We start from the raw sequence: 107,156 nt of genomic DNA, 5'->3' as shown, positions 1-107,156 counted from the left end.
TTTTTTTCTTTCAAAACCTAAAACCGACACGATTTTCTTGCTTTTTTGCAGATAATACGTGCAGATTATTTTAAAGAGTCACTCCACTCCTAAAAGTCAATGTCAGTCTTCTTGGTCCTGCTTACTCATAGTGGTGTATGTATGGCACAAACTACAAGACTTAAGTGAATGTGGTGCAGTTGGTTAGTTGTTGATTCCAGCCTGGAATATGACGTGATTTACAAAAAAAAACCAAAAAAAAACAAAAAAAAACTGGTGAAGGTATGCTGCAGTTTTTTTTTTCACTCATTGACATGAAACGCCACCCCATTTTAACATTAGGAAGCTGTACAAATACCATACAATTGTCTTTTCTGTTGTTGTAGATATAGATTTTCAACTGTTTTTTGTTGAATCCCATGCACAGGAGCTGAGAAAATATAGATTCTAAAGGTGGTCCATAGCCAAGCAGATGTCTTGCCGAAATCATGGTTAGCAAAACATCTGCCCACCCTTAAGTCAATTGAGTGCTGCCAGATTCAGCCGCCATCATGTTACCGAAGGTGTGGATGTGGCACGCACAGGGGCGGACTGACAACTCCTGGGGCCCCCTGGGCAATAGTGGATCATGGGGCACCTGTGTCCTTGGGCAAACTCAAAAAAGCCTATGAAAAAGGTACCAGGGGCATCTCACGGGGCCCCCTACTGACCCCGGGCCCCGAGTTTCCAAATGGTCAGTCCACCCCTGGGCGGACTGACAACTCATGGGGCCCCCGGGCAATAGAGGATCATGGGGCCCCTGTGTCCTTGGGCAAACTCAAAAAAGCCTATGAAAAAGGTACCAGGGGCATCTCACGGGGCTCCCTACTGACCCCGGGCCCCGAGTTTCCAAATGGTCAGTCCGCCCCTGGGCACGCACATGACAAATGCTTCATTCCTTTTTTTTTTTAACCCGTAATAAAGGAAACAATCGGCAAATGGACAGAAAGCGTTGACAAAAATTGTTGGTGTGAGATTGATACTTGTTAGTGCATTTCTAAACCGTTCAACCATTGCAAACCACGTTTGAATTTGTTGTATTGATCGATTGCCATGGGCCATGTGTGGCCAACCTATGAGGTTGATGTTCTTGCGAATTTTTACTTGTTTGAGGGGACCCATGTTCACTTCAAGCACCCAATTATGTGAAAGAAAATTGAAAAAAAAAATGGAAATTTTCACTAATTATTCGATGTATGAAGCAAGCATCGTTTCCTTTGGCAAGAGTAAAAATGATTCCTTTTATGACATAGATAGCAACTTCTGTACTTTTGTATTATTCATTTACCTATACAGCTTTATATAACCCTTTTCTGTTTATGCAGGATGAGTTCACTTTTTGTCAAGCTTTTATATTTCATACGTGTATGTAAAAAAAAAAAAAAAATGCCATTCGTAAATTTGTGTTTTATCAAGAAGACTGAATACATTTTTTTTTTTTCTTTTAACCTGAGAAGTAAAACACTCATATTCACATTTTTTGTATTGTACTCTGTGATTATATGTATGATTCCATCAGGGGCGGACTGACAACTCATGGGGCCCCTGGGCAATAGGGGATCATGGGGCCCCTGTGTCCTTGCCCAAACTCAAAAAAAGGCTATGAAAAGGGTACCAGGGGCATCTCATGGGGCCCCCTACTGACCCCGGGCCCTCGGGCAGTGCCCGAGTTTCCAAATGGTCAGTCCGCCCCTGGATTCCATGATTATCAGTAGAAGCGGTCAATAATTATGCCTATTAACAATTCATAATAATTAACAAAAAACAGCGGGCGAATATGATGAAATTTCACTTTGGAATGAATACCCAATCATGTGCACGGAAAAAAAAAAAAACGCATTATTGCTTGCGCATGATTGGATGATGGAAGTCATCTCTGGGGAAAATTCCTTTGCAAAGTGTGACTTCCCTTGCAGAATGAAAAGTCTATTTGCCTATAGTATATGAACCCCCTACATCTCATAGCTCCCATCCCCAAGCTGGGTATGCTTACCAACAGGGGCGGACTGACAACTCATGGGGCCCCCGGGCAATAGGGGATCATGGGGCCCCTGTGTCCTTGCCTAAACTCAAAGAAAAGGCTATGAAAAAGGTACCAGGGGCATCTCATGGGGTCCCCTACTGACCCCGTGCCCGAGTTTCCAAATGGTCAGTCCGCCCCTGCTTACCAATTTATGTTCACTTGCCACCTCCTTGCTTCAGAAGCCCACCCCGGGTAAGCTCAAGGGTCAAAGACTACCCTTCCAGATTTGGCCCTGCCAATTGGCCATTTAGGTATTATCACATGGGGAAGATCACATGCTCCCCCACACCCAAAAACCTTGCTCCATTAAAGCCAGCAAGGGCTCCGGCTAAGCAAAGAGAGGTGGCAAGGTAGCATTGATGAATGACGATACCTTGCTGGGCTGTGGATGGGAAATCAAAGTGACAGTGTTCCCTTGAGGCTGCTCTTCTGCACTGGGTGGCAGTGGGGATGAATAAATATTGCCCAGGAAAACCCTTATCTAACCCAGATTATGTGTATAATAGATATCTTTAACTGATGAACCGGCTCTGTTTTGTAACAATTTATTTTTTTTTTAATATATTGTTTTACAGTGAAAGTGTGACAAACCCCAGAATTAGAGTTTCGATTGCCAAAAAAATAATGGCCAGTATCCCCATAGTTAGAGCAGATGGTCATTACGGCTTCCAATGGTAATATCGGTCCGTATGCCCATCAATTCCAGGCTGAAGTTCCAAGTGGCCCTGTCAGGAATGGACTCAGCACTGATGGTGGGGATGGACTTGGCACAGGACTGAGACCAGGTCGTGGCCCCTGAGTGCACCCAACTGTGGTAGAGGGGTCCGCCGAGGGTATGGGGGAAAGCCTGATGTGAAGGGGCTGGCAGGTTTGGACAGTAGTGACTGGATCCGTGCGGGATGGATGGATCATCTGGGTAGCGTCAGGCGTAGTCAGGCAGGCCAGGTCAGCAACGTGCGGGCAGTGAGGTACCGGAGGAGCAGGCAGAGAATAGTCAGGGTCACAAGCCGGGTTCAGTAACTCACGGGCAGCGCGGTACAGAGGATCAGGCAGAAGGATGGTCAGGCAAGCCAGGGGTTCAACAGGAGACGGTCAGCAGAGGTCAGGATCAAAGCAGGGTCAGCAACTAGGCAGATAGGCAGGAACACAGGATACCAGGTACAGGGGCTCATGGGAAACATACACCAAGGCACTGACTGCAGGTCTGGCCATTCCTTAAATACACCTGCAATCAGCCCCAGGTGTTGGCTGATTGCAGGAGTGAGCTTCTGGCTGCTGAGAGCAGCCCTGGTACTGCAGCCCACACGGCAGGTGAGTTCCACCACCAGTGCTGAGTCCATTCCTGACAGTGAGTTACTGAACCCGGCTCAGTGCTGAGTCCATTCCTGACAGGCCCAAAGAACAGGATGGGCCTTCCTTGCAAAAATATGGACCGATGATAGATGCACACTGGGTTTTTCTGCGAACCTGTGTTCACAGGATATGTGGAAACGCCAGGAGAAATAGATTTATCTTCTAATTAATTGCTTGCAAAGGGCCAGTTAAATTGTCTATCTCCTGACCCTGCCTGGTACACTAGTAAAGGGAGGCTTTGTACTTCTTACTTATTCACCAAAACACGAAGTAAAGTTTAAAAAACCCACTAGTAAAAAAAAAAAAAAATTTCAGTTGTAAAAAGAGTTCTAAGCTTCCTCATTCATTAATTAAATAGTACAGAAAATAATTTAAAAAATAATACAATTTCCAATTTTTTGACTCCATTGGGTCCAACATTGCCAAAAAAATAACCGTGGAAAGTTGGGGTGTTAAGTTTAACTAAATCAATATTGTAATATAGGGTCCAACATGGATTACCCAAAAGGGACACATTTGTTTACTGTTGCCAATTTCATCATTACAAAAAAAAAAAAAAAAAAAAAAAAAAAAGGCATGGGCGACCCCCTAGCCCACTTACGGCACCTCGAAGCCACAAAATGAGTTTTGGAGTCTTTGGATTGCATAATTGATCCAGACACTCTACAAAACTATTTTAACAATTTATTCAGGTCACTTAACCAATCAGAACATGTGAAAACTCTCATATAACTGCACCACTGTAAAAATCTAAAAAGTATCCCTTTTGTTGGTAACCTTTTTGGTGGTTTGGAGTTCAATAACTGAGGGGCAATTGTTCATGAGCCTAGTTTTTTTTTTTGTAGTGTAACACAGCGGGATTATATTGCCCAAGACAAAGGCCTTCTATCTAGTTTCACTGAAAATGTGGACAGTTGGAACACACACACTAAGTGGCCTAATATGTGTGGACAGTCCTCCAAAATTTTTGAGTCCATGTGTTTCCATTGAAGGGTATTGTTTAAAGTTTTAAGATAAATGACCTGTTGATCCTGCCAGACAAAGCCAGTTCCATAAAGACACGGCTTGACCAGTTTGGTGAGTGGCTATCACAGGACCCTGACCTCAGCCCTATTGACCACTTTTGGGATCAATAGAAACTCCAGTCCTGAGGCAGGTCTTCTTATCCAACATCAGTACCTGACCTGCCAAATAGTATTTTTTGCCTGAACGGACACAAATTCCTCCAAAATCTTGTGGAAAGCTTTAAGTGGAGGGTGTTATAGTAAAAAAAAAAATTGGGAGACAACTTCAAATTTTGGAAGGGATGCCCAACTAATAGGTGTGATGGTCAGGCATCCACAAATTTTGGCTAACTAGTGTACAAGGTATAGATAGCAGCAGTACTGTATGTTAACATTACTGAAGGAATGCATGAACTGAAATCAGGTTGACTGTCTTTTGAGGATTTGTGATTAAAAAAAAATCAAATTCTGGGAAGGCATTTCCAAACTGTTGGGCCCCGGCCCATTTAAGATCTCCTCCATTCCCCTCACCCTTTCTCATCTTTCAACATACAATGTGTAGATACTTGCCGCCTGCCTCCCGAAGGGGCACAATTGTGAGCGATGACAAGTGGTTTTATATTTTTTCAAAATGATACTGTCTGAGTTATTTTTTTTCTAACTTTGCTAATTAGACATACTTACCTAATATAATACCTAACCACTGTACCTAATTAGTGTACATTACAACTCATTAATACTTAATGGGTGTAAATATTTACTACCTTGTTTACAAAGTTTTACAATGTTTTCAGAATTTCTTGGTCTAGCTATTACATACTGCCTAACTTACGGCATGATTTTGCCAATCCTAGGATGTGTGTAATATCTATTGTAGATACGTCCTTAAAACCAAAGCATTGGGGTATTCATGTAGTGTAGTACTGTCCAAATATTTACAGTAAAAACTCGCATCAGCAAGTAGTCAAAAAAGGCAGCTAATGAAAAATTCGGGGGCAAGAATAGGCCTAAGTAGTTTCTACTACAAACGCTTGATATTTTATACATACCATTTTACAAAAAAAAAGCCTTTCAATAAAACATTCTAAAGGATTTTTAAAAAAAAAAATAATATTATTTTTTTGGGTATTAGAGTGCCAAAAATATTTTTTGGGTTCTCCTTAATAATAGGAATATGTAATTGACTAAAAAAAAATTTGAAGATTTTTGAAGGGTTAGTTTACAAATATAGTGTTGACAAAATTTAAAAAAAAAATCAGGAGTAGCATTTCTGAAAAATTTAGCATATCAAAGCTTTTCTAGAATTGAAAATAATTCCAACCAGCAAACAAGTCTACCCTTCGCCTCCTTCCCTTGCCTCCTTCCCTTGCCTATGGTTCCTTCTTACCTCCTTGGTTTCTGTAAAGAAGTGATATAGCTTATCAATTTAAAATATATGCAAATGTATAAAAAAATTCTAGGAGTCTGACAAAAGCTGAGCCTCAAGAAGAATCCAAAGTAGATGGCTCAAGTAGAGTTGTTGGGTCATCAACGTATAACTATAAGAAAACATTAATATGAGGAATATGTAATTGACTAAAAATGTTGAACTTGTTTTAAAGAAACGTTTTGAAGGATTAGTTTACAAAGATGGTGCTGAAAAAATTAGAAAAAATATTCAGGAGTAAAATTTATAAAAAAATTTTGCATATCATAAACACAACTTTTCTTAGAATTGAATATTATTCCAACAACAAAACCAAGTCAACCCCTTCACCCCTTCCTTGGCCTTTTCCATTGTCCATGGTTCCTTCTTACCTAATTGTTTTCTGTATGGAAGAGAAATAGCTTATCAGTCTAAAATATATGCAAATGTAAAAAGAAATTGAAGATTTTTGAAGGGTTAGTTTACAAATATATTGTTGACAAAATTTAAAAAAATATTCAGGAGTAGCATTTCTGAAAAATTTTAGCATATCAAAGCTTTTCTAGAATTGAAAATAATTCCAACCAGCAAACAAGTCTACCCTTCACCCTTCACCCTACCCTTCACAAATAGCTTATCAGTCTAAAATATATGCAAATGTGAAAAAAAAATTCTAGGAATTTGACAAAAGCTGAGCCTGAATAAGAATCCAAAGTAGATGGCTCAAGTAGAGTTACTGGGTCATCCGCTTAGAACTATTAGAAAACAAAAGGAGTTTGACCCAAATATTAAAAAGCTTAGGGGCAAGAATAGGCCTAAGTAGTTTCTACTACAAACGCTTGATATTTTATACATACCATTTTACAAAAAAAAAGCCTTTCAATAAAACATTCTAAAGGATTTTTAAAAAAAAAAATAATATTATTAGTATACTGTAAGGTCTTTGGGTATTAGAGTGCCAAAAATATTTTTTGGGTTCTCCTTAATAATAGGAATATGTAATTGACTAAAAAAAAATTTGAAGATTTTTGAAGGGTTAGTTTACAAATATAGTGTTGACAAAATTTAAAAAAAAAATCAGGAGTAGCATTTCTGAAAAATTTTAGCATATCAAAGCTTTTCTAGAATTGAAAATAATTCCAACCAGCAAACAAGTCTACCCTTCGCCTCCTTCCCTTGCCTCCTTCCCTTGCCTATGGTTCCTTCTTACCTCCTTGGTTTCTGTAAAGAAGTGATATAGCTTATCAATTTAAAATATATGCAAATGTATAAAAAAATTCTAGGAGTCTGACAAAAGCTGAGCCTCAAGAAGAATCCAAAGTAGATGGCTCAAGTAGAGTTGTTGGGTCATCAACGTATAACTATAAGAAAACATTAATATGAGGAATATGTAATTGACTAAAAATGTTGAACTTGTTTTAAAGAAACGTTTTGAAGGATTAGTTTACAAAGATGGTGCTGAAAAAATTAGAAAAAATATTCAGGAGTAAAATTTATAAAAAAATTTAGCATATCATAAACACAACTTTTCTTAGAATTGAATATTATTCCAACAACAAAACCAAGTCAACCCCTTCACCCCTTCCTTGGCCTTTTCCATTGTCCATGGTTCCTTCTTACCTAATTGTTTTCTGTATGGAAGAGAAATAGCTTATCAGTCTAAAATATATGCAAATGTAAAAAGAAATTGAAGATTTTTGAAGGGTTAGTTTACAAATATATTGTTGACAAAATTTAAAAAAATATTCAGGAGTAGCATTTCTGAAAAATTTTAGCATATCAAAGCTTTTCTAGAATTGAAAATAATTCCAACCAGCAAACAAGTCTACCCTTCACCCCTTCCCTGGCCTTTTCCATTGTCCATGGTTCCTTCTTACCTAATTGTTTTCTGTATGGAAGAGAAATAGCTTATCAGTCTAAAATATATGCAAATGTGAAAAAAAAATTCTAGGAATTTGACAAAAGCTGAGCCTGAATAAGAATCCAAAGTAGATGGCTCAAGTAGAGTTACTGGGTCATCCGCTTAGAACTATTAGAAAACAAAAGGAGTTTGACCCAAATATTAAAAAGCTTGTTCTGCCTATACTCTGAAGTTGAAGTTTTTGAAAATGTGGGGGACGTGCACTGAGAAAACAAATCAAGGGGAATAATAGATTTGTGGGAAAAAAAATAAGGGGTATGTCTACAATTAACTAAGGAATTGTTTTCAATTCCTAGAACAGTAGACATCTCTACCTGCAGGTCTTAGTTTACATTTTTTGGGGGTTTATAAAGGTGCGTAGCGTTTACAAGTTTAGCTCTCGGTAAATCTTACATTACTAATATAACGGACTTACAAAAACAAGAGAGAGATGAGTGAACTTCTAAAAAAAATGTCAATCAGTTGTAGATTGGCCGAACTTTTTGAAAAAATGTGGAAATCGAAAAGTCCCATGGAAGTCAAAATTTGTACACTTTTGAAATTCAGAATTTCCGAACCAAAAGAACTATTGAAGTCAATGGGAATCCAAACCGTGCCACAAAAGTGTGTATTATAGAATAGCATATGACACCATTTGAGATGCCCTGCCCAATGAGATGATGGGACCAAAAAAGTAGCCTGAGCTAGATCCTTTAAAAAATTTTACCAAGGATACCAAGATAAAAGGACGGGACTTGGTGGCAGTGGAAGTTAAGCTAAGGGTGCTCAGGGAACAGCAGAAGCAGACAATAGCCTATGGAGCAGCCTTTGGTTCCTTTCTCCCAGAAACCTTTTGGGAAACCGAACTACCAAAAATAACACTGAAATTTGCACCATTAGCAATTAGATTAATGCACGCTTAGATCAGAAATATTTTGTATAAAAGTTTCATCCTCTGTTAGACCACAGGAAAAATATGCAACAAAATTCTGCATTTTTTTGTAGAGTAGATTAGAAATATTTAATTTATTAGACAACATATACTGAGCCACAGATGCTGCTATACTAATTGTTGAACACTGTGTTACCCCATCCACTGTAGATGACTTCACTATGAAATATGCATTGCTAATTTTTCAGCTATAGATGTTGAAGTCATTCATTCGATGACCTGTTTTTATTTTTTATTTTTTTTTGATGTTCACAGAATATATCCATGTTAGAACATGACACTATATATAGAATGAATGGAATCTGTTGCTTAGAGTTCTTGTATAATAATTTATGATTGTTGTATTTTAAAATTTAGGGTGAGTTTATGATCACTGCATACATTTGTTTATTGTAAAAAAAAAAGAAAAAAAAAAAAAAAACCCTACTTACGTCCAATAAAGATTTGGGAAAACAATAAAAAGCATTGGTACACATCCAGTTGATATAGGATGACTTCTAAATCCTGTTTTGTTTACTCTCTATGGAAAACAGATTAGTATCTCTACCATAACATTAAAGACCAAATTACAGACCAACATCCTGCCTCCTTAAAGCCCTACCCTACACCAACTTTTTTAAGAACCCTGTTATACCAATTATACACACTTAAAATCTCATCTTATCTGGTAGTAGTTATTCTCATTTGACGTGACTTGTTCTGTAATGTTGAAAACGTTTCGTAGAAGATCAAAGCCACTTCTACAGATTTTAAATATTATCTAGTAGTAGTCTCATTCAACTTGACTTGTCTTCTGATGAAGTGGGTTGGATAAGCTACAAATCTTCTTCAAAATTACAGAACAAATCCAGTTGGATGTGACCAACTACTACTAGACATACCATGACCTGGAGAAATGAGAACCTTCACAGACTTAAAATCTATCATCTCCAGGTTTGTCACGTGATATCACAGGTCCTTCATCTCTTCCTGAGCTGAAGAGAAATGACGTGTAAGTGCTGTTCTTTCCAGTAGTACTTTAAGTTCAATTTGGTGTGAAGATGCACCGTTAAGGGGTGTGTTCATGATGGCCTGAAATCAAAAAAGAGTGGATTTGATGGTGGTGGACATCTTCCCATGTCCAATAAAAGGCTGCAGACTGCCTCCTTGAAGCAACCTTTCCGGCAGACTAGGTTGCCAGTCCTACTCTTATCATGAATTCTAGGTCAACTAATGCAAAGTAAAGTGGGCAGCTTTCAGCTTTGGTGTGCCTTCTGATCTTGTTAGTATCAACTGAACATAGCCAGCAGACAGGGGGTATGAAAGCAGCAGCTGAAGATAGTTGACACGAGGGGCACAAAATATAGATATGAATGGAGCCATTTTGTTGTTGATATTTTTCATCTTCATTGACATATACGTTGCCTTTTCTCCTTATTCTCTGAGAATATTCACTGTGCTTCAGACCGGGAAATATATTGCTTTACCACATATTCAAGTAACACAAGTTTGTAAAACCCCACACTGCTTACACTTACCCTCTAAAAGTCCAACCATATAGAGAAATGCCCATACACCGCCCATTATGATAAAGCCCTGCCCAGGTAGTCAGTAACGTAATCCTAGAGCAAACTTGCTGTTGCTATTACCCTTTTTAGCTAGAACCTCTACTGTATGCCTTTCTGATTTAGTATATTTTTCTTACTAAGGGCCCAACTTCCCTAAATTCTGTGCTAAGCTCTGCCCAAGTACCATCACTAGTGTGCAATGGGAACAATTCAGCTGGCAACAAGGATGCTCTTATTGGACAGGGTGCAGGCATGTAGGGCTTAGCCTAGAACTCAGGAAACTCATGCCTTTAGTACCAAAGTGCCATTGAAATAAAGAGGTGAACAGAGAAATGTTTTCTGGCTAATAAAATAGTACATCTTGTAGTTTATGGTTTTAGACAGAGCTTGTACGTTAAAAAATGACTAATATTCTGGGATAGATGGCTGCTGTAATGATAAAATAAGTGAAACACTTCATGGTCTTCATGGTCAAAGGTTTATGGACACCACACCATCACACCTACCTGTGTGGCCATAAATATGCAGGTACCCCTCTAAATGAGTTCAGGTGTTTCCAGTGAAGGGTACTGTCAATGCTACATCATACAAAGAGATTTTAGACAATTGTGTGCTAATCCAACTTTGTGGTAACAGTTGAAGGAGGACCTTTTCTGTTCAGGCACGACTATGGACAAAGTTAGCTCCATAAATACATGGTTTGAGGAGTTTGGTGTGGAGGAACTCAAATAGCCTGCACACAGCCCTAACATTAACCCTACTGAACATCTTTTGGATGAGTTGGAACCCCCAATTGTGTGCCAGGTCTTCTCATCCAACGTTGCTACCTGACCTCACCATGTTCTATTGGCTGAATGAGCACAAATTTCCACACACTCCAAAATGTTTTGGAGAACCTTCCCAGAAGAGTGGACACTATTATAGTTGCAAAGGATGGGCAACTCCATACTATTGGAAAACTCATACAAATGAGCGCAGAGAGGCCACTCCTGGTGGAAATATGTGAACAGTTAATCATGAGCTCACCACTGCTGCCTTGTTAATCATATGCATGATGAAGGGAACTGGAAAGAAAAGGCGCTGTGGAAAATGCTCTCAGACAAGTACCTTAGTGAAGGTGCATCTTTATTGGGTGAGACAAAGTAGCAAATATATATGTCAACTTGACAAAGCGCAACTGCGTGAAACATGTCGTCTTGGTAACCCTACATATGCTCCCAGCTGAAGCCAACGCCGGACACTGCCTTCGCTTGCCATGGTGACACCACCCAGGACGCTGGTACGCTGACACCACGTGATTTGAAGCTGACAGGAGCATTCTCTGATCTCAGCTCCCCTCAGAGCGGACGGGCCGTCCATTGGAGTCACACTGTCAACTTCAGCCTGGTCAATTTTATTATATTTGTTACTTTGTTTCACCCAATAAAGATGCACCTTCACTAAGGTGCTTGTCTGAGAGCATTTTCCACAGCGCCTTTTCTTTCCAGTTAACTCCATACTATTACCCATGGTTTAGAACCTGACCTCACAATGTTTATTGGGCTGAATGAGCACAAATTCCTGCAGACAACCTCAACAATTTTTCAGAAAACCTTCCCAGAAGAGTGGGCACTGTTTTAGCTGCAAAGGGGGGAAACTCCATTCTAATACTCATGGTTTTGGACTTGGATGTACAGTTAATGCTACAACAAACAGAGAGATTTTAGAAAATTGTGTGCTTTTCCAACCTTGTGGAAACAGCATTGTGCATGTTCATTCCTGAACAGAAAAGGGCCTCCTAAAACTAACGCCATAAAAACATGGTTTGAGGAGTTTGTTGTAGAGAAACCTGAGTGGCCTGCACAGAGCCCTGACATTAAACCTAATGAACCCCTTTGGGATGAGTTGGAACCCCAATTGTGAGACAGATCTTCTCATCCAACGTTGATACCTGACCTCACCATGTTCTATTGGCTGAATGAGCACAAATTTCCCTAGACACACTAGAAAATCTTTTGGAGAACCTTCCCAGAAGAGCAGACACTATTATAGTTGCAAAGGATGGGAAACGCCATACTATTACCCATGGTTTAGTACCTGACCTCTCAATGTTTATTTGGCTGAATGAGCACAAATTCCTGCAGACAACCTCAACAATTTTTCAGAAAACCTTCCCAGAAGAGTGGGCACTGTTTTAGCTGCAAAGGGGGGAAACTCCATTCTAATGCTCATAGTTTTGGACTTGGATGTACAGTTAATGCTACAACATACAGAGAGATTTTAGAAAATTGTGTGCTTTTCCAACCTTGTGGAAACAGCATTGGGCATGTTCATTCCTGAACAGAAAAGGGCCTCCTAAACCTAACGCCATAAAAACATGGTTTGAGGAGTTTGTTGTAGAGAAACCTGGACACAGTTAGCTCCATAAATACATGGTTTGAGGAGCTTGGTGTGGAGGAACTCAAATAGCCTGCACACAGCCCTAACATTAAACCTAATGAACCCCTTTGGGATGAGTTGGAACCCCAATTGTGAGACAGATCTTCTCATCCAACGTTGATACCTGACCTCACCATGTTCTATTGGCTGAATGAGTACAAATTTCCCCAGACACACTCCAAAATCTTTTGGAGAACCTTCTCAGAAGAATGGACACTATTATAGTTGCAAAGGATGGGCAACTCCATACTGTTACCCATGGTTTTGGATTTGGATGTCCAACAAGCTCATTTAGATGTTTTGGTCAGGTGTCCTCAAACCGTTGGCTATATAATGTACATTAGCTTATATCCTATGTCCTCTTAACTAGAACAGGGAATTCCTATCAAATGATTCCTATTTGCTATGCAATGCTCTCCCAGAAACACTGTGGACCTGCACCAATACACTGTATACCCAAACTCACCAGACTACTTACATTTCAAATGCTTTAAAGAAAGTTATTATCTTGTATACCCTCATCAGTGAGAGATCACACTATAGTGCCTGCAAATGTTACAAGACACCACCAGGCTGGTGGGTAACCTCTGGTCTCTGTCCATAATATACATGTTTAAGATGATGATACAAACGAGGAAATTCCATAAAACACAATAGATTTTATGTCCTGATTTAGGTTCTACATTTGTATTGTACAGTTTAAATTTAAAACGCATTCGTTTCAATTTGCCATAAATTTTGTAAATTTGCCACAATTTTAATTTGTCACTAAATTCTTTCCTAAGCTTTTAACATCTTGATGTCATTTCAAATTCCTTTTCAATATCTTTAAATCTGCAGCTTTCATTAAATTAATACCTTGTGATCCTGCCATGAATGACCTTGTGCAGACACTTCCTGTTAGATGGTAACAGCACTATGCCCCTGCCTCCTAAGGCTTCCATGTACACGGGACGTTTGGAAAACTCTTCTGAACGATGGAAACTGACTGCTGGAAAACGTAGGTTAAAAAAAAGTCTGTTTAGCCACGTTTATGCGCGTTTGTGTTTAAAAGCGCTTTTTAACCACTTGCCGCCTTGCCACTGTAGAAATACGGCGGCAGGGCGGCACGGGCAGGCAAAACCACGTTTTAAAACGTGTGTTTTGTAAACAGGTAGGGGGCACGCCGCCGCCCTACCTGGACCGCCGATCACAGCCGCGGATGTCAGTCGCCGGGTCACAGCCGGTCGTTACCGGCTATCTCCCGGCGATCGGCGGCAATCAGTGACAGAGAGCACAGTTGCAGTAGCTGTGCTTTCTGTCACTTCCCTGACAGCTCGAGGACAAGCTGATCGGGACAGAACAGTTTCTCTCTCCCGATCAGCGGTGTTCCCTGCAGTACACACCCCCGCCCCCTAGTAAAACACTCCCCTCACTCAGATAACCCTTTCCCTGCAAAATAAACTTAACCCCTTCCTCCCCAGTGCCATTAGTACAGTGTCAGTGTTTTTTTTTTTTTGCACTGATCACTGTATTGGTGTCACTGGGGATGTCAGTGACCCCAAGTCAGTACCCCCAGTGTCAGAATGTCCGCCGCAGTCCCGCCATAAGTCGCTGATTGCCGCCATAAGTCGCTGATCGCCGCCATAATTAGTATAAAAAAAACCTAAAAATCCCAGTATCTTTTCCGCCATTTGTAAACGCTATAACTTTCACGTAAACCAATTAATTTACACGTATTGGGTTTTTTTTTAGCAGAGACATGTCGCAGAATGCATTTTGGCAGAAATTTATGACTAAATTTGATTTTTACATTTTTTTTTTACTGGACATGTTTTACAGCAAAAAGTCCAAAATATTGCTTTTTTTCCTCAAAATTGTCAGCCTTTTTTTTATAGCGCAAAAAATAAAAACCGCACAGGCGATCAAATACCACCGAAAGAAAGCTCAATTTGTGGGAAAAAAAAGGATGTACATTTCATTTATGTACCGTATTGCATGACCGCGCAATTGTCCGTTAAACTAGCGCAGCGCTGTATAGCAGAAAAATGGCGTAAATTGCAGTATCTATACCATAGTTTGTAGACGCTATAACTTCACACAAAGCAATCAATATACAATTATTGGAATTTTTTTTACCAAAAACATGGAGCAGAATACATTTTGGCCTAAATTTATAACCAACTTTGAGTTTACTATATATTTTTTATAGCTGAAAATAAAAAATATTGTTTTTCTTCCAAATTTTTGGCCTTTTTTTGTTTATAGCGTGAAAAATAAAAAGCGCACTGGTGATCAAATACCACCAAAAGAAAGCTCTATTTGTGTGAAAAAAAGGACGTAAATTTCGTTTGGGTGCAGCGTTGCATGATCAGCTGAATTAGTGCAGCGCCGAGTAGCAAAAAGAGGCGTGGTCATTAAGGGGGGTAAATCCTCAGGAGGGCGAGGGGTTAAAGATAACTTCAGAAGACCTTCCAAAATGCCCAGAATGCACTGAAAAACAGTAAAAAAATAACTATTTCAGACATTTTGAGAGAAGTAGAGAGTGCAGAAGCAGAGAGAGCAGTATGTGTGGAGATGACCTGTCTTTTCTGGTTGTATTCACTATGGATCCCATCATGAGCATAATGCGGCGCGTTCTACCATTTTTTCCTTCGCGCAAAACCCGGAACTGACTGCGCTGGTGTACCGGGTCCATTTTAATACATGGAAAACGCTTTGCATGTATTTCTGATGATGAAAATGGCTTTGGACAGCATCTGGATATAGAACAGTTAAAAAACGCTTCTAAACGCAAACGGTTAGCCGCATTTACAAAAAAAAAAGTCTGTAAACTCAACTGCCTGTAAAGGACGATGTGTACATGACACATAGGAGAACATTAGGGAGAGTTCAGGGGCTGCTGAAAAAAATGCAGAAAAGCTCCCGAATGTCAGTTTATCATCTGCAGTGTACATGAGCCAATTCGTTCATGTGCTGACTGATATCAGACTGGATGTCGCTCCACTTCCTTAAACTGAACCTCTCCAAAACCGAGTTTCTTGTCTTCCCTCCAGCCCGGACCCCACCCCCCATTGACTTCTCCATCATGTCCAACAACGCCACAATCAAACCCGCCCCGCAGGCCAGAGTACTTGGTGTCATTTTGGACTCCAACCTATCCTTCCAGCCCCAAGTCCACTCTTTAACAAACTCGTGCAGACTCCGCCTCCGCAACATCGCCAAAATCCGCACGTTCCTAACTCCAGAAACCACTAAACAGCTCATCCACTCCCTCATCATATCACGACTCGACTACTGCAACTCCCTCCTCACTGGCCTGCCTCGCCGCTGGCTATCCCCGCTTCAGTCCATCCTGAATACGGCTGCCAGACTCATTCACCTTTCCAACCGCTCCGCTTCCGCCACCCCCCTCTGCCAATCCCTCCACTGGCTTCCGATTGCGCAACGGATCAAATTCAAAATCCTAACGCTGACGTACAAAGCCGTCCACCATACTGCCCCGAACTACATCACCAACCTAATATCCAAGTACCGCCCAACACGCACACTCCGCTCCTCACAAGACCTCCTTCTCTCTAGTTCCCTGGTCTCCTCCTCCCATGCCCGCCTCCAGGACTTCTCCAGGGTGTCACCCATCCTCTGGAACTCCCTGCCCCAACCCATCAGATTATCACCTACTCTCCTCTCCTTTAGGCGCACCCTGAAAACCCATCTCTTCAGGGAAGCCTACCCCACTCCCTGCTAACCTGCCGACCTCCTCCACTCTTCCTACCACTCCATCCCCCACAGCTATCTCCTCCTGTGCCACCATCCCCTCCCTCCTAGATTGTAAGCTTGAAAGAGCAGGGCCCTCGATCCCCTCATGTTTTGCATTGTATTGGTATTGTTCTGTCACATGTTCTGTCCCCCTTTGTAATGTACAGCGCTGAGCGAACTATTGGCGCTTTATAAATACTGTATAATAATAATAATAATAATAATAATGTGCTGACACGAAGCTTGCTGACAGGAGGAGAGAGGCGAGCTTGCCATTGTGTAGCTTCTACTTCACTGTCCAGTCACAGGCTGTGGACAGGTCTATGATGGCTTGAGCTCAGAGGAAGAGGGTTGAAAGATGCTGGATGTCGAACTGGGAACATCTAGTGGTGGACATAAAGTACTGTGGGGGCAATCCTAGATTAAAGGTGAGGTTTGCAGCAAAAGCTTTTTATAGGCATGTGTGGATGACGGAATCCGTTCATTTTTTTTGATCACCCACTGGATAATCAAAACAAATGAGGCATTTATGGCCAGCCTAATAACCTTTGAGCTGGGGGTGGGCAATACAACTAAGTGGCCCTTAGGGACAAATTTCCATCTTCCAACTTCTTGCCATTTGCTCACATGACATCAGAGAAGCACAAAGGAAGAATTTGGCACCAGGAGGCAACCCTGTGCCAGCGGCTGTGATCTCAGGTCTGAATGGGTAGTGGGTATATTGACCATTGCTTGACCCTTTCTGATTGAGGTCAGAATGGTGACGAAGTATCTCCACCATCAGCCCAAAATATCTTATCATTACTGGTCGAAGGGAGCAAATGTCCCTCTGCCCTCCAGCCCAGTCTTCTAGTGGCAGCCAATAGTACCTCCAGCTTGCCATGGGCCGCCAGGTACCCTATGTATACAGAAAATTTTGGTAAATTTGAAGGTCTATGAGTTAACATTTGGTGGGCTGTTGATGGTTCTTACAAATAATCAGTTGACTTGACTGAAACATTTGGTGATTTTTTTTTGGTCTCCTTGACTCCTTGTAGACTTCGAAAACTGTTTGTATTAGTGCTTCTTGTTTTTAACATCATTTGGTACAGTCAAATGTGCAATCATTTTGCATTCAAAATGGAGCCATCATTTAGTTACTTTTGTACAAAAGCTAAGCCATACTGATACAAGAAAAGCAGGGTGGCATGTTGGCGAAGTGATTGGTACTCTTGCCTTAAAGTCTTAGTCCACAAATGGCACTAAGATAGATATTTTTCCTTCTTAATTTACACCCTTCATCAAGTAGTAGCCACCTGAGAGCTGGAAATAAGATTGCATTCAGCTTATTCTGTTCTTAATAATTTTGGATTTATTTTAAAAAAGCCGGCTGCTTGTAGGAATAACTATCTATAAGTCATACAAATCAAGATGGAGTTGACTGGCGTGTGAAAATGTGGATGGCCAGCTATCACTGTGGGCTAGTATCATAGTGTAATCAAAAATGTTTCTGATTCAAGTGGCTGCAATGGAAACGTCACGTAGCGGTTGAAAGAATGTGGGTAGGAGTTGCGGGATCAAAAGTGACTTGGTTTGGGCAGGCAGGTCTTCCATCAGAGGTCTCCAAACTTTCTAAACAAAGGGTTAGTTTTCCATCCTTCCTTGTCTCACCTCTGGTAAGCAGGAGGAGGAATCGTGGCCTATCATTAGTAATAATGGGCGGAACAGTGCCCCATCATTGGTGTCAGTGGGAGGAATAGTGCCCCATCATTGGTATCAGTGGGAGGAATAGTGCCCCATCATTGGTATTAGTGGGAGGAATTGTACACCATCATTGGTGTCAGTGGGAGGAATAGTACCCCATCATTGGTATTAGTGGGAGGAATTGTACACCATCATTGGTGTCAGTGGGAGGAATAGTGCCCCGTCATTGGTATCAGTGGGAGGAATAGTGCCCCATCATTGGTGTCAGTGGGAGGAATAGTGCTCCATCATTGGTATCAGTGGGAGGAATAGTGCCCCATCATTGGTGTCAGTGGGAGGAATAGTGCCCCATCATTGGTGTCAGTGAGAGTAATAGTGCCCCATCATTGGTGTCAGTGGGAGGAATAGTGCTCCATCATTGGTATCAGTGGGAGGAATAGTGCCCCATCATTTGGTATCAGTGGGAGGAATAGTGCCCCATCATTAGTATCAGTGGGAGGAATAGTGCCCCATCATTGGTATCAGTGGGAGGAATAGTGCCCAATCATTGGTGTCAGTGGGAGGAATAGTGCCCCATCATTGGTGTCAGTGGGAGGAATAGTGTCCCATCATTGATATCAGTGGGAGGAATAGTGCCCCATCATTGGTGTCAGTGGGAGGAATAGTGCCCATCATTGGTATCAGTGGGAGGAATAGTGTCCCATCATTGATATCAGTGAGAGGAATAGTCCCCATCATTGGTATTAGTGGGAGGAATAGTGCCCCATCATTGGTATCAGTGGGAGGAATTGTGCCCTATATTGGTATCAGTGGGAGGAATAGTGCCTCATCATTGGTGTCATTGGGAGGAATAGTGCCCCATCATTGGTATCAGTGGGAGGAATAGTGCCCCATCATTGGTGTCAGTGGGAGGAATAGTGCCCCATCATTAGTATCAGTGGGAGGAATAGTGCCCCATCATTGGTGTCAGTGGGGAGGAATAGTGCCCCATCATTGGTATCAGTGGGAGGAATAGTGCTCCATATTGGTGTCAGTGGGAGGAATAGTGCCCCATCATTGGTGTCAGTGGGAGGAATAGTGCCCCATCATTGGTGTCAGTGGGAGGAATAGTGCCCCATCATTGGTGTCAGTGGGAGGAATAGTGCCCCATCATTGGTATCAATGGGAGGAATAGTGCCCCATCGTTGGTGTCAGTGGGAGGAATAGTGTCCCTTATTGGTATCAGTGGGAGGAATAGTGCCCCATCATTGGTGTCAGTGGGAGGAATAGTGCCCCATCATTGGTATCAGTGGGAGGAATAGTGCCCCATCGTTGGTGTCAGTGGGAGGAATAGTGCCCCATCATTGGTATCAGTGGGAGGAATAGTGCCCCTTCATTGGTATCAGTGGGAGGAATAGTGCCCCATTATAGGTTTTAATGGGAGGAATAGTGCCCCTTGTTGGTTTCAGTGGGAGGACTAGTGGCCCTTCATTGGTATCAGTGGGAGGAATAGTGTCCCTTATTGGTATCAGTGGGAGGAATAGTGCCCCATTATAGGTTTTAATGGGAGGAATAGTGCCCCTTGTTGGTCTCAGTGGGTGGAATAGTGCCCAATTAGTGCTGTTAGTGAGAGGAATGGTGTCCCATCATTGGTGTCAATTGGAGGAGTAGTGCCCCAGGGGCCAGATAAAGGCCAGCAAAGGGCCACATCCAGCCCCCCAGTTTGGAGACCACTGTTATGGAGGAAAACAAAGAGAAGGTTTCTGTAGTCCTGTTCTGCATTGTCACCCTAGGACAGGAAGTGTGTTACTGACAGGATCACCAGGTGAATTAAAGGGGGAAAAAAAGGAAAAAGAAAACAAATAAACACATGCAGCCACTACATCTAAGAACTGGTCTTCCCCAACTTACAACTCAGATTTTAGGATCCTCAGCAGTAATAAAAAATTGTGGTTTAGGCAAGATACTCCCTAAAGGTGAAACTCTAAAGGGATGCCAACACTGCCGCTTTCCTCACTAGGACACTGAGAGTGCGCCAGGTGATTATAATGAACCAGACCCTCCCATTCAGAATCAGTCTGCAAAGGACATTGAACAACAAACAGCTTTTTATTCAAAGCAGAAAAAGGTAGGGAAATCCCTGCATTGTACATTCCACCCTAAAAACGGGTGTAACCTGTAACCTGTTCCCCCCTAAAAATGGGTGGAACCTGTAACCTGTTCCCCCCTAAAAACGGGTGGAACCTGTAACATGTTCCCCCCTAAAAATGGGTGGAACCTGTAACCTGTTCCCCCCTAAAAACGGGTGGAACCTGTAACGTGTTTCCCTCTAAAAACGGGTGGAACCTGTAACATGTTCCCCCCTAAAAATGGATGGAACCTGTAACATGTTCTCCCCTAAAAACGGGTGGAACCTGTAACGTGTTCCCCCCTAAAAACGGGTGGTACCTGTAACGTGTTCTCCCCTAAAAACGGGTGGAACCTGTAACGTGTTCTCCCCTAAAAACGGGTGGAACCTGTAACGTGTTCCCCCCTAAAAATGGGTGGAACCTGTAACGTGTTCTCCCCTAAAAACGGGTGGTACCTGTAACGTGTTCTCCCCTAAAAACGGGTGGAACCTGTAACGTGTTCCCCCCCTAAAAACGGGTGGAACCTGTAACATGTTCTCGCCTAAAAACGGGTGGAACCTGTAACGTGTTCCCCCCTAAAAACGGGTGGAACCTGTAACGTGTTCTCCCCTAAAAACGGGTGGAACCTGTAACGTGTTCTCCCCTAAAAACGGGTGGAACCTGTAACATGTCCTCCCCTAAAAACGGGTGGAACCTGTAACGTGTTCCCACCTAAAAACGGGTGGAACCTGTAACGTGTTCTCCCCTAAAAACGGGTGGAACCTGTAACGTGTCCTCCCCTAAAAACGGGTGGAACCTGTAACGTGTTCTCCCCTAAAAACGGGTGGAACCTGTAACGTGTCCTCCCCTAAAAATGGGTGGAACCTGTAACGTGTTCTCCCCTAAAAATGGGTGGAACCTGTAACGTGTTCCCACCTAAAAACGGGTGGAACCTGTAACGTGTTCTCCCCTAAAAACGGGTGGTACCTGTAACATGTTCCCCCCAGGGGTGTATTTACCACAAGGCAATCAAGGCATTTGCCTAGGGTGGCATTTTTCAGGGGGGCAAAAGCAATTTTCAGGGGGGCAGCGCCGTCCCCTGAAAGAAGGAAAGGAATAAGGGACACATGCAGCACGGACATTGGGCGTGTTGGCGGAGTCCCGTACGGCCACGCTGATTTTAAAAAGTGACAGCTAGTACAGGGAGCTTCTTCCCATACTGCTGTTACAGGGGGGAGGGGGGCATCGGGCCGCGGCTGCAGCATTGGAAACACCCTAAAAACAGGTAGAACCTGTAACATGTTCACCCCTAGAAACAGGTGGAACCTGTAACATGTTCCCCCCCTAAAAACGGGTAGAACCTGTAACATGTTTGAGTTAGATTTATCAAGCGTGTGAACGTAGCACAAAACCTGTGGCCTCCATTTGGTTGGCTGTTTTACCGCCATTAAAGTTCATCTGACAATGTAATTCACAGGCACAGAAAAGCGATATTTGATACCCTAACATCTGAACTCCAGACAAACAGCTAAATACACACATATAAAACATACAGGGAGTTATTTTATTTGCCAATAGGATTTGTATTTCTATTCATCCAGTCCTGAGATTCACACAGCTGTGCCACACAACACAGCCCTGTCTGGCAGGGCAGACCTGATTTTTCTTGGATGCATTTCAGCAACACATTTACAGGTCTTGTCCCTCCCCCAGCCGTTGATTGGAGCAGTAGACCGATGAGGTTGTCATTCTGCTCTCTCCTCCTATCAGCATGTCCCTTGTTAGCACATGAGCACTACAGCACACCTTCTCGACACCTTGTACTGCTCTTCTTTTCCCCAGTCAAAGCTTTGCTGCACAGGGCCTATAAGAGGCTGATACCAATTTAAATGGTCAAACTAAGGTACTTATTCTGCTTGCATTCAAAAAAATATATACATTTTATGCTGTATTAATGAATGGCTGCCTGGAATTCAACTTTAAGTTGATCCGGGGAATATCCGATCGCCTCTCGGGGGGATCAGGAAGAATTTTTTTCCCTGCAGGAGCACATTGGATCGTGCTTTGCTGGGGTTTTTTTTTGCCTTCCTCCGGATCCACTCTGGGTGTAGGATTATAACTTTTTTTTTTTTAATGGTTGAACTGGATGGACTTTTGTCTTTTTTGTCAGCCAGACTAACTATGTAAGATATGAGAAAACCTTGACAAACGTCAATTATTTACTGCTAATAATAATAAAAGTAATATTAATAATATTAATTCTTAATCAGTTTACATTCTTGTACATCTAATTAAATTACTAAACATCAAGCACTGGATGATTTAACCCCTCGCCCTCCTGAGGATTTACCCCCCTTAATGACCACGCCTCTTTTTGCTACTCGGCGCTGCACTAATTCAACTGATAATTGCGCGGTCATGCAATGCTGCACCCAAACGAAATTTACGTCCTTTTTTCACACAAATAGAGCTTTCTTTCGCTGTAATTTGATCACCTGTGCGCTTTTTAGTTTTCACGCTATAAACAAAAAAAGGCCAAAAATTTTGAAGAAAAACCAATATTTTTTGTTTTCAGCTATAAAAAATATGTAGTAAACTCAAAGTTGGTTATAAATTTAGGCCAAAATGTATTCTGCTCCATGTTTTTGGTAAAAAAAATCCCAATAAGTGTATATTGATTGCTTTGTGTGACAGTTATAGCGTCTACAAACTATGGTATAGATACTGCAATTTACGCCATTTTTCTGCTATACAGCGCTGCGCTAGTTTAACGGACAATTGCGCGGTCATGCAATACGGTACATAAATGAAATTTACATCCTTTTTTCACACAAATTGAGCTTTCTTTCGGTGGTATTTGATCGCCTGTGTGGTTTTTATTTTTTGCGCTATAAAAAAAAAAGGCTGACAATTTTGAGGAAAAAAAACAATATTTTGGACTTTTTGCTATAAAACATGTCCAGTAAAAAAAAATGCAAAAATCAAATTTAGTCATAAATTTCTGCCAAAATGCATTCTGCGACATGTCTTTGGTAAAAAAAAACCCCAATACGTGTAAATTAATTGGTTTACGTGAAAGTTATAGCGTTTACAAATGGCGGGAAAGATACTGGGATTTTTAGTTTTTTTTTATACTAATAATGGCGGCGATCAGCGACTTATGGTGGCGATCAGGAACTTATGGCGGAGATCAGCGACTTATGGTGGCAATCAGTGACTTATGGCGGCAATCAGCGACTTATGGCGGCGATCAGCGACTTATGGCGGCGATCAGCGACTTATGGCGGCGATCAGCGACTTATGGCGGCGATCAGCGACTTATGGCGGCAATCAGTGACTTATGGCGGAGATCAGCGACTTATGGCGGCGATCAGCGACTTATGGCGGGACTGCGGCGGACATTCTGACATTGGGTGGTACTGACTTGGGGTCACTGACATCCCCAGTGACACCAATACAGTGATCAGTGCAAAAAAAAAAAAAACACTGACACTGTACTAATGGCACTGGGGAGGAAGGGGTTAACTTTATTTTTCAGGAAAAGGCTTAACTGTGTGAGGGGGAGTGTTTTACTAGGGGGCGGGGTGTGTACTGGGCGGGACAGGGCTGATCGGGAGAGAGAAACTCTTCTGTCCCGATCAGCGTGTCCTGGAGCTGTCAGGGAACTGACAGAAAGCACAGCTACTGCAGCTGTGCTCTCTGTCAGTGATAGCCGCCGATCGCCGGGACATAGCCGGTAACGACCGGCTGTGACATGGCGACTGACATCAGCGGCGGTGATCGGCGGGACAGATAGGGCGGCGGCGCGCCTCGCGTGTGCCCCCTATCTGTTTACAAAACACGCGTTTTAAAACGTGGTTTTGCCCAGCCGTGCCGCCCTGCCGCCGATTTAAGTGGTTAAATCAATACGAGTAGCAAGACATTTAACATAAACCTATACCCTTATTTTTTCATTTGAGGCTGGCTGAAGTTGATAAGGTTGCGACTGAAGTTTTGGACAGGAAAATTTTTGTTTTTTTTTTAGAAAATTAAAAAAAAAAAAATTTTTAATTAATTTTAATCTTCATCCCAAACGCTGTCAAGTTCATACAATGTTACATATATGGTATTAAACATTTTTAAATCCCATTTTCTTTACGTCTCTCACTGGAACCTGAAGTAAGGAATTTTTGTTTTTGATGTGTATGTAGTTACATTTTAATTATCAATGAAAAAAGAAGATATTTACACATAAAGAGTTATTTATTTACGTTCAGTGAGGCAAAATTGCCTGTGCACTAATGATGAAAAGTCCCTTTTTTTAGTTTTAGCTAAATATTTTTTTTACTAAAACATTTTTATTTAGTATTTTTTTTTTCATTTTTAGAAAAATATTTTATAAAAGTTAAATTCATAATGGCAGCAGATTTCGAATAGTGTTTGGCCTTAATAATGGCCCAGATTCGGTGTTCATTTTTTCATTTATTTTATAGTGCAATTGGCACATAGATAGCAGGGGAATACGAGACATTTTGGCACCTTCTATTTTAAAGCAGTTAGGGCCTACGGCTGCCTTTATGCCACCCCCCCTCCACCGTACCCTTCCCTGAACCCCTTTACTTGAAAACCCTGGATAAACAAATGCTCACCCTATGAGGTGTGAGCTCCAGTCTATGCAGCATTTCATTGTGAGCCTAGGCTACATTATTATTATTATACAGATTTATATAGCGCCGACAGTTTGCTCAGCGCTTTACATTATGGAGGGAGACAGTACAGTAACCAGTGGCAGACTGACCATTTGAGCACTCGGGCACTGCCCGAGGGCCCGAGGTCAGTAGGGGACCCCATGAAATGCCCCTGGTACCTTTTATATAGGCTTTTTTGGGTGTGCTTTGAGTGTAGGCAAGGACACAGGGGCCCCATGATCCCCTATTGCCCGGGGGCCCCATGAGTTGTCAGTCCGCCCTTGACAGTAACAATACAGTTCAATACATGAGGGGTTCAAGGGCCCTGATCCTGGGAGCTTACAATCTAGGAGGGAGGGGCTAGTGGTACAAAAGGTAATAACTGTGGGGGATGGACTGGTTGGAAGAGTAGAGGATTCCAGTATTAGCTGGGGGCAGGATAGGCTTCCCTGAAGAGATAGGTTTTCAGAGTGCGCCTAAAAGTGAGCAGAGTAGGCGATAGTCTGATAGATTGGGGTAGGTAGTTCCAGAGGATGGGAGAAGCCCTGGAGAAATCCTGGAGATGAACATGGGAGGAGGAGACAAGGGAGCTAGAGAGTAGGAGGTCTTGCGAGGAGCGGAGAGGACGGTTTGGGTGGTATTTAGAGACAAGATCGGTGATGTAATTTGGGGCGGAGTTATGAATGGCTTTATATGTCAGTATTAGTGTTTTGAATTTTATCCACTGGGCAATTGGAAGCCAGTGGAGGGATTGGCAGAGAGGGATGGAGGATACTGAGTGAAGGCCAGTGGAGGGATTGGTAGAGAGGGATGGAGGATACTGAGTGGAGGTCAGTGGAGGGATTGGCAGAGAGGGATGGAGGATACTGAGTGAAGGCCAGTGGAGGGATTGGTAGAGAGGGATGGAGGTTACTGAGTGGAGGTCAGTGGAGGGATTGGCAGAGAGGGGTGGAGGTCAGTGGAGGGATTGGCAGAGAGGGGTGGAGGTCAGTGGAGGGATTGGCAGAGAGGGGTGGAGGATACTGAGTGGAGATCAGTGGAGGGATTGGCAGAGAGGGGTGGAGGACACTGAGTGGAGATCAGTGGAGGGATTGGCAGAGAGGGGTGGAGGACACTGAATGGAGGCCAGTGGAGGGATTGGCAGAGAGGGGTGGAGGACACTGAGTGGAGGCCAGTGGAGGGATTGGCAGAGAGGGGTGGAGAACACTGAGTGGAGATCAGTGGAGGGATTGGCAGAGAGAGGTGGAGGACACTGAGTGGAGATCAGTGGAGGGATTGGCAGAGAGGGGTGGAGGATACTGAGTGGAGGTCAGTGGAGGGATTGGCAGAGAGGGATGGAAGACATGAGTGGAGGCCAGTGGAGGGATTGGCAGAGAGGGGTGGAGGACATGAGTGGAGGCCAGTGGAGGGATTGGCAGAGAGGGGTGGAGGACACTGAGTGGAGGTCAGTGGAGGGATTGGCAGAGAGGGATGGCAGATACAGAATGGTTAGTAAGGTGGATGAGTCTGGCAGCAGCATTCATGATGGACTGAAGTGGGGATAGCCTGCGGTGAGGTAGGCCAATGAGGAGGGAGTTACAATAGTCGAGGCGAGATATAATAAGGGAGTGAATAAGTTGCTTAGTCTACAGCTAGTTAGGATACATCATGACATACCCCCAGGAAGTGTGTTGGGCTCACAGGAAGAGGGTTGAATGACGCTTGGGGTCATCCAACTCTGAAGAAGACGAGCTAGCAAGATTGGAAGGGCAGCACTGGAATATGAAAAGGGTGAGTAATGTTTTGTAGTTTTTTTTTTTTTCTTTGCTCAGGAGAGGTGGGCAAAAGTCCTGCTTTAGGTCTATAGAGTTAGTATCCTCAACATTGTTCTGAGCCTAGACAGTGCAGAAAATTTTTACAAAATGACCTTGTTCACAAAATATAGTGCTACCCTAGAACACCTTCACACCTGGGCTTGGTGGGAACATTAGCACACATCCAACCGCTCTTTCCCTGGTTGGCAGATTGAATGTGGGATAATTGCACAATATCACATTACGTTTTGTGAGGATGTCCTGCCTTTTATCCATCATGAGAAATGCAATTGTGTAAATTTGCAAGATTTGTTGCACTGATAAAAATTTTGTTCCCCACCCCAAGTTTCTACGTCACATTATGAAATGTCTACATCAGTGGTTCTCAACCTTCCTAATGCCGCGACCCTTTAATACAGTTCCTCATGTTGTGGTGACCCCCAACCATAAAATTATTTACCCAGTAATTATAATTCATGAGTGTCGTTTTACCTCCAATACTGCTGCTTTCAACACAGTAGCTGCTTTTAACAGAGTAGCTGCTTTCAGCACAGTAGCTGCTTTCAGCACAGTAGCTGCTTTTAACAGAGTAGCTGCTTTCAGCACAGTAGCTGCTTTTAACAGAGTAGCTGCTTTCAGCACAGCAGCTAGTTTCTACACAGTAGCTGTTCTTTACACATCGGAAATACGTGTTTTCCGATGGTCTTAGGCGACCCCTGTGAAAGGATCATTCGACCCCCAAAGGGGTCACGACCCACAGGTTGAGAACCACTGGTCTACATCTTATAGTAGACATCACCCTGCCCAATTGCAATTAGAGCGTTATGAAAATTTGTTAATATTTGTGCAATTAGATGACAGTTTTCTTGATGTTAATGGTGCACGCCAGTAATGGAAATACAAGCAACCAGCTAAACACCGAAGTACAAAATAAAGCACCTACTTTGATTTACCAAAAGATTTGTAGTTCTCTTCAAAGTGTATGTAAACCCTAGATTTATATTTTTGTATGTTTGGCCTCACTGAAGATCATTTTCTAAGAGAAACAATTTTTCTCTTCCTTTGCATTTTTTATATTATATATAATTTTTACATTGTTGGAATGGTGCGGGTGAGTGGATATCTAATTCATTTGACTCTCTAATTGTTAACTTGCAGCTGAAAGTAGTAATACTCCAGGATCTTGGTTAGAAACTTTGTAACAGATTCACAAAAATGTTAGTTGCTTAAGTCAACTCAGCAGCCATTCTCATCCAGGGTTCCTTCAAAGTTTGCCCTTAAGCTGTGGCTGATTGACCTTCCATTTGATAGTGTCTCCATAGCTCCTACACCAATGCCACTTGGCAGGGCTAGCGGTCTGATGCCAATGATCGTTTTTAAGCTGTTTGCAGGTGTGGCATTCTGACTACCACCGTAAGGGTTCCATTCTTCTTACTGACCATAACTTTAAACAGCAGCCATTCTCCTCCAGGGTTCCTTCAAAGTTTGCCCTTAAGCTGTGGCTGATTGGCCTTCCATTTGATAGTGTCTCCATAGTTCCAGCACCAATGCCACTTGGCAGAGCTAGCGCTGTGATGCCAATGATCGTTTTTTTAGCTGTCTAGGTGTGGCATTCTGACTACCACCGTAAGGGTTCCATTCTTCTTACTGACCACAACTTTAAACAGCAGCCATTCCCATTAAGGGTTCCATGGAACCCTAGGGGTCATTCAAAGGTTGCTAGGGGTCCCTTAAGCTGTAGCTGTTTGGCCTCGCAATTTATAGTGCCTGCATATTTGTAGCGCCAACTCCATTTGGCAGAGCCAGTGGTGTGACACCAATGGTCTATTTAGCTGTTGCAGCTGAAAGTAGTAATACTCCAGGATCTTGGTTAGAAACTTTGTAACAGATTCACAAAAATGTTAGTTGCTTAAGTCAACTCAGCAGCCATTCTCATCCAGGGTTCCTTCAAAGGTTGCTATGGGTTCCTTAAGCTGTGGCTGATTGACCTTCCAATTGATAGTGTCTCCATAGCTCCTGCACCAATGCCACTTGGCAGGGCTAGCGGTCTGATGCCAATGATTGTTTTTTTTAGCTGTCTAGGTGTGGCATTCTGACTACCACCGTAAGGGTTCCATTCTTCTTACTGACCATAACTTTAAACAGCAGCCATTCCCATTCAGGGTTCCATGGAACCCTAAGGTCCCTTCAAAGGTTGCTATGGGTTCCTTAAGCAGTGGCTGATTGACCTTCCAATTGATAGTGTCTCCATAGTTCCAGCACCAATGCCACTTGGCAGAGCTAGCGTTGTGATGCCAATGATGGTTTTTTTAGCTGTCTGCAGGTGTGGCATTCTGACTACCACCGTAAGGGTTCCATTCTTCTTACTGACCACAACTTTAAACAGTAGCCATTCCCATTAACGGTTCCATGGAACCCTAAGGTCCCTTCAAAGGTTGCTAGGGGTCCCTTCAGCTGTGGCTGATTGACCTTCCAATTGATAGTGTCTCCATAGTTCCACTTGGCAGAGCTAACGGTGTGATGCCAATGATCGTTTTTTTAGCTGTCTAGGTGTGGCATTCTGACTACCACCGTAAGGGTTCCATTCTTCTCATTGACCACAACTTTAAACAGCAGCCATTCCCATTCAGGGTTCCATGGAACCCTAGGGGTCATTCAAAGGTTGCTAGGGGTCCCTTAAGCTGTAGCTGTTTGGCCTCGCAATTTATAGTGCCTGCATATTTGTAGCGCCAACTCCATTTGGCAGAGCCAGTGGTGTGACACCAATGGTCTATTTAGCTGTCTGTAGGTGTGGCATTCTGATGAACACTTTAAGGGTTCCATTCTTCCTACTGATCACAACTCTAAACAAAAGCCATTCTCAACAGGGGTTCCATGGAACCCCAGGGTTCCTTTAAGGTTGCTAGGGGTTCCTTAAGCTGTGGCTGATTGACCTCCCATGATGGTGCCTGAGTGGTTCCAGGGGCAACGCCTCTTGACTGAGCCAATGATGTGACACCAACAATCTTTTTAGCTGTCTGTAGGTGTGGCATTCTAACCACCGCTGTACGGGTTCCATTCTTCTTACCAATCGCCAATGTAAAGGGCTTTTTCTCATTGACCCCCAATGAATTGATTATTAGTAAGGGTTCCTGAATACCTTAAAATTATTTTAGGGGTTCCTCGGCATACAATGAGGCATGATGGTGAACAGCTGTGGCTGATTGAACTCCCATTTGATGGTGCCTGCATAGTTCCAGCTCCAACGCCACTTGACAGAGCCAATGGTGTGCCACCAATGATCTTTTTATTTGTCTGTAGGTGTGGCATTTCGGCCACCACTGTAAGGGTTCCGTTCTTCTTACCGACCAGTAATGTAAAGGGCTTTTTCTCATTGACCCCCAATGGACTATTAGTAAGGGTTCCTGAATACCTTAAAATTATTTTAGGGGTTCCTCGGCATACAATAAGGCATGATGGTGAACATATGTGGCTGATTGAACTCCTATTTGATGGTGCCTACATAGTTCCAGCACCAACGCCACTTGACAGAGCCAATGGTGTGCCACCAATGATCTTTTTATTTGTCTGTAGGTGTGGCATTCTGGCCACCACTGTAAGGGTTCCGTTCTTCTTACCGACCACCAATGTGAGGGGTATTTTGCTCATTGACCCCCAATGAATTGATTTTGCTAAGGGTTCCCCAATACCCTAAAAATTATTTTAGGGGTTCCTCTGGCATACAATGAGGCATAATGGTGAACATATGTGGCTGATTGAACTCCTATTTGATGGTGCCTACATAGTTCCAGCACCAACGCCACTTGACAGAGCCAATGGTGTGCCACCAATGATCTTTTTATTTGTCTGTAGGTGTGGCATTCTGGCCACCACTGTAAGGGTTCCGTTCTTCTTACCGACCACCAATGTGAGGGGTATTTTGCTCATTGAACCCCAATGAATTGATTTTGCTAAGGGTTCCCCGATACCTTAAAAATAATTTTAGGGGTTCCCCTGGGGTAATAAGAATGAGAAAGGCTGGCGGGCAGTGAGGCTTGATCCTGAACATACAGAAAAAATACATTTTGGGTTTACGTACACTTTAAGCCAGTCTTGTGATCCACATACGTCTGCCACCCATGCCTAGCCAGAAAAGTCACTTCTTAATTTTCTGGTTCAGTTTTTCAACTTTTTCTTCTCTACCTCCAACCTTACACAATGCGTTTCTCCTCAGTCCAATGAGCAGGGAGGCCACTCTTCTTGGCTACGCAGTTGAGTGAACCACAGAAGCAGATGAACAGAATCAAAATTCCTTTAACAGGTTAAGCAGTTATCATATGTGTATTTAATTTTTGTGTTTAGCTGTTTGCTTAATTTACGAAAATTTTCCGTGGAAGTAGACATCGGGGATACAGCCTACCTGTATAGTTCCAGTTATTTTCAGGCCAGTATTGTTTCTACACCCTAGACAGGGTAACTCTAGCCCATAATAATAAACACTCCCTATTCTAAGCACGCTAGATCCTCAAATGTGCAAAGGAATCCCTCATCTTTCCACACAGCAATCTCTTACAAAACTGAACATAAATAACTGGCAATAGGCTGCAGTTTCTCTTAGATGCTGTCTTGAAAACCCCACTCAACCAAGCAGTGGGAAAATGATATACAACTCAAACTAAGGCAAACTGAATAGACATTCTGACTGTAGAACAGCGGAGAACCTGGACAGGATTTGTAAAGAAATTATTAAAAATTGGATACTATGTGGTTTGGGGTTTTAGGTACCTCTTGCAGCCAAATGTATTTCATTTCGTTAGCTATACTTATGTCGGGGAAACCACAAGCAAAATAAGCAGCGTATCCTTTGCTGTAAGCAACAAGCAGCCGTATTTTGTAACTCTCATTCACAATTGTCCACAAAAACTATCTAAGCTAGTCTGCAATGAACACATGCATGTTAATTAAAAGTGAACCCCATGATTTATTTCTTCAAAAAATCAGACTATTTTTTTTTTCCTGCAGCAGCCATTCCATACACCACATTGCAATAATTTCCATAAAAAAAAAAAAAAGCCTTTTGAATGAGCATCCAGCAGCAGTTATACCCTGTAATAAATACTTAAAAAAATACTATCTAAAAAAACTAAAAAAAAAAAAAACATACTGGAGAAAAAGCCGAAAAAAAAAGATTAAAAAAAGTCCTACGTTTTTGTACAAAATGTCTTAAATATAAAAAAAAAACAAAACATAAATTTTTAAAACAAAACACAAAAAAAAAGTTCATGCCAATGCCAACTTGTAGTTATGGGGGTGGATTTTGTTCCTCGCTGTATTTTTAAGTTTTGATTTTCAAAAATGTCATGTTCATTTAAGGATGAAAAGTTGGGATTTGTAATAAAGGCATGGGTTAAAGGGTGGGGCGGGGCTGGGGGAACTAAGCTGGTGTCTGTTTTTATTTTTATTGTTATTATTATTATTTTTATGCTGTATGTTGGATATTAATGTATTTGCAAAATGTAAATTGGTTCTCAATGTTTTTATTTACTTAATTTTTTTTCGGGTAGGGGTTTGGGGGTGATTTGTGTTATTTTCCCTGAACATCAAAATAAAAAAAAAATGATTTAAGGATATATTTCAAATGTTTGTTCTTCTTGTGACTATTTATAATAAAATATTGATAATAGTCTTATTATTATGCTTAAAATTGTATAAAAAATGTACAACAAAATCGATTTTTCCCTTTAGGTCCATTAGTTACATATACATGGGGTCTCCAAGTTTTCAGTTTGAGGGCCACATTATATATTTTACAAATATTCCTGGGCCGAAAAAAAACCCCAATCAGAGTCCTTCATCGGGGTCTCCATCAGAGTCCCTCTCTTACATCAAGGTCCCCCATGACATCAGGGTTCCCATAAGAGTAACTCCTTACATCAAGGCCCCTATCAGAATCCCCTGTTGCATCAGGGATGCCATCAGAGATCCCCATTTCATTAGGGTTCCCAATTACATCAGGGTTCTCATATGAGTACCCCCTTACATCAAAGCCCCTATCAGAGTCCCCTTTTACATCAGGGATGCCATCAGAGATCCCCATTTCATCAGGGTTCCCAATTACATCATGGTTCTCATATGAGCCCCCATCGGAGTCCCCTTTTACATCAGGGATGCCATCAGAGATCCCCATTTCATCAGGGTTCCCAATTACATCATGGTTCTCATATGAGCCCCCATCGGAGTCCCCTTTTACATCAGGGATGCCATCAGAGATCCCCATTTCATCAGGGTTCCCAATTACATCAGGGTTCTCATATGAGCACCCATCAGAGTCCCCTTTTACATCAGGGATGCCATCAGAGATCCCCATTTCATCAGGGTTCCCAATTACATCATGGTTCTCATATGAGCCCCCATCGGAGTCCCCTTTTACATCAGGGATGCCATCAGAGATCCCCATTTCATCAGGGTTCCCAATTACATCATGGTTCTCATATGAGCCCCCATCGGAGTCCCCTTTTACATCAGGGATGCCATCAGAGATCCCCATTTCATCAGGGTTCCCAATTACATCATGGTTCTCATATGAGCCCCCATCGGAGTCCCCTTTTACATCAGGGATGCCATCAGAGATCCCCATTTCATCAGGGTTCCCAATTACATCATGGTTCTCATATGAGCCCCCATCGGAGTCCCCTTTTACATCAGGGATGCCATCAGAGATCCCCATTTCATCAGGGTTCCCAAGTACATCAGGGTTCTCATATGAGCACCCATCAGAGTCCCCTTTTACATCAGGGATGCCATCAGAGATCCCCATTTCATCAGGGTTCCCAATTACATCAGGGTTCTCATATGAGTACCCCCTTACATCAAAGCCCCCATCAGAGTCCCCTTTTACATCAGGGTTGCCATCAGAGATCCCCATTTCATCAGGGTTCTCATATGAGTACCCCCTTACATCAAAGCCCCCATCAGAGTCCCCTTTTACATCAGGGTTGCCATCAGAGATCCCCATTACATCAGGGTCTCCATCAGTGTCCACCCATACATCGGGGTCCCCGTCAGAGTCTACACTTAAATCAGGGTCCCCGTCAGATTCCTCTGTTACATTAGGGTCCCCATCAGAAGACCCACTTACATCTGAAGCAGAGACTAAAGATAGCCTCTGCTGACCATAATCAATCAATCAATCAATCAATCAATCAATCAATCAGTGAACATTGAGGATATGGCACTGACCCTAGCTAGAGGCAAGATAAAATATTGTAGTGGGACAAATGTGTCCCATGGGCCATAGTTTGGAGACCCCTGACCTATACAGTATTTCATATCAATTTATCCTCACATTCTCCACTTTCTAAGGTCATATCAGTGCACGTAGGAGTGGAAGTGCTGGGGCTTCGGGATTTCTTGCAAGGCAGCACAGGCACCTGAAAGGCAGAAATATAGAACAGAAAAAAATTTAATGGACCAATTTTCAGAAATGACAGCCTGCAGAGAACGGGAGTCCAAAGAAAATAATTCTTTATTTGAGCCTAATGGCTTGGGTTCGACAGCTCTCCACCAAAATAATTGGCCACCAAAACTGGTAAATCCATGTGTAGTTGGGCCAAAAAATTGCCAAACAACCATCTTGAGACTCCAAAAGATTTTATTATATCAACAGATGGTAAAGAGATACCCAATGTTTTTTGGGGCCTGATAATCCTTCTTTAAAAATGTATCAAATTGAAATTTTTAAAAATTTATCAAAGGGCTTTAAAAACATATCAAAGTATCTGAAGCAACGGTCCCCAATCTCCCCAACACCAGGGGCTGGTCTCGGGGAAGACAATCCCTCTACAGACCAGGGGGATGTGGTTTTGCAGCCTGTCACCTCACCAGCCACAAATATACTTTTTAACCACTAGCCTACCGGGCACTTCTACCCCTTTCCTGCCTACCGGGCACTTCTACCCCCTTCCTGCCTACAGGGCACTTCTACCCCCTTCCTGCCTACAGGGCACTTCTACCCCCTTCCTGCCTACAGGGCACTTCTACCCCCTTCCTGCCTACCGGGCACTTCTACCCCCTTCCTGCCTACCGGGCACTTCTACCCCCTTCCTGCCTACCGGGCACTCCCACCCCCTTCCTGCCTACCGGACACTTCTACCCCCTTCCTGCCTACAGGGCACTTCTACCCCCTTCCTGCCTACCGGGCACTTATACCCCCTTCCTGCCTACCGGGCACTTATACCCCCTTCCTGCCTACAGGGCACTTATACCCCCTTCCTGCCTACCGAGCACTTATACCCCCTTCCTGCCTACAGGGCACTTCTACCCCCTTCCTGCCTACCGGACACTTATACCCCCTTCCTGCCTACAGGGCACTTATACCCCCTTCCTGCCTACCGGGCACTTATACCCCCTTCCTGCCTACCGGGCACTTATACCCCCTTCCTGCCTACAGGGCACTTATACCCCCTTCCTGCCTACAGGGCACTTATACCCCCTTCCTGCCTACCGAGCACTTCTACCCCCTTCCTGCCTACAGGGCACTTCTACCCCCTTCCTGCCTACAGGGCACTTATACCCCCTTCCTGCCTACAGGGCACTTCTACCCCCTTCCTGCCTACAGGGCACTTATTCCCCCTTCCTGCCTACCGGGCACTTCTACCCCCTTCCTGCCTACCGGACACTTCTACCCCCTTCCTGCCTACAGGGCACTTGTACCCCCTTCCTGCCTACCGGGCACTTCTACCCCCTTCCTGCCTACAGGACACTTCTACCCCCTTCCTGCCTACCGGGCACTTCTACCCCCTTCCTGCCTACAGGACACTTCTACCCCCTTCCTGCCTACCGGGCACTTCTACCCCCTTCCTGTCCAGGCCAATTTCGAGCTTTCAGCGCTGTCACGCTTTGAATGACAATTGCGCGGTCATGCAACACTGTACTCATATGACATTTTTATCATTTTTTTGAGACAGATGGAGCTTTCTTTTGGTGGTATTTAATCACCTCTGGGATTTTTATTTTTTCTTAAACAAACCAAAAACCACTGAAAATCTTGAAAAAAAAACGTTTTTGTTAATAAGTGATAAGTAAATAAGTGATTTTTCTCCTTCACTGATGTGCGCTAATGAGGCTGCAGTGATGGGCACTGATAGGCTGCACTGATGGACACTGATAGGTGGCACTGATGGGCACTGATGAGAAGGCACTGGTAGGTGGCACTGATGGGCATTGACAGGCATCACTGATGGTCACTGAAAGGCAGCACTCATACATGACACTGATATATGGCACTGATAGGCGGCACTGACTGGCACTGGTAGGCAGCACTGACTGGCACTGTTAGGCGGCACTGACTGGCACTGATAGGCAGCACTGACTGGCACTGATAGGTGACACTGACTGGCACTGATAGGTGACACTGACTGGCACTGATAGGTGGCACTGATTGGCAGCACTGATAGGTGGCAGTGATTGGAATTGATAGGTGGCACTGACCGGCACTGATTGGTGACATTGAAAGGCAGCTCAGATGGGCACTGATATGTGGCATTGATGTGCACTGGTATGCACTGATATGTGGCATTGATGTGCACTGGTATGCACTGATATGTGGCACTGATGAGCACTGACAGGTGGCACTTCTGGGGGCACACTGATCAGTGCCCTGATGATCAGTGTAGATGTCCCCTCCGCAGAAAGCCGATTACCGGCTCTCCTCTCCTCTGTCAGCGTTACAGCTCGAGAAAAGAGAAATGCCGATAACCGGCATTTCCGTGTTTACATGCGATCAGCTGTGATTGGACACAGCTGATCACATGACCAAGGCGACATCTTTGGCTCTTTCCGTGCGCATGCGCAGTGAGAATGGTAGGACGTCATATGACGTCCTATCAGAACGAGAGAACCACCTTGCGCCCGTCATTGTACTATAGGGCAGGTGGAAGGTGGTTAAAAACTTTTTTAAAGGTAAACATATTTATTTTTATCTCTTTCACTTACAACATGAGCTACATGTTGTATTATGATCAAAATATTATTATTATTATTTTTATTATCGGAAAAATATATTTAATATTATTTATTATTATTATACAGGATATATATATATCGCCAACAGTTTGCTCAGCGCTTTACAAATTGAAGGCAGACATTACAGTTACAATACAATTTGGTACAAGAGGAAACCGAGGGCCCGGCTCGTTAGAGCTTACAATGTATAAGAATATTATTAATAATGTTGAATTGAGCTCATGTAATTAGCCAGATACAAATAAAGATTTAAAAAAATATATGTATATTTCCCATAATAATATATTTATCTGATAATATAAGAATAATAAAAAAAAAATGAGCTCATGTGATTAGCCAAACAGATGCAAATAAAGATTAAAAAAAACTTTTTACAATTCATTATATCCGCTCTCCCCGGACTCTGCATTCACTATATCCCCTCTCCCCGGACCCCGCATTCACTATATCCCCTCTCCCCGGACCCCGCATTCACTATATCCGCTCTCCCCGGACCCCGCATTCACTATATCCCCTCTCCCCGGACCCCGCATTCACTATATCCCCTCTCCCCGAACCCCGCATTCACTATATCCGGTCTCCCCGGACCCCGCATTCACTATATCCGCTCTCCCCGGACCCCGCATTCACTATATCCCCTCTCCCCGGACCCCGCATTCACTATATCCCCTCTCCCCGGACCCCGCATTCACTATATCCGCTCTCCCCGGACCCCGCATTCACTATATCCGCTCTCCCCGGACCCCGCATTCGCTATATCCCCTCTCCCCGGACCCCGCATTCGCTATATCCGCTCTCCCCGGACCCCGCATTCGCTATATCCGCTCTCCCCGGACCCCGCATTCGCTATATCCGCTCTCCCCGGACCCCGCATTCACTATATCCGCTCTCCCCGGACCCCGCATTCACTGTATCCGCTCTCCCCGGACCCCGCATTCACTATATCCGCTCTCCCTGGACCCCGCATTCACTATATCCGCTCTCCCCGGACCCCGCATTCACTATATCCGCTCTCCCCAGTACAGTACAGGAGATGACCAGAGACTGCGGACACAGTACAGGAGATGACCAGAGACTGCGGACACAGTACAGGAGATGACCAGAGACTGCGGACACAGTACAGGGATGACCAGAGACTGCGGACACAGTACAGGGATGACCAGAGACTGCGGACACAGTACAGGAGATGACCAGAGACTGCGGACAGCACAGGGATGACCAGAGACTGCGGACACAGTACAGGGATGACCAGAGACTGCGGACAGCACGGGGATGACCAGAGACTGCGGACAGCACAGGGATGACCAGAGACTGCGGACAGCACAGGGATGACCAGAGCCATACTATGCCACCCTCCGGGCTGGACGGACAGAAATACAAATCCTTCGGAAGGTAAAACAGCTCTCTCATATGTATTTAACTGTTTTGCCCGGAGTTCAGCTTTAAGTCCAAGCGCGCCATTTCCGAGAGATACCGTGGAAGCGTCTGCAAAGAGCCGCGGGTCCCCAGCAATTGGCGACTGTTACTATGGAAACTATAGGAACTGCAGACATCTATGGTATTACGGTATTTAATGAGCAGCGCGAGGAGCCGAACACTAAATGCAAAGTGCGATCATTCACAGCGGTGAATCAGAATGTGTGCGCTTAGCCAACGTGCCGACGGTGGATTTTATGAGCGGCGCACCTTTTACATTGTGTTGTAATCAGGGGCGGACTGACCATTTGGAAACTCGGGCACTGCCCGAGGGCCCGGGGTCAGTAGGGGGCCCCATGAGATACCCCTGGTACCTTTTTCATAGGCTTTTTTGAGTTTGGGCAAGGACACAGGGGCCCCATGATCCCCTATTGCCCGGGGGCCCCATGAGTTGTCAGTCCACCCCTGGGACCCCATGATCCCCTATTGCCCGGGGGCCCCATGAGTTGTCAGTCCGCCCCTGGGACCCCATGATCCCCTATTACCTGGGGGCCCCATGAGTTGTCAGTCCGCCCCTGGGACCCCATGATCCCCTATTGCCTGGGGGCCCCATGAGTTGTCAGTCTGCCCCTGGGACCCCATGATCCCCTATTGCCTAGGGGCCCCATGAGTTGTCAGTCCGCCCCTGGGACCCCATGATCCCCTATTGCCTGGGGGCCCTATGAGTTGTCAGTCCGCCACTGGGACCCCATGATCCCCTATTGCCTGGGGGCCCCATGAGTTGTCAGTCTGCCCCTGGTTGTAATCCTTGTTTTATTCAATAAGCCCATTAGAGTAATAAAATCTCTCATTGTGTGAAAGGCAGCGCTGTCATAGGGGTCCCTACCAGGGGCAGACTGACCAATTGGAAACTCGGGCACTGCCCGAGGGCCCGGGGTCAGTAGGGGGCCCCATGAGATGTCCCTGGTACCTTTTTCATAGGCTTTTTTGAGTTTGGGCAAGGACACAGGGGCCTCATGATCCCCTATTGCCCGGGGGCCCCATGAGTTGTCAGTCCGCCCCTGGGACCCCATGATCCCCTATTGCCCGGGGGCCCCATGAGTTGTCAGTCCGCCCCTGGCTCACCCTCTAGCTTTTGTCACTCTGCTGGCTGCTCACACACCTGGGTTCCTATGGCAACTCACTCTACAGCAAGGGCAGAGAAGAGCGGTTAAAAACAAACTGCTCCAACTTGCTCACTTCACTGGCGGTTGCCATCTTCAAAGAGTTGTAGTTAAAAAATTATAAATCCTACTCGGAAGAGCTTTATATTCTGAGAATCACAAGACCCAGACCTACATTTTGATGCATAGTTTGTCTCTGAAATATTAAAAATGAAGGCGCAGTCGCAGTTTAGAAATTGCCCTTCAAATTTGAGGTGTCTAGAGTGGAGTTTCAATGAATGTCAATGGGCGGCGTGAGTTGCAAAAAAATGGTCATATTATGAAAACTATCAGGGCTATGGCTTAGCCGTGGACATTTTTAGTGGCAGCAGGGATAGCTGGACGTTTTGATATACGATTTGTGTAGGTGGGCTTCAAAATGACAGAGTGATGGCAGTTTAGAAATCATGTCCTGATTTTTCAGCTCACACTCTAGCTTTTGTCAGCTCCCACTCTAGTTTTGAACATTCCGCCATTCATTCCTATGGGACCAATTTCACCACAAAAACGCCGATATTTCGTGAACCATTCGGCGAAACGTTCCACAAAGTAATAGCACACCAATCGGGAACAATCCGCATGTTTCGGTATATTACTGTCTATGTAGTGTAAAAACTGTGGGAGGAGTTAGGGGGGTAAATTTGGCTATAATAATAAGAATATATATGTGAGATAACAGGAAGTGGTCGCCATGCAAGAACACTTAACAAATGATGACTGATCTGCATGTTCATGAGGGAAAGAAGGATTTGATCCCCTTCACAAAACATGACTTAGTACTTGGTGGCCAATCCCTTGTTGGCAATCACATAGGTCAGACGTTTCCTGGAGTTGGCCCCCAGGTTCGCACACATCTCAGGAGGGATTTTGGCCCACTCCTCTTGGCAGATCCTCTCCAAGTCATTGGTGGCTGATGTTTGGCAACTCGAACTTTCAGCTCCTTCCACAGATTTTCCATCAGATGAAGGTCTGGAGACTGGCTAGGCCACTCCAGGACCTTAATGTGCTTCTTCTTGAGCCACTCCTTTGTTGCCTTGGCCGTGTGTTTTGGGTCATTGTCATGCTGGAACACCCATCCACAACCCATTTTCAATGCCCTGGCTGAAGGAAGAAGGTTCTCACACAAGATTTGATGGTACATTGCCCCGTCCATCGTCCCTTTGATGCGGTGCAGTTGTCCTGTCCCCTTAGCAGAAAAACACCCCCAAAGCAGAATGTTTCCACCACCATGTTTCACAGTTGGGATGGTGTTCTTGGGGTCATAGGCAGCATTCTTCCTCCTCCAAACACGGCGAGTTGAGTTGATGCCAAAGAGCTTGATTTTGGTCTCATCTGACCACAACACTTCCCACCAGTCCTCCTCTGCATCATTCAGATATTCAGTGGCAGACTTCAGACGGGCCTGGACATGTGCTTTCTTGAGCAGAGGGACCTTGCGGGCACTGCAGGATTTCAGTCCTTGTCGGCGTAGTGTGTTACCAATTGTTTTCTTGATGACTGTGGTCCCAGCTGCCTGGAGATCATTGACAAGATCCTCACGTGTAGTTCTGGGATGATTCCTCACTGTTCTCATGATCATTGACACTCCACGAGGTGAGATCTTGCACGGTGCACCAGACCTAGGGAGACTGACACTTGTTTTGTGTTTCTTCCATTTGTGAATGATTGCACCAACTGTTGTCACCTTCTCACCACTCCACGAGGTGAGATCTTGCATGGTGCTACCACATGGATGAAGATAAAATGGAAAAATTCATAAAAGTATGGGGCAGATGGTATGATTTTAAAACATCAAAGAGATACCTGGAAGTGGTCAGAGTATAAAGAGTAGGGACAGCTTAATTGAAAGGTAGTAGTGTCTCGTAGGAGGGTAAGAGAGAGGAGGCATGAGAAGAGGGGGGTGAATATAGATGGAAAGAATATTTGAAGAACTAGAAATAAAAGAAAATGGTATATATAGGCAGGAGAAATTTGTTGGGTGAGGGGCGGAAAGATGGAGGGAGGGGAAGGGAATAGGTAAATTTATGTGAAAATTTGTGTTTTGAAATGTTTGACATAAAGTTGATTTTGTAATAAAAAATTAATAAAAGATATAATAAAAAAACAAACAAACAAACAAACATGTCTATACTCACCTAGTTTGTGCAGTGGTTTTGCACAGAGCAGCCGTGCTCCTCCTCTTCTTGGGTCCCCCGCTGGCGCTCCTGCCTCTCTCTCCTGTCGGGTGTCAGCTTGCTATGGGGGCACCCGAGAATGCGCACTCCCCAGCCACTGCCCCGTGTGTCCATTCATCCACAGAGCCACGGCTCGGTACCACCCCCTCTGTCTTCTCATTGGCTCACTGGCTATGATTGACAGCAGCGGGAGCCAATGGCTCCCACTGCTCTCTCAGCCAACGAAACCAGAGAGAGTCCCGGGATAACCGAGACTCCAGTGCAGATCACTGGATCGAGAGGCGGCTTAGGTGAGTATTAGGGGGGACCAGGGGCGGACTGACCATTTGGAAACTTGGGCACTGCCCGAGGGCCCGGGGTCAGTAGGGGGCCCCATGAGATGCCCCTGGTACCTTTTTCATAGGCTTTTTTGAGTTTGTGCAAGGACACAGGGGCCCCCATGATCCCCTATTGCCTGGGGGCCCCATGAGTTGTCAGTCCGCCCCTGGGGGGGGACTGGGGGGATGCTGCACAGAGAACATTCTTTATCTTCATCCATCGAAGACATGAAGGTAAAGAACCTTGAGCCTTTACAACCACTTTAACCACTTCAATACCGGACCCCCCTTTCCCCCCCTTCCAGTCCGGACGCTTCCCCCCCCCCTTCCAGTCCGGACGCTTTCCCCGCCTTCCAGTCCGGACGCTTTTCACTCCCCTTCCAGTCCGGACACTTTCACCCCCTTCTAGTCCGGACACTATCCCCCCCTTCCAGTCCGGACGCTTTCACCCCCTTCTAGTCCGGACACTATCCCCCCCTTCCAGTCCAGACACTATCCCCCCCTTCCAGTCCGGACACTTTCCCCCCTTCCAGTCCGGACACTTTCCCCCCCTTCCAGTCCGGACACTTTCCCCCCCTTCCAGTCCGGACACTTTGCCCCCCTTCCAGTCCGGACACTTTCCCCCCCTTCCAGTCCGGACACTTTCCCCCCCCTTCCAGTCCGGACGCTTTTCACTCCCCTTCCAGTCCGGACGCTTTCCCCCCCTTCCAGTCCGGACGCTTTCCCCCCCTTCCAGTCCGGACGCTTTCCCCCCCCTTCCAGTCCGGATACTTTCACCCTCCTTCCTGTCCAGGCCAATTTTCAGCTTTCAGCGCTATCACACTTTGAATGAAAATTGCGCAGTCATGCAACACTGTACCCATATGAAATTTTTATCATTTTTTTCACACAAATAAAGCTTTCTTTTGGTGGTATGTAATCACCACTGTGTTTTTATTTTATGCTAAATAAAACAAAAAACACCTGAAACGTTTGAAAAAAAAAATGCACTTTTCTTCGTTTCTGTTATAAACTTTTGCAAATAAATAACATTTCTTCATAAATTTAGGTCAAAATGTATTCTGCTCCATTTCTTTGGTGAAAATAATAATAATAATTGAATTTGTAATTTTTTTTTAAATGTTTCTATTTTTTTTTTTTTATTACTTTTTTTCTTTTTTTTACTATTTTATTGTTCAGCACACTGTGACCAAAGCAATACACTGTTACCATAGTAATATTGAATTACTCTGGACGTGTGATCAGGATTTTTTTTTTTAACACATTATGATTGCTAATTCCAGTGTATTTTCATTGATATTTACAATCGTTACTGAAAGAAAACAGATTAATTCAGTCTTTTGTTGTGATTAGCTGTGATTGGGCAAAGCTGATCACATGATACAGATGGGTTGTGATTGGCTTGGACTGTATCATGTGACTGCCTTGACCAGTCACAGCTAACAACATAATTGTATACCAGGGGCGGACTGACACCTCATGGGGCCCCCCGGGCAATTGGGATATCATGGGGCCCCTGTGTCCTTGCCCAAACTCAAAAAAAGCCTATGAAAAAGGTACCAGGGGCATCTCATGGGCCCCCCTACTGACCCCCGGGCCCTCGGGCAGTGCCCGAGTTTCCAAATGGTCAGTCCACCCCTGGTAGGGACCCCTATGACAGCGCTGCCTTTCACACAATGAGAGATTTTATTACTCTAATGGGCTTATTGAATAAAACAAGGATTACAACCAGGGGCGGACTGACAACTCATGGGGCCCCCGGGCAATAGGGGATCATGGGGCCCCTGTGTCCTTGCCCAAACTCAAAAAAGCCTATGAAAAAGGTACCAGGGGCATCTCATGGGGCCCCCTACTGACCCTGGGCCCTCGGGCAGTGCCAGAGTTTCCAAATGGTCAGTCCGCCCCTGTTGTATACAATGGATGGCATGACCGGAAGCCATCCATTGTATACAATTGACATGTGATCTGCTGTGATTGGTCACATGACACTGGCCAGTGTACTGATAGGTCATCGATTGTGTCCCGTAGACAAAGCCGATGACAGATCGCGCTGCTGTGTGGCCCCGCTGCCGTGTGAGTGGCTCGTTTTGACAGGACGACATATGGTGCCCAGTCGCAACCAGGGGTGGACTGACAACTCATGGGGCCCCAGGGCAATGGGGGATCATGGGGCCCCTGTTTCCTTGCCCAAGCTCAAAAAAGCCTATGAAAAAGGTACCAGGGGCATCTCATGGGGCCCCCTACTGACCCCGGGCCCTCGAGCAGTGCCCGAGTTTCCAAATGGTCAGTCCGCCCCTGGTCACAACGGCGAGTGTCCCCCCCGGCTGTCAATCTGCTATAGGCCGGGAGGGAAGCAGGAAACCAAAGCAGAAAAATAATAGCAGATTAAACCTCAACTGTAACAAAATGGCATTTATTTTGCTAAAGTAATATGTATCATAAACCATTCCTTTTTTTTTTTAAGAAGTATATATTATAAAATATGTATTGTCACCTTTTATAACTATTGCTCCATGTCAGTGCTTCTGATTCCCTGTACTCTCTTTGCAGCCACTGCTTCTCTCTATGCAGTCGGATGAAGGCTGCCTGGCATTTTCTGGATGGTGACTACAGTGGATCATGCCTGTGTAATGTGTGCTGAACCGGCAACTTGTCGACTCCATCAGAATCATATGAGACAGGCTGACAATGCAGGAGCACATAGATAGAGCACTGCCACCCAGGGGCGGACTGACCATTTGGAAACTCGGGCACTGCCCGAGGGCCTAGGGTCAGTAGGGGGCCCCCATGAGATGCCCCTGGTACCTTTTTCATAGGCTTTTTTTGCGTTTGGGCAAGGACACAGGGGCCCCATGATCCCCTATTGCCCGGGGGCCCCATGAGTTGTCAGTCTGCCCCTGCTGTCACCCTATAGCAGGAGGTGCTTGAACAAGGACCTTCATTGCTGGATCACCAGAGATTATTAAAATTGACCTTTCCCCATTTTATTGACAAGAAATCATGTCACACTCATTTAGAAAAAAAAAAAATTACTTTACCTACTTTTTATGTGTCCACTGCCTTGTTCCCCTGAAGGCACTAGAGACAATGACGGCTGCACAGATATCCCCCAGGAAGCCAACCTCACTAGTGCCCAGGGGCGGACTGACCATTTGGAAACAGAGATATTATGGCGTCCATATTATTATATTATAATATGGCCTGATTCCAAGTGATTCGTGAAAACAGAAACCTGCAGGTCTAGAAGGACTATTGAAGCAGATCAAGAGAGGAATAACAGGGGGAAACCCTGAACAGAACTCATATCAGAAAAAAAAAACACTTCTAGGGGTACAATGGTGGATCCCACAGCTACCCAGGGAACCAAATTATATTCCCACAAAGTCAGCTTGACCATAGCAAATGGTACATGGCAAAACACATACAGAGGTAGGCAGGGAATGGCAGGTAAACCTCTTCTCTTAACCATTAGCTGCCCAGCCAATGGCCGTTTGGTGGCTGGCAAAATCCTTCAGCGTTCTGGGTGGACGCACCTGCGTTCTGGTTTGCGCACCTGCAGAGCCGCGCAGCGGCGCGATCTGTCACCGGCTGCGTACCTCGGACACGGCCGATGACAGATCTGAGTATCGGCCCCGTTGCCGGTACCATGTGCCGGTACCAATCACAGCAGGTCACATGACAGTTGTATACAATGGATGGCTTCCTTTCATGCCATTCATTGTATACAAGTGTTTCTAGCTGTGAATGGCCACAGCGATCACATGCACAAGCAGGGCCAATCATAGCCCAGCTGGTCATGTGAGCCGTGGCCAAATCACAGCTAAGCACAAAAAAAAAAAAAAAAACCCTGAATGAATCGATGTCATTCACGTAAACGCTTGCTTATAGCAAAGTAATTCTTTGCTATAAGCAAAGTGTGTAAAAAAAAAAAAACAACAAAATACTGATCACTTCCCAAAGTAGTACAATGTTACTATGGTAACATTGTACTACTTTGGTCAAAGTGAAATATGAAAAAAAATCTTAAAAAAAGAAAAAATAAAAAATTAAAAATAAAAAAAAAATTAAATTTTTTTTTCATACTGTCACCAGTCAGTGATGATGCTGTAATGCACTGGTGACAGTATGTAAAAAAAAAAAATAGTGAAAATAATTTTTTTGAATTTTTTCAATTTTCCAAAAAGCTATGACAAAAAAAATACAACTTCAAAAAACTCGCCATGCCTCTTATGAAGTACGTCGGACTCTCTACTCTGCAAAAAGGGGTCATTTGGGGATATCTGTACTGTCCTGACATTTGGGGGATATCTGTACTGTCCTGACATTTGGGGGATATCTGTCCCGTCCTGACATTTGGGGGATATCTGTCCCATCCTGACATTTGGGGGATATCTGTACTGTCCTGACATTTGGGGGATATCTGTACCGTCCTGACATTTGGGGGATATCTGTACCGTCCTGACATTTGGGGGATATCTGTACCGTCCTGACATTTGGGGGATATCTGTACCGTCCTGACATTTGGGGGATATCTGTACCGTCCTGACATTTGGGGGATATCTGTACCGTCCTGACATTTGGGGGATATCTGTCCTGTTCTGACATTTGGGGGATATCTGTCCTGTTCTGACATATGGGGGATATCTGTCCTGTTCTGACATTTGGGGGATATCTGTCCTGTTCTGACATTTGGGGGATATCTGTACCGTTCTGACATTTGGGGGATATCTGTCCTGTCCTGACATTTGGGGATATCTGTACTGTTCTGACATTTGGGGGATATCTGTACTGTCCTGACATTTGGGGGATATCTGTACTGTCCTGACATTTGGGGGATATCTGTACTGTCCTGACATTTGGGGGATATCTGTACTGTCCTGACATTTGGGGATATCTGTACTGTCCTGACATTTGGGGGATATCTGTACTGTCCTGACATTTGGGGGATATCTGTACCGTCCTGACATTCTTGGACCTCAAGAAATTAGATTGGCTGTCAGTACTTCAGGATTGATCAATATTCAGATCTATACCATAGTTTGTGAACTCTATAACTTTCCTACAAACTAAATAATACATCCTAATTTGGGTTATGTTCACCAAAGACATGTAGCAGAATACATCTCGGCCTAAATTTATGAAGAACAATTATTTATTTGCAAACTTCAATAACAGAAACAAAAACAATGTGTTTTTTTTCAAAATTTTGGGTCTTTTTTGTTAATTTAGCAAAAAATAAAAACCCCAGCGGTGATTAAATTCCACCAAAAGAAAGCTCTAGTTGTGTGAAGAAAATGATAAAATTTAAGTTTGGGTACAATGTTGTATGACCGCGCAATTGTCATTCAAAGTGTGAGAGCGCTGAAAACTGACCTGGGCAGGAAGGGGGTAAAATTGCCCGGTATTGAATTGGTTGTGTCATTTTTGATGAAGGTCAAGTCAGGATTCAAAAACAATTATCTCTCTAATTTTTCTGAGCAAAGTTTTAACATACAAAAAGTATTAAAAGAAAACAATTCACTGGGCAAACATTGCTTTCCTGAATTTATTTAGTGAAAAAACAAACCAACCAAAACGTAACCTCGTTCCAAACATTTAGGATCCGGCAGTCCACATGCATTTAGTTCCCTGACAAGGGGATGTTTTCATGCAGGTACTGCAGAGCCAGATCTGCCCATTTCATTTCCTGCTCTTTAACCGATTCCACTGCCCCGCCGTTATCATGTTCAGGCTCTGGAAGTTCATTCTGTGCAGAAAAAGAGAAAAAAAAAAAACACAACTCATTTCTATTCTGAGCAAACATTGGTCAAAATAGTGGGTTTATCCTGCATAATTATTAAAAGACTTTTCCTTCTTCTCTGTATAATAAGGGCTCCTCCTAAAACTCATATATGACTTTTTAATTTTTAATTTTTTTTTAAGCCAAACTTTAACCACTTCAATACTGGGCATTCCCCCCCCCCCCCCCCCTTCCTGCCCAGGCCAATTTTCAGCTTTCAGCACTGTCGCACTTTGAATGACAGTTGCACGGTCATGCAACACTGTATCCAAACAAAATTTGTATGTATTTATTTTTTTATTCTGAGAAAGATAGAGCTTTCTTTTGGTGGTGTTTAATCATTTTATTTTTTGCTTAAACGAAAAAGGCCAAACATATTGAAAAAAAATAAATTTTCCTTAGTTTTTGTTATTATTATTATTATTATACAGTATTTATAAAGCGCCAATGGTTTGCTCAGCGCTGTACATTACAATGGGAGACAATACATGAAACAGTACAATACCAATACAATGCGATACACAGGGGGATCGAGGGCCCTGCTCCTTGGAGCTTACAATCTAGGAGGGAGGGGATGGTGGCACAGGAGGAGATAGCTGTGGGGGATGGAGTGGTTGGAAGAGTGGAGGAGGTCGGCAAGTTAGCAGGGGGTGGGGTAGGCTTCCCTGAAGAGATGGGTTTTCAGGGTGCGCCTAAAGGAGAGGAGAGTAGGTGATAATCTGATGGGTTGGGGCAGGGAGTTCCAGAGGATGGGTGATGCCCTGGAGAAGTCCTGGAGGCGGGCATGGGAGGAGGAGACCAGGGAACTAGAGAGAAGGAGGTCTTGTGAGGAGCGGAGTGTGCGTGTTGGGCGGTACTTGGATATTAGGTCAGTGATGTAGTTCGGGGCAGTATGGTGGACGGCTTTGTACGTCAGTGTTAGGATTTTGAATTTGATCCGTTGCGCAATCGGAAGCCAGTGGAGGGATTGGCAGAGGGGGGTGGCGGACACTGAATGGAGGCCAGTGGAGGGATTGGCAGAGGGGGGTGGAGGACACTGAATGGAGGCCAGTGGAGGGATTGGCAGAGGGGGGTGGAGGACACTGAGTGGAGGCCAGTGGAGGGATTGGCAGAGAGGGGTGGAGGACACTGAGTGGAGGCCAGTGGAGGGATTGGCAGAGAGGGGTGGAGGACACTGAATGGAGGCCAGTGGAGGGATTGGCAGAGGGGGGTGGAGGACACTGAGTGGAGGCCAGTGGAGGGATTGGCAGAGAGGGGTGGAGGACACTGAATGGAGGCCAGTGGAGGGATTGGCAGAGGGGGGTGGAGGACACTGAGTGGAGGCCAGTGGAGGGATTGGCAGAGGGGGGTGGCGGACACTGAATGGAGGCCAGTGGAGGGATTGGCAGAGGGGGGTGGCGGACACTGAATGGAGGCCAGTGGAGGGATTGGCAGAGAGGGGTGGAGGACACTGAATGGAGGCCAGTGGAGGGATTGGCAGAGGGGGGTGGCGGACACTGAATGGAGGCCAGTGGAGGGATTGGCAGAGAGGGGTGGAGGACACTGAATGGAGGCCAGTGGAGGGATTGGCAGAGGGGGGTGGCGGACACTGAGTGGAGGCCAGTGGAGGGATTGGCAGAGGGGGGTGGCGGACACTGAATGGAGGCCAGTGGAGGGATTGGCAGAGAGGGGTGGAGGACACTGAATGGAGGCCAGTGGAGGGATTGGCAGAGGGGGGTGGCGGACACTGAATGGAGGCCAGTGGAGGGATTGGCAGAGAGGGGTGGAGGACACTGAATGGAGGCCAGTGGAGGGATTGGCAGAGGGGGGTGGCGGACACTGAATGGAGGCCAGTGGAGGGATTGGCAGAGGGGGGTGGCGGACACTGAATGGAGGCCAGTGGAGGGATTGGCAGAGTGGGAAAATTTAGCAAATAAGTAATTTTTCTCCTTTACTGATGTGCGCTAATGAGGGAGCACTGATGGACACCGCTAAATGTTCCCTGTGTGAATTGCCGGTTACCGGCTCCCCTCTCCTCACACTGTGACACCACGTGTGGAAAGGACTGCCACTAACCGGCAAGTCTGTTTACAGTCTGATCTGATTGGACACAGTGGATCACATCGTAAGGGGCCGCTGTGATAGACCCTTTACCGTGATTTGTGATCACTTGTGTCTGAAGCACTGGGTGCGTCTGGTCGTGGCAGGACCTTTACAGACGCCCTCCCACCCACATGGAAGAAAAATATATTTGAAATGCTACAATTTTGGCCGTATTCAATATATTTCAAAATATATTTCAATAAATATATATATACTGCATGTTGAAATGCGTTATTACAAAATATATGAAAACTATTTTTAAAAATACATTTCCAATATCCTGTATGTCTTTAAAAATACAAATCTACATTTTTGGAATGCATTTACAAATATATGTAAAAATGACTTTTTATCTGTTAAAAAAAAAACCTGAAGAATATATTTAATAATAGATATTTTTAAAAATATATAGTTTTTAACCGCCTCCCGCCCGCCATATAAGGAAGTGACGGGCGCAAGGCGGTTCTCTCGTTCTGGGAGGACATCACATGACGTCCTCCCACTCTAACCCCTCGGACACAGAGGATCACCGTTCAACGGAAAGAGCCAAAGATGGCGGTTCGGTCATGTGATCAGCGGTGTCCAATCACAGCTGATCGCATGTAAACAGGGAAATGCTGCTTATCAGCATTTCTCTCCTCACGCGTTGTCACGCTGACAGAGGAGAGGAGAGCCGGTAATCGGCATTCCTCAGAGGGGAAATCTATACCGATCATCAGGGCACTGATGATCAGTGTGCCCTGATGATCAGTGTAGCCCCAGCAGTGCCCATCAATGCCACCTGTCAGTGTCCATCAGCGCCACAAATCAGTGCCTACCAGTGCACATCAAGGCCACATACAGGGGCACATCAGTGCCTACCAGTGCACATCAATGCCACATACAGGGGCACATCAGTGCCTACCAGTGCACATCAATGCCACATACAGGGGCACATCAGTGCCTACCAGTGCACATCAATGCCACATACAGGGGCGCATCAGTGCCTACCAGTGCACATCAATGCCACATACAGGGGCGCATCAGTGCCTACCAGTGCACATCAATGCCACATACAGGGGTGCATCAGTGCCTACCAGTGCACATTAATGCCACATACAGGGGCGCATCACTGCCTACCAGTGCACATCAATACCACATACAGGGGCGCATCAGTGCCTATCAGTGCACATCAATGTCACATACAGGGGTGCATCAGTGCCTATCAGTGCACATCAATGTCACATACAGGGGTGCTTCAGTGCCTACCAGTGCACATCAATGTCACATACAGGGGTGCATCAGTGCCTACCAGTGCACATCAATGTCACATACAGGGGTGCATCAGTGCCTACCAGTGCACATCAATGTCACATACAGGGGCGCATCAGTGCCTATCAGTGTACATTAATGCCACATACAGGGGCGCATCACTGCCTACCAGTGCACATCAATACCACATACAGGGGCGCATCACTGCCTACCAGTGCACATCAATACCACATACAGGGGTGCATCAGTGCCTACCAGTGCACATCAATGCCACATACAGGGGCGCATCAGTGCATATCAGTGCACATCAATGTCACATACAGGGGTGCATAAGTGCCTACCAGTGCACATTAATGCCACATACAGTGGCGGACTGACCATTTGGAAACTCGGCACTGCCCGAGGGCCCGGGGTCAGTAGGGGGCCCCATGAGATGCCCCTGGTACCTTTTTCATAGGCTTTTTTGAGTTTGGGCAAGGACACATGGGCCATGATCCCCTATTGCCCGGGGGCCCCATGAGTTGTTAGTCCGCCCCTGGCCACATCTGAGCTGCCTTTCAGTGCCATCTATCAGTGCCAGTCAGTGCTGCCAGTCAGTGCCACCTAACAGTGCCAGTCAGTGCTGCCTATCAGTGCCCTATATCAGTGCTGCCTTTCAGTGCCCATCAGTGATACCTGTCAATGCCCAACAGTGCCACCTACCAGTGCCTCCTCATCAGTGCCCATCACTGCAGCCTCATTAGCGCACATCAGTGAAGGAGAAAAATCACTTATTTACAAAATTTTATAAACAGAAACTAAGAAAATACAGTTTTTTTTTTCCAAAATTTTCAGTTTTTGGTTTGTTTAGCAAAAAATAAAAACCCCGAGGTGATTAAATACCACCAAAAGAAGCTCTGTCTCAAACACATGATAAACATTTCATATGGGTACAGTGTTGCATGACCATGAAGGTGGAAGTACATTATTACCAGTGGAACAGTCACATCTTCATACGGTAATTTATCTTCTTTCCAGGCGTCATCAACCAAATCTAAAATCCGACCGTCCTTTTGAATCTCGCTGTCCATCGAAGATCTACAGATTGAAATTTAGGGTTAGCATTTTAGAGAACATGGAATTCTGTCACAGGAGTCACATTACAAAACGTCTGTTCGCTTGCAATCATTTTCATCATTTACAGTGATAGGGCTCTGTTCCCTCCTGGCCGCCACACATCTCTATGTCCTTGGAGGACCGGAGCGATGTCACTTCTGGTTCCAGACATTTTTTTTTTAACCACTTCCTGTCCAGCCCATGTATATTAACGGCCGGACGGGAGCAGTGCAGGGGCGGGTGGCCGTTTATAAACGGCCTCCCTGCTTGTGCTCGCTCCCTGTTCTCACGATCCAGTGCCCGCTGTGTCCTCTGGCCACGGTGGAACACCGATCGTTGTACGGGACCTCTGTGTTAGATTGGCCAATCAGTGATCACATGAAGAGTGGTAAGCAAGATGTCACTTCTGACATCGTTGCTTACTATGTATGAAATCTGTGAATGATCACAGAGATCACATGGTACAGGGCCATTCACAACAGCCTTGTACCATGTGACAAGCTTAGACCAATCACAGCTCTCACAGTGTTTCTCAATGGCTGCAAGAATGCAGCCAGAGAGAAGGGAAAAGATTGCTTTTACAGCCTTTATGGGTGTAAAATCAATCAGTGTAAAAAAAAAAAAATGTCTTCATCACCCCCAAGTTGTGCAGTGTCACTATGGTGACATTGTACTGCTAGGGTGACAGTATGTAAAAAAAAAAACATAAATAATAATTAAAAAATAAAATAAAAATGTTAAAAACATTTTTGAAAAATTATAATTTTTGGTTATAAACTAATTTGGGTTATTTTTTTTTACTAAAAAGAAGAACTGAATACATTTTGGCCACGATTTATAAAGAAAGATTATTTATTTGCAAAATGTTATAAGAAAAACTATTTTTTTTCAAAATTTTTTGACTTTTTCATTTATATAGCAAAAAAAAAAAAATCCCAGCGGTGAATAAATACCACCAAAATAAAGTTTTATCTGTCTCAAAAAAATGCTAAAAAAATTCATATGGGTACAGTGTTGCATGACCGCGCAATTGTCATTCAAAGTGTGATAGCGCTGAAAGCTGAAAATTGGCCTGGACTGGAAGGGGGTGAAAGCGTCCGGACTGGAAGGGGGGGAAAGTGTCCGGACTGGAAGGGGGTGAAAGCGTCCGGACTGGAAGGGGGTGAAAGCGTCCGGACTGGAAGGGGGTGAAAGCGTCCGGACTGGAAGGGGGTGAAAGCGTCCGGACTGGAAGGGGGTGAAAGCGTCCGGACTGGAAAGGGGGTGAAAGCGTCCGGACTGGAAAGGGGGTGAAAGCGTCCGGACTGGAAGGGGGGTGAAAGCGTCCGGACTGGAAGGGGGGTGAAAGCGTCCGGACTGGAAGGGGGGGAAAGCGTCCGGACTGGAAGGGGGGGAAAGTGTCCGGACTGGAAGGGGGGTGAAAGTGTCCGGACTGGAAGGGGGGGAAAGCGTCCGGACTGGAAGGGGGTGAAAGCGTCCGGACTGGAAGGGGGTGAAAGCGTCCGGACTGGAAGGGGGGTGAAAGCGTCCGGACTGGAAGGGGGTGAAAGCGTCCGGACTGGAAGGGGGGTGAAAGTGTCCGGACTGGAAGGGGGGTGAAAGTGTCCGGACTGGAAGGGGGGGAAAGTGTCCGGACTGGAAGTGGTTAAAGCACTAGAGCAATGCTTTTTTTTTTTTGATCCAATGCTTTACATTACAGAGGAGAGATGTGGGGTCTTATTGACCCCCAATATCTCCATAAAGAGGACCTGTCACGAATTATGTCTTACTGACCCCATATCTCTCCATAAAGAGGACCTGTCACTAATTATGTCTCACTGACCGCAAATCTCTCCATAAAGAGGACCTGTCACTAATTATGTCTCATTGACCCCCCATATCTCTCCATAAAGAGGACCTGTCACTAATTATGTCTTATTGACCCCGTATCTCTCCATAAAGAGGACCTGTCACTAATTATGTCTCACTGACCCCATATCTCTCCATAAAGAGGACCTGTCACTAATTAGGTCTCACTGACCCCATATCTCTCCATAAAGAGGACCTGTCACTAATTATGTCTTACAGACCCCATATCTCTCCATAAAGAGGACCTGTCACTAATTATGTCTTACAGACCCCATGTCTCTCCATAAAGAGGACCTGTCACTAATTATGTCTCACTGACCCCGTATCTCTCCATAAAGAGGACCTGTCACTAATTATGTCTCACTGACCCCGTATCTCTCCATAAAGAGGACCTGTCACTAATTATGTCTCACTGACCCCATATCTCTCCATAAAGAGGACCTGTCACTAATTATGTCTCACTGACCCCGTATCTCTCCATAAAGAGGACCTGTCACTAATTATGTCTCACTGACCCCGTATCTCTCCATAAAGAGGACCTGTCACTAATTATTCCTATCACAAGGGATGCATGCATTTCTTGTGAGAAGAATAAAAGTGATTGCAATTTTTTTTAAAAGGAACAGTGCAAAAAAATAAAAAGACCTCCTCTGTAACTTTACACTGCTAACTTGTAGAAATGTTTAAAGCATCGCCGATGGAGATTTTTAAGTACCGCAGTTTCACGCCATTCCATGAGTGTGCACAATTTTAAAGCGTGACATGTTGGGTATCTATTTACTCGCCGTAACATCCTCTTGCATATTTTACAAAATAACTGGGGTATATATTGTTTTTTTTCATCAAAGTGTATTTTTTTTCAAAAAATATATATCCATTTTTAAAAACTGCGCATTTCAGTGCATTTTGAATTTTTGGTTTTGGCACCAGAATTTTCATTTCGGTGCACCACTATGAAAAACATGCAAAAAAAAAAAACAACCGCGATACACGTTTTGCTCAGTGCCAAAATCTGGTTCTTTAGAAGGAGAGGTGGAAGACCCATCCGAATGAGGGGTGCTGCTATTAAAATGTGCAAAAAAAAGTACAAAAGCGCGAGGCGGCAGCATCGCTCAGGTGTGAACGCGGCCTAAGTCCCCCTCCACCACAAACATTTTACATATTTATTGTGACCAAAAAAAAAATTCTAAAGCAGAAATGTGATAATTGCACAAGCATTCATTTGTTGGCTGCTCAAGTGTCTCTCCCTGACCATGTCGCTATATTACCAAGATTAAAGCCCCATTTCAGGAAGAGGAAAAACTATCCAGTCCCCCTACCTGCCCCAACTCATCCCGTACTGTGAGGGGTGGAGCAGTACTAAACACTCCTAGGAGCCCAAGGTAGGGGGCAGTGCCATGACTGCACCTCCTATTAGGGGGCGGAGCCATGACATCTCCTAGGAGCCCTGGGTAGGGGCGGAGCCATGACTGCGTCTCCTCCTAGGAGCTCAGGGTAGGGGGTGGAGCCATGACTGCGTCTCCTCCTAGGAGCTCAGGGTAGCGAGTGGAGCCATGACTGCGTCTCCTCCTAGGAGCCCAAGGTAGGGGGCAGTGCCATGACTGCACCTCCTATTAGGAGGCGGAGCCATGACGGCATCTCCTAGGAGCCCTGGTTAGGAGCGGAGCCATGAGTGTGTCTCCTCCTAGGAGCCCAGGGTAGGAGGCGGAGCCATGCCTGCATCTCCTAGGAGCCCAGGGTAGGGGGCGGAGCCATGACTGCATCTCCTCCTAGGAGCCCTGGGTAGGGGGCGGAGCCATGACTGCATCTCCTCCTAGGAGCCCAGGGTAGGGGGCGGAGCCATGACTGCACCTTCTATTAGGGGGCAGAGCCATGACTGCATCTCCTCCTAGGAGCCCAAGGTAGGGGGCGGAGCCATGACTGCATCTCCTCATAGGAGCCCAGGGTAGGGGGCGGAGCCATGACTGCACCTCCTCCTAGGAGCCCAGGGTAGGGGGCGGAGCCATGACTGCATCTACTCCTAGGAGCCCAGGGTAGGGGGCGTAGCCATGACTGCATCTCCTCCTAGGAGCCCAGGGAGGGGATGGAGCCATGACTGCACCTTCTATTAGGGGTGGAGCCATGACTGCATCTCCTCCTAGGAGCCCAGGGTAGGGTGCGGAGCCATGACTGCATCTACTCCTAGGAGCCCAGGGTAGGGGGCGTAGCCATGACTGCATCTCCTCCTAGGAGCCCAGGGAGGGGATGGAGCCATGACTGCACCTTCTATTAGGGGTGGAGCCATGACTGCATCTCCTCCTAGGAGCCCAGGGTAGGGGACGGAGCCATGACTGCATCTCCTCCTAGGAGCCCAGGGTAGGGTGCGGAGCCATGACTGCGTCTCCTCCTAGGAGCCCAGGGTAGGGGGCGGAGCCATGACTGCATCTCCTCCTAGGAGCCCAGGGTAGGGGGTGGAGCTATGACTGCCTCTCCTCCTAGGAGCCCAGGGAGGGGATGGAGCCATGACTGCACCTTCTATTAGGGGTGGAGCCATGACTGCATCTCCTCCTAGGAGCCCAGGGTAGGGTGCGGAGCCATGACTGCATCTACTCCTAGGAGCCCAGGGTAGGGGGCGTAGCCATGACTGCATCTCCTCCTAGGAGCCCAGGGAGGGGATGGAGCCATGACTGCATCTACTCCTAGGAGCCCAGGGTAGGGGGCGTAGCCATGACTGCATCTCCTCCTAGGAGCCCAGGGAGGGGATGGAGCCATGACTGCACCTTCTATTAGGGGTGGAGCCATGACTGCATCTCCTCCTAGGAGCCCAGGGTAGGGTGCGGAGCCATGACTGCATCTACTCCTAGGAGCCCAGGGTAGGGGGCGTAGCCATGACTGCATCTCCTCCTAGGAGCCCAGGGTAGGGTGCGGAGCCATGACTGCATCTACTCCTAGGAGCCCAGGGTAGGGGGCGTAGCCATGACTGCATCTCCTCCTAGGAGCCCAGGGAGGGGATGGAGCCATGACTGCATCTACTCCTAGGAGCCCAGGGTAGGGGGCGTAGCCATGACTGCATCTCCTCCTAGGAGCCCAGGGAGGGGATGGAGCCATGACTGCACCTTCTATTAGGGGTGGAGCCATGACTGCATCTCCTCCTAGGAGCCCAGGGTAGGGTGCAGAGCCATGGCTGCGTCTCCTCCTAGGAGCCCAGGGTAGGGGGCGGAGCCATGACTGCATCTCCTCCTAGGAGCCCAGGGTAGGGGGTGGAGCCATGACTGCCTCTCCTCCTAGGAGGCCAAGGTAGGGGGCAGAGCCATGACTGCATCTCCTCTTAGGAGCCCAGGGTAGGGGGTGGAGCCATGACTGCACCTCCTATTAGGGGGCAGAGCCATGACTGCATCTCCTCCTAGAAGCCCAGGGTAGGGGGTGGAGCCATGACTGCATCTCCTATTAGCTGTCCAGGATAGGGGGCGGAGCCATGACACCTTGGGCTCACAGGACGTGGGTGGAGTGACCCTGTGTGTCATTCAGCTGGGGGTGGGGTAGCATACAGGGGCAGCCCCAGAGACATGGGGTGTAGAGTAGCCAAAGCTGATTTTTTTTTCTCTTTTGAGTGCTTTTTCTCTATTTATACCCCAAAAAACCCTTTCACCTCAGAAGGTCTGCTCCCCCCACCTGGGGGTGACACTGCCCCCCCCCCCATATAAAGCCCCCCTCCTCTGACACACCAGACAAGGCATTGCCATTCCCACAGGTGCACAACATCTCCATACCTCCCCCCCTTTTCTGTGTGCGGCTATGAAGAACAAGCCGCCATCATTACCGCGACCACGTGACCCTACTCACCCCTCCACCGACACTCAGACGTCACGTGACCGGGCTCCAGAGGAACGTCGTGTTGCCAGGTGACGCGTTTTAGCGTAGGCGGGTCAGAACGAGCCCTGCAGGGAAACGTTTTGTTGCCTGGCGACGCGTGAGGGAGGCGGGGCGACGAGGGCGAGGGGTGGAGACGGACTGTTTGCAGAGTGACGCAGGTAAAGGGCGGGACGAATCTGGAATGCCTGCAGGGGAAGTCTTGTTGCCTGGCGACGCGTGGAGGAGGTTCTGGGCGAAAGGGGGTCATGTGACTGACCTCTTGGGGGACGTGTTGTTGCCGGGGGGACGCAATTGTAAGGGGGGCGGGGGAATCGAAGAAGGGGGATAGTCATGTAACGGTGGGCGGGAGGAGGGTTATTTACTAACCGCTCTTGTGAGGGGAGATATGGGCCGGGGCATTACTCCGAGGAGGTCATTACACTGCACTGTAAAACGGGTATGCGAGCTGTGGAACTACAAATCCCATGAAGCATTGCGAGACTGATGGCGGCAGACAGGACTACAGGAGACAGAGGTACGATGGGAATTGTAGTTTCTCAGCCAGGATGCGCAGCTTGGTGTCCCTGGTTATGTAATCACAACCAATTAAACCTCATATCAACTAGAACTCATTACAGTCATTTTCAGTACTTTAAATCTGAAGTTTTCACTACCATAAGCCCTGGTAATCCTGCCATGAAGGTCACATCCTGTTGTAGGGTGACAACCAGGGGCGGACTGACAACTCATGGGGCCCCCGGGCAATAGGGGATCATGGGGCCCTTGTGTCCTTGCCCAAACTCAAAAAGCCTATGAAAAAGGTACCAGGGGCATCTCATGGGGCCCCCTACTGACCCCAGGCCCTCGGGCAGTGCCCAAGTTTCCAAATGGTCAGTCCGTCTCTGGTGACAACACTCTTTAAAATTTGCACTTGTGTTGTCAGTCACACAAGCTTCCATTGGTCATTTCAGAACGCATTTAAATACGCAGTTATTAACCATTTCAATACCGGGCAATTTTACACCTTCCTGCCCAGGCCATTTTTCAGGTTTCAGCGCTCTCACACTTTGAATGACAATTGCGCGGTCATACAACACTGTACCCAAACTAAAATTTGATCATTTTCTTCACACAACTAGAGCTTTCTTTTTGTGGTATTTAATCACCGCTGGGGTTTTTATTTTTTGCTAAATTAACAAAAAAAGACCAACAATTTTGAAAAAAAAACGTTTTTCTTTGTTTCTGTTATAAAAAGTTTACAAATAAATAATTGTTCTTCTTAAATTTAGGCCGAGATGTATTCTACTACATGTCTTTGGTGAAAATAACCCAAATTAGGATGTATTATTTAGTCTGTAGGAAAGTTATAGAGTTCACAAACTATGGTATAGATCTGAATATTGATCAATCCTGAAGTACTGACAGCCAATCTAATATCTTGAGGTCCAAGAATGTCAGAACGGTACAGATATCCCCCAAATGTCAGGACAGTACAGATATCCCCCAAATGTCAGGACAGTACAGATATCCCCCAAATGTCAGAACAGTACAGATATCCCCCAAATGTCAGGACAGTACAGATATCCCCCGAATGTCAGGACAGTACAGATATCCCCCGAATGTCAGGACAGTACAGATATCCCCCGAATGTCAGGACAGTACAGATATCCCCCGAATGTCAGGACAGTACAGATATCCCCCAAATGTCAGGACAGTACAGATATCCCCCAAATGTCAGAACAGTACAGATATCCCCCAAATGTCAGGACGGGACAGATATCCCCCCAAATGTCAGGACGGGACAGATATCCCCCAAATGTCAGGACGGGACAGATATCCCCCAAATGTCAGAACAGTACAGATATCCCCCAAATGTCAGGACAGTACAGATATCCCCCGAATGTCAGGACAGTACAGATATCCCCCGAATGTCAGGACAGTACAGATATCCCCCGAATGTCAGGACAGTACAGATATCCCCCGAATGTCAGGACAGTACAGATATCCCCCAAATGTCAGGACAGTACAGATATCCCCCAAATGTCAGAACAGTACAGATATCCCCCAAATGTCAGGACGGGACAGATATCCCCCCAAATGTCAGGACGGGACAGATATCCCCCCAAATGTCAGGACGGGACAGATATCCCCCAAATGTCAGGACGGGACAGATATCCCCCAAATGTCAGGACGGGACAGATATCCCCCCAAATGTCAGGACGGGACAGATATCCCCCCAAATGTCAGGACGGGACAGATATCCCCCCAAATGTCAGGACGGGACAGATATTCCCCAAATGTCAGGACGGGACAGATATCCCCCAAATGTCAGGACGGGACAGATATCCCCCCAAATGTCAGGACGGGACAGATATCCCCAAGTGACCCCTTTTTGCAGAGTAGACAGTCCGACGTACTTCATAAGAGGCATGGCGAGTTTTTTGAAGTTGTATTATTTTTTTGTCATAATTTTACGGAAAATAAAAAAATTAAAATGTTCACTATTTTTTTTTACATACTGTCACCAGTGCAGTACAGCGTCATCATGTAACTGGCATGGCGGTGATCAGGGACACTGAGTGGGGACAGTATGAAAAAAAATATATATATATATTTGTTTTTTATTTTTAATTTTTTATTAAATTTTTTTTATTTTTTTTAAGATTTTTTTTCATATTTCACTATGACCAAAGTAGTACAATGTTACCATAGTAACATTGTACTACTTTGGGGAAGTGATCAGTATTTTTTTTTTTGACACAATTTGCTTATAGCAAAGAATTACTTTGCTATTGCTATGGTTTACTATAAGCAAGCATTTACCTGAATGACATCGATTCATTCAGTTTTTGTTTTTTTTTTGTGCTTAGCTGTGATTTGGCCACAGCTAATCACATGACATGTACATGTGACCTGCTGTGACCATTCACAGGTAGGCACTAGTATACAATGGATGGCATGAATGAAGCCATTCATTGTATACAACTGTCATGTGACCTGCTGTGATTGGTCACATGACAGTTGCATACAATGGATGGGCTGCTAATGGTTAAAGGGTCCCTGGTGATTCTGCCATGAAGGTCACTTCCTGTCATAGGGTGACAACACTCTCCAAAATGTGCTTTTTTTGTTGTCACCCTGTTGCACAAGCTTCCAATGGGCATTTCAATACACATTTAAATCTGCAGTTATTATTAACCGCTTCCTGTCCGCCCTATAGCAGAAATACTGCTACAGGGTGGCACGGGTGCGCAAAATCACGGGTGTATATATGCGTGATTTTGCATTTCTGGGTAGGGGGCGCATGCACCCTACCTGCGCCGCCATTTGTGTCGATCACCAGGTCCCGGGCGGTGATTGCTCGCCGGCGCCTTGTGATTTCCGATTTCCAATGGGGAGGAGGACTGTTTTGTTTACTAACAGTCCTACTCCCTGTCAGCTCGGGCACACTGCACAGCCATCCAGAGCAGTGTGATTACAGTGAAGCACACAGCCCACATAGTAAAACACTTCCTGCACACAGTTAACCCTTTGATTGCCCCACATGTTAACCCCTTCCTGCCCAGTGCCATCAGTAGTGTCAGTGCTTTTTTTTTTTTCTTAGCACTGATCACTGTATTGGTGTCACTGAGGATGTCAGTGACACCAAGTCAGTTCCCACTCGGTGTCAGAATGCCCGCTGCAGTCCCGCTATAGGTCGCTGATCGCCGGCATTACTAGTGAAAAAAAAAATCCCAGTATCTATACCGCCATTTGTAGACGCTATAACTTTCACGTAAACAAATTAATTTACACGTATTGGGATTTTTTTTTCAGCAAAGACACGAAGCAGAATATATTTTGGTATAAATTTGACAAAATTTTATTTTTCAAATATTTTTACTGGACATATTTAATAGCAAAAAGTCCAAAATATTGTTTTTTTTCCCTCAAAAGTGTGTTTTTTTTTTTTTTTTTTTTATAACACAAAAAATACAAACCGCACAGACGATCAAATACCATCGAAAGAAAGGTCTATTTGTGGGAGAAAAGGACATAAGTTTCAATTGGGTGCAGCGTTGCATGACCGCGCAATTGTCAGTTAAAGTACCGCAGCGCCGTAACGCAAAAAATGGCCTGGTCAGGAAGGGGTGGGGGAATACACTGGAGGGCGAGGAGTTAAAATATTACTTGGTGATCCTGCCATGAAGGCCACTTCCTGTTGTAGGGTGACAACACTCTCCAACTTGTGCTCTTGTGTTGTCACCATTGCACAAGCTTCCAAATGGTCATTTCAACACACATTTAAATCTGCCGTTATCATTAAAATATTTCCGGTGATCGTGCAACGATTTCGAGACACTTCGAGACAAAATCAAGGTATGGCAAAAACTAGTGATGGGAGAGTGCATGTGATCAGCAGAGGGACAATCCAGGCACAGGTCAGGGGTTCTGCATCCTCGTAGAGTAGAAAGAAAACTCCTCCTACCAGCATTAACCAGTGCTCTGCCGGACACTGATAGAAGTCACAAGACTGCTATATACTGCTGATGAGAAAAGGGATTTAGCAGTTTATATTTACTAAAATAATTGCATTTCCATGTTGTGTGTACTGTGGGAGACCAGATATAGTGAATGCGGGGTCCGGGGAGAGCGGATATAGTGAATGCGGGGTCCGGGGAGAGCGGATATAGTGAATGCGGGGTCCGGGGAGACCAGATATAGTGAATGCGGGGTCCGGGGAGAGCGGATATAGTGAATGCGGGGTCCGGGGAGACCAGATATAGTGAATGCAGGGTCCGGGGAGAGCGGATATAGTGAATGCGGGGTCCGGGGAGACCAGATATAGTGAATGCAGGGTCCGGGGAGACCAGATATAGTGAATGCGGGGTCCGGGGAGAGCGGATATAGTGAATGCAGGGGTCCGGGGAGAGCGGATATAGTGAATGCGGGGTCCGGGGAGAGCGGATATAGTGAATGCGGGGTCCGGGGAGAGCGGATATAGTGAATGCGGGGTCCGGGGAGAGCGGATATAGTGAATGCGGGGTCCGGGGAGAGCGGATATAGTGAATGCGGGGTCCGGGGAGAGCGGATATAGTGAATGCGGGGTCCGGGGAGAGCGGATATAGTGAATGCGGGGTCCGGGGAGAGCGGATATAGTGAATGCGGGGTCCAGGGAGACCAGATATAGTGAATGCGGGGTCCGGGGAGACCAGATATAGTGAATGCAGGGTCCGGGGAGAGCGGATATAGTGAATGCGGGGTCCGGGGAGAGCAGATATAGTGAATGCAGGGTCCGGGGAGAGCAGATATAGTGAATGCAGGGTCCGGGGAGAGCGGATATAGTGACTGCAGGGTCCGGGGAGAGGGGATATAGTGCATCCGGGGTCCGGGGAGAGCGGATATAGTGAATGCGGGGTCCGGGGAGAGGGGATATAGTGAATGCAGGGTCCGGGGAGAGGGGATATAGTGAATGCGGGGTCCGGGGAGACCAGATATAGTGAATGCGGGGTCCGGGGAGACCAGATATAGTGAATGCGGGGTCCGGGGAGAGGGGATATAGTGAATGCAGGGTCCGGGGAGACCAGCTATAGTGAATGCAGGGTCCGGGGAGAGCGGATATAGTGAATGCAGGGTCCGGGGAGAGCGGATATAGTGAATGCAGGGTCCGGGGAGAGCGGATATAGTGAATGCGGGGTCCGGGGATAGCGGATATAGTGAATGCGGGGTCCGGGGAGAGCGGATATAGTGAATGCGGGGTCCGGGGAGAGCGAATATAGTGAATGCGGGGTCCGGGGAGAGCGGATATAGTGAATGCAGGGTCCGGGGAGACCGGATATAGAGAATGCGGGGTCCGGGGAGACCAGATATAGTGAATGGGGGGTCCGGGGAGTGCAGATATAGTGAATGCGGGGTCCGGGGAGACCAGATATAGTGAATGCAGGGTCCGGGGAGAGGGGATATAGTGAATCCGGGGTCCGGGGAGAGCGGATATAGTGAATGCGGGGTCCGGGGAGAGCGGATATAGTGAATGCGGGGTCCGGGGAGAGGGGATATAGTGAATGCGGGGTCCGGGGAGAGGGGATATAGTGAATGCGGGGTCCGGGGAGACCAGATATAGTGAATGCGGGGTCCGGGGAGACCAGATATAGTGAATGCGGGGTCCGGGGAGACCAGATATAGTGAATGCGGGGTCCGGGGAGACCAGATATAGTGAATGCAGGGTCCGGGGAGAGGGGATATAGTGAATCCGGGGTCCGGGGAGAGGGGATATAGTGAATCCGGGGTCCGGGGAGAGCGGATATAGTGAATGCAGGGTCCGGGGAGAGGGGATATAGTGAATGCGGGGTCCGGGGAGACCAGATATAGTGAATGCGGGGTCCGGGGAGACCAGATATAGTGAATGCGGGGTCCGGGGAGAGGGGATATAGTGAATGCGGGGTCCGGGGAGACCAGCTATAGTGAATGCAGGGTCCGGGGAGAGGGGATATAGTGAATGCAGGGTCCGGGGAGAGGGGATATAGTGAATGCGGGGTCCGGGGAGAGCGGATATAGTGAATGCGGGGTCCGGGGAGAGCGGATATAGTGAATGCGGGGTCCGGGGAGAGCGGATATAGTGAATGCGGGGTCCGGGGAGAGGGGATATAGTGAATGCGGGGTCCGGGGAGAGGGGATATAGTGAATGCGGGGTCCGGGGAGACCAGATATAGTGAATGCGGGGTCCGGGGAGAGGGGATATGGTGAATGCGGGGTCCGGGGAGACCAGCTATAGTGAATGCAGGGTCCGGGGAGAGCGGATATAGTGAATGGGGGGTCCGGGGAGACCGGATATAGTGAATGCGGGGTCCGGGGAGTGCAGATATAGTGAATGCGGGGTCCGGGGAGACCGGATATAGTGAATGCGGGGTCCGGGGAGACCGGATATAGTGAATGCGGGGTCCGGGGAGTGCAGATATAGTGAATGCGGGGTCCGGGGTTTAGTAACACTTTAAGTCATGCAGTATTTTAGTAGTGAATACATTTTAATGACCTGTAATGGCCCCCCAGTCTTGGTCCGTAGGGTTCAATATTGAGTTGGCCCCGCCCTTTCCACACACATGACCTGTAATGGCCTCCCAGCCTTAGTCCGTAGGGTTCAATATTGAGTTGGCCCCGCCCTTTCCACGCACATGACCTTTAATGGCCCCCCCAGTCTTAGTCCGTAGGGGTCAATATTGAGTTGGCCCCGCCCTTTGCACCTATAACAGCTTCAACTCTTCTGGGAAGGCCGTCCACAAGGTTTAGGAGGGTGTCTATGGGAAGGTTGGACCATTCTTCCAGAAGCACATTTGTCAGGTCAGGCACTGATGTCGGGGGAGGAGGCCTGGCTCGCAGTCTCCACTCTAATTCATCCCAAAGGTGTTCTATGGGTTTGAGGTCAGGACTCTGTGCAGGACAGTCAAGTTCCTCCACCCCAAACTGGCTCCTCCGTGTCTTTATGGACCTTGCTTTGTGCACTGGTGAGCAGTCATGTTGGAACAGGAAGGGGCCATCCCCAAACTCCTCCCACAAAGCTGGGAGCATGAAATTGTCCAAAATGTCTTGTTGGAACAGGAAGAGGCCATTAGTGTAAGGATGACATCAATGACTAGTGTCCAGGGGCGGACTGACCATTTGGAAACTCGGGCACTGCCCGAGGGCCCAGGGTCAGTAGGGGGCCCCATGAGATGCCCCTGGTACCTTTCATAGGCTTTTTTGAGTTTGGGCAAGGACACAGGGGCCCCATGATCCCCTATTGCCCAGGGGCCCCATGAGTTGTCAGTCCACCCCTGCTAGTGCCAGAGAGAGCTATTGAGCGATGTATACAGTAAGCAGCAGGCTTTTTTTTCATCCACATTGCTAAGGATAGCCGAAAAGAATGCCTGAAAAGGATCCGAGTGCTCCACCTACTGGCTGAAAATGAGAATACAAAATAATATCCTTGCCCAAGAAATAAATTATTCAGAAGTGTTTAAGAACATACAATCATACAACACATTTGCTTCATTAGTTTTGGTTTCAATTTTATTCCTTCGCTAATATATCCTCAACATTTTATTTGTATAGCACTTCTCTCCCTGGGGACTAAAAGCACTTCGCAGGCGAGGCAGCCATCTTGAAAATTGCGTTGGCCAGGAATCGAACCCGGGTCAGCTGCTGGATAGGCAGCTATGCTCACCACTGCACCACCAACGCAAGGTATGTGTTTGGGGGGAAAACCACGCAAGCACAGGGAGAACATGCAGACTCCATGCAGGCAGTGTCCTGGTCAGGATTTGAATCAAGGACCCCAGTGCTGCAATTCAGAAGTGCTAAACACTAAAGTGGTTCTAAAGCCAAAGATTTTTTTTTTTACTTTCATCTTTCATGCATTCTATGCATGAGGGTATAAAACCTTCTGTGCAGCCCCCCCCCCCCCCCCCAATTTTTATTTTTTGTGTCTAATAAAGTAAGGTCTTTTACTGATATACCGCGGTTTTTCACATTGGAGCCTCTTTTCTAGTGGAGAACCTCCTCTGGGCTCTCATACCGCCACCCATGCCAAGTACGGCCCGCCACACCCGGATGCCGTGGTGTCTAGCAGCCACACTGGAGACAAAGCATTTTGCCTGGTCTTGCGGTAGGACTGTGCCAGAATAGCCGCCCAATGCAGTCCCACCATATTGCCTTGTTCACTTTTTTCTTTTTTTTAAACAAACTTTATTGAAATGTCACACAGTAACATTTCATAAGGTGTTATTGGCCAGTGGAAGGTGACTGCGCTGTGCTGCGAAGAAGCATGGCCAGCCGTACTTTATTTCTGCGTACATCACCGCAATGCTGTGGTGTCAATCGGCCACACTGGATACAAGGCATCTGTTTTGTAATGGAGTTGCTGTGCGACTGCGCTGGAATAGCTGCCCAATGCAGTGCTATTGAATCGCACTGTTGGCTTTTTGTAAACAAACTTTATCGAAATGTCACATCAGAGGCGTAGCTAGGATATTTTGCGCCCGGGGACGAACTTTAAAATTGGTTCCCCAGCCCCCCTCCCCGTTTAATCACATCAGTGACACCAATGATGGGGCACTATTCCTCCCACTGACACCATTGACACTTACCTTGCCTTCCCTCTCCCATCCACAGCCAGCATACCTGGTTGCAGCAGCACCATCTGCACGGCACACTTACCGGTCAGCTGTCTTCTTCACTTGCTCCGGCCGCTCCCTCACTCGATCTTCGCGCCGCCGCTCGGCTCCTCCTCTCCAAGCTCCGCCTCCTTGCAGGTGATTGGCCGCCTGTGTGCCTTTCCTGAGCTACAGTTCTGGCGCCCAATCACCAGTGAGGAGGGCAGAGCTTGCAGAGGGAGGTACAAGCTGCCATAGGCTGTCCAGTGATCCCGAGGGTGTGGCCAGATTATAGGGGCGGCATGTCATCCCGCCCACACATCGCGTCCAGGGAAAAGAAGACACCGGACCTGCGGACCTATCTACGCCTCCTCCAGCAGCGCCTCCTGGACTGGATCGTCTTGGGACTGGGACACGGAGCCAGGTAAGACACAGCAGCCCGCTGCCCGTCCGTTGGGAGGGGCGGCAGCACCACGCCGCCCCCCCCCCCCCAAAAAGTGCGGCCCTAGGCAAACGCCTTGTTTGCCTCGCGGCAAATACGCCCCTGGTTGTAAGCCTCATTTATGCGCCCCTGTACCTTGTGTACATATGTACCCCCCTAGCTACGCCTCTGTGTCACATAGTGACATTTCAAGAAGTTTTATTGGCCAGCGGGAGGTGACTGCGCTGCGCTGGACAAAGAGCACGGCCAGCCGTACTTTATTTCAGCGCACACCGCCCGCACTTGCCTTGTCTTGATTGGACCTAAAGTTGGCTATAAATGAATTGAAGTTCGTCTGGTTCAGAATCCAGCTGAATTTCAATCCATCTATGGCTGTCCTTGCTCATGAAAAGTTAATCTATCTCATGAATGGGCTTGTTGGAAGTTTTTTCTCGATCGGCGCATGCAGCCAATCAGCTGCTGGGCTGATCAGTATACTCTGACTATCAGCATGTGGTGACTGCGGTACGCTAGAAAAAGTACAGCCTGCTGTACTTCATTTTGGTTCCTGCACACTACCACAATGCATTGGTGTGATCCAGCCACACCAAAGACAAGGCATGTGTCAGGGGCGTACCTATAGGCATTGCAACTGTGACCCGGCCCCATGCTGCAGGGGGGTCGCACGGCTGGGACAGTCCCCCCACATTGCATTGTACACTTTTTTTTTTTTCACACAAACTATAGAGCAGGGGTCCTCAAACTACGGCACGCGGGCCACATGCAGCCCACTGAGGACATTTATCCGGCCCGCCGGGCAGGGGCGTATCTGCCGCGAGGCAAGGGACTAGGGTTTGGCAGGTCGGGAGAGCTCGGCAGGGCTCGGGCGGGAGGCAGGAGGGCGGGATCAGCAATTCTAGAACAGGGGAAGGTGGGCTCGGCTTATGAACCCGCACCACTCACCCGGCGTCTCTGCAGCCAGCCGGCCATCTATTCTGATCAGTGCATGCAACCGTCACGGTTGGAGGGCGGAGCCTAGAGCTGACCATGAAGAGGGGGAGCAAGAGAGGAGACTCCATCGCTGCATGTCGGGTATCATGGCCACAGACCCTATATAAGTGCAAAAGATGATCGATCTCCTGCCTCTCTCTTTCCCCCCTCTCTCCCCCTCCTCCTCACTCTCTCCCCCCCCTCTTCTCTCTTTCTTTCCCCCCTCTCTCTCTCTCTCCCCCCTCCTCTCCCCCCCCCTCTCTTTCACTCTCTCCCCCCTCCTCTCCCCCCCTCCTCTTTCTCTCTCTCCCCTCCTTATCTCTCCCCCCCCCCTCTCTCTTTACATTGTACACAGATCTGACCCAACAAGGTGTCCTGCATTTGCCGTATATTTTGCTCCATAAGACACACTTGGGGGGAAATTTCTGTGCGTCTTATGGAGCGGCCGGCCCAGTATTCCCGCCGCCGTTGTATGTCCGCAGTCTCTGGTCATCTCCTGTACTGTGGCCGCATTTGTTCATAGTTTTTTTTTTTTTTTTAAACTATAGTCCGGCCCTCCAACGGTCTGAGGGACAGTGAACTGGCCCCCTGTTTAAAAAGTTTGAGGACCCCTGCTATAGAGGCACCAAAGAGATGTTCTCCGTCAAAAGGCAGGTGTCTATTCATTGAGTGAGCTGGTCCGTGAACAACACCAAAAATTCTTAACTTGCCTGAGTTGTTTTTCCTGAGCTCTTGGTGATGGAATGATGTTATCACTCCTCGGTAAGGTGATGTTATCACTCCTCGGTAAGGTGATGTTATCACTCCTCGGTAAGGTGATGTTATCACTCCTCGGTAAGGTGATGTTATCACTCCTCGGTAAGGTGATGTTATCACTCCTCGGTAAGGTGATGTTATCACTCCTCGGTAAGGTGATGTTATCACTCCTCACTAAGGTGATGTTATCACTCCTCACTAAGGTGATGTTATCACTCCTCACTAAGGTGATGTTATCACTCCTCACTAAGGTGATGTTATCACTCCTCACTAAGGTGATGTTATCACTCCTCGGTAAGGTGATGTTATCACTCCTCACTAAGGTGATGTTATCACTCCTCGGTAAGGTGATGTTATCACTCCTCGGTAAGGTGATGTTATCACTCCTCACTAAGGTGATGTTATCACTCCTCGGTAAGGTGATGTTATCACTCCTCGGTAAGGTGATGTTATCACTCCTCGGTAAGGTGATGTTATCACTCCTCACTAAGGTGATGTTATCACTCCTCACTAAGGTGATGTTATCACTCCTCACTAAGGTGATGTTATCACTCCTCACTAAGGTGATGTTATCACTCCTCGGTAAGGTGATGTTATCACTCCTCGGTAAGGTGATGTTATCACTCCTCGGTAAGGTGATGTTTTCACTCCTCGGTAAGGTGATGTTATCACTCCTCACTAAGGTGATGTTATCACTCCTCACTAAGGTGATGTTATCACTCCTCGGTAAGGTGATGTTATCACTCCTCGGTAAGGTGATGTTATCACTCCTCGGTAAGGTGATGTTATCACTCCTCGGTAAGGTGATGTTATCACTCCTCGGTAAGGTGATGTTATCACTCCTCGGTAAGGCGATGTTATCACTCCTCGGTAAGGTGTATGGGACCCCTTGGAGGTTTAATGCTGGGTCTGGTGATGTCATCACTCGGCGGGGTGAAGTTATCACTCGGTGTGATGTCATCAATCTTTTTTGGTTTGAAAAGACGCCAAAATGCACTGAGTCGCCTGAGCATGCGGTTTTTCCTGATCTTATTCATCCGGGGTGAAGCACTTGATGTAGGAATGATGTTATCTCTCGGACACTGGCAAGCAACATGGCAGCTCCTTTTTGACTTGCGTGGTGGAGTCTGTTTGTGAGCATTCCTAGCTCCTGATGGCAGGATTGTTGGCTTGGGTGGCGTATCCTGTACATAAACATGTATGGGACCCCTTGGAGATGTGATGCTGGGTCTGGTGATGTTATCACTCGGCGGGGTGAAGTTATCACTCGGTGTGACGTCATCAGTCTTTTTTGGTTTGAAACGACTCCAAAATGCACTGAGTCGTCTGAGCATGCGGTTTTTCCTGAGCTTCTTCATCTGGGGTGAAGCACTTGAAGTTGGAATGATGTTATCACTCGGACAATGGCAAGCAACGTGGCGGCTCCTTTTCGGCTTGCGTGATGAAGTCTGTTTGTGAGCATTCCTAGCTCCTGATGGCAGGATTGTTGGCTCGGGTGGCGTATCCTGTACATAAACATGTATGGGACCCCTTGGAGATGTGATGCTGGGTCTGGGAAGGGTGATATTATCTGTCTTTCGTGGTTTGAAAAGACACCAAATAGCACGAAGTCGCCTAGCGGGGGAGAATCGGCTAAACGACAGCTCATTCAGCATCATCAGCAATACGTACACTGTCAGCACCAGCAGCATTACGAGCAGTATTATGAGTAGCAACAGCAGCATTAAGATAACCCAGTGAAAGGCGTTTGACCTGCAATATTCTGCATCAATATTTATAAACAGGGATGGGTCTCCATTCTCTAAGGCCGCCCCATCACTGGACCATTGGAAATTGAAGTTGCCCAGTCCTTCCTGAATGAGTTCAATCAGCTTCTGGAAAATCAAATATTGTCCTACTCTCAGGGCCAGGTCGTTTCTGTGCAGGATGTATTTCAGAATGATGGCACTTATCAGGAGTATGATCTGAAACCAGTATGCAGTGGTGGTCAGTAATGAAAACCAGCTGGAGGGTTCTGGAGGCTCGTTTGCAGCTTCTCTGACTGATTCCTCAACTTGCTCTTCCATTGACTTAATGCTCTTCTCCTTCACTGGCTTGTGGCTCTCTGGGGGGTCATCTTCCATTTCTCTGACCTTTTCCTCCACTTGCTGCTCTGATGACTTGCTCTCCTCCTTCACCAGCAGGTGTATCTCTGGGGGGTCATTTTCCGTTCCTTTGATGAATTCTTCCATATGCTGCTCTGTTGTATTGATCTCCTGATTCAGGTGTATCGGGATCTCTGAAGAGTGGTCGGGGACGTATCTTTTTCCTCCCCATGCAAACAGCAGGGTAAGAAACACGGTGAGGATCTGCTGGCTCATTTTTAAATAGATGGCAAACTGCCACTAAATTAGTACAACAGATTTAAAAAAAAACTGTTAAAGAGCTTTTGCTGATCGCTATTGATTGAAGGGTATCAGTGGATACTCAATACCAATCAATAGAGATTAAATATCTTGCAATAGAATGAGAACTTATCAGGAGCTTTTAAAAAAGCGTCTTGACTCTGACAAGAAGAAACTCAAACTGAGAGCCTCTGCACTGCTGCACGGAAAGGTCAAATCTGGTCATGTGATCACAGTGAGAGAGAGAGGGAAAGGGCGAGCGAGAGAGAGAGAGGGAAAGGGCGAGCGAGAGAGAGGGAAAGGGCAAGAGAGAGAGAGGGAAAGGCGAGCGAGAGAGAGAGAGAGAGAGAGGGAAAGAGCAAGAGAGAGGGAAAGGGCAAGAGAGAGAGAGGGAAAGGGCGAGAGAGAGAGAGAGAGGGAAAGGCGAGCGAGAGTGTTTACAAAAACAACATCTTAAAGGGCCAGCGACACATTATTGCAATCACTGGGTTATTTTGGTTATATAATGGATTCTTGAAGTGAGTAGAGGAAGGCGCCTCCTATTATTATATACATTTATATTACCATCAGCAGAGCTGGATAGGATCCTATTCATTCCTTATAATGACATCCTATAGAACTCAGCACTATATATGGAATATCTGGAATATTTCCTATTGGATGCAATAAAGATGATCAGATTTAGGAGAATGTTGTATACAGAGCAGAGTTCATCTTTTTATTTCATTTTATTTATTTATTTATTTTAGTTGTAATGTTTATTGTGAGCACTGCGGCCTATTATTTCATCTTTCTATGTGCAGATTTCACACTAGAGGGCTCTCTGTGTACGGACTACATGTCCCAGCATGCCCCCTATCCCCATAGACCTCTATGTAGGATTCTGTATGTATGGACTACATGTCCCAGTATACTCCGCTTTCCCCCATACACCTCTGTGGAGGATTCTCTGTATGTAGTCCCAGCATGCCCCCTATCCCCATAGACCAATGGAGGGCTCTCTGTGTATGGACTACATGTCCCAGCATGCCCCCTATCCCCATAGACCAATGGAGGGCTCTGTGTATGGACTACATGTCCCAGCATGCCCCCTATCCCCATAGACCAATGGAGGACTCTCTGTGTATGGACTACATGTCCCAGCATGCCCCCTATCCCCATAGACCAATGGAGGGCTCTCTGTGTATGGACTACATGTCCCAGCATGCCCCCTATATCCCCATAAACCTCTATGGAGGAATCTCTATGTATGGACTACATGTCCCAGCATGCCCCGCTCTCCGCATACACCTCTATGGAGGAATCTCTATGTATGGACTACATGTCCCAGCATGCCCCGCTCTCCGCATACACCTCTATGGAGGAATCTCTATGTATGGACTACATGTCCCAGCATGCCCCGCTCTCCGCATACACCTCTATGGAGGAATCTCTATGTATGGATTACATATCCCAGCATGCCCCGCTCTCCGCATACACCTCTATGGAGGAATCTCTATGTATGGACTACATGTCCCAACATGCCCTGCTCTCCCCATCGCCCTCTCTTCCCAGGTCAGCAGTGCCAGCCCCCTGGTATTCTCCCCCGCCGGGTCCTCTGTGGGACACACATTACTGCCGACTCCACAAACTGAGTTAAATGACTATTTATGAGACGTTGGAGGCGAAGGAAGCAGCACCAGCCCTCCACAAAGATGTCTGCGGCCAAATGGTGAAATGGTGAGGTCACTTCCGGTCTCGTGACTTCCTGTCCCCGCCTTTCCTTTTAGTGAATAATTATGTAAACAAGGAAGTGGGGGGATGGGAATGGAGGGGGATGTGTGCGGACATCCAATCATGGCTCAGCAAGGAGGAGGGAGCCCAACCGGGACCAGAATGAGGGGCGGGGCTAACACCTCCCACCGGACTGCTGAGGAACTACTAGTCTCAGCATTACCACATGACCCAGGAGGGGGAGGAGTCCCCGGATGTTGTGTCCTGGAGGGGAATTCTGCTTTATAGGTCCTGACATTCCCAGAGACACTGACAGAGATAGTGTCCTCTAATAGGATGATACAGAACACCTCCCCCATCTCTGTATAGAACTATACAACTCCTCCCCCATCTGTATACAGAACAACTATACAACCCCTCCCCCAATCTCTATAAAGTGTATCTATAGAACACCTCCCCCACCTCTGTATAAAACTATACAACCCCTCCCCTATCTAAATACAGTGTAACTATAGAACCTCCACCCACCTCCTATACAGTGCAACCATAGAATCCCTCTCCCCCCCCCCCCACCCACTCTATACAGTGTAACTATAGAACCCCTCCCCCACTCTATACAGTGGAACTATAGAACCCCTCCCCGCACATCTATACAGTGGAACTATAGAATACCTCCCCCCACATCTGTACAGTGGAACTATAGAACCCCTCCCCCACCTATATGCAGTGCAACTATAGAATCCCTCCCCACCTCCTATACAGAACAAGTATTGAACCTCTTCCTCACTTCTATACAGTGCAACCATAGAACCCCTCCCCCACCTCTATACAGTGTATCTATAGAACCCCCCCCACCTCCACCTCTGTATAGAACTATACAACTTCTCCCCTACCTCTGTATAGTACTCTATACAGTGTAGCTATAGAACCCCTCCCCCCATCTATGTACACAACTATAGAACCCCTCCCCCACCTCTATACAGTATAACTATAGAGCCCCTTCCTCTCTTCTATACAGTGCAACTATAGAACCCCTCCCCCATCTTTGGTGACTGATCATTGTGTTCTCTTAGACCAGGAGCTGGTGGAGATGTTACACAGATGTAATCGGCTGGCTGGGGGGGGGGGGGGAGGGGCAATCCCGGATTCTCTGACATATCCGATACATTGATTTCTTGTGATTGTTTTTATTGTGTTTTCTGTATGAATACAGAGCTGCAGTGATCTGCGTCTTTCCCATCTGCCTGGAGTTCTAGTAATGGATGATCTCGTTTTTCTCTTTGTGTTTCTTGTCCAGGATGACGATTCATGCTGAACGCACAACGCACCCAGAAGGTGTCATATGGAGGTCCAGGCGTGCCCCCCGAGATCTGGAAGCTGTACGTTGTATATGGAACATTCCTCACCCCCCCCTTCATCATTTCTTGGGCTATGAGATGTCACACAGCAATCCATTGAGATTCCAACGTAGTCATGGCCATCCGGTCTGTTCATCACAACTGTCTCCCTGGTATATGGGTGGTCAGACATGGGTGGGGGGAGGGGAGAAGGACCCCCCAGGAAGATAGAATAGAGTGCATGGTGCGTTTTACCCCTGGGGAGCGCGAGCCAAAAAAAACCCACTGTGCAGGACTTTGTTTTTTGTTTTTTTTTAACCACTTCCAGTCCGAACACTTTCCCCCCCTTCCTGTCCGGACGCTTTCCCCCCCTTCCAGTCCGGACACTTTCACCCCCCTTCCAGTCCGGACACTTTTCCCCCCTTCCAGTCCGGACGCTTTCCCCCCCTTCCTGTCCGGACGCTTTCACCCCCCTTCCAGTCCGGACGCTTTCACCCCCCTTCCAGTCCGGACGCTTTCCCCCCCTTCCAGTCCGGACGCTTTCCCCCCCTTCCAGTCCGGACGCTTTCCCCCCCTTCCAGTCCGGACGCTTTCCCCCCCTTCCTGTCCGGACGCTTTCCCCCCCTTCCAGTCCGGACGCTTTCACCCCCCTTCCAGTCCGGACGCTTTCCCCCCCTTCCAGTCCGGACGCTTTCCCCCCCTTCCAGTCCGGACGCTTTCCCCCCCTTCCAGTCCGGACGCTTTCCCCCCCTTCCAGTCCGGACGCTTTCCCCCCCTTTCCAGTCCGGACGCTTTCCCCCCCCTTCCAGTCCGGACACTTTCCCCCCCTTCCAGTCCGGACGCTCTCCCCCCCTTCCAGTCCGGACGCTTTCACCCCCTTCCAGTCCGGACGCTCTCCCCCCCTTCCAGTCCGGACGCTTTCCCCCCTTCCAGTCCGGACGCTCTCCCCCCCTTCCAGTCCGGACGCTTTCCCCCCCTTTCCAGTCCGGACGCTTTCCCCCCCTTTCCAGTCCGGACGCTTTCCCCCCCTTCCAGTCCGGACGCTTTCCCCCCCTTCCAGTCCGGACGCTTTCCCCCCCCTTCCAGTCCGGACGCTTTCCCCCCCCTTCCAGGCCGGACGCTTTCCCCCCCTTTCCAGTCCGGACGCTTTCCCCCCCTTTCCAGTCCGGACGCTTTCCCCCCCTTTCCAGTCCGGACGCTTTCCCCCCCTTCCAGTCCGGACGCTTTACCCCCCTTCCAGTCCGGACGCTCTCCCCCCCTTCCAGTCCGGACGCTCTCCCCCCCTTCCAGTCCGGACGCTTTCCCCCCCTTCCAGTCCGGACGCTCTCCCCCCCTTCCAGTCCGGACGCTTTCCCCCCCTTTCCAGTCCGGACGCTTTCCCCCCCTTTCCAGTCCAGGGCAATTTTCAGCTTTCAGCGCTATCACACTTTGAATGACAATTGCGCAGTCATGCAACACTGTATCAAATTAATTTTTTACCATTTTTTTGAGACAGATAAAGCTTTATTTTGGTGGTATTTATTCACCGCTGGGATTTGTATTTTTTTTGCTATGTAAATGAAATGTCCAAAAATTTTGAAAAAAAGTGTTTTTTTTATAAAATTTTGCAAATAAATAATATTTCATCATAAATCTTGGCCAAAATTTATTCCGTTATCTTTTTAGTAAAAAAAAAAAAATCCAAATTAGTTTATAAGCAAAAATTATAATTTTTAAACTTTTTTTTTTTTTTTACATTTTTATATTATTTTTTTTACATACTGTCACCCTGGCAGTACAGTGTCCCCATGGTGACACTGTACTACTTGTGGGGGGTGATGAAGATTTTTTTTTTTTTTTTCACACAGATTGCTTTTACACCCATATAGGATGTAAAAGCAATCATTTCTCCTTCTCTCTGTCTGCATTCTTGCATTCATTGAAAAGTACTGAGTGAGCTGTGATTGGTCACAGCTTGTCACATGGTACAAGGCTTTTGTGAATAGCCTTGTACCATGTGACCTCTGTGATCATTCACAGATTTCACACGTAGTAAGCAATGATGTCAGAAGTGACATCTTGCTTACTACTTTGCATGTGATCACTGATTGGCCAATCAGTGATCACATGATCGGGACCTCGTACAGAGGTCCCGTCCGACGATCGGAATTTCACTGTGTCCGGAGGACACAGCGGGCACCGGATCGCGGTGCTGCGCGCTCCCAGGGAGCGAGCACAAGCAGGGTGCGGGGAGGCCGTTTATAGACGGCCACCTGACCCTGCAGTGCCACCGTCCGGCCGTTTATATACAACGGCCGGACGGGAGGTGGTTAATAAAGTAAAAAAGAAAAAAAAAGAAAAAATTTAAATAACAAACATGTTATACTCACCTGCTCTGTAATGCTTTTGCATAGAGCGGCCTTGTTCCTGGGTCCAACTGAGGCGCTTCTGGATCCTCCTCTTCTTTGTGTGTCCCCTTAGCAAACCATTTGCTATGGAGGCACACAGTGTCTGCACGCTCCCAAGCTGCGCTCCATAGACTTACACAGCGGGACTTAGCCCCCCACCATCACCACTTTCTCCTCACTGCATTTGATTGACAGCAGCATTGGCTCCCGCTGCTGCTCAAGTGCTGTGTGAAGAGGAAGAGAGGGGAGAAGAGATGCAGCCGTGCACAGTGCTGGATCTCTTCTCCCCTCTGTCCTCCCCTTGCCCTGTGTGAATGGGAAGAGAGGGATAGAAAACATTTTTTTTACCGTAAGGCCACTTTTACACTGACGGTCCGATTGGGTCAGTCTTTCAGGCGGGCCCGATTGGACCATCCATAGCTCTCTATGGAGCAGCTGGTATCGTCAGACATGTGTCCGCTGACACCCGCCGGCATCTGATCAGATCCTGTATGCTAAAAACAGACAGATGGAGATCTGTTCTCCATGCGTATGGAGGATCGGATGACAGTCGGGTGGAAACAGACAGGCGCCCCATAGAAAACAGTGAGCTGTGTCTCTGTCTGGCACGCGACAGGTAGGAGGGGCCAGGAGAGCCTGCGTGGGACCCAAAAAGAGGAGGATCCGGGCTGCTGTGTGCAAAATCACTGCACACAGCAGGTAAGTATAACAAGTTTGTTTTCTATTCCTCTGTCCTTCCCTTGCCCTGTACCAGTAGTAGGTGAGAAAAATGCTAATTTTATGTCTTTTGTAAAACTGACCATATACTGAAAGGTGAACAGTGAAAGTAAAGATCTCTTCTCTCTGTTCTGGCTGTGAGAGCAGAGACAAGCGACGCTGCAGCCTGTGAGTGTACAGCAGCATCTCACAGTGCATGTCCACTCAGAGACTACAGTGCCAGCCACCCCAGTGTCCCTGATCACTGCTCCAGTGTAGAGACAATAAACAATGCAGCCAGTCCCTGTCACCTTTCCTAGTGCGCAGAAAAACACCACCATACCAATATCCTGATCACCGCCATACGCAATACCTACACCCTAATCACTGCCCACCGCCATATCCCGCCAAATTGTATTCCAGTTAAATTGTTTGAGATGGGACTTTTGTGGGATCCAGCTTGTCCCAAGTGTAGTAGAGATCGTGGAGATCTAATACATACGAATATTGCCAAAAGTATTGTGTTGCCGGCCTTTCCACGCACATGACCTTTAATGGCCCCCCGTCTTAGTCCGTAGGGTTAAATATTGAGTTGGCGCCGCCCTTTCCCCCGCACATGACCTGTAATGGCCCCCCAGTCTTAGTCCGTAGGGTTCAATTGTGAGTTGGCCCCGCCCTTTCCCCCGCACATGACCTGTAATGGCCTCCCAGTCTTAGTCCGTAGGGTTCAATATTGAGTTGGCGCCGCCCTTTCCCCCTGCATATGACCTGTAATGGCCCCCCAGTCTTAGTCCGTAGGGTTCAATATTGAGTTGGCCCCGCCCTTTCCACGCACATGACCTTTAATGGCCCCCCAGTCTTAGTCCGTAGGGTTCAATATTGAGTTGGCCCCGCCCTTTGCACCTATAACAGCTTCATCTCTTCTGGGAAGGCCGTCCACAAGGTTTAGGAGGGTGTCTATGGGAAGGTTGGACCATTCTTCCAGAAGCACATTTGTCAGGTCAGGCACTGATGTCGGGGGAGGAGGCCTGGCTCGCAGTCTCCGCTCTAATTCATCCCAAAGGTGTTCTATGGGGTTGAGGTCAGGACTCTGTGCAGGACAGTCAAGTTCCTCCACCCCAAACTGGCTCCTCCATGTCTTTATGGACCTTGCTTTGTGCACTGGTGTGCAGTCATGTTGGAACAGGAAGGGGCCATCCCCAAACTCCTCCCACAAAGTTGGGAGCATGAAATTGTCCAAAATGTCTTGTTGGAACAGGAAGGGGCCATTAGTGTAAGGATGACATGAATGACTAGTGTCCAGGGGCGGACTGACCATTTGGAAACTCGGGCACTGCCCGAGGGCCCGGGGTCAGTAGGGGGCCCCATGAGATGCCTCTGGTACCTTTTTCATAGGCTTCTTGAGTTTGGGCAAGGACACAGGGGCCCCATGATCCCCTATTGCCCGGGGGCCCCATGAGTTGTCAGTCCACCCCTGCTAGTGCCAGAGAGAGCTACTGAGCGATGTATACAGTAAGCAGCAGGCTTTTTTTTTCATCCACATAGCTAAGGATAGCCGAAAAAAATGCCTGAAAAGGATCCGAGTGCTCCACCTACTGGCTGAAAATGAGAATACAAAATAATATCCTTGCGCAAGAAATAAATTATTCAGAAGTGTTTAAGAACATACAATCATACAACACATTTGCTTCATTAGTTTTGGTTTAAATTTTATTCCTTCGCTAATATATCCTCAACATTTCATTTGTATAGCACTTCTCTCCCGGGGGACTAAAAGCACTTCGCAGGTGAGGCAGCCATCTTGAAAATTGCGTTGGCCAGGAATCGAACCCGGGTCAGCTGCTGGATAGGCAGCTATGCTCACCACTGCACCACCAACGCAAGGTATGTGTTTGGGGGGAAAACCACGCAAGCACAGGGGAGGTACAAGCGGCCATAGGCTGTCCAGTGATCCCGAGGGTGTGGCCAGATTACAGGGGCGGCATGTCATCCCGCCCACACATCGCGTCCAGGGAAAAGAAGACACCGGACCTGCGGACCTCTCTACCCCTCCTCCAGCAGCGTCTCCTGGACTGGATCGTCTTGGGACTGGGACACGGAGCCAGGTAAGACACAGCAGCCCGCTGCCCGCCCCTGTACTAAGTGTCCCTTCCGTTGGAAGAGGAGGGGCGGCGGCACCACGCCCCCCCCCCCCTAAAAAGTCCGGCCCTAGGCAAACGCCTTGTTTGCCTCGCGGCAAATACGCCCCTGTACCTTGTGTACATATGTACCCCCCTAGCTACGCCTCTGTGTCACATAGTGACATTTCAAGAAGTTTTATTGGCCAGCGGGAGGTGACTGCGCTGCGCTGGACAAAGAGCACGGCCAGCCGTACTTTATTTCAGCGCACACCGCCCGCACTTGCCTTGTCTTGATTGGACCTAAAGTTGGCTATAAATGAATTGAAGTTCGTCTGGTTCAGAATCCAGCTGAATTTCAATCCATCTATGGCTGTCCTTGCTCATGAAAAGTTAATCTATCTCATGAATGGGCTTGTTGGAAGTTTTTTCTCGATCGGCGCATGCAGCCAATCAGCTGCTGGGTTGATCAGTATACTCTGACTATCATCATGTGGTGACTGCGGTACGCTAGAAAAAGTACAGCCTGCTGTACTTCATTTTGGTTCCTGCACACTACCACAATGCATTGGTGTGATCCAGCCACACCAAAGACAAGGCATGTTGCAGGGGCGTACCTACAGGCATTGCAACTGCGACCCGGCCCCATGCTGCAGGGGGGTCGCACGGCTGGGACAGTCCCACCACATTGCATTGTACACTTTTTTTTTCACACAAACTATAGAGCAGGGGTCCTCAAACTACGGCCCGCGGGCCACATGCGGCCCACCGAGGACATTTATCCGGCCCGCCGGGCAGGGGCGTATCTGCCGCGAGGCAAGGGACTAGGGTTTGGCAGGTCGGGAGAGCTCAGCAGGGCTCGGGCGGGAGGCAGGAGGGCGGGATCAGCAATTCTAGAACAGGGGAGGGTGGGCTCGGCTTATGAACCCGCACCACTCACCCGGCGTCTCTGCAGCCAGCCGGCCATGTATTCTGATCAGTGCATGCAACCGTCACGGTTGGAGGGCGGAGCCTAGAGCTGACCATGAAGAGGGGGAGCAAGAGAGGAGACTCCATCGCTGCATGTCGGGTATCATGGCCACAGACCCTATATAAGTGCAAAAGATGATCGATCTCCTGCCTCTCTCTTTCCCCCCTCTCTCCCCCTCCTCCTCACTCTCTCCCCCTCCTCTCTCTTTCTCCCCCCCTCTCTCTCTCTCTGCCCCCTCCCCCTCTCTCTTTCTCTCTCCCCCCCTCTCTCTTTCTCTCTCTCTCCCCCCCTCCTCTCTCTTTCTTCCCCCCCTCTCTTTCTCTCCCCCCCTCTCCCCCCCTCTCTCTCCTCCTCCTCTCTCTCTCCTCCTCCTCTCTCTCTCCTCCTCCTCTCTCTCTCCCCCCTCCTCTCTCCCCCCCCTCCTCTTTCTCTCTCTCCCCTCCTTATCTCTCCCCCCCCCCTCTCTCTCTTTACATTGTACACAGATCTGACCCAACAAGGTGTCCTGCATTTGCCGTATATTTTGCTCCATAAGACACACTTGGGGGGAAATTTCTGTGCGTCTTATGGTGCGGCCGGCCCAGTATTCCCGCCGCCGTTGTATGTCCGCAGTCTCTGGTCATCTCCTGTACTGTGGCCGCATTTGTTCATAGTTTTTTTTTTTTTTTAAACTATAGTCCGGCCCTCCAACGGTCTGAGGGACATTGAACTGGCCCCCTGTTTAAAAAGTTTGAGGACCCCTGCTATAGAGGCACCAAAGAGATGTTCTCCGTCAAAAGGCAGGTGTCTATTCATTGAGTGAGCTGGTCCTTGAACAACACCAAAAATTCTTAAGTTGCCTGAGTTGTTTTTCCTGAGCTCTTGGTGATGGAATGATGTTATCACTCCTTGGTAAGGTGATGTTATCACTCCTCGGTAAGGTGATGTTATCACTCCTCGGTAAGGAGATGTTATCACTCCTTGGTAAGGAGATGTTATCACTCCTTGGTAAGGTGATGTTATCACTCCTTGGTAAGGAGATGTTATCACTCCCCGGTAAGGTGATGTTATCACTCCTCGGTAAGGTGATGTTATCACTCCTCGGTAAGGAGATGTTATCACTCCTCGGTAAGGAGATGTTATCACTCCTCGGTAAGGTGATGTTATCACTCCTTGGTAAGGTGATGTTATCACTCCTTGGTAAGGTGATGTTATCACTCCTCGGTAAGGTGATGTTATCACTCCTTGGTAAGGAGATGTTATCACTCCTTGGTAAGGAGATGTTATCACTCCTTGGTAAGGAGATGTTATCACTCCTTGGTAAGGAGATGTTATCACTCCTCGGTAAGGTGATGTTATCACTCCTCGGTAAGGTGATGTTATCACTCCTTGGTAAGGAGATGTTATCACTCCTTGGTAAGGAGATGTTATCACTCCTTGGTAAGGAGATGTTATCACTCCTTGGTAAGGAGATGTTATCACTCCTCGGTAAGGAGATGTTATCACTCCTCGGTAAGGTGATGTTATCACTCCTTGGTAAGGAGATGTTATCACTCCTCGGTAAGGTGATGTTATCACTCCTCGGTAAGGTGATGTTATCACTCCTTGGTAAGGAGATGTTATCACTCCTTGGTAAGGAGATGTTATCACTCCTTGGTAAGGAGATGTTATCACTCCTCGGTAAGGTGATGTTATCACTCCTCGGTAAGGAGATGTTATCACTCCTCGGTAAGGTGATGTTATCACTCCTTGGTAAGGAGATGTTATCACTCCTCAGTAAGGTGATGTTATCACTCCTTGGTAAGGTGATGTTATCACTCCTCGGTAAGGTGATGTTATCACTCCTCGGTAAGGTGATGTTATCACTCCTCGGTAAGGTGATGTTATCACTCCTTGGTAAGGTGATGTTATCTCTCGGACACTGGCAGGCAACATGGCGGCGCCTTTTTGGCTTGAGTGGTGGAGACTGTGTGAGCATTCCTAGCACTTGATGGCAGGATTGTTGGCTCGGGTGGCGCATCCTCTACATAAACATGTATGGGACCCCTTGGAGGTGTGATGCTGGGTCTGGTGATGTCATCACTCGGCGGGGTGAAGTTATCACTCGGTGTGATGTCATCAGTCTTTTTTGGTCGCCTGAGCATGCGGTATTTCCTGAGCTTATTCACCTGGGGTGAAGCACTTGATGTAGGAATGATGTTATCTCTCGGACACTGGCAGGCAACATGGCGGCGCCTTTTTGGCTTGAGTGGTGGAGACTGTGTAAGCATTCCTAGCACTTGATGGCAGGATTGTTGGCTGGGGTGGCGTATCCTGTACGTAAACATGTATGGGACCCCTTGGAGGTGTGATGTTATCACTCGGCGGGGTGAAGTTATCACTCGGTGTGATGTCATCAGTCTTTTTTGGTTTTAAAAGACTCCAAAATGTACTGAGTCGCCTGAGAATGCGGTTTTTCCTGAGCTTCTTCATCTGGGGTGAGGCACTTGATGTAGGAATGATGTTATCACTCGGACAATGGCAAGCAACGTGGCGGCTCCTTTTCGGCTTGCGTGGTGGAGTCTGTTTGTGAGCATTCCTAGCTCCTGATGGCAGGATTGTTCTCCTGGATGGGGTATCCTGTACATAAACAGGTATGGGACCCCTTGGAGGCTTAATGCTGGGTCTGGGAAGGGTGATGTTATCACTCGGTGGGGTGAAGTTATCACTCGGTGTGATGTCATCAGTCTTTTTTTTTTTGAAATGACTCCAAAATGCACTGAGTCGTCTGAGCATGCGGTTTTTCCTGAGCTTCTTCATCTGGGGTGAAGCACTTGAAGTTGGAATGATGTTATCACTCGGACAATGGCAAGCAACGTGGCGGCTCCTTTTCGGCTTGCGTGGTGAAGTCTGTTTGTGAGCATTCCTAGCTCCTGATGGCAGGATTGTTGGCTCGGGTGGCGTATCCTGTACATAAACATGTATGGGACCCCTTGGAGATGTGATGCTGGGTCTGGGAAGGGTGATATTATCTGTCTTTCGTGGTTTGAAAAGACACCAAATAGCACGAAGTCGCCTAGCGGGGGAGAATCGGCTAAACGACAGCTCATTCAGCATCATCGGCAATACGTACACTGTCAGCACCAGCAGCATTACGAGCAGTATTATGAGTAGCAACAGCAGCATTAAGATAACCCAGTGAAAGGCGTTTGACCTGAAATATTCTGCATCAATATTTATAAGCAGGGATGGGTCTCCATTCTCTAAGGCCGCCCCATCGCTGGACCAGTGGAAATTGAAGTTGCCCAGTCCTTCCTGAATGAGTTCAATCAGCTTCTGGAAAATCAAATATTGTCCTACTCTCAGGGCCAGGTCGTTTCTGTGCAGGATGTATTTCAGAATGATGGCACTTATCAGGAGTATGATCTGAAACCAGTATGCAGTGGTGGTCAGTAATGAAAACCAGCTGGAGGGTTCTGGAGGCTCGTTTGCAGCTTCTCTGACCGATTCCTCAACTTGCTCTTCCATTGACTTAATGCTCTTCTCCTTCACTGGCTTGTGGCTCTCTGGGGGGTCATCTTCCATTTCTCTGACCTTTTCCTCCACTTGCTGCTCTGATGACTTGCTCTCCTCCTTCACCAGCAGGCGTATCTCTGGGGGGTCATTTTCCGTTCCTTTGATGAATTCTTCCATATGCTGCTCTGTTGTATTGATCTCCTGATTCAGGTGTATCGGGATCTCTGAAGAGTGGTCGGGGACGTATCTTTTTCCTCCCCATGCAAACAGCAGGGTAAGAAACACGGTGAGGATCTGCTGGCTCATTTTTAAATAGATGGCAAACTGCCACTAAATTAGTACAACAGATTTAAAAAAAAAACCGTTAAAAAGCTTTTGCTGATCGCTATTGATTGAAGGGTATCAGTGGATACTCAATACCAATCAATAGAGATTAAATATCTTGCAATAGAATGAGAACTTATCAGGAGCTTTTAAAAAAGCGTCTTGACTCTGACAAGAAGAAACTCAAACTGAGAGCCTCTGCACTGCTGCGCGGAAAGGTCAAATCTGGTCATGTGATCACAGTGAGAGAGAGAGGGAAAGGGCGAGCGAGAGAGAGAGAGGGAAAGGGCGAGCGAGAGAGAGGGAAAGGGAGAGCGAGAGAGGGAAAGGGCGAGCGAGAGAGAGGGAAAGGGAGAGCGAGAGTGTTTACAAAAACAACATCTTAAAGGGCCAGCGACACATTATTGGAATCACTGGGTTATTTTGGTTATATAATGAGTTCTTGAAGTGAGTAGAGGAAGGCGCCTCCTATTATTATATACATTTATATTACCATCAGCAGAGCTGGATAGGATCCTATTCATTCCTTATAATGACATCCTATAGAACTCAGCACTATATATGGAATATCTGGAATATTTCCTATTGGATGCAATAAAGATGATCAGATTTAGGAGAATGTTGTATACAGAGCAGAGTTCATCTTTTTATTTCATTTTATTTATTTATTTTTTTTAGTTGTAATGTTTATTGTGAACACTGCGGCCTATTATTTCATCTTTCTCTGTGCAGATTTCACACTAGAGGGCTCTCTGTGTACGGACTACATGTCCCAGCATGCCCCCCATCCCCATAGACTGATGGAGGGCTCTCTGTGTATGGACTACATGTCCCAGCATTCCCTCTATAACCATAAACCTCTATGGATGACTCTCTGTGTATGGACTACATGTCCCAGCATGCCCTCTATCCCTATAGACCTCTATGTAGGATTCTGTACATATGGACTACATGTCCCAGTATACTCCGCTTTCCCCCATACACCTCTGTGGAGGATTCTCTGTATGTAGTCCCAGCATGCCCCCTATCCCCAGAGACCAATGGAGGGCTCTCTGTGTATTGTCTACATGTCCCAGCATGCCCCCTATATCCCCATAAACCTCTATGGAGGAATCTCTATGTATGGACTACATGTCCCAGCATGCCCGGCTCTCCGCATACACCTCTATGGAGGAATCTCTATGTATGGACTACATATCCCAGCATGCTTCCTATATCCCCATAAACCTCTATGGAGGAATCTCTATGTATGGACTACATGTCCCAGCATGCCCGGCTCTCCGCATACACCTCTATGGAGGAATCTCTATGTATGGACTACATATCCCAGCATGCCCCGCTCTCCGCATACACCTCTATGGAGGAATCTCTATGTATGGACTACATGTCCCAGCATGCCCCGCTCTCCGCATACACCTCTATGGAGGAATCTCTATGTATGGATTACATATCCCAGCATGCCCCGCTCTCCGCATACACCTCTATGGAGGAATCTATGTATGGACTACATGTCCCAACATGCCCTGCTCTCCCCATCGCCCTCTCTTCCCAGGTCAGCAGTGCCAGCCCCCTGGTATTCTCCCCCGCCGGGTCCTCTGTGGGACACACATTACTGCCGACTCCACAAACTGAGTTAAATGACTATTTATGAGACGTTGGAGGCGAAGGAAGCAGCACCAGCCCTCCACAAAGATGTCTGCGGGCAAATGGTGAGGTCACTTCCGGTCTCGTGACTTCCTGTCCCCGCCTTTCCTGTTAGTGAATAATTATGTAAACAAGGAAGTGGGGGGATGGGAATGGAGGCGGGTGTGAGCGGACATCCAATCATGGCTCAGCAAGGAGGAGGGAGCCCAACCGGGACCAGAGTGAGGGGCGGGGCTAACACCTCCCACCGGACTGCTGAGGAACTACTAGTCTCAGCATTACCACATGACCCAGGAGGGGGAGGAGTCCCCGGATGTTGTGTCCTGGAGGGGAATTCAGCTTTATAGGTCCTGACATTCCCAGAGACACCGACAGAGATAGTGTCCTCTAATAGGATGATACAGAACACCTCCCCCATCTCTGTATAGAACTATACAACTCCTCCCCCATCTGTATACAGAACAACTATACAACCCCTCCCCCAATCTCTATAAAGTGTATCTATAGAACACCTCCCCCACCTCTGTATAAAACTATACAACCCCTCCCCTATCTAAATACAGTGTAACTATAGAACCTCCACCCACCTCCTATACAGTGCAACCATAGAATCCCTCTTTCCCCCCCCACCCACTCTATACAGTGTAACTATAGAACCCCTCCCCCTACTCTATACAGTGTAACTATAGAACCCCCCACTTTATACAGTGCAACCATAGAACCCCTCCCCCCACTATATACAGTGCAACCATAGAACCCCTCCCCCACTCTATACAGTGCAACTATAGAACCCCTCCCCGCACATCTATACAGTGGAACTATAGAATCCCTCCCCCCACATTTGTACAGTGGAACTATAGAACCCCTCCCCCACCTATATGCAGTGCAACTATAGAATCCCTCCCCCACCTATATGCAGTGCAACTATAGAATCCCTCCCCCACCTCCTATACAGTACAAGTATTGAACCTCTTCCTCACTTCTATACAGTGCAACCATAGAACCCCTCCCCCACCTCTATACAGTGTATCTATAGAACCCCCCCCCACCTTCACCTCTGTATAGAACTATACAACTTCTCCCCTACCTCTGTATAGTACTCTATACAGTGTAGCTATAGAACCCCTCCCCCCATCTATGTATACAACTAAAGAACCCCTCCCCCACCTCTATACAGTATAACTATAGAGCCCCTTCCTCTCTTCTATACAGTGCAACTATAGAACCCCTCCCCCATCTTTGGTGACTGATCATTGTGTTCTCTTAGACCAGGAGCTGGTGGAGATGTTACACAGATGTAATCTGCTGGCTGGGGGGGGGGGGGGGAGCATGGTGCGTTTTATCCCTGGGGAGCGCAAGCCAAAAAAAACCACTGTGCAGGACTTTTTTTTTTAACCACTTCCAGTCCGGACACTTTCCCCCCCTTCCAGTCCGGACACTTTCCCCCCCTTCCAGTCCGGACGCTTTCCCCCCCCTTCCTGTCCGGACACTTTCCCCCCCTTCCAGTCCGGACACTTTCCCCCCCTTCCAGTCCGGACGCTTCCCCCCCCTTTCCAGTCCGGACACTTTCCCCCCCTTCCAGTCCGGACACTTTCACCCCCTTCCAGTCCGGACACTTTCACCCCCTTCCAGTCCGGACACTTTCACCCCCTTCCAGTCCGGACACTTTCCCCCCCTTCCAGTCCGGACGCTTCCCCCCCCTTTCCAGTCCGGACACTTTCCCCCCCTTCCAGTCCGGACACTTTCACCCCCTTCCAGTCCGGACACTTTCACCCCCTTCCAGTCCGGACACTTTCCCCCCCTTCCAGTCCGGACACTTTCCCCCCCTTCCAGTCCGGACACTTTCCCCCCTTCCAGTCCGGACACTTTCACCCGCTTTCTGTCCAGGGCAATTTTCAGCTTTCAGCACTATCACAATTTGAATGACATTGCGCGGTCATGCGACACTGTACAAATATGAATTTTTTACCATTTTTTTTTTTAGACAGATAAAGCTTTATTTTGGTGGTATTTATTCACCGCTGGGATTTTAATTTTTTTTGCTATATAAATGAAAAAGTCCAAAAATGTTTAAAAAAGTGTTTTTCTTATACAATTTTGCAAATAAATAATATTTCATCATAAATCTTGGCCAAAATTTTTATTCCGTTATCTTTTTAGTAAAAAAAAATAAAAAATGCCAAGTTAGTTTATAACCAAAAATTATAATTTTTAAACATTTTTTTTTACATTTTTTATTTTATTTTTTTATATTATTATTTATGTTTGTTTTTTTTATTTGTTTTTTTTACATGCTGTCACCCTAGCAGTACAGGGTCACCATGGTGACACTGTACTACTTGTGGGGGGGTGATGAAGATTTTTTTTTTTTACAGTGATTGCTTTTACACCCATATAGGATGTAAAAGCAATCATTTCTCTTTCTCTCTGTCTGCATTCTTGCAGTCATTGAGAAATAATGTGTGAGCTGTGATTGGTCACTGCTTGTCACATGGTACAAGGCTGCTGTGAATAGCCCTGTACCATGTGACCTCTGTGATCATTCACAGATTTCACACGTAGTAAGCAATGATGTCACAAGTGACATCTTGCTTACTACTTTGCATGTGATCACTGATTGGCCAATCAGTGATCACATGATCGGGACCTCGTACAGAGGTCCCGTCCGACGATCGGTGTTTCACTGTGTCCGGAGGACACAGCGGGCATCGGACAGCGGTGCTGCGCGCTCCCAGGGAGTGCGCACAACTAGAAATAGCGGGTGCCGTTTATGAACGGCAACCCGCCCCTGGAGTGCCACCGCCCTGCCGTTTAAAAACAGCAGGCGGACGGCAAGAGGTTAAAGTGCTAAATCCTCCAGATAAAGGTTAGACACTTGAAGACACCAAACAAGATTTTTTTTCTCAAGCACAGAATACTTCCACTTCGTTATGTGGCCATTTGCTGTGTTTTGGGCTCCTGAGGTGCTCAGGAAAGTACACAACATTAATCGCTTTCCCGCCGCCCTATAGCCGAAATACTGCTGCAGGGCTGCACAAAATCATATATATATATATACGTGGTTTTGCATTTCCGGGTAGGGGGCACAGGCACAAGCCCTACCCGTGTTGCCATTGGTGGCCTCGGCTGTCAATCACTGGGTCCTGGCCAGTGATTCGCCACCAGCACCCGGTGATCGCCAAATATCACTGACGGGGGAGAGACCTGTATGTAATCAATACAGATCTCTCCCCTGTCAGCTCCTGCACACTGCTTTGCATGGCTCTGCATATCAGAGCCATGCAAAGCAGTGTGATTACATAGTAAAACACACAGGTAACCCTTTGATCACCCCAGATGTTAACCCCTTCCTGCTCAGTGCCATTAGTACAGTGTCAGTGCGTTTTATTAGCACTGATCACTGTATTGGTGTCACTGGGGATGTCAGTGAATGTCTGTTCCCCCTCCCCCAGTGTCAGAATGTCCGCTGCAGTCCTGCTGTAAGTCACTGATCGCCGCCATTACTGGTATTAAAAAAATCTATACCGCCATTTGTAGACGGTATAACTTTCACGTAAACCAATTAATTGACACGTATTGGGATTTTTTTTTAAGCAAAGACACGAAGCAGAATACATTTTGGCCTTTTTTTTTATTTTTACTGGACATGTTTTATACCAAAAAGTCAAAAATATTGTTTTTTTCCTCAAAATTGTCAGTCTTTTTTTGTTTATAGTGCAAGAAATAAAAAAAAGCACAGGCAATCAAATACCAGCGAAAGAAAGCTCTATTTGTGCGAAAAACAGGACACAAATTGCAGTTGGGTGCAGCGTTGCATGATGGCGCAATTGTCAGCTAAAGTAACACAGCGCCGTAACAGAAAAAATGGCCCGGTCAGGAAGGGGGGTAAATCCTCTGGAGGGTAAGTGGTTAAAGCCCAACTCAGAGCTCCCCCACCCCTTCTTTTTTTTTTTTTTTTTTGTTCCCTCTCCCCCTCAGAATTATACTTACCTTTTCCAAACTGCAGGTCATGGTCTACTCATGTGATGTATGGAGTCCTTGTCTCAGTGGTGGGTTGCCAATGTGTCAGAGCGGCACCAATTTTATAATTCTAGCGCAGTTTGCTGCATTCCCACATGCAAGAAAAATATATTTGAAATATTCTCGTCAGATATATATTTGAAATACTACAATTTTGGCCATATTCAATATATTTTAAAATCTATACACACTGCATGTTGAAATGCGTTTTTTATATATTACAAAATAAATGAAAAATATTTTTTTTCTAAAACATATTCTTCAGATTTTTTTTAACATCATTTTACCATATATTTGCAAATGCATTCCAAAAATGTAGATTAAATGTATTTTTAAAGACATACAGTCTATTTGAAAATGTATTTTTACAAATATTTTTCAGATAATTTGTAACAAATGCATTTCAAGTGTGTGTGTGCGTGTGCGCAGTTGTGTTCAAAATAATAGCCGTGTGTTGAAAAAAGTGAATAAAGCTGAAAATCCTTCTAATAGCTTTTATTTCCATCCACACAAATGCATTGGGAACACGACACATTCTATTCCAAATCACAACATGAAGAAAAATACATCAAATTTGTGTTGTTCCTCTAAAAAAATGGAAGAAAAGTGAATATTAGACGGTTCAAAAAAATCGCAGTGTTTGTATTCTTCTTTACAAACTCAAACATTCACTATATAAACTGAGAAATGTTTGAAGATTTTGCTTTCCTTTGAATGACTTCATGAATATTTGGTTGTAGTCGCACTGTTTCTCAGAACTGCTGTACATCTGTGTTGCATGGAGTCCCCCAACTTCTGGCCCCTGTGATCAGGTATTCCAGCCCAGGATGATTGGACCACATTCCACAGTTCTTCTCTATTTCTTGGTTTTGCCTCAAAAATTGCATTTTGGATGTCACCCCACAAGTTTTCTATTGGATTAAGATCCGGGGATTGGGCTGGCCACTCCATAACGTCCATCTTGTTGGTCTGGAACCAAGATGTTGCACGTTTACTGGTGTGTTTGGGGTCGTTGTCTTGTTGGAACACCCATTTCAAGGGCATTTCCTCTTCAGCATAAGGCAGCATGACCTCTTCAAGTATTCTGATGTCTTCAAACTGATCCATGATCCCTGGTATGTGATAAATAGGCCCAACACCGTAGTATGAGAAACATCCCCATATCATGATGCTTGCACCACCATGCTTCACGGTCTTCACAGTGTACTGTGGCTTGAATTCAGTGTTTGGGGGTCTTCTGACAAACTGTCTCCGCCCACTAGACCCAAAAAGAACAATCTTACTTCCATCAGTCCACAAAATGTTGCCCCATTTCTCTTTAGGCCAGTCAATGTGCTCTTTGGCAGATTGTAACCTCTTCAGCACACGTCTTTTTCCCAACAGTGGGACTTTGCAGGGACTTCTTGCAGATAGCTTGGCTTCACATAGACGTCTTCTAATTGTAACAGTCCTCACAGGGAACGTCACACCTTCTTTCATCTTCCTGGAGCTGATTGTTGGCTGAGTCTGCGCCATTTTGGCTATTCTTCTATCCATTGCTGAGTCTGCGCCATTTTGGCTATTCTTCTATCCATTCCAATGGTAGTTTTTCGCTTTCTTCCACGTCTTTCAGGTTTTGGTTGCCATTTTAAAGCATTTGCGATCATTTTAGCTGAGCAGCCGATCATTTTCTGCACTTCTTTATATGTTTTCCCCTCTCCAATCAACTTTTTAATCAAGGTACGCTGTTCTTCTGAACAATGTCTGGAACGACCCATTTTCCTCAGAATTTCAGAGAGAAATGCACTGTAACCAGCATGTACAACATTTGCTGCCTTCCTTCCTTAAATAAGGGCAATAATTGCCACCTGTTTTTCAAAGAATGAATGACCTCACTAATAGAACTCCACACTGCTATTATTTTGAACATGCCCCTTTCTTTTTTTTTTATAATTTAAATATTTATTCATTTTTCCATTTTAAATACATTTCATCAACACAATGTAGATATATATATATATATATATATATATAAGAAATATATTCTATAATATTATAATATCCAACATTTCTACTTTATATTACTCTATACAACATTTCCCTCCCAGCACCGCCCCCCACCCAAAAATCCCCTCTGCCTATCCTACCTTTTCTCTGCATCTTCTTACATCAGCAAGTGAAGTTTTTCTGTTGTTATCTTTTATTCTTTCCTATACTTCCTATATAATCTGGCTTTTTCCCAGTTCTCCCATTTCCCATAATAGGCCTCCATCCTATCTTCTTGGATATGATACAACCTTTCCATCTTTTTGATCTGCTCAACTCTTTCAATCCAGTCCTCTTCCTTCGGTATCTCTGTTTGCCGCCAGAACTTGGGTATCAGAGCTTTTGCAGCATTTATATAGTACCATATCCCTGATTTTTTATATTTATTTACTGTTATATCCATGTTATGCAAAATACATGCTTCTGGATCTAGCTCTATATCTATTTCTGTCAATTTTCCTATCAAGTGGATTACTGTTTTCCAGAATATCTGGATTTTAGGGCATCCCCACCATATATGGTATATAGTGCCTACCTCTCCACATCCCCTCCAACACAGTGGTGAACTCTGCCCACATATCTTATTTTCTACATTTGGTGTGATGTGCCATCTTGTCTAACACTTATAGTTCATCTCTACTTCTCTCATAGAGACGTTCTCGTGAATTAATCTATACATTCTCCTCTGCTTTTCCTCATCTATCACAACTCCCATATCCATTTCCCATTTTGTTATATATGTTGGCTTTGTGTTTGTGTCTAATTCAGTGAGTATTTTGTAAACTTTAGTAATCCCGTGCTTCCCATCACCTTGTGTTCCCAATACCTTTTCGAACAGATTCCAATTTTCTTTTGTCCTTAAAGGTTTTGGCAAACTTCCAACAAAACACCTCAATTGAAAATACCGCAATTCATCTAGTTTAGTGAAGATCTCGCCCTCTTTTTTCTTCAAATCCCCAAATGATCCTTTTTCGTCTCCCACCAGGATATCTCTCAATTGCACCCTATCTTTTTTAAACCACCTCCCTCCTATTTCTTCTCTGCCTGGGGGGAAAAACTCCGTGTTTTTTAGTGGAATCAGTGTTGAATTAAAAGTCCATTTCATACTTTTGTGTAAATTATCCCAAACCTTTAGTACATTTAAAGTGTATGTATTTACATTATCGTTTAAACCCCTATACTGTGTTGGCACCCATATCATTCTTCCCAGGTCTATTCCACTAAGTTCATTCTCTATTCTCACCCAACTTTTTTTTATAATTATATATCCAATCTATGGTTCTTGCCAATATTACCGCTTTGTAATATCTTTTAAAGTCTGGGAGCCCTAAACCCCCTCTTTCTTTCCTCCTACTCAGCAGTTCGTATGACAGTCTTGGTTTTTTATTCCTCCATATGTATTTTGTTATCAGTTTCTTAATTATTTTAAAGAAAAGCTCTGGGAGTTTAATTGGGATCATTTGATATCTATATATGATTTTTGGTACTATTATCATTTTTACCAGATTAATACGGCCCATCCATGTCGGGGTTCCTCCCTCCAATCTTTTTAACTCGTCTCTAATCTCATTTATCAATGAAATATAGTTTAATTTATATAGATGTTTGTGTGAGGCTGTAAGCTTTACTCCTAGATATTTTATATCTCTGTCTTTCCATTTAAATGGGAATTCCTTTTGTATTTTTTCTTTTTCACTTTTTAAGATGTTTATATTTAGAATCTCCGTTTTTGTTGGGTTTATCTTTAAGTTTGATAGTTCTCCATATTCCTTTAATGACTTCATTAAGTTTGGAAGTGTTATCCTGGGATTTCCTACATAGAACAGCAAGTCGTCTGCAAAGGCAGCAACTTTATGTTCTGTATCTCCTATCAGGATTCCCTTTACATCTCTATTCAGCCTTATTGTTGACAACAATGGTTCTAATGATATAACATACAACAATGGGGACAATGGACATCCCTGTCTTGTTCCATTTGGCATCTCAATGGGTTCTGACCTCTCCCCATTTACCGCAATGACCACAGAAGGGTATCTGTACAACTTCCCTATCCACTTTCTCATCCTAGGCCCAATACCTAAGGCTTCCAGAGTATCTGTCATGAATCTCCAATTCACTCTGTCAAACGCTTTTTCAGCATCTATAGAGAGTAACACCACCGGTTCTTTTCCCTTTTTACTCTTTTGGATTAACATCAGTGATCTTAACCCATTGTCTTTACCCTCCCTCCCTGGGACAAAACCCACCTGATCCTCTTGTATCCATTCTGGCATTAGCTCTTTCAATCTATTTGCTAGGACCTTTGCATATAACTTAATGTCGGTGTTCAATAGTGAAATAGGTCTATAGCTCGAACACTGTGAGGGATCTTTTCCCTCTTTTTGAATGAGCACTACTTGGGCTTGTAATGATTCTCTTCTTATTTCCATCTCTCCACCTAGAGCGTTCATATAATTTCTAAGTTTTGGTATTAAAATTTCACTAAATTTTTTATAATATCTGACTGTATATCCGTCTGGACCTGGGCTTTTCCCCGACACTGACCCCTTCAGTGCTAATTTTATTTCGTCCTGTGAGATATCTGCATCTAGGGAGTTCAGTTGGTCCTCACTTAGTTTTAGTAACCCAGCCATTTCCAGATATTTCTTTCTTTTTTTATTCTTCTCACTTTGTATGTTTTCTAATCCTTCCAGGGGACTTATATTATACAGTTTCCTGTAATATTCTGTGAAGGCTTTGATGATATCTTTATTTGAATGCAACATGTTTCCTTTAGCATCTTTTATTTTTTCTATATAATTTCTATTTTTCTTTTTCCTCAGGGCTCTCATCAGATATTTTCCAGGTCTTTCTCCCCATCTATATCTCTCACTCAAAACTCTGTTATATACTTTTCTCCTCTCCTCTTCTATCACTTCTTTCAATTCTTCTTGCTTTTTTTTTAACTTCAGCTCTATTTCTTTTGTTATTCTGTTCTTATGTATTTGTTCTATTTTACTTATTTCTTCTAAGAGGTCCCTCATTTTCTCCCTTCTTTCTTTTTTCTTTCTTGCCCCAATTGCCATTAATATTCCTCTTATGTATGCTTTGTGAGATTCCCACACTGTGGCTGTTGATACCTCACCTGTCTCGTTCTCCTTAAAAAAGCGTTCGATCTCCTGCCCTATTTTCTGAGCTATTTCCTTTTCCACTAAAAGTGTCTCATTCAGTTTCCATCCCAGCCCTTCGATTTTCCTCCTCCCCCATTCCATTTTCATAATAACTGGGGCATGATCTGATAAAGATATTGTCTCTATTTCTACTTGGATCAGATGGTCAATTGATTGATGTTCTATTAATATATGGTCTAGTCTTGAATATCTCTTATGCATGTTTGAAAAGAAAGTATAGTCTCTATCTTGCATATGTGTAATTCTCCAGGCATCTACCAATTGACTTATGTGTAATTCTTTTTTCAATAATTTCAGGGCCCTATTTCCCTCTCTTTTTATATGGGAGGTGGCGTCCCTTTGTGGATCCATACAAAAGTTAAAGTCCCCTGCCAGGATCAAACGTCCTTTTTTAAAGTCCATCAACTTCCTCAACACTTTTTTCAGATACGCGTCCGGTTTTTTATTAGGACAGTATATATTGGCCAGTGTACACTCGATCTCTTGTAACTTGCCCTTTAAAAACAAGAATCTCCCATCTGGGTCTGTTTTTCTATCTTCCAACTCAAACCTAATATTCTTTGCCAAACCTATTGCTACCCCTTTTGCTCTTTTAACCGGGGAGTCTGCGTAGTACCATGTTGGGTGATTTCTAGACCTCAGCCTAACATTTGACTTTATCTCAAGGTGTGTCTCCTGTAGAAATATCACTGAGGCTGCCCTATGGTGTAGTTCTTTAAATAATCTATATCTTTTCCCAGGGCAGTTCATCCCATTTACATTATATGTTATAAACTGAATCTCTTCCATCTTCCTTAAATTTCCTCTTTTCTCCTCCATCTATATTTTCCTTTTCTCTCCCCTTTTCTCATTTCCTCTTCTTCTCCCTTCTTCTCCTCTCCTCCTTCTCCCTTCTCACTTGCTTTTGTAACTTCTTTTATCTTGCAGAAATAACATCCCCCCTCTCCCATTTCCCACCCTTCCAACCTCCCCGCTCCCCCCCTCCCCCCTCCCCTACCCCCACTTTTTAGGCCTATCCTTTGCCTACTAATCATTTATGGATTATAAAATCCACTTTTGATTTAATCCTTGGGCTAAGACTCCGTCCATGGGCGACTTCCCCTTGTCTGACTTCCCCATAACCCCCCAGGTCCCATCCAGATTTATCTCAGACACAATAAAACGAGGACGGTGGGGTGAGGGCAGAAAAAGGACGGAGGAGGGAAGAAAAAAAAAAAAAAAAAAAAAAAAAAAAAGAAAATCCCTATTTCTCCTCCTCCATCCCTCATCCCCCCCACAAATTGCCAGTCCTCTTTTGTCTTCGTTCTATTTTCCCATTGTTCTTCTTCCCAGCCAGGGATTTCCATTCTTTGAATTTTTAAACTGTCAAAAAAATTTTTCAAGTCTTCTGGAAACCTGAGGTATGCTGTAGTCCCATTTTTCCATCCTATTAAGCATTCGGGAGTCCCCCATCTATATTGCACATTTTGTTCTTTCAACCTTTCCAATAGGGGTCTCAAAGATCTCCTTCTCCACAGAGTCTCTGGGGCCAGATCCGCATATATCTGTATGTCTCCTCCTTCATATTTAATTACTGATTTTCCTTTGGTCTTCTTCCAGATTTTTTCTTTATCCCGGAGCTCATAGAATTGAACTAATATATCTCTCGGCCTTTCTTTCCCCAGGACTCTTTGAATTTTTCCTTTTCTAAAAGTTCCTTCTATTTTAGTCCTATCCATTTCAGGGCTGTCTATTATAGTATTAAGTATTTTACAAACCACCTCTTGCAGACTTTCTCCCTTTGAATTCTCTGGGACCCCACGTATCAGGATGTTTCTCTTCCTGTCTTTGTTTTCTTGTATCTCAACCTTATATAACAGTTTTTCTTGGGCTTTCCCTATGTTAGTTATTTCTTTTTCTAGTTCAAGGATAGCCTGGGTCTGACTTTTAACCTTCTCCTCCGTTTCTTCAACTCTCTCCAACAGGTGTCCCAGATCGCTACGGATATTTACCATTTCTTGTTTTATTGTTTTCTCCAATTCTTTAAACATTTCTGCCATTTCTTTTTTGTTAGGTATTTGTAGGTCTTTTCCCATCTCTATATTGCCTGATGTTTGCTGGTTGCTAGTATCTAGGCCTAATGATACTCTAGGACTACTTTCCATACTAAGGTCTACTTCTCCTTTTTCAGTCCTGCTCTGGGGTCTTTCTGGGGTTACGTTTCCTTGGGAGGTATATTTTTTAATTGTACCAGTCTGGGACCCTTTAAGCCCACTTCCTTTTACGTTTTTATTTTTCATTTTTCTCTGTGGCTTATATTCTTCTTATACTCCTTTATAAATTTGTGTGTAAGGAGGGGAAAAACAGTTCTTTAACCTTCAAATCTCCTCCCTGACACCCTGCTGATTTTTTTTTTTTTCTTTTTTTTTCTTTTTTCTCTTTTCTTCCTTTCCTTAAGCTCCCCTTCCCTCGGGCCTCTTCCACCTTTTATACAGTCTCCGGGGGCCCCCCTTTCCCTTACTCCTTGCTTCTCTTTAGGGGTCCACTCAGAGCTTCATATCGGTACAAAATAAAGTGCAGTCATGGTCACTCACCCTCCTTGTGTATTTTCTTCTTTGTGAGTGCTCTCTCGTTCGATTCCCCTAAGATTCCGTTTGTGGGAGGGGGGGGGGGGGGGGCAACTCCCCAGACTCTCCTCGATCACCTTGTCCTGGTTCCAAAAGTTTTTCTCCCGTTTGTTTTTAACTAGGGGGGTTTCAGGGTGCCAGGGGGAGATTGAATCGGCCACCGGCAAACAGGTCGGCGCAGCTCTCTCACTGCAAAACGCCGGCCGGCCGGCTTTCCGAACTCCCAGTGGTGCTTTGCGGCCGGTCACGTGATCCCCCTTCGTCTCCCGGCATTCAGGGACTCTCTCTCTGCCGGTCTCCAGCCGCTCCTCTCTCTCTCCACGCCAGCATCCACCTCTTCTCAACAGGGGACCGTCGGGCCAGGGTAAGTCCTCCGCCACGGGACTCAAAGCATGCCTGAGGGGATAGACCTGGAGGCTTGGGGAGGCCAGACAACGGAGCTCCGTCCACGAGCTCCTACATTGAGCTCTCCCCCGCCGCCATGTTCAGGCCCCGCCCTCCTGAATGGGCTGAAGCTTTTCTCTGAACATGCCCCTTTCAATGAGTGATTCAATGACACAGAATCAGCAGCATGCATGTCATGACTGTTGGGTCTGTTGGATTTCTATTACTCTACTACACCTGCTAGGAAATTATTTGCCATGTAGAAATATCATATCCACCAAAAACAGTGATTGATCCGGTTAGTGATGTCTGACTGCTATTATTTTCAACACAACTGTACGTTCTCAGTGTTCAGCTCTCTGTAATGTTAGAACAGCCTTGCTGGGGAATGACCATTCCGGCACACCCTCCTCCCCGCGATAAGTCAGAGGAAATGTCACCAATTTTCTCTCCATGGAAGGAAATGACATGGCACTTAGGAAATAGGACCATTTCTGAACATCGTTTCCTATCTTTTGTCCCAGAGCCAGCAGCTGTTCTATGGGACGTCCAGTATGGAGGAATTCACAGACCACCAGCTGAGCTCTGACGTCTTGGTTTTTCCCTCCCGTACATTGTGTTCCCGGCCCATCTGCCATCACCAACCAATTTCAGAATGACAGAGTAGAATTAGGTGTGTGAGGGGAGCATTCTCGTACCCGCAGGACGAGAAGTAAGTTAGCCCATAGTGGCCAGCACAGGACAGACTTCCAGAGCCATAGGGACAAATGGGAATCTGTTTTGGCAAAACAACCCATCAAAGTCAGAAATATCAACTTATTGAACCCCTATATGGCCTGTAAGGCATTGTGGTTCCAGAGGCGTCACATGGGCTTCCTAATCGCGTCATTGGGTGGCGTTAGGCAGAGTAACCAGATTGGGGGGTGGGAGGGATGCACAGTGGCCAAAGAGGTACGTGGTTTGAGCAGATGGATGAGGTGGTCGGGGGGAGTGCAGTGCAGTGTGAGTGGGATGAGGTATCAACATAGAATGAGATAGGTGGGAGGCATTATGGCCAGGGAGGTGAGGGCTACGCTCTGCAGGTGTGGGGAACGTGCTGTAAACGGTGGGGGAAGGGGGGATTGTACAATGGCTGGGGAGGGAATAAATTGGGAAGGGAGGTATACTCTAAGCGGAGGTTGAGCCTGAGGTGACCAGGGAGTGATGTGTATTCAGTGGGGAGGTGATTGAGTAAGGGATGTGCTCTACAAGAAGTGAATGGACCTGGAAGGGATGTATTGTGAGCAAGAAGTTGAGGGGGCTAGAGGTATGCTGTGTGGTGGCCGGGGAGGGACATGCTGTGGGCTGGGACATACCATGGACAGGATGGTGTGGTGGCTAGGGTAGGACATGCCGTGGGCAGGATGGTGTGGTGACCAGGACATGCCGTGGGCAGTGTGGTGTGGTGGCGGCGGCACATGCTGTGGTGATTGAGGCAGGACATGCCATGGGCAGGGTGGTGTGGTGGCTGGAGCAGGACATGCCATGGGCAGGTGGTGGACGGGATGTGCTGTGGGCAGGGTGGTGTGGTGGCTAGGGCAAGACATGCCATGGGCAGGGTGGTGTGGTGGCCGGGGCAGAACATGCCGTAGGCAGGGTTGTGTGGTGGTTGAGGCGGGACATCCCATGGGCAGGGTGGTGTGGTGGCTGGGATGGGACGTGCCATGGGCAGGGTGGTGTGGTGGCCAGGATGGGACGTGCCATGGGCAGGGTGGTGTGGTGGCAGGACATGCCGTAGGCAGGGTGGTGCGGTGGTTGAGGCTTGACATGCCATGGGTAGGGTGGTGTGTGGCTGAGGCAGTACATGCCATGGGTAGGGTGGTGTGTGGCTGAGGCAGTACATGCCATGGGTAGGGTGGTGTGTGGCTGAGGCAGGACATGCCATGGGCAGGGTGGTGTGGTGGCTGGGCCAGGACATGCTGTGGGCAGGGTGGTGTGGTGGCTAGGGCAGAATGTGCTGTGACTTAGGGCGGCCATGTATTATCTGCTGTGCGGGGTATCCAAGAACGGATGAAATGGCTGAAGTAAAACCTATTACATATAAAGGACTATAGCATGACCCTAGCTGGCTGAAATAAGTCCAATATTTTGTGGATATTTTTGTGGTATACTTTCCCTTCACTACCTGTCCCAAACATGCCTCAGGTTGGGGGGATATTTATTCCAAATGTGATCGGACTTCTCTACTCGGCCAGTCCTCACTGGAACAGATTGGAAGATTTATCCTCACCTCTTGTTCTGGTGATACCTGTGTTGGACTTCCCATCACCTTCTGTCCAGAGACGGTGGTCACCAGAACAAATAGGGCAAATCTCCCCAACTGTGGGGAGAGTGCACAAACCGTAAACACTTGACAGAGGGTCTATAACCTTTCCCTACTCTATCCAAAACCTACTAAAAAGTGTATGGCACAGCAACAAAATATATTGACCTCTTCAGCACATGTCTTTTTCCCAACAGTGGGACTTTGCGGGGACTTCTTGCAGATAGCTTGGCTTCACATAGGCGTCTTCTAATTGTAACAGTCCTCACAGGGAACGTCACACCTTCTTTCATCTTCCTGGAGCTGATTGTTGGCTGAGTCTGCGCCATTTTGGCTATTCTTCTATCCATTCCAATGGTAGTTTTTCGCTTTCTTCCACGTCTTTCAGGTTTTGGTTGCCATTTTAAAGCATTTGCCATCATTTTAGCTGAGCAGCCGATCATTTTCTGCACTTCTTTATATGTTTTCCCCTCTCCAATCAACTTTTTAATCGCGGTACGCTGTTCTTCTGAACAATGTCTGGAACGACCCATTTTCCTCAGAATTTCAGAGAGAAATGCACTGTAACCAGCATGTCCAACATTTGCTGCCTTCCTTCCTTAAATAAGGGCAATAATTGCCACCTGTTTTTCAAAGAATGAATGACCTCACTAATAGAACTCCACACTGCTATTATTTTGAACACGCCCCTTTCAATGAGTGATTCAATGACACAGAATCAGCAGCATGCATGTCATGACTGTTGGGTCTGTTGGGTTTCTATGACTCTACTACACCTGCTAGGAAATTATTTGCCATGTAGAAATATCATTTCCACCAAAAACAGCGATTGATCCGGTTAGTGATGTCTGACTGCTGTTATTGTGAACACAACTGTATGTGTGTGTGTATATATATATATACCAGAATTCTAGTATTTCAAATATATGTAAATATATTTAGAAGGAATATTTTTAAAATATATTTAAAATATATTTTTCTTGTGAGTTCATGTGGAAATATATTTGCAAATGTGTGCAAACAAAACCCTCTGTTTTTAATGTGAATTGTTAGACGGGGTCAATTATTTTTTATAATTTTTTTTTATTTGCAGGCTGGCTGGTAAGTGTGCTGGGAAATCCTTTTGTGATGTACATTGCCCTTCCATGTGCACCTTGCTGCACTGGCTAGTTATGGGGTGGTTGTCACTTTTTTGTACAGTTGGTTGAATCTGATGCAAGGACACACTATATGCCTTCGGCTGCCATTGTGCTCTTGCTGGGCGTCCCGTGCGTCTGTGTAAAAACGTTAAAAACCGATTTTTTACCATAATGCATTTCTTGCTTTAGGCCCCTTTCAGACGGGGCGGACCCGCTTGCTTAGCGGGGGGATCTCTGCACTGATCCCCGCTGAGCAAGAGGATGACAGGTCGGTGTCTGCTCTGCTGATGCAGAGCAGACAGAGACACAGCCCGCTGTTTTCTATGGGGCGCCTGTCTGTTTCCACCCGACTGTCATCCGATCCTCCATACGCATGGAGAACAGATCTCCATCTGTCTGTTTTTAGCATACAGGATCTGATCAGATGCCGGCGGGTGTCAGCGGACACATGTCTGACGATACCAGCTGCTCCATAGAGAGCTATGGATGGTCCAATCGGGCCCGCCTGAAAGACTGACCCAATCGGACCGTCAGTGTAAAAGTGGCCTTAAGGTAAAAAAAATGTTTTCTATCCCTCTCTTCCCATTCACACAGGGCAAGGGGAGGACAGAGGGGAGAAGAGATCCAGCACTGTGCACGGCTGCATCTCTTCTCCCCTCTCTTCCTCTTCACACAGCACTCGAGCAGCAGCGGGAGCCAATGCTGCTGTCAATCAAATGCAGTGAGGAGAAAGTGGTGGTGGTGGTGGGGGGCTAAGTCCCGCTGTGTAAGTCTATGGAGCGCAGCTTGGGAGCGTGCAGACACTGTGTGCCTCCATAGCAAATGGTTTGCTATGGGGACACACAAAGAAGAGGAGGATCCAGAAGTGCCTCAGTTGGACCCAGGAACAAGGCCGCTCTATGCAAAAGCATTACAGAGCAGGTGAGTATAACATGTTTGTTATTTAAATTTTTTCTTTTTTTTCTTTTTTACTTTATTAACCACCTCCCGTCCGGCCGTTGTATATAAACGGCCGGACGGTGGCACTGCAGGGTCGGGTGGCCGTCTATAAACGGCCTCCCCGCACCCTGCTTGTGCTCGCTCCCTGGGAGCGCGTAGCACCGCGATCCGGTGCCCGCTGTGTGAAACACCGATCGTCGGACGGGACCTCTGTACGAGGTCCCGATCATGTGATCACTGATTGGCCAATCAGTGATCACATGCAAAGTAGTAAGCAAGATGTCACTTCTGACATCATTGCTTACTACGTGTGAAATCTGTGAATGATCACAGAGGTCACATGGTACAAGGCTATTCACAAAAGCCTTGTACCATGTGACAAGCTGTGACCAATCACAGCTCACTCAGTACTTTTCAATGAGTGCAAGAATGCAGACAGAGAGAAGGAGAAATGATTGCTTTTACATCATATATGGGTGTAAAAGCAATCCGTGTAAAAAAATAAAAAAAAAATCTTCATCACCCCCCACAAGTAGTACAGTGTCACCATGGTGACACTGTACTGCCAGGGTGACAGTATGTAAAAAAATAATATAAAAAAATAAAATAAAATGTTTAAAAATTTTAATTTTTGCTTATAAACTAATTTGGATTTTTTTTTTTTTTTACTAAAAAGATAACGGAATAAATTTTGGCTAAGATTTATGATGAAATATTATTTATTTGCAAAATTTTATAAAAAAAAACACTTTTTTTCAAAATTTTTGGACATTTCATTTACATAGCAAAAAAAATACAAATCCCAGCGGTGAATAAATACCACCAAAATAAAGCTTTATCTGTCTCAAAAAAATGGTAAAAAATTCATTTGGGTACAGTGTTGCATGACTGCGCAATTGTCATTCAAAGTGTGATAGCGCTAAAAGCTGAAAATTTCCCTAGACAGGAAGGGGGTGAAAGTGTCCGGACTGGAAGGGGGTAAAAGTGTCCGGACAGGAAGGGGGTGAAAGTGTCCGGACAGGAAGGGGGTGAAAGTGTCCGGACTGGAAGGGGGTGAGAGTGTCCGGACTGGAAGGGGGGGAAAGTGTCCGGACTGGAAGGGGGGGAAAGTGTCCGGACTGGAAGGGGGGGAAAGTGTCCGGACAGGAAGGGGGGTGAAAGTGTCCGGACAGGAAGGGGGTAAAAGTGTCCGGACAGGAAGGGGGTAAAAGTGTCCGGACAGGAAGGGGGTGAAAGTGTCCGGACAGGAAGGGGGTGAGAGTGTCCGGACTGGAAGGGGGGGAAAGTGTCCGGACTGGAAGGGGGGGAAAGTGTCCGGACAGGAAGGGGGTAAAAGTGTCCGGACTGGAAGGAGGTGAAAGCGTCCGGACTGGAAGGGGGGTGAAAGCGTCCGGACTGGAAGGGGGGTGAAAGCGTCCGGACTGGAAGGGGGGTGAAAGCGTCCGGACTGGAAGGGGTTAACACTTTAAGGAGGGGTGGGCTCCCTCCTGACAAACCTGCCCTTATCAACCCACTGCTGGGTAAATTTTTTTTTTTTTTTTTTTGCAGGCTGGCTGATAAGTGTGCTGGGAAATCCTTTGTGATGTACATTGCCCTTCCATGTGCACCTTGCTGCAATGGCTAGTTTAGGCTGGGGGGGGGTTGTCCTGTATTTGTACAGTTGATTGAATCTGATGCAAGGATGCACTGGATGCCTTCAGCTGCCATTGTGCTGTTGCATGCATTCTATGCATGAAGGTAAAAAATCTGTACAGCACCCCCCCCAATACTCACCTAAGCCCCCTCTTGATCCAGCGACGTTCACTGGAGTCTCAGCTATCCCAGGACTCCCTCTTCTCATTGACTGAGACAGAAGCGGGACCCATTGGCTCCCACTGCTGTCAGTCACAGCCAGTGAGCCAATGAAAAGAGAGAGGGGGCCGAGCCGAGGTTCCGTGTGTGAATGGACACACAGCAGTGGGTACCCCCATAGCAAGCTGCTTGCTGTGGGGGCACGCGACAGGTAGGAGGGGCCAGGAGAGCCTGCGTGGGACCCAAAAAGAGGAGGATCCGGGCTGCTGTGTGCAAAATCACTGCACACAGCAGGTAAGTATAACAAGTTTGTTTTCTATTCCTCTGTCCTTCCCTTGCCCTGTACCAGTAGTAGGTGAGAAAAATGCTAATTTTATGTCTTTTGTAAAACTGACCATATACTGAAAGGTGAACAGTGAAAGTAAAGATCTCTTCTCTCTGTTCTGGCTGTGAGAGCAGAGACAAGCGACGCTGCAGCCTGTGAGTGTACAGCAGCATCTCACAGTGCATGTCCACTCAGAGACTACAGTGCCAGCCACCCCAGTGTCCCTGATCACTGCTCCAGTGTAGAGACAATAAACAATGCAGCCAGTCCCTGTCACCTTTCCTAGTGCGCAGAAAAACACCACCATACCAATATCCTGATCACCGCCATACGCAATACCTACACCCTAATCACTGCCCACCGCCATATCCCGCCAAATTGTATTCCAGTTAAATTGTTTGAGATGGGACTTTTGTGGGATCCAGCTTGTCCCAAGTGTAGTAGAGATCGTGGAGATCTAATACATACGAATATTGCCAAAAGTATTGTGTTGCCGGCCTTTCCACGCACATGACCTTTAATGGCCCCCCGTCTTAGTCCGTAGGGTTCAATATTGAGTTGGCCCCGCCCTTTCCCCCCGCACATGACCTGTAATGGCCTCCCAGTCTTAGTCCGTAGGGTTCAATATTGAGTTGGCCCCGCCCTTTCCCCCTGCATATGACCTTTAATGGCCCCCCCAGTCTTAGTCCATAGGGTTCAATATTGAGTTGGCCCCGCCCTTTCCCCCTGCATATGACCTGTAATGGCCTCCCAGTCTTAGTCCATAGGGTTCAATATTGAGTTGGCCCCGCCCTTTGCAGCTATAACAGCTTCAACTCTTCTGGGAAGGCCGTCCACAAGGTTTAGGAGGGTGTCTATGGGAAGGTTGGACCATTCTTCCAGAAGCACATTTGTCAGGTCAGGCACTGATGTCGGGGGAGGAGGCCTGGCTCGCAGTCTCCACTCTAATTCATCCCAAAGGTGTTCTATGGGGTTGAGGTCAGGACTCTGTGCAGGACAGTCAAGTTCCTCCACCCCAAACTGGCTCCTCCATGTCTTTATGGACCTTGCTTTGTGCACTGGGGGGCAGTCATGTTGGAACAGGAAGGGGCCATCCCCAAACTCCTCCCACAAAGTTGGGAGCATGAAATTGTCCAAAATGTCTTGTTGGAACAGGAAGGGGCCATTAGTGTAAGGATGACATAAATGACTAGTGTCCAGGGGCGGACTGACCATTTGGAAACTCAGGCACTGCCCGAGGGCCCGGGGTCAGTAGGGGGCCCCATGAGATGCCCCTGGTACCTTTTTTCATAGGCTTTTTGAGTTTGGGCAAGGACACAGGGGCCCCATGATCCCCTATTGCTCGGGGGCCCCATGAGTTGTCAGTCCACCCCTGCTAGTGTCAGAGAGAGCTATTGAGCGATGTATACAGTAAGCAGCAGGCTTTTTTTTCATCCACATTGCTAAGGATAGCCGAAAAAAATACCTGAAAAGGATCCGAGTGCTCCACCTACTGGCTGAAAATGAGAATACAAAATAATATCCTTGCGCAAGAAATAAATTATTCAGAAGTGTTTAAGAACATACAATCATACAACACATTTGCTTCATTAGTTTTGGTTTAAATTTTATTCCTTCGCTAATATATCCTCAACATTTTATTTGTATAGCACTTCTCTCCCTGGGGACTAAAAGCACTTCGCAGGCGAGGCAGCCATCTTGAAAATTGCGTTGGCCAGGAATCGAACCCGGGTCAGCTGCTGGATAGGCAGCTATGCTCACCACTGCACCACCAACGCAAGGTATGTGTTTGGGGGGAAAACCACGCAAGCACAGGGGAGGTACAAGCGGCCATAGGCTGTCCAGTGATCCCGAGGGTGTGGCCAGATTACAGGGGCGGCATGTCATCCCGCCCACACATCGCGTCCAGGGAAAAGAAGACACCGGACCTGCGGACCTCTCTACCCCTCCTCCAGCAGCGTCTCCTGGACTGGATCGTCTTGGGACTGGGACACGGAGCCAGGTAAGACACAGCAGCCCGCTGCCTGTCCCTGTACTAAGTGTCCCTTCCGTTGGAAGAGGAGGGGCGGCGGCACCACGCCGCCCCCCCCCCCCCAAAAAGTGCGGCCCTAGGCAAGCGCCTTGTTTGCCTCGCGGCAAATACACCCCTGGTTGTAAGCCTCATTTTTGCGCCCCTGTACCTTGTGTACATATGTACCCCCCTAGCTACGCCTCTGTGTCACATAGTGACATTTCAAGAAGTTTTATTGGCCAGCGGGAGGTGACTGCGCTGCGCTGGACAAAGAGCACGGCCAGCCGTACTTTATTTCAGCGCACACCGCCCGCACTTGCCTTGTCTTGATTGGACCTAAAGTTGGCTATAAATGAATTGAAGTTCGTCTGGTTCAGAATCCAGCTGAATTTCAATCCATCTATGGCTGTCCTTGCTCATGAAAAGTTAATCTATCTCATGAATGGGCTTGTTGGAAGTTTTTTCTCGATCGGCGCATGCAGCCAATCAGCTGCTGGGCTGATCAGTATACTCTGACTATCAGCATGTGGTGACTGCGGTAC

General features: G+C 46.4%; 1 protein-coding gene, 1 long non-coding RNA gene and 3 other non-coding genes across 8 annotated transcripts; 1 reads left to right on the top strand and 4 right to left on the bottom strand.

Moving 5' to 3' along the window:
• Window positions 1–47,230: 47,230 nt before the first annotated feature.
• On the bottom strand, window positions 47,231–57,757 carry LOC149456238 (anaphase-promoting complex subunit 13). 2 transcript variants are annotated; one of them, XM_089685294.1, is made up of 3 exons: window positions 57,504–57,757; window positions 51,783–51,888; window positions 47,231–47,445 (listed from the first exon to the last, which is right to left on the bottom strand). In XM_089685294.1, exons 2-3 carry the CDS (start codon window positions 51,879–51,881, stop codon window positions 47,320–47,322), a joined length of 225 nt encoding a protein of 74 aa, XP_089541420.1. In that variant the 5' UTR covers window positions 51,882–51,888; window positions 57,504–57,757; the 3' UTR covers window positions 47,231–47,319. The 2 variants fall into 2 exon arrangements, with proteins under 2 accessions (XP_089541420.1, XP_089541419.1); XM_089685293.1 differs by having other exon boundaries at window positions 57,577–57,752.
• A 169-nt stretch (window positions 57,758–57,926) lies between these two features.
• Window positions 57,927–106,617, top strand: LOC149456234 (uncharacterized). 3 transcript variants are annotated; one of them, XR_016313940.1, is made up of 5 exons: window positions 57,927–58,120; window positions 65,650–65,781; window positions 74,251–74,332; window positions 79,126–79,257; window positions 106,253–106,617. It is a non-coding gene; the product is annotated as an uncharacterized LOC149456234 (long non-coding RNA). The 3 variants fall into 3 exon arrangements; XR_016313938.1 differs by lacking the exon at window positions 106,253–106,617 and having other exon boundaries at window positions 57,930–58,120; window positions 79,126–79,479; XR_016313939.1 differs by lacking the exon at window positions 79,126–79,257 and having other exon boundaries at window positions 57,931–58,120.
• Window positions 65,707–65,778, bottom strand: TRNAD-AUC (transfer RNA aspartic acid (anticodon AUC)). Its single transcript has one exon. It is a non-coding gene; the product is annotated as a tRNA-Asp (tRNA).
• On the bottom strand, window positions 79,183–79,254 carry TRNAD-AUC (transfer RNA aspartic acid (anticodon AUC)). The gene has a single exon. It is a non-coding gene; the product is annotated as a tRNA-Asp (tRNA).
• TRNAD-AUC (transfer RNA aspartic acid (anticodon AUC)) lies at window positions 106,310–106,381 on the bottom strand. Its single transcript has one exon. It is a non-coding gene; the product is annotated as a tRNA-Asp (tRNA).
• Window positions 106,618–107,156: the final 539 nt, after the last annotated feature.

The sequence above is a fragment of the Staurois parvus genome, unplaced genomic scaffold (assembly GCF_062004578.1).
Source record: "Staurois parvus isolate SC_StPar_1 unplaced genomic scaffold, SC_StPar_1.0 ptg000368l, whole genome shotgun sequence".
Taxonomy (NCBI): domain Eukaryota; kingdom Metazoa; phylum Chordata; class Amphibia; order Anura; family Ranidae; genus Staurois; species Staurois parvus.
This window is presented reverse-complemented; position numbering and strand designations above follow the sequence as displayed.

Coding starts and splice junctions, on each gene's coding strand:
- LOC149456238 (XM_089685294.1), bottom strand. CDS start 51,881: ATGGACAGCGAGATTCAAAAGGACGGTCGGATTTTAGATTTGGTTGAT. Junction 47,446..51,782: donor AAGATGTGACTGTTCCACTG/GTAATAATGTAC, acceptor TTTTCTGCACAG/AATGAACTTCCAGAGCCTGA.